This window comes from Hyaena hyaena, unplaced genomic scaffold, assembly GCF_003009895.1.
Source record: "Hyaena hyaena isolate Hyena2069 unplaced genomic scaffold, ASM300989v1 scaffold_431, whole genome shotgun sequence".
Lineage (NCBI taxonomy): Eukaryota > Metazoa > Chordata > Mammalia > Carnivora > Hyaenidae > Hyaena > Hyaena hyaena.
Genome location: NW_024081055.1, coordinates 1,421,268 through 1,565,446, shown reverse-complemented (window position 1 = coordinate 1,565,446; position 144,179 = coordinate 1,421,268).

Sequence of the window (144,179 nt, the reverse complement as noted above, 5' to 3'; positions counted from 1 at the left end):
TGTTTTGCCTCATTCACCATTTGAAGCATAAGGGAAAGATGAGTGGGCTGGGCAGCTGCCTACATGGTACATTCTGAGGGACGGTAAGAAGGCGCCCTGCCCAAAAATAATCTTCGCAGCTGCCATGACATGATGCCTCAGATTCCACCACAGAGATTCATTTCATTCATTTATGGTGCTGACTCTCTTGGAATACAAGGACAGAATGCAAAGACCCCAGGATATGGGAACACATGGGGTCCACCAACATCTATTAGCTTCCCAACCTAGGGTCGACTGAGCCAGGGATTTTGAACAGTGAGGAAAAACCAAGCAGGTCTGGGGATCTGTGAGGACGAGGAAGGTGGATGTAACATCAGTAAACAGGCTGTATGTTCCTGAAGGTGGGAATACCCCAATAGACATGGATGAAGAAATAAGAAACAACTCCCCAATTTCATGATGTCTTGAAGGTTGTGTGTGGGAGGGAAAGATAAGGCATGGTGGAGAGAGGGAGACTCTAAAAAAAGCAAAAGACTACACTTGGGGTACCTTCTTCCCCAACTTACCTTCTGGACATCTTTTAAATCAGTATTTTTAAAATCATGATTGTTAAAACAATACTGAAAAAGCATTAAGGAATCAGTGTGGATAACAAAAAGAACTCAAAGAAGAAATTTTGAATTAAGTTTTACCCACCCATGAAAGGTGCAGAAAAGACTATAAACCAAAAGTAGCTAATACTTTTTTTTTTATAGTGATGATTATTTTATTTTTTTTATTTTTTATTTATTTTTTATTTTTTACAAATAGTTTATTGTCAAATTAGACTTATTTTGCTGATCCTTGAACAATGTGGGAGTTATGTGCTGACTTCCATGCAGTCGAAGATCTGTACAGAAATTTTGACTCCTCAAAGATTTAATTGCTAATAATCTACTGGTGACCAGAAGCCTTACCAACAATATAAACAGTCTATTAACACACATTTTGCATGTCATATACATTATATACTGTATTTTTATAATAAAGCTAGAGAAAAGAAAATGTTAAGAAAATCATAAGGAAAGAATTCATAAGGAAATGTTAAGAAAATCAAATGAAAAGAAGATACATTTACAGTGCTGTACCATATTTATAAAAAAATAATTCATATACAAGTAGATCCATGCTTCAAACCCATGTTGTTCAATGGCCAACTGTATCTTAATTTTCATTATGTTCTGAGAATTTTAGATACGAGTTATTTGATCATCACAAAAGTCTTATGATGCAGGGGCTTTTATTATCCCCGTTTTAGAGACAGGGAAACTGAGGACAGGAAAGGAAGTTGACTTGGGCAGGTTCTCATGGCTAGTATATGGGAAAACCAGAATTTGAACCAGGTTGTCTGATTACTAGAACTCAGAGCCTCTACTCTTTATCACCACACTATGATGCTTACCAGGGACCATCGTGTACCCAAGTGTTTATGCACAGAACATGCTAAAACAGTAAGGAATTGTTTCAGTACTGACCTCCAAGAAAGGAAATTTTGAATCTGACCTTATTTATTTTTTTTATTGAATTACTACTAGCATTGTTGGAATTTCTAGTGTATGTGCTTTCCATTTAAAAGTAAAGCATGGTATTAAAATAATGTGTTTCCTTCAAAAATAACATATGGAAGTTATTTTTCTAACATTTACTCATAGTGACTCAGAATTTATGGTCAAGGAATAATGAAAAACTGCTAGAGAAATAACTCTCTGTCTCTGAGAAGCATTCATTTCTTTCCTGATTTTCATAAAACCAAAGCTTGTGATACAAAGTTAAGCTGCCTGAAGCCTGGGCATACTGAACACACCCTGGGCATCTCAGGAGATGAGATTTTGACCAGTCTGACCCTGTAAGGAGTGAAGTGACCTCCCTGTAAGACCAAATACCACTGGAGAATCTGAGGGCCAGCACTGATAAAATACCTATCCCTATTTCTTGCTCGAGATGATCTACTTATCTTCTTCCTTTCTCCTCTCCATCAACCTCAAACACACCCACCCTCTTCTTTTTGTGGTGAAGGCGTGGAGGGAGCCATTTTGCTAAGGTGGGAAAAGATCTCCAAACCGCAAGTGAAATCACTTTCATAGATTGCCACAATTACAGATCTAGCCACTTAGACTACTTTAATAGAAATCCAAGTGAAGGTATAGCCAGAGAAGACATCAATCTCTCTCCGTACATTGCGAATGCTGGAAAGCACGAAGTCAGAAAATGAGGAGGCTTGCTTACTCAGAGGGAACTGTAGTATTCAGTATTTAAAATCCAGCAAGAGAACTTCCTGCCCTACAATATGGCTTTGAGTTCATTGAAGTGAATCACATACTTGGAATGAGAAATGGATTTTCCAGAAGGCAATGCTAAAGATACAATTTATCCAGCGGAAGGAAAAGCATCTCTGTCTCCTGTAGAGTCTCCCCCTGGTGTTCTCAACCCAGCACAGTAAATAACACGTTCCTCCCACTAAGACGCAACTGGGATTACATGAGAAACTTTCCTTAGTGGTCACGATGATGATTGAGAGGCACTGCTGGCACTCAGTGAATGTCAGCCAGGGATGCTAAATGTCCTGCAATGTGCCATTAAAGCACACTGCCAGGGGAGACTTTCCTAACTGAAGTAGCACCACGAGCATCCCTAGAATACTATTATATTAGACAGCTGCCACGTGCTCTCTTCAAAGATGTCAATCACCAAACCTGCTATCTACTCATCTAGAATGAACATATTAACTCTCCATGGTGGAAAGTCATGGTCTCCTCCTCATTTTCTTAATTATGTGGAAAGACTGTAACTCAACACTACCCTCTCCCATTGAAAGGGATCAAAGGGATTACTTAAATAATATGTACATGTGGTGGATAGACAATACTAGGAGAAAATCCCACTTTAAGTACAAGTAAGATCTGTGGAATTCTGTGAGATACAAGGACATCAAGTGGTTGGATTTGAAAAAGAGGTAGTGAATGCATGGCAAAGAATTGAGCCAAATTAGGCTATCACATGCCTTTCCTGCCCTCCTCCCCTTTCTTCCCAATAGTTATTGAGTGACCACTATCTGTAGGCATTGTGTGAAACACTGAGCAACAATGGTGAGCAAAAAGTGCACGGTTTTTACTCTCATGGAGCATACATTCCACTGGGGGTGAAAGGAAAACTAACATTAATAAAATAATCACACAAATAAACTCATGAATAAGGACCAATGTGATCATCCGTAGTTGCCAGCTGCATTACCTCTAGATATAAAGAGCTATCAGAGGAATATTGTCTGTGTTCCATTATCAGCAAGTTATTAGTAATTAGTAATTAGACCAGCCACAAAACTCTGAGAGATCCATTTTTTCCTATGCATGCAAATGCACATTGCTTTGGCTAGTAAGATGGACTCTTAGCGGCTAGGAAAGAATCTAGTAGATTTATCAGAACAAACAGTGAGGGCATGTAAACATGATTCATTTCAGCTCAGCGTGAGTCATCATGGGTGAGTGACCCTACTTCCAGATACAGTCTTGATAACTCCCTCCCACAGAGAGGTCACACACTATCAACAACCCAAGTAGTCTTAATATCCCTCATGAAGCCTTTCAAGAGCAGTGACTGTCATTAAACTAATTACACAAATGCTTATAGAATGCAAACTCTGGGCTTTGTTTCCCATAAAACCTGAATATATAAAGATGAATAAGAAGTAGCTCTCGCTGCCCTCAAGGGGCTCTGATCAGAAAAGAAGGGATACAATGTGCTAAGTGCCCCATGAACACAAGGACCAAGTGTTGTGGGGAGGAGAGGAAGAGAGGTTTACTCCTGCACTGTGTTCTGAGATAACTCTGGCTCCAAAGAAGAATGGCTGGGGATAGAGAACTTGAGTCTCAGCTTTTTCTGGTAGAGATCATTAATGGTGTTTGCTTTGGACAGACTATCCCAAAATCAACAAGTCTGGCTTTATTATTGAGTCTGGATTCTCTATGACGTTTTTTGTCCTAACCTGAATATCAAGTGCTACTTGATATTAGCTGAATGAGATGAGAGAACTCCCTGCATGCACATATGGGCAGCTATGACTTTCTCTTTCCACACCTTTTGAACACTGCCTGCCACTCCCAGAACCCTTCATCCCAGCTGACAGTCTTCAGTGTAGCTGCTGCTACAGAGAATGGAAAGGGCTCCCACCCTTTCTCGTCTTCCACCCCGACTTTGCCCAGACAGGAGTGAGGGCTTCCAGCCAACCCACCAGCACTCAATCTGCTGACTCCATTCTTTGAGGTCAAACTAACTAGAGCTTGTTGCCTCCCAAGGCTAGAGAAGCTGCTTGGTTTACTTTTCAGGATGGGTCTCCATCTGGAAGCAGTAGGAAGCCAAAGCAAAAACCTCATTTACCTGCTGGGGAAATGTGAACAACTAAAAAGTCCATCGGGACAAGAACAGGAAGAATTCCAGAGTTAAGTCCCCTCCCCGGAAACAGAAATCCAAGTTGTAAAAATAAGAAAGAGTAAAATAAAATATACTTTTTTTTAGGGCTCCTAGCCTTTTCCCTCACTCTCCCCCTCTCACCTTCAGCTCATAATCTTAATATTTGCCACTCCTCTGTAGGGAGGCTAACAGACAAGTCCATAAGGATGCAAAGAACATCGCTTAGGTGAGGCAAAGTAAATTTCTCGCTACCACACCAAGCTGAATCAGCTTATCTGTATTGGTCAAAATTTTCCACAACAATATCCTTTGAGGCTGAAAATGCCTCTGTGTTAAGTTCACTCCATTTCTTCCAGTTTTCAGGAAAGGTATCAAACATGGGAGTGAGAATAATAACCATCCTTTTTTCAAAAAACCAGTACAGCAGATTGTGTCAAAGGATTTAGTATTATTTCCACACAACATCCATGAACACTTTTTGATGGTGAATATATTTATGTATGAAAACCACTCCCACTAACTTCTGAGAGAGCATGAGGTGACTTTTAATAAAAGACACATAGTGAATAAGGCAGCTGAAATAGGAAATCAAAAAGTGGCAGTACTGTATCTTGAAAATTGGACTAGAGATGAGCATTATTAACCCCCTAATTGAGATCAAGAAGGCAGCACCTGGAATTCAGAGATTCCCTTTTCACCATGACTTCTACCCAGACTGCATTCTCAGGTGATATCCTGGCTTTTGTCTGGGGACCCATGACTGGTCAAAGTCCCTACCGGCTCTTTTGGAGCAGCAAAGAATGACTGACCAAGATGAAATGATATCTGGGGTGACATGACAACTTCCTCAAATCTTGGAGGTACAACTCACAACTCTGATACTGATATTTTAAAGGCTGTGGGACCATAGATCAATGCAGAACTATCTGAGTATCATCCAGGCATAAGAGACCAATTTAGCCACTGCCTACTTTTACTAAGAGGAAATGATCTTTGATAACGATGTGTGTCACATTCAGAGGATGAAGCAGAAGGTATTATCAACATCACCAATCAGATGGCATAAGGTTAATTGTGCTAGGGTTCTGACGTAGGGGTTTACAAAAGGTATATTCCAAAAACTCACTTCTACATGCTGTGAGGCAAAAAACTACCATGGTCAGAGAGCTGGTGTTATAAAGCAGAAACCCACAATGCTATCACTCAGCAACTTGAATATGAATCCAGAATGGTCCTTCCTTTTCCCCAGATCCTCAAGGCACTAGGAGACTCATTCTGGAGTTTTCACCTTTTAAATACCTCCCCAGCCCACCTCTGCCCTTCCTTCTCCATGGCCACTCAGGTACTCATGAAGTAGACCATTCTGAGAGCTTCCTGCCTTGACCCTTTCAATCTTGCCTCCACACATCATCACCAATTCATCTAATCATGAATTCCATTGCTCTGAGGTATATAATGACTTTCTATCTTCAGGTGGTAAAATTTAAACCCCTTTGGCATCTTCTGATGCCAAACTAACAACCTAACAATATTGTCTACTGTCTAACAATAGATTGTCTACCGTCTCCTCTTTATTCCCATGCTATGTTATCATAGCCTTTTCTCCATCACAACATATCCCATGCTCTAAGTGTCCCCAAATACTCATTCTTTCTTAGGCAAGCTCTTTGCTTTTTCATACACCAATACCTGGACCTAAAATGCTTCCTCCCACCATCTGCACCTGGAACCCTTACTCAAATGTCAATTTTCCCAAAACCTTTGGGCAGAATTATCTATTGCTTCTGTATTTACCTATCCCTGTGTATGCCTGTTTCCTCTACACAACGAGTAAGTAATTTTGGGTGCCCACCATGCACCAAGAACACAAGAGTGAGTAGAAAAAGAAGAAGCTCTGTTCCAGCTATCATGGAATCCATGACAAAGGTCATGGATGTAATAATTGCTCCAAGTGCCACAGGAGAAAAGCACATGGGCTTTGAGAATCAATAAAAGATGTACGTGACTTAGGAGGCTCAGGGGAAGGCTTTTCTAAAAGCCTTAGAGGTTTCTGAGCTGCAATCTGATGGGTGCACCAGGCAAAGGAAGACAAGAGTTCAGTGCAAACCAGAGCCTTCAAACCCATTCCAGTCCCTGAACTGTTTGTTACCATTCTGTAACAACATTAACACAGTAATTGAGGAGAAGCATTTAGAAATTTTTAGAGCAATTTGACAGAGTCATTTTCTATCTCTTGGATCTAATAAAATACAAAGCTTGTATTTTGTGTCTTTTTTATTCATTTTATTTTTCTTGTACTTCATTTTTATTATCTTTATAAAAACATCAGTCTGTGATGGATTACAAAATTAAAGAATGACTACTGTTTCATCACAGATAGTCTGAGGAGCACTGGTCCAGCCAGAAGGAAAATGTGAATTGCCCCCAGAGTGGGGAGCATGGGAGAAAATGAGGTGAAGCTGGCATCTGGGAGTATCAAGCTCATGCGTGATGACTGAAGTGGTGGTCACCATTTCCAACAACTGGGGAGAGAGGATGGAACCTGAGCAGAAACCTCAAAGGGCTTCAGTGTGCAATGGGTGATGGAGAAGGATAAGTCTCAAAGGGAGACAAAGGAAGAAAGGCCAGACAGGCTGAGCTACAAGACGTGTGGAGCCTGAGAAGCCAAGGGGAGAAAAGGGTTCAAGTGGGTGGTTTGCAATGTTGAATCCAACTTAGAGGACAAGCTGACTGAAAAAATGTCACCTGGATAAAGAGACATAGGGCTCGCTGCTGGCTTTAGCAGAAGCAACATGGTGGAGATGTGTGGTGATCTGGAAAGCATGAAAAAGCCAGGAAGTTGAGGACAATGAGGCAGGCAATTGAACAGCAGTAAGAAGGGAAGAGATTCGGTAGCTGGCAGTGGATGTGGGCACATATGTAGCTTTGGTTGGGGTCATTATGTTGTTTTAACGAGAGACATTGGAGCCGTTTTCAAAGATGACAAACTGCTGTCGAGAGGGAGAGAATGAATACAGAGAAGAGAGGAAATATAACCACTAGTTTCTGTTTTTGGAGAAAGGTGGTAAGGTTGGTATCCAGAGCACAAGTAATACAAGGAATGTTAATTTCCAAAATGCAAGTGCTATGGAAACAATGGCCTGTGAAATATGCATCAAGAGGAAGTAAAGGAAAAAAGGAAGGAGAGACATCAATGGACTGAGGTGGTTTTTGAGTCGGAAGACCAGTGATTATGGAAAGAAGGAACAAGACAACTGGAAGGAAAGAATGTTCTAGTCAGAGAGGTGAATTCTGTTGTTTCGGAGGCTATTTGTTGTGTTGAATGTCTTGAAAACTATAGAAGAGCATCCTTCCAAATTCCTCCTTATTTTCTAGGAGGAGTCCTCATCTAAGACATAGCATTCCTCCCTCTGCCTCTGCTTTATTTAATGTTGGCAGAAATGTGTGCTGGTTGACTTGCTCACATTTGCTCTCTGCACAGATGCTGTGCTGCTGCCTTCCAGTTATTAATCTTCTCTGCAGCACATCCATCCAGGCCAACTACTGATAAAGAATGGGAGGGGAAGGGGAAGGCCAAGGATCTAAAGCAGTTCCAGTTTGGGTTGGGTTTGTTTCCAACACTCAAATAAACTGGATGTGTCTTCTGCCATGAACCTGGTGTTCATACTTGGGGGAGTCAAGGAAGCTCACACTGAGCCCTTAAAGTACCAGAAAATCTGTCCATCAACGCTATGGCTCTCTCTTGCCGTCCTCACCTAATGCAATCCCTTGCCTGGAAACCCAGCCATAAACAATTCTACCTCCCCGTCTAGTCATAATGGAGAATTAGCTATCTCTGAGGACTCTTCTCTTCCACTCATATGTCTCATCCATCTAATCAAAGAATCATTACATGGGCCTTTGAGAATTATGCCACTTACTTTTTGAGCAGGGATCACAGATTGGCAGCCCACAGATGGAATCCAGCTGGCAGATAATTTTGTTTGGCCCACACAGTGTTTGAAAGATAGGAACATTTCATATAAAAATCCATCTTTCCAGTATGTTAAAAAAAATTAGGTATCTGGCAATCCACAATGGCAATTTTTCTGCATGGCAAAAATTGGCTAGAGCCGAGCTATGGCTGTTGCCTTTAGATGGGGTGCCATTCACTTCCACCCTCCATGTTCCTACCGCCTTGCATTCAGCCCCCTTCAGAGTTGGCTGGTCCCCTGGCCCCTGGGTTTAGAGAAGCTATATGGTATTGCTTGAATCATCTTTCCCTGAGTCTACATTGTACTCTGTCTGGCAGATCATTTTTATGCTTTATGTTTCAGGTTTGTGGCTGTGTTCTATTTTTTTTTTCCTTCTCAAGGTGGATTTTATTCTCTATTTTTTTGTTATTTGAATTTCTTGAAGTTACTTTTTCTGTTTGTTATTTATATTATTATTTAGTATATTTAAAGGAAGGAAACTACACTGAAAATGCTCTTTTATTTCATCATTAAACATGATGTCTTCCTTCCCTGACTTTTTGGTATCGCCTACTTCTAAAAGGGGCAGTAATAAAACAGACTACAAAGTGTCTGAGTACCAGAAATGATGAAAGTTGTTGCTAAAATGCCTTAAGGCCTAAAAAATTAACTTGCTATAATTTTACACACAAAACCTTAGCAGTGATTTATGCATTAATGAAAGGATCAAGTGAAAGAACAGAAAACAACTTTTAACAAACCTGTTTTCCTTGTTCTGTTTCTTTTCTCTCTAGTTTTCATGGGAATCTAAATATGCAGAAAGATGTAAATAGCCCCTTTTCAGAAAGATTTAAATACCATATCAGAAGATGACAGCAACTTACAGTGTCCATTCCTGGCTGGAAGCAAGCCATGGATGGTCTTCAAGATGTGTAATAATGTCCTGCGAATTTTTAAAGCTAGGCAAGTGGATTTGAGCCTTTTTTTGTGTGTGTGAGAGAAGATCTGCATCCTCAAGGAAAATGAAAGGGTGATCAGAGTTTAATCCCATTGCTTCCCAGTGGGATTGAGGTGCAAGTCTCCTCAGCCTCCATGTCCCTCTGCAGTCCATTCTCCCATAGAGCAGGCAGGGGGTTTAGTAAAACAATCTGCTCATGTTCATTGTTCAAAACTTTCCAATGGCTTCTCTTGTACTTAAAATAGTATCTTACACATGGCCTCCAAGACCCTATAGAATCATTTATTGCCCCACTCTGACCTCTGGTCTTCTCCCCCATCTTGCCCCCTTCCATGGTGAGCACCATGCACAATGACCTCCTTTCTGTTCCTGAACAAATCACGTGTGTTCTGGCTTTCTTGCTTGCTGTTCCACATCCCTCTTCTCCTCTTTCATGGCTTGGCTCCTCCTTGTCATTTGGGTCCCAGTTCCAGCATCACTGTGCCACAGAGCTTCCCTCTAATCATCTAGTCTAGAAGTATCTCTCAGTTACTACACAACTCGTTACTCTTCTCATCTTCACAGCACTAACCACCTGAGATCATCTTGCTCATTATTTGTCTACTTCACTCTCTAGCAGTATTGTCTCCCTGAGAACAGGGACCGTGTCTCCCTTCTTTGCTACTCATTGGCTGAATGACCCAATGCTATAGGTGACAAAATGAGATTTACAGAGAGAATATGGCTCATGCAAATTTCCACAGCTCATCAGAGGCAGAACTCAGCATGTAATCCACAACTTCTAAAATCAATCCAAGACCTTCTTCATCATCTCTTAGGGCAGTAAAAGAGAACTCTTACTAGGGATGCTTAGAAGATAATGGAAAAGTAAAGACGGTGAGCTGTATTTTTATTTTGTTGATCTTTGTAAGATTTTCATTTTGTAAGATGGTACCAGCATCACTAGCACCACAACAAATATGTATGTGTGTTTATATGTAAATATGTATTATATGCTAATATATATTTATTTATAATAATGCGTGTGTGTGTTCATTCATATTAGATAAAGTCTCTTCAAAGAAAATGTGCACTCTGATAGATTCTAAAGGTTGCCTAATGATTTCATTAAATTCTGTAAGAATTATTCAGGATCAATCTCATCAACAGAGACTCAATGTTACTACATTTACTATTATAAGTGAATGCAATATTTATTAGCTGTGCTTGTATTAATATTTATTTTCAAAGAAATGGTATGCAGCGTGATTATTTAGCATTCCAAATGGTACTTCAACCACTTATAGGAGGAAGATTCACAATATAGCAATAACAATACAATTAAAGTTAAATGTATATAATTTCTTTGTCCTCCTAAAATGTCAAATTGCTAGTGAGTTTAAATTTTCTTTCTCAGACTCCAACAAACAAGCAATTAACTACCAGTTTTGCTCATTTAGTAAATTACTCCTGAATGACTTCAGGGCCACATGAATCCCTGTAAAGTGATGGTATGAATCTTCCCTTTGACAAAAACTCAGAGCTGTATTCAAAGCAGAGAATTGTGGCATAGTAGCTCACCAGTGTACATGGAGAGAAACAACCAAATAAAGTTGGGGGAAAAAAGGGGGAGGTTGCCTCAGTGAAGAAAACATGAAAGTATCTTCTTTTAAGAATTACAGAAGAGTGTACTGAAAAGGAAACTGATCCTTAAAAATGGGACAATGATCCTTAAAAAAAAAAAAGTGTGGGGCGCCTGGGTGGCTTAGTCGGTTAAGCGTCCGACTTTCGCTTAGGTCATGATCTCGCGGTTCGTGGGTTCGAGCCCCGCGTCGGGCTCTGTGCTGACTGCCAGCTCAGAGCCTGGAGCCTGTTTCAGAGTCTGTGACTCCCTCTCTCTCTGACCCTCCCCTGCTCACGCTGTCTCTCTCTCTCTCTCCTAGAAATAAATAAAACATTAAAAAAAAAATTAAAAAAAAAAAAGTGGCGGTTGGGGGTAGGGAGTGGGGGTTGCATCCAGATTTGGACAATTCATTCCTAAGACAAACCAACAGCCTCATTAGAGACTCACAGGGCTGGAAAGAGTTTGCAATCTCAAACTCCAGCAGAAAAATAGGGGTCTTTTTACCTCATGATGTGAAGTCTTCTATGAGCAGGGCTGTCAGCCTTCTCACTGCTTGTCAGTATTTCAATACAGTAGGAGCTCCAAAGGGAGATTAACTAACCAACCACCTTTATAGTACAGAAGTGTTCTCTTTGCCTAACTGAAGTCCCAAGAGTGCCATACTAAACTCAAACTCACCTCCTGTTTCTACAGTTCAGGTGGAATATGGAGCAAGGTATGCAGATATGAGGAGAAGAGGATCCAGTCACAAGAGTTAGAGTAACATGCTCTTCCAGGGGCCTTGGCTCTCAGTGAAGCTACTCCGTGGGAGACAATACAACAGAGGCAGTAACAACGGATTCAAGGCAAAACCTGAGAAATCCTTTTGGAGGAGCATCACTCTGTGTTCCTGGTTTGGAATCAGACAACATGATCTTTATGATTGAAAAGAATTCTTTCTTTTGGGACCATAAATGAACAAAATCAAGGAGACTGTTAGCCTGAGGAATCAGTGTTGTCATTTCTAATTCCAAATATTTTATGTGAAAGAAGAGGAAGTCGGGTGCCTGGGTGACTCAGTCAGCTGAGCATCCAACTCTTGATTTTGGCTTGGGTGATGATCTCATGAGTTCACAAGACAGTGGAGCCTGCTTGGCATTCTCCCTCTCCCTCTCTTTCTGCTCCTCCCCCACTCACAGGCACACAAGCATGTGTATACGCACCTATGCTCACACTCTTTCTCAAAATAAATATTTAAAATATAAAATTAAAAATTAAAATAGCAATGTCCTCAGACCAAAGGGACACCAAGCATCCTGCATTCAGCCTATTAACCACTCTGCACCAGTCCTTCCTAAGCAAACTGAGACCTAGTTCTTCTAATATGATAATTCCATGTGGAGTGAGTTTGGAAGTATAAGCGAGAATTTTCAACATCGCTCATCATCAGAGAAATATAAATCAAAATCACAATGGGATACCACCTCACGCCTGCTAGAATGGCTGAAATTAACAACATGGGGAACAACAGATGTTGGTGAGAAGAAAGGGAACCTTCTTGCACCGTTGATGGGAATGCAAACTGGTGTGGGCACTCAGAAAACAGTATGAAGCTTTCTCAAAAAGTTAAAAATAGAACTACCCTGTGACCCAGAAGCTGCACTACAAGGTATTTACCTGAAGAATATAAAAATGCTGTTTCAAAGAGGCACATGCACCACAATGTTTATAGTAGCATTATCAACAATGGCCAAACTATGGAAAGAGCCAAATGTCTATCAACTCACGAATGGAGAGATACATGCATACACACACGCGTGGGCATGGGTGCACAAACACACACACACACTAACACACATATACATTGAGGAATATTACTCAGCCATAAAAAGAATGAAGTTTTGCCATTTGCAATGATGTGGATGGAGCTAAAGGGATAATAGCCAAGCAAATAAGTCAGTTAGAGAAAGACAAATAGCATATGATTTCACTCGTGTGGAATTTAAGAAACAAAACAGAAGAACATAGGGGAGAGAAAAAAACAAGTGGGAGGCAAACCAGAAAAGAGACTCTTAACTACAGAGCACAGAAAGAGGGTTGCTGGAGAGGAGGTGAGTGGGGGGATGGCTACATGGGTGATGGGTATAAAGAAGGGCAGATGTTGTGATGAGCCTTGGGTGTTATACGTAAGGGATGAATCACCAAATTCTCCTGAAACTAATATGACACTATATGTTAATTTATTATAATTTTAATTAAAAATTGAAAAAAAAAAAAAAAAAGAAAGGAAGACAGTAGGTGAGAGAGAGAGTTTTGGTGAGGGAAGACATCAACCCAGGGCTGTGCTGTCTCCTCTAATGTACACTTGTTTTAAGTAGCAGCAGATACCATGTGTGACACCTGTTACCAGAATTATTCAGAATCAGTAGAATTCATGAATGTGCAAAAGGATTTTGTGTTGATGGAAAAACCCTATTAATGTGATTCAGGGATTTTTCTTTTCAAAAACCTTCAAAGACACCAACATCCTACCAGATTCCAATCTGTCTCTCAAGGCCCCTGCGAATCTCTTGTTCCCTACAACCCTATATCACTCTCTGCTCCTAGAGACATCCTTTCCACTGAAGGGTACCTACCTATCCTGTCTTACAAGCTCTCCAATAATATTTCTTCATCCCATACTGTTTTTCATCCAAAACAGCCTTTTTCCAAATCCAGGTCGGCTCAAATTCCCTCATTCCCCAATAATCCCAGCCCTCACTGATTCTTCTGTAATGAGATCCCCTTTAGATCAGACTCTATGTGGTTGACATTTCACATTCTTCTCTTCCTAACTAAAAATGAAAATTTCATGAATGTATGATCCAATATCTCCTATTTCTTTATAAAGAAAAAAAGTCGGCAAAATGGTAAGTACTTAGCAACTTGTTCATAAATTCTAGTTATTTGCTGTCCTGTTCTCTATTATTACATATGCCAGATCCCACAGCGATAAATACAATTTCATCAGACATGTTTTTGACCAACTTATCAAAGCATAATTAACGGTTCACTTACTTGTAGTATTAAAGTAGCACAGTCAAAAATTAAGCTACTTTAGGAACTATACTTAGAACTATCATCATTATAACAATGATTATTATATTCATTCATTCTCATAGAATTTGAATTTAAACTTTTCTACCTGCTACCATGTCATACATAAGTACAAGAAATTGTGGGAAATCTCTTAAGAAAAGTAGAAAAGAAATCTCTTCTCCAAATTATAAGTCAGCCAACAGGATTCCCTAGCCAGAAAACAAAATGGAAGTGTATTTTTTGTATCTCTCAGAACCTTAAAGTCTTTGTTCTTTTTCTCCTTTCACTCTATAGTTTCAAAATTCATCTTTGAAAGCAGTTGGGTATAACAGAGTGCATCTAAAAGGACTGTATATCAACTTCCTTACCTCTTTCTCCAGTGAGTCCTGTGTGGAAGGAGATGAAACGCAAATTTCTTCATTATTGCAGAAATAGCCTTTTGAAGAGCTCCAAGCAGGTACATTTAACTGTGGCTGGTACCTGCTGCTGGTTGATCACTTTCCCTGCAGCAGGAGAGAGGGGGCAGAGAAGGGGATACCTGATCAGATAGTTTTTCCTCTTACTTGTGAAGTATCTGCCCTGGGAAGGCAGAGGTTCAAGGTCACACCATTCGAGCAACACAGGAAGAGGAGAGGGCTGTCCTACAAGTTTCTTGTAGAATACAGAGATAACGTTACCAGAGAACACAAAATATCCCAGGACCAAAGTTCACTTGAGGGTCTAGTTCAAGTACTTTACTTCAGGTTGGCCTAAGTGAGTGGAAAATACATGTTCAGTCTGCTGAAGTGAGCCAAGTTTTGAAAAAGGGAGTTTGAAAAGCCTGCTTGCCCCCAGCCTGAAATTCTCAAGTTTATAGTTATTCTTTCATTTGATATGTTATTGCCAGGAAGCCATGTTTAAAATGCAACTGAAGTCCAGATGTTAGGCGAAAATCCTCACCAGTCCAACCCTCCTTAAACTTGAGTGGGATCGGCTCTAATGCAGCCAGGAGAAAGGTAGGTAATGTTCTGCTAAATATTTCTAACTAATATTCAAAGGCCTTATGTCCTTCTGGCTAAATCTCCCCTCCTCCTTCAACATAGATTGTCATGTGACCCCCTACAAAGATTTACAAAGTCACACATACACAATCCATTTACCAAGCACTCTGGGAGTTCAGTCAACTTTTACTTGAAGATTTGGATGACCTCACAGAGCACAGAGTCTTCTATTATCTTCTTTCCAACCCCATTCTTCCTTCCCACAGCCTCCACTTCTCTCCTCCCACCCAGATCCCCCGTTACTTTCCTGTGTCTCTCCCCTCTCCCTCCCTCCCTTTCTCTCTCTCTCTCTGGAACAAAACAAATGGTTCATCTTTTCTTAGTCAAGTTGAACACATAGTTCTATATGTTTCCGGAACAAGTCATTGTGGCTATACCATTTCCATCCATGCAGGATATCCAAGTATTTCTTCCAAAGTCAAGGCTTTCTCTTGCAGAAACTCTGGTCAATATTTTGTTCACCTCTTCACCTTCACAGACTAATGTGATCAAGTGAGCCACTGATACTGACACCATGGTTGATAAAATCAGTAAAGAGGAGGAGAGTTGAAAGAAATGGGAACCTGAGCTTTCATAGAAGGGAAAGCCAAATGAAACCACCCACCCAGAGCCTGGGGAAGCTGTACAAGGGTCCTGAAAATATTGGTGGCAAACTATTTGAAGTCAAATCTCACCACCTTCTCAACTGTATCACCAATGGTCTCAGTGAAGATCCTTAATTTTCTTCATAACTGTTTGCCATTTTTGTGCCTTGGTTATTTAGAAGAGAAAGCTCTCTGCCTTAGTGGAAAGCCACTGCCTCTAAAGACATCCTCAGCATCTAAGTGAAATAATGGAAATATTTTTTCTAGTTTATTGGGTTCACTCATGGACCCTGAAAGACACGTATAACCTAGCACTTACCTACCAACTTCTAGCCAGATACTACAGGGCTTCATGACCCAGCAACTCTACACTAACATTGGCCCCTCTAACACTGTGTGCTGGGACGCCCTGCCTTCACTGTGCTAGCCCTTTATTTGGATTATCCTTTGCTCCTGCCCAGCCTCCAAAACTAGAATCAGGTGTCTTTTCCTAAGGCTTCCCCAGTCTGCCCTTCATGGTGATCTTGGCTCCTCTACATACCTATGTGCTTTGTGCTACATCAGAATAAAGCTTCTGTACAGTGAAGGAAACAATCAACAAAACTAAAAAGCAACCGATTGAATGGGAGAAGATATTTGCAAATGACATATTCGATAAAGGGTTAGTATCCAAAATATAAAAAGAACTTATACATTCAACTCCAAAAAGACAAATAATCCAGTTAAGAAATGGGCAGAGGCATGAACAGACATTTATCCAAAGAAGACATCCAGATGGTCAGCACATGAAAAGATGCTCATCACTCAACATCAGGTAAATACATATCAAAACTACAATGAGATATCACCTCACAACTGTCAGAATGACTAAATTCAACAACACGAGAAATAACAAGATTTGGCAAGCATGTAGAGAAAAAGGAACCCTCTTACACTGTGGGTGGGAATGCAAACTGGTGAAGCCACTCTGGAAAACAGTATGCAGTTTCCTCAAAAAGTCACAAAAAGAACTACCCTAGAATCCAGTAATCAGACTACAAGGTATTTACCCAAAGAATACAAAAACACGAAATCAAAGATATACCTGCATCTTTATGTCTATAGCAGCATTATTTACAATAGGCAACTTATGGAAGCAGCCTGAGTTCCATCAATAGATGAATGGATAAAGAAGATGCAGCATGTGTGTATGTATTATATATATTAACTACATATATATACATACATGCAATGGAATATCTTTCAGCCATAAAAAATAATGAAATCTTGCTTTTTGCAACAACATGGATAGCGCTAGAGAGCATAACACCAAGCAAAGTAAGTCAGAGAAAGATATATACCATATGATTTCACTCATGTGGAATTTAAGAAACAAAAATGATCAAAGGAAAAATAAAAAGAGAAAGAAACCAAGAAACACACTCTTAACTACAGAGAACAAACTCATGGTTACCAGAGGGGAGGGGGATGGGGGATGGGTGAAATAGGTAATGAACATTGAAGAAGGCGTTTGTTGTGATGAGCCCCCCATATTATGGGGAAGTGCTGAATCACTATATTGTACATCTGAAACTAATATAACACTGTATGTTAACTATACCGGAATTTTAAAAAAATATTTTAAAGACTTAATCTGGTGCAACCCTTAATTACACTTTAGAACTATTTTTTTAATTTTTAAAATGTTTTTATTTATTTCTGAGAGAGAGATACAACGTAAGTAGGGGAGGGTCAGAGAGAAAGGAAGATACATAATCTGAAGCAGGCTCCAGGCTCTGAGCTAGCTGTCAGCACAGAGATCGATGCAGGGCTCGAACCCACAAACCAAACGGTAAGATCATGACCTGAGCCGAAGTTAGACACTTAACCAACTAAGTGTTAAGCCGCCACCCAGGCGACCCTAGAATTATTATTAAAAATATCTCTGGGGTGCCTGAGTGGCATATTCGGTTGGGCATCTAACTCTTGGTTTTGGCTCAGGTCACGATCTCATAGTTTGGGGGTTTAGGCCCTGCACTGGGCTCTGTGCTGACAGTGTGGAGCCTGCTTGGTATTCTCTCTCTCTCTCTCTCTCTGTCCTTATCCTGCTTGCACCCTCTCTAAATAAACTTTAAACTTAAAAAAAATTAAAAATATGTACCTGTAAATGACAATGTTTTAAAACCCAAGAATCTTAATAATTTCATCCTGATCAAAGTTTGGAGAATCAGAGCTTTTACAATTTGGCATCTTACTGTATAAAGACAAAATTTAACTATTATGAGAAAATACAATGTTAGCTATAATCAGACTTCCATATTAGTCCATTGACTCACAAGTCTCTCTTGCTTACAGGGTTGTGCAGATACGCCTAAGTTGGAATCATAATTCTACTCTTTATTAGATTTAGAGGAATCTGTTAGATCTCCCTTATCTTTAATTTCATCAATAAAATTAAAAATTTTTTAAATGTCAACTTCATGTATTTCTTTCTAATCTCATAAACTGTTTGAGAAAGAACAGCATTTTCAATCTTTTGCAACTTCCAGTTAAAGTGTTTGTAAATCACTTTTTAATCTGTAGTGTTACAGAAGGAACACGAGAGTTAAATCAACATTCCAAAAAACACATGACTGCCCTCATTGCTCAGGCACTCTCCAGAAGAGGACAGCTATGCTTAATCTGACAGTCAGATTTCCATCCCTATCTTAGCCAACACCAGAAGCTGTGTGCATGAGCACAAGCAATTTCAGTATTACATTTAGATTGTGAAAAGACTGATATTAAGACTTGTGAGCTAATGTCATCAAAATGGCAGCAAAGGAGTCTTCTACCATCTCCTACAAAGAATGCCAATTTTAAGAGTTACCCAGAAAGTGTCTCTGTGGAAATCAGGGAGGCTAGTGGAGAAGTTCCAGCACACCATTGAAGTTAAAAATATTCAAGATTGGATGTAATTAAAAGGATAAAAACAACAGTTTCATTTTACTTCTGTCATTCCTCCCCCGGGGCAGTACAGTGCCAAGAGAGACCTTTCTGGCTCATGATTTCTCCTATAGGGGAAGTGAGGGTGTGTAAGTGAGCACCCAGCTTCCCCAGCTATGCAGGATGCTGCAAAAAGAGCCCCCATTTCTTTCTCACCCCATCCAGAACTCTAAGGTGTGCCAAGTGACCATGGGACAGAGAGTGGCTGGAAGACCGGCCAACAGGTCTCATAAGGGCATCAAAGAGACAAATCCTAGTAACCATTTCATGGACTCCATTATGAAGCCCATCCATAAACCAGTGAGGTTGCCTCTCCTACAGATCCCACCAACTGGCTGTCAGTCACCCCAACATTCTGCACAACTCACCCACACACACTCCTAACCCATGGCCAACTCCCTATGCAAACCCCAAGGGCAATGAGAGTGAGTCTTTGCAAGCGGCTGGTGAGCATGTGAGGAAATGTGGCCTGATTCTGTCAGTTTGGGAGAAAGCACACAAGGAGCATTCATTACCACCACAGGGAAAGCAAACAGGAGGCTGTCAGCAACTGGCCTGGTGTTACTGAATCAAGAGAAGGCATACACTCTTAAGAATTCCCTGCCAAGGTGGAGTAGGAAGTATAGAACAGGAGTATACAAAGAAAGGTCTGAAATAACCCCAGAATCCCTAACACACTAGATGGATGGGCTCTCTCGAAGCCCATCAGTAAAGACTGGAGGAGGTGACTGCTTTTTAAATGTTTATTTATTTTTAAAAGAGAGACAGAGCATGAGTTGGATAGAGTCAGAGAAAGGAAACACAGAATCCGAAGCAGGCTCCAGGCTCTGAGCTGTTAGCAGAGCCTGACATGGGGTTCAAAGTCATGAGCTGTGAGGTCATGACCTGAGCCAAAGTCAGACACTTAACCGACTGAGCCACCTAGGTGCCCCGATGACTGCTTCTTAAATGTAAGGTGGTAAAAAGCAAGACTTTGAGGAACAGGAAAAATCAAGGAAATATGACATTAGCAAAAAGAATATAATTTCCCTGTCACTTACCTCAAAGGTCTGTGATCTGTCTAATAGAGAATTCAGAATAGTTCCTTCTTGAAGGAAGTCTAGGGAGCTGCAAGAAAACACAAAGATAGTTCAAGATAATTGGGAAAGCAATACACAAATAAAAGAAGTTAAACAGAGAAGCAGAAATCATAAAGAACCAAATAGAAATTCTGGGCTGAAGAACACCATGAATAAAATGAAAAATGCAGTAGAGAATATCTCAACAGATTGCATCAAGCAGAATAAAGAATCTGTTAAGTAGAAGACAGGTGAGTTGAAATTACATGGATGGAACTAGAAGGTATTAAGCTGAGTGAAATAAGTCAGGCAGAGAAAGAAAGATGTCATATGTTTTCACTCATATGTGGACTTTGAGAAACTAAACAGAAGATCATGGGGGAAGGGAAGGGGAAAAACATAGTTACAAAGAGACAGGGAGGGAGGCAAACCATAAGAGACTCTTAAATACAAAGAACAAACAGAGAATTGATGGAGGTGTAGGGGAGAGGGGAAAATGGGTGATGGGCATTGAGGAGGACACTTGTTAGGATGAGCACTAGGTGTTTTATATAAGCGATGAACCATGGGACTCTATCCCCAAAACCAAGAGCACACTTTACACACTGTATGTAGGCCAATTGGACAATAAATTATATTTTTAAAAAAGAAGAAAGAAAGAAAGAATTCAGTTAGATAATAACAAATGAAAAAAGAGTCAAGACTATGTGAACTACGAGATACCATTAAGAGAAACAATTTCTACATATTACTGGAGGCTCAGAAGAAGAGAAAGAAAGGGGCAGTGCAGAAAAGTTATTTAAAGAATTGAGGCTGAGAACTTCCCAAATCTAGGGAGAGATTTGGACATGGACGTTCATGAATATTCTAAATCTAAAAAAAAATTTTCCAAGCTACTTGATTGATTATTGATTGATTGATTTATAGAGCATGAAAGCACAAGTGGGGGAGCGTCAGAAAGAGAAAATCCCAAGCAGGCTTCACTGTGTCAGCACTGACACAGGGCTTCAACCCACGAACCAAGAGATCATGACTTGAGCTGAAATTAAGAGCTGGATGCTTAACTGTATGATGGATGCTTAACACCCAGCCACCCCATAAAGTTCTTCACTTTCCAGTAGCATAAAGAAAAGCAAATTTGTAGGGCATCATTTACCTTTCTGTGTACCAAGGTATCACTTATGTGAGTGCTATAATGTTATTGGGCACCCAGGTTTGTATAAAGATGACCATACATTATACTGACACCAGATGTGAGTTACATATCTATAAAACACTGTATGTATCTCAAAATATTGGACTATTTGATGACTGAATATTGCTACATAATTTTCTTCTACTATCTCCTATCCTTTTTGAGAGGGAGATGTAATGGAATTTGAAATGTATAAGCTGTGTAAAAAAGATGGAGTCCAAATAAGTTGGTTATGTTGTAAACATAATATACATATACACACAGCTGCTTATTAAACAATGCAGGGATTAAGGGCAGTGTCCTCTGTACTGGGGGAAAATCCACATATAACTTTTGTCCCCCCCAAAAAACTGAATTACTAATAGCTTACAGTTGAGCAGAAGCCTTACTGATAACATGAAGAGTTGATTAACACATATTTTGTATGCTATATGAATCACATACAGTATTCTTATAGTAAAGTTAGAAAAAAGAAAATGTTGAACAAATTGTAAGAGAAAATACATTTACAGTACTATACACAATTTACTGGAAAAAAATCCAGATAAATGGATCTACTCAGTCCAAACCCATGTTGCTCAATAGTCAATTGTATTTGTTTTTTGTAAATTCTCTACCTCTTCACTTCCTCAGATTCCTAATCTCACCTGTAGAGTTGAAGGTCTAACTAAGAAGATAACTAACTGGTCTCTAATGTACAAGTGAATGGGTGACTTTGAGTTCAGTCTAACTTGGCAGGAAGCCCATGGGCTCCACATATGGCAGGTAGGTCATGGGAAGAGGCTGCTCTAGTGTTCACACTTACTGAAGCTACCAGTGTGGCCTCATCTCTTCCCTCTGTGGTGCTCAGCAGGCTTAACATATCTGATAATTGCAGATATTCATAACAACTCTCCCATAGAGGATACCTGGGGAAGGGTTAAGATCAAGGAAATTAGAATGTCACTGCAGGAAGGCACGGATTTTAATCAGTTATGCAAGGAAGTGACCTCATCTCATAAGCCCCTTATCCTCACATGGAACAAAAAGGCTTTGACTCACTGGACTCATTTGAAAATCCCTGTTGTTAATAGTGAAAGCCATGATAATTTTGATTAACAAGAGTACTGGGTTACCTAGGACCTTTTCAAGCTAAGCCCAAGGTAGCCATTGACATTCTCCTTTATTTTTTAATCAATTTTTGTTCACCTAAATATATAGCAAGGGACCATGCGAGCTTGTGCAGGGAATATAACAAAATGGTCCATGCAATTATGATGGGTATGACTTAGTAACTTGACGGCAACCTGAGTGAGTGGTAAGTTCTAAGTTTCCACTTCCTCCCAAATCCATGTTGTTGGTCCCATCTGGATCTTGAGTTTTGATTTAAACTATTCATTAAGTTTCCATTCTATGACTCAAAGAGGTGTTTCAAAATCACGTTAGGTAATTTGATCAAGCAAAATTTTTAGCTTACTTTCAGCAGGCAGTGGTGATCTCCCAAAAGTTTGAGATGGATGAGGATTAGCTATTCCCCAACAACTTTGCTAATGGTTTTAAGAAAAATATGGAACTAAATCTTCACGATCTGAGGGTGGTTGAAGCCTCCTTAGATAGGAAACCAAACATAAGCAATAAGAAGAAAAAAAGATTTTAAAAAGGGAAAAAAAGATAAATTGGGCATTATCACTACTTAAAAATTTTGTGCTTCCCATGTACCCCAAAGTTCATAGCAGCACTCTCAACAATAGCCAAAACATGGAAAGAGCCTGAGTGTCCATCAACGGATGAATGGATCAAGAAGATGTGGTTTATCTATACCATGGAATACTACATGGCAATGAGAAACAATGAAATCTGGCCATGTGTAGCAACATGGATGGACCTTGAGGGTGTTATGCTGAGTGAAATAAGTCAGGCAGAGAAGGACAAATATCATATGTTTGCACGTATAGGAGGATTAGGAGGAACTTAACAGAGGACCATGGGGGAGAAGAAGGGGGAAAATGGTGGGGGAGAGGGAGAGAGGCAAACCATGAGAGACTCTTGAATGCTGACAAAAACTGAGAACTGATGGATGTAGGGGGGAGGGAGGATGAGCATGGAGGAGGGCACTTGTGGGGGTGAGCACTGGGTGTTATGAGGAAACTAATTTGACAATAAACTATTTGTAAAAAAAAAAAAAAAATTTGTGCTTCCAAGGGTACCATCAAGAAGGAAAGATAACCCATGAAATAAGAGAAATGTTTGCCCATCGCCTGATTAGGGACTTAATATCTCAGATAAAAAATGCTCACAAGACAATAATAAAAAGATAAAAAGACCTAAAAACCAAAATTATTTAAGTGGGAAAGTGATCTGAATAGATACGTCTCCAAAAAAGATATATAAGTGGTGAAGAGGCACATAAGAGGCTCCACATCATTAGCCATTAGGGAAATGCAAAGGAACACACAACGAGGTATCACTTCATACCTGGTGGGAACCAGCCACTGTTGGGAAAACATTTTTATTTAAAAGGAATCATGCCTAATAGATGAAGCTCCTTTATTATAATGGGAAACACAGAGAATTCTTTGACCATTGTTCCTAAGAATACGATGTGTTTAAATGAAACAGAAACGATGCTATTTGAGTGTTTTCAAAAACACCCTTAAAACAACAAATGTTGAATTATGTAGAAATGGATTTTAAAATTACATACATGCTTAATGTCGATTACATGTCTTTCTAATTATGTAAATGAATTCATTGTGTTAATAGATCACCCTTTCACTCCATGAATTTCTCCTGGGCAGCAGTTGATGCTGCTACTAATGGTTGTCTCAAGTGTGATACTTGCAGACTCTGTGTGTGTTCTGACATAGCTAGTTTCTCCAAGAATCCAGTTTACAGTTAGGATAAATGGACAGTAGGTAAACAGCAGGGATTCTTAGCTATTACAACGTCAAGGTCTAAAGACCCAGGTTTCCTGTAACACTGTCTGAAGGCAAAATATATACTGTCTTTTGCCTCAATTGCATTGGCTTTTCTCTATAACTGAAAGTAATCAGCCAAAACCCAGAAAATACTATTCTTGCAAAGATTCATTTGAACATGATTTAAAGAAACATAAACTCAGGGGCGTCTGGGTGCCTCAGTCGGTTAAGCAACCGACTTCGGCTTAGGTCATGATCTTACAGTTCGTGGGTTCAAGCCCTGTGTTGGGCTCTGTGCTGACAGCCAGCTCAGAGTCTGGAGTCTGTTTCAGATTCTGTATCTCCCTCTCTAAGCCTCCCCTGCTCACACTGTCTGCCTGTCTGTCTGTCTGTCTGTCTGTCTCTTTCTCAGAAATAAATAAAACATTAAAAATTTTTTTAAAAAATAAAAGAAGCATAAACTCAGGATGTATGGGTGGCTCAGTCAGTTAAGCATCTGACTTTTAGTTTCAGCTCAGGGCATGATCTCAGAGCTTGGTTCATGGGATCAAGGCCATGTCAGGCTGACAGTGGGGGGCCTGCTTGGGATTCTCTCTGCCACTCCCCTGCTCACTCTTGCTCTTTCTCTCTCAAAATAAATAAATAAAAACTTTAAAAATATATATAAAGTGATAGATATTTAAGATATCTTTCTGTTAATCTTGAACTACCAACACTCATGGTAGAATATATGCCCAAATTTCAGAGCCAGAATTGAACTGTATGGGTCTTTCTACCAACCCTGATCATTCTGCTTCCAGTTAAATATCCTTCATTGGATACATCTCCAGAGTTCACCCATGGCTTTAACTCTACAATTCAGGCATACAGATACTTTGGGATCAAAAGGAGGTACCTTTCCTATCTGCCTGTGGCTCTCTCCAATTTTTCAGTGACTCTGAAAACGTTACTAATGGGACAGACTTTTATATTTGGACTTTCTTGTTCTCCAAATTTCTGATATGCTTCTTCTGCTCACCTTGTACCTGCATTTCCCCCATCATTTCATCATTTATAAGAAGAGATCAGTCACACCTTATCTGCATTTTTGCTTTCTTACCAATAATTTCTTCATAGATTATTTTTTAAATTTAGAAGCATATTACGAACTCCATTTTTAAAAGAAATTTTTTAATGTTTATTTATTTTTGAGAGAGAGAGAGAATGCAAGTGGGGGAGGAGCAGAGAGAGAGAGGGAGACAGAATCTGAAGCAGGCTCCAGGCTCTGAGCTGTCAGCACAGAGCTCAACACGGGGCTTAAACTCACAAGCCATGAGATCACAACCTGAGCTGAAGTCAGACACTTAACTGACTGAGCCACACAGGTGCCCCTTACCAACTCCATTTATAAGTTTCTGCACTCCCACAACACTCTTATTAGTCTTTGGCTTCCATCAATTTACAACTGAGTCTTTTTTCACCATAAGATTATACTAAATCACTCTTCTCAAAGAGGGTCACTACTATAAATAAATATAAGCTTTACTACAATATAACTTTGAAAATACACCTAACCAAAGTTGTAAAGTGGTAGGGAAAATCATCTTCTTAGCTGAGGAAAATCATCACTCTTAACACACAAGTGGGGGTTAAATATAACTGGTTTGGGATGAGAGAGACAGTGGCTCAAAGGCCATGAGTTCTCAAGAAAGAACAACTAGAAAATATTCAGGCCTGACTTGAAAGAATGAACACAAGTAAAAACAATATAACACAAGGTAACAGCAAAATATTCAGAACACATAACAGAAAAGAAGTTTATCCTTGATAAATAATGAATTCTTTCAAATCCAAAAAGGGAAGAATCCACAAAAAATGGGAAAGGATAATTATGAGGCAAAAAGATATAACTGGTTAATACTCATATAAAGAAGTATTCAATCTTACTAGAAACCAAAGGGATAAAAATGTAAATGATAGGCTCCTATTTTCAGACTAAGGTAAGAAAAATGGAAAATCATAATAGTGAAATTTCTTTCAGTCCCTACTGCTGCATAAACTAATTCCTCCAAACTTTGGCCACTTAGAACCACCATTTAATTCTGTTCCCAGATTCTAGGGTCAGAAAATTCAGAATAGGCAGAACAGAGAAGCTTGGTATGTGAGGCCCCAGCTGACAAGACTCAAAAGCTGGAGGTGATTGGAAGCTGGGGCCAGGAATCACTTGGAGTGGTCTTCACTCACATGGCTGTGAATAAAACCCACCTGGGGCTGTGGGCCAGAATACCACGTGTGTCATCTCCATGTGGCTTTGGCTTGGAGGCCCCCAAACACAGAGGTCCCAATGGAAGCAGGTAGAAACTTACCACCTTTTATGGCCCAGCCTTGAGAGTCACCTATCAAATCAACTGGAGTCACAAACCTGCCCAGACTCACAGGGATGGAATAGACACCATTACTCATGGGAGGGGTATCCACATTTTATTGTATAAAGACTGTGTGAGAGGGGAGATTCTATTATGCCATCCTTAGGAAATATAACTTGCTACAGAAAAGTCATAGGAAAAAAATGTGTGCTCTCATAGAATAGCAAATACAAACTGGTATCTTTCTTCAGGTTAAACTGGGCAATGTAAACCAGTGGTGTCATAAATGTTCTAGCCCTTACCTGAAAAAATACCTTTTTTTCCTCTAGATCATATTCTAAATAAAAAATGGATAGATCTAATTTCCTTCCCAAATACATAAATTAGTAATCTTCCAAGTACAAGAAAGTGAGGATTCAGGGGCACCTAGTTGGCTCAATCTGTTAAGCATCTGACTTCAGCTCGGGTCATGATCCCATGGTTCGTGGGTTCAAGCCCCATGTCCAGCTCTTTGCTAACAGCTCAGAGCCTGGAGCCTGCTTCAGATTCTGGGTCTCCCTCCCTCTCTGCCTCTCTCTCTGTCTCTCTGTTTCTCTCTCTCAAAAATAAATAAACATAAAAAAATTTTAACAAAGAAAGTGAGGTTTTATAGCACCTCATTTAATGCAGATTGTTTTCTCCTAGAATATGTTTAACTACATGAATACAAAACATGATTTATATACATTCATTCAACAAAATACCACTGACTTCCTACTAAGTGCTAGGAGCTCTGCTATGTGTTGATCCATCTTCACTCTCGTGGATTTACAGTTGATTGGAGAGGTATATTTTAAATAACTAAACAATTATAATCTGTGAGAAGTGCTTACAAAATAATGTATAGGAAAGTATGGGAAGATTTTCAGATAGAATTATGTCAGGGAATAAGGTCTCACTTAAAGTGAAACCAGAAGAATTACTAGAAATTTACTACTGGAGTGCCAGAGAGATATTGTCGGCAATGGGAAGAATTCACAAAACGCCATGAAGCAGGAAGTAGGTTGGCACAATGGACAAATATAAAGAAAGCCAATGCTTTTTTGATGTACTTATGTAAGGAGACAAGGGCATAAGAGGATACCAGAGAGGGAAAGAGGACCCAGACAGACCCATGACCTTATATCCATATGAAAGATTTTATATTATCTGTGCATAGAGCACTCTTTAAAGATTTTAAAACAGAAGCGCAATATTGTCTCATATATTTATACTGTAAAAACACTGCTTGGAGTTTTCTATAAAGAATGTAGATAATGAGAATACAAGAAGGGAAGGCTAATTACAAGTCCACTGCAGTAATCCAGGTGAGAGGGAAGTGTAGGTCAGACTATTATCAGCAGTAAAGAGGAGTTAAGATATATATTTGGTTTAGAAGTGAAGTTCACTGGGTATTCAAAACCCAAGACTATAAGTGCTTATACCATTCATTCATACAAATGCCTATTTTCCTACTAGAAGACAACCTGGCAATATGTTGAAAGCCTTATAATGTTACATTATTCCCTTTAATGTAGCAATTCCATCTCTAGGGCATTTATTATAAGGAATCATGATGGATATGTGCCAAGAGTTAACTCAAGAGATATTTAAAGCAACAATGTTATAATTGAGCTTAGAAATTGTCACAAGACTGTTGGTTGCCCAGATCTTAGTTTCTAAATATGATTTTCTTATAAGAGGAAATAGAGAACCTTGGGGAAATGGCCGATTTTGGGTCTGGGGCAGAGAAAACAGAAGACGAACGTGGAGCACAAAGTAAGAAAGTATTCAAAAAGCACGAGGGCTGGCCACACTTTTATTTGTAAAAAAAAAAAAAAAAAAGCACGAGGATGATGAAATATGGACGAGACCAGAGCCAACCCCAAAGATCTCCCAATGGCCAAAACAGGAACATTTTGACTAAAAATAAATGATGTATTGACAGATTATAAGCCAAAGTATAAAATAAATATGTCTGAGTCCCCACTGATTAATACATGATTGAATAAATAGAGTGGAGAAGAGAGAAATCTTCTTACAGAAGAAATTAAACATGTGTATACAGATAGCCCCCTCAAGGAGATGGACCTTACTATTACTAACCTGTCTATTTCATTCCACCATTACCCACTCCACACACACACACACTTTGATTGAATGTGTACTGGATTTAGTGACTACCTTGTGACAAACAGAGAATGGAAAGAGGGAGGAAGGGTAACTTTGCAGTGGAAAATCTGACCAGCTCTACCTCAGACGGGCTATCAAGGTTAACACTGCCAACGACAAAGCATGTTGATACTGTGATTTCTCAAGATAGAATGACAGAAAGGGCCCTGAACTTTGATGGCATTCTTCTCCAAACCCATCTTCCCAGTCTATCCATAAGAAACAAAAACTCAGACAAGCTCAAATTAACACACATTCTACAAGACATCTGACCTGTACTTCCCCAAATTCTCAACTTCATGAAAAATGAGGAAAGATTCTAAGACCACCCAACACATTGTGGCCTCCAGGACTGGACGCTCAAAGAGAAAAAAACGTGTTAGTGGAAATGGTACTGAAATCCTAATAAAGTCTGGAGTTCATTCCATAGCAAAGTACCAGTGATTGTGTCTGAGTTTTGCCAAATATACCCTTGTTATGTAAGATCAACAATAGGGGAAGGTGGGTGTGGATAAATGGGAACTCTGGGCTATTTTTGTAACTTTTGTGTAATTCTAAAATTATTCCAAAATTTAAAAATTTATTAAAAAATAAACTTACAGTATGGTTGGCACACCAAGAATAGCACCCCTGGCATAATCAGAGAACCCCAAGAGGAGGAGCAGAGTTCCCCTGGCTGGTGAGTTCCCACCCACATTGGCTCACTGCCAGTGTCTTTATGTTGCTTTCTTATACAAGCTTGCCTGCTGGTTATAATTTTCTTTTGAGACACTGGGAATTCCTGTAATTAAAAAGAATGATTGTGTGGAATTCAATTTATAAAAAGACTATTGGTTAAACATAATATGGCATCATCAAAAAATAGAATACAGTTGTAAACCTTAAACACAATGCTATAAAATAGTACATACTGTTATCGTAAAAGTTTTACAGCTTATTATTAATGTGAGATTCCTCTGTTGAATGTTCTCATCGTATTCCATACTTCTCTGTCCTAGGAATTACTGTAATTGCATTAACTATTTTTGTTCTTGACTCTGTAATTCATCTCCTTTTGGCTGAAAGGAACACCCAATGACCTTTGTCTCTCAGGACCCATGCACTTGCCCTGTTTCCATTTGTCAAAATGAGTGTCTCCAAGATCTTCACATGGTCAGCCACTTCTCAGCAAGACTCAGCTCTAATGTTACCTTTTGAGCAAAATTTTCATGGCAACCTTATTGAAACAGTATTTGCTACCCCATATCTCTTCCTCAGATCACTCTGCTTTACTAATCTGCACATTTTCCACCTTCTTAATTAGAGGATTATTTGTTCATATGGCTCTGGCCTGTCTGTTCCTTCCAGAACATAACCTCCATGATGAGAAGTAATTCTGCCTTTCTCCTAGCCACTCCACACACAGTACCTGATCCAGGACCTCACACGAGGGGGTACCTTGCAGCAAAGATACACAATGGGGTCTTGGTTGGCTACATACATTGAGAACTCAACACACAGAGGTGATGGTTGAAGCTGAAAGAATGGATGGCTGTCATTTAGGTGAAGCATGCAGGAAGGAGAGGGCTAAAAACGAAGCCTAGGAAGGAGACTTGATAAGCACAAAGTGGAGGAAGAGGGGCCAGTGGGGATTGAGAGGAAGAACAAGGGTGGTTTAGTCAATTAAGCATCCAACTTGATTTTAGGTCAGGTCATGATCTCATGGTTCGTGAGTTCGAGCCCTGCATTGGGCTCTGCACTGTCAATGTGGAGCCTGCTTGGGAATTTCTCTCTCTATCCCCCTCTGCCTCTCTCTCAAAATAAATAAATGAGCTTAAAAAAATAAAAAAGAAAACAAGGTCCAGTGCAGTGGTCTGGGGGGTCAAGGGAATAGACAACACAGATGCAGGTTACCTATGGCAACACTAAAAATGGAGATAAGGAAAAGCCATTGGTTTTATCAACTCAAATCTCATCTCTAGGGAGCACAGTTTCTTTGTAGAGCAGAGCATATAGACCTCTGCTCTAAGTCCTGCTATCTCCTTGCCTTTCCTTTGAAGAAAGCACTGGCCCTCTCCAATCTACTCAAAGTCAGCAGGGGCAAGACAGCTGCCACATTGTTACACCTCCTTGTACTAAGTAACTAAATACATGCATGGAGAAATACCAAAACAGGGTGACAACCATTTCTAATATATTTTAAATGCTTAACATTGAACAAATCAATGGTGCCCTCTGTGCTGTGGGGTCATGATTAATTGGTTTCCTGCAGGTTCTGAGGTTTCAAAAATGGACATGCATTACTTTTGCAAGATCTTTATGTATTTGTCATGCATGTCCAAATAGTAAAAATACAGATAAAAGTCACCTTACATTGTGCCAGACTGTCACCTTTTCATTCCTCAACATTAAACAAACAGGGGTGCCTGGGTGGCTCAGTTGGTTAAATGTCTGGAGCCTGCTCTGGATTCTGTGTCTCCCTCTCTCTCTGCCCCTGCCTTGATCATGCTGTGTCTCACTGTCTCTCAAAAATAAATAAATGTTAAAAATTTTTAAAAATAATAAAACAGGAAACAAAACACAAAACAAAACAAAAACAGTGACGCTAATATTACCTATAGAAGTTTTGTGACAGAATAAAACATCCTGCTTCTTCACGGCACCAACTCCACTGTGGTCTAGACCTTTTTCTCCAAAAGAACTGGCATTATTGAAGATGAACATTCACAATGTTGTGTTTTGTAGCACTGCCAGGCATTAGACAAGGTGGCTTTCACTATAATTCACTTAGATACACAGGAGCTAAAACCCAGGGAAAGAGAGTTTGTAGGAGACGCCATGAAATGAGAAAAGTCCTTACAAATTAAGAAATGTTAATAACAAAAAAGTAGGACAGAGGATCGTTATTTTTAGTTGAGAAGTAAAGCAGCAGGGTTTTGGCACGAGGGCTGAGAAAGAAGGCAACAGCGTTAACTCCCCGGAGCTGTGTGGAATCATCCCAGCTACTTACTCTATTTGATTACAAGCTCCTACTCTCCTACACACTTCACAAGGTGGTGGCAAGTGCCAGCCCTCACGTCTCACCTGGTGGTTAGACAAGGGCCTTGCTGCTTTTTCATTAAGTTTTAAAATATAAAAAGAAATCTCGGAAACCTGAAGGATTTTCCCATGTTCTAGAATACTCTGATTTAAAAACAAGAAACAAAAAAAACACCCTTCTGAGAAATCCTTTCACATTGGAAACCACACCAAGAGGAAAGAGAAAAGGAAGAGAATTCTATGCACATATACAGGTTGGGGCGGAGGGAAGGCAGTTCTCAGAAACAAGCATCCATTTCTTGTTCTGAGAAACTTCTGAGAAACTTCAACAACCATAGGCTCTACGTTCTGGTTTTTTTGTTTCTTATAGTTGTTCCTGTACTTGAGACATCATCCACAGTTACTTTTTTTTTTTTAAGAGAGACACAGACAGAGCATGAGTGGGGGAGGGGCAGAGAGAGAGGAAGACACAGAATCTGAAGCAGGCTCCAGGTTCTGAGCTGTCAGCACAGAGCCTGACATGGGGCTCGAACCCACCAACCATGGGATCATGACCTGAGCTGAAGCCGGACACATAACCGATTGAGCCACCCAGGTGCCCCTTTCCACAGTTACTCTTAAGTTTCAACACCAACCAACCTCTAGCTGTCTCCCCTCACTTCTCAGCATGTTCTGACATACTCCTGCCCACCTCTATCCTCACCTGTGTCTCTAGAAGGCTTAACTCGACCCTTCAGGTCTCCTTTCCTTGAAGGGGTATCTCCTTAACAAGAGAACTGGTAGCATTTCAGGTTGACATGGTGAAGGATCTTAAATATGTATGAGCTTTAACACCAATGATCAGGTTCTATAGTCATGCCTGATACCTGATCCATCATTTACATGGCAGACATAAAATTTCATTAGAACACAGACTCAGCTTTTAACACTGCCAGATGTAACTACAGAAACACCAAATGCCTGAGTGTACTTATTCCTAGACATTAACAGCTAATCTATGTAAACAGTGCAATTAATTTGTTAATTAGAGTTGCATGTTGACTGAGAAATGGATTTGTCCCATTTGGTGAAAATCCAGAAGACCAAAACGACATGGTTGGGTTCTAAAAATATGGGGATTTCTCTATACCAATACCCAGTAAACTAAAAATATCAGGGATATTCAGTTGATAGGAGAAGTGTGCCTGGGTCCACCTGTAGGCACAATGTTGGCCAACTTTGGGAGAAATAACTCCTGGATTGCCTAAAAAAAAAAAAAAAAAAAATCCCAAATAATCATCACACATATCCCTTCTCATCTCCTGAGTCTGAGAGCTTCTGATTAGGATCACCTTTTTTAAGTTAAGTCTCAAGAAATCATGGAAAAATCACAGAGCATAGAATGTGGTAACAATTGCCCTTAAACCTTGATCTAAGACTTCCAAGTAGAGTGTTCTTTGTGTATATGCAAGCATCTAAGAGAGTTCCTGCAACAGAGTTTCTGTCTGGGGCCTCAACCAGCACGAAGTGTTCCCATTAATCACACCATATGTCCCAGCTTCTCAGAGTGTGTCCCCAGAACCATAGGATCAGCATCACTTGGAAACTTAGAAAGGCACGTTCTCAGGTTCCCCCCCATACTTAAGTCAGAAATTCTTATTTTTATATTTTTATTTTTTTAATATTTATTTATTTTTGAGAGAGAGACAGAGTGCAAGTGCGGGAGGGCAGAGAGGGAAACACAGAATCTGAAGACACAGAATTTCCAGGCTCTGAGCTATCAGCATAGAGCCGGATGTTGGGCTCAAACTCACAGACCATGAGATCATGACCTGAGCTGAAGTTGGACGCTTACCTGACTGAGCCACGCAGGGTCCACCTAAGTCAGATATTCTGAGGTTGGGGGTATCTGGGTGGCTCAGTCAGTTAAGCATCTGACTTCGGCTCAGATCATGATCTCATACTTTATGAGTTCCAGCCCCACCTCGGGCTCTGTGCTGGCAGCTCAGAGCCTGGAGCCTGTTTCAGATTCTGTGTCTCCCTCTCTCTCTGCCCCTTCCCTACTCACACTGTGTCTCTCTGAAATAAGTAAACACTAAAAATTTTTTAAAAAAGAAATTCTGAGGTTGGGGCTCAGCAATTTCTGTTTTAATAAGCCTTCCAGATGATTCTCATGTGCGCTAAGTTTGAAGAGCCGCTGCTCCCTAAGAAGTTTCTCCTAAGGATCATTTGCCTCTCTTTTGACCAGAAGCCTAACATGAAAGCATATTTGTTTTTACTGAAACTTCTTGTGGAAAAGATCTATTTTTCTCAAACATGAATGTGAAGAATCATTACCTGGGGCTCTTGTTTTTTTGTTTTTTTTTTAATTTTTTTTTTTATTTCTAGGAGAGAGAGAGAGAGAGACAGCATGAGCAGGGGAGGGTCAGAGAGAGAGGGAGTCACAGACTGAAACAGGCTCCAGGCTCTGAGATGGCAGTCAGCACAGAGCCCGACGCGGGGCTCGAACCCACGAACCGCGAGATCATGACCTAAGCGAAAGTCGGACGCTTAACCGACTAAGCCACCCAGGCGCCCCTACCTGGGGCTCTTGTTAAAAGGCACATTCCAAGTCAGTGGATCTGAGATAGGGCCTATGAGTCTTCATTTCTAGTAAGCTCTAAGGTGACACCAACCACTGCTCAGTGGACCACCCTTCAAGGAGCTGGAGAGTATAGTTAATTACTTCAACTGACATCAAAATTTGGGGTTAAATATCTTTGGCTGTGATATCCCAACATCTATGTGCCCTTTCCTGGTGTCTATACCAATGACATCCTGGAATCCTCTGGAAAACATAAATGAATCAACGCCCCTTTATCGCTAACATTTCAGCAAATATTATGTAGTCTTATAATGGCAGTAGTGCTTTTAGAATGAAGTAGAGGACTGAGGCAGGTTGAGCAGGCAGTGAAAGAAGCAGCCCCAGGGACTAATGCTCTGAGGGGTGGTGTGATGAGAGGGTCAGAAAGACAGACACTGTGCTCAAAAACAGAAGCTGGAAGGCACAGAAAACATGCATGACTGACATCACAATTGTGAGAGAAGTCAGCCCAGGGCAGCAGTGCCAAGGAATGTCAATTAACTCTCTGCAAATGAGTCTGAAGGAGAGGACTCATCGTGTCCGATGGGATGCCTTCATCCAAAGTGTTTGGGCTTTTATCATCGAACCACACCATTGTCTTGATACACAGTAATCTCAGACCTCCCTTTTTTATTTTCCGTTTTCCTTCTTTATTATTTATGCTGGGAACTTTGCTTAGAAAAATATTTTCTCTACACTTGCTGATAAAAAAGACACACAAATGCCCAGTGTAAAAAGGTGCTGTTGGATGATACACAAGGCAACATATGACCACCATAAATTATTCTGATTGATACCCCGGTGATGAATCAGTGCGCACTGTGGTAGAATGCTCAGTGCCAGCTTGACAACGGGGCAAGAGAAGGTTCTGTTGCCTAAGGGCAGCTGGAAATAAGGGACTTTTCACCTCCGACTTACAGCCCTGCATTCCATAATCAATATTCACACTCTTCCTTGCTTCAAACTTGGACAAAAGGGCCAAATGGGCAGTTCCTGGCAGTTACACAGTCCAAAGGTCAATGGACAGGATGACTGAAACCACACACATGGGGAATAATGGCAGGGCAGGCCCCTGACTCATACTCATGGTACAAATCAAAGACCAGACACTCTGTGGTTCAGAGTAGATTTGAAGTCACTCAGGCCAAATTACCGCTGTTGCCCTGGCTAACCCCCTATAATGGATCTTAATTCAACGATATCCCAAGACATATTAAAAAGCATAGCCTCTATCATCCAATGGCATCAGACTTCTAGTACCAGTATGTCTCTGATGTAGGTCAGGAAGAAAATAATTACCTGTCTTACCCTCCAAGTGACTTTGAAAACAATTTGTTGGCACATTACACTTAGTTGGACTACACTGTTCCTGTTGCTACAGAATAAACACAGAGATGATGCAGCCCAGAACATTTCCCTTCTTGGTGATATTACATTGGAGTTCACTGGTGACTTGAAATTTATTTCGACGAAGCCCTGAGCCCTGAAGTCAATCTCCCCAGCAATGGTTCACCAGCTGACATTTATGTCTACCCTCTCCCAGGCCAAAAAAGCCTCTCTGCTTTTCCAAATATCCTGCCAGGCTCCACCAGGGAATTCTGGATGGTGTGGAAGATTCAGGAAGTCAATTGAGGCTGCCAGGAATCTTCATCCAGGTTAATCATCTCTGTAGATTCTAGGAGAGAAGAAGCAGGCTGGCTGGCTGAGTGAAGCAGATAAGCAGATGGCATGGGCACAAGTTAAATGAACTGCATATTGGCTTCCAAATTCTCCTGCATCTAAAGCCATCAAAACAACGTGATGTTGCTACAGATTTCATTATCAACTTGATGAACATTTACCAGGATGAGAGAGAGAGGACAATAAATTCAACACTGCGGTACCTTGTAAATGTGAAATTCCCTTTGACATTGCACACCAAAAAATACTTAAGGAGATGAACTGTTGAAGACATTCAACCATTTACTGAACTTCTTAAGATGACTCCAAAATTTTTTTTTAACTCGATGATGAGGAAATCCAAGGAAAATGGAAGAACTCAAAAAAGTGAAAGATAATTATTCAAGGCAAAGGGGTCCCAAACTTTGGATAAAATATTTTTATATTTACTAATAAAAAAATATTGCATTCAGGTGCATCAAGATCTCATTAGCTTAAGAAATGGGGGAAAACATTAAACCTTTCTGCTACTGATGAAAAGCACAGTTTTTTCCTAGAGAGCCCCATGACTTTTAAGTTATCTGAATGAATCCACATGTAAGGAATGAATTGAGGGTAACAATATTTTGTCAGATTAAACTGAGGTAAGGTGTGCAGCATCAGATAGCAGGCAGTTATCATTCTCAGTCTAGGGTGAGGGACAGACAAGGCCAGAAAACAATGATGATGACAACTCTGTGGTCTTCTTTAGAACAGGAAAAAAAATGCCTTTCTATTTGTTGGAATAAAAAGAACCCAATCTGTTCATGAACAAAGTTGAAAAGAAAAAAGTTTTGTTTGTCTTAGTCTTCATGTAATTGGTCTCTCACGTTGAAGCAAAGAAAAGCATCCAGGTACCATAACCAGTGGGAAAGAATCCAGCACTTGAATACATGTAGAGACACATTGAGATTTGTAGATTCTGAGAGCACACTGTTTTTAATACTGGAGAAATTAATTAAGTCATTATAAAGACTTAAACTTGACAATTTAACATTACCTTTGAGAATTTGTGAGGGCTGGAGCAGAGCGCTTTTCAAAGACAAATAAAAACACAGCTATTTTAAGTATTATGTTTGGAGGATCTGAGAGACCAGAGAGCAAGTAAAAGTCAGCATGACTTTATGGAATATGTTGTGTCAAAATAGATTCTTTCTACAACCTAACGCATTACCTGAAGGCAATCAGTCTCTGACAACATTTTGTTAAGCATCTGCTAATATGCAAATATTTTTAAAATATAATTTATTATCAAGTGGGCTAACATACAGTGTGTATAGTGTGCTCTTGGTTTTGGAGGTAGATTCCCATGATTCATCACTTACATACAACACCCAGTGCTCATCCAACAAGTGCCCCTCCTCAATGTCCATCATTCATTTTCCCTTCTCTCCCAACCCTCGCCCCCCCCCAACCAACCCTCAATTTGCTCTCAGTATATAAGAGTTTCTTATGGTTTGCCTCCTTCCCTCTCTCTTTGTAACTATTTTTTCCCCTACCTTTCCCCCATGGTCTTCTGTTAAGTTTCTCGAGGTCCACATATGAGTGAAAACATGTCTGTCTTTCTCTGACTTATTTTACTTAGCATAATACCCTCCAGTTCCCTCCATGTTGTTGCAAATGGCAGGATTTCATTCTTTCAGTTTTGCAATCTGACCTGAAGTATAATTTCATTAACATCTTTTTAAAAGGCTTTTATTATACTTTTTAAATATTTTATTTATTTTTTAAGTTTTATTATACTCAGGCTAAAGGAGCAATTGGTCGGCATTTTTAAGAAAAGAATTAAATATTTATTCCACCTTTCTGGAATAAATACACCTTAGGGTAATCTTATAGACTACTTAACAAGAGAAAAGCTATTCTTCACCAAAGAATTCAAACTTATTGATGTGGAAGGAAAAGCAGTACTAGGAAATGACCATTTCCCAGTCCTATGCAAGAGTCACCAGTGGATAAAGGCACATATAGCAGAGAATGACAGAGAGCACTATAATGGAGGATCAATGATCACCCTTAGCATCCTGAGAAGTGAGAAAAACAGACATTGTGTGCCTCACAGGGGATGAAACATGAAGCCACAGCCCTGTCTGTTAAGTGTTCTTACCAAAATGGGTGAGCCACAAAGAAATCAAGGGATGAGGAACCCATCCCTCATTTGCTGGGAAGATGGACAGAAGAGCAAGTTAAACATCATCACAAAGAAGCAAACAGACAAATCCAAAGGGAAAGCATTCTAAAGAGCGAGGTTGGTTTTTACAAAGAGTCACCTAAAAAAAGAGAAAGGAAAAAGAAAGAAGACAGAAATATTCCAGATGAAAAGAGATTTAGGAAGAGCAACAACCTAGTTACTATGTGCATCTTGTTTGGGTCCTGATCCAATCAAACCAACTATAAATGACCTTTAGTTGTCAAGGGGAGAAATCTGATTGTGAAATAGATATCCCATGGTAACAAGAAATTATGATAGGCATTATAATGAGACTACAGTTACATTGTGGTTCATGTTTTTTAGAGAAGAATACTGATGTGTGTAGGAGGGAAGTAACATAATGTGTAAGGTTTGCTTTTAAATACTTGAGGAAAGGAAAACAAAGGATGAGTAAATAACACAAATGGGGCAAAATCTTGGTGAAGTGAAGCAAATGGAGATTCATTGTTCTATTCTTTCTAGTTCACCTACATTTGAATATTTCCAAATGCATATTTTCAAGTTTTGCTCTTTGCAAAGAAAAAGTAGCTCTTTTTTTAAAAGAGCATGCTACTGAGAATCGCTGTGAGACAAAACACATCTTGCAATTATAACTGAAAAGTCAGTCAAGAGAAAACGAGAAGCCAACTTTCACAAATATTGCACTCAATAATAAAATATGTTTAAGAGCAGAACATTACAAGACACGGTACTGGCTGATGGTTATTAGTTTTTAAAATTTTAGCCAGAAAAAAAAACCCTCTTTACTAACAGAGAAATAATAAAAGAGTTATTTAGAGGGCTGTCTGGGTGGCTCAGTTTGTTGAGCATCCCACTCTTAATCTTGGCTCAGGTGTTGATCTCAAGGTCATGAGTTCAAGCCCTGCATTGGGCTATGCACTGGGCATGGAGTCTATAAGAAAGAGAGAAGGAAGGAAGGAAAGAAAGAAGGAAGGAAGGGGAAAAAAAAGAGAGAGGAAGGAAGAAAAGAAAGCAAGCAAGAAAGAGAAAAAGAGAAGGAAAGAAAGGAAAAAAGGAAGAAAGCATGATCTTCCTATACAAACCACATCAGGTTTTGGGATTTGTTTGTTTGTTTGTTTGTTTTTTGAGAGAGAGAGAGAGAGAGAGCACGTGCAGGGGAGAGAGGCAGAGGGAGAGAGAGAAAATCCCAAGCAGGCTTCATGCTCAGTGTGGAGCCTGACTGAGGGGCTCGATCCCATGATTATGAGATCATGACTTGAGGTGAAATCAAGAGACAGATGCTCAACCTACTGAGCCATCCAGATGCTCTGAAACCATATTAGTTTTGAAATAAGAGATGTAGGGATTCCAACGGAACCGACAATAAACACTAGGGTCAACAACATTGTAGCTATAAAAAGCAAATCCAGGAGCAGATTTTTCCCCATTTTTTCTTGAAATAAAATTTGAAAATCATAAGCAGATATTATTTAGCCAAAAGGAAGAATTTTTCTGTATACAATGGTACATAACACTGAAATTTACAATTAAATTATAACACTGCTCTCTTCTTGAAAAAAAAAAAAGGTAGATGACCTTCTTCTCCATGATGTGTTTACAGGTCAGAGTGATCTGAAACCCTCTGGGAGTCCCCTGTTCCTGCCTTTCTGTAACTTCCTTCTTGGATCATCTTGTATCACATACTGAACTGTCCAACTCTCAAAGAAATCTAGAGGCTTCTTAAAATCCTCTCATCTATGAGGTAGAAGATAAATACTTAAAAGGGTGTCAAGCAATGTTGCATTATAGGATACCAAAACTGACCAGAAATAAATATGGCCGGGATCCTATCATTGTTAGAAAAATAAGGGAAAAAAATGTTCAGGGCAGAAATTAAAGAAAACGCAACGATTCTACCATTTGGTCCTGAAATGTTCTCTTTTGACAAAAGGAGGGATTTTAGTTTCACAACAAACTGCTTACATAATAAAAATGACAAATTATTCCATAAGCCTACAGCATGATAATTTTGCTCCAGTGGATAATGTGTTTCTTAAAAACAAAACAAATCAAAAAGACTGCTTTTATTTTTTTTAAATCAAAATAATTTTTTAGTAAAGCTAAGCATTATAATAAGAAAACTGTTATTGGGGTGTCTGGGTGGCTCAGTCGGTTAAGCATCCAACTTCAGCTCAGGTCATGATCTCAAGCTCATAAGTTCAAGCCTCACATTGGGCTCTGTACTGACAGTTCAGAGCCTGAGCCTGATTCAGATTCTGTGTCTCCCTCTCTCTCTCTGCCCCTCCCTCCCTGCTCATGTTCTGTCTCTCCCTTTCTCTCAAAAATAAATAACCATTAAAAAAATTTTTTTAAAGAAAACTGTTATGTTTTTCCTCACATGATACAACTATACTATTAGGGGCTAACTATCTGCAAGAAATTGGATTTAATTGGGACAAGGTGTAATTACAAGCTTTAATATTTCTTATTACCTCTAGGAGGCTGTAGAACTGGAAAATCTTGCAAACCTCCTCTCTCATGTCTTCCATTCCACTGGAGAAAGGGATACTAATCTACTTTTTGAGATGATAGTTGATATGACCCCTAGTAGAGCAAGGTAACTAGGGGCAGGGCAACAACTGGCTATTGTAGCCACTCATGATCTCATTTGCTGTGAAGCTTCTTCAAAGAACTGTCAGAGCTGTGTGTTAACCCTCTCCTCCTTCATTCTCTATCCAATCCTTCCTAGTCATGCTTCTACCCTTCACCATGGCACCTGAGACACCACAAAACCACCAACTGTCACCGTGTGGCAAACCCCATGATCATTTCTGTCTTCTGTTCACTCAAACCTCTACAGTCTTTTACCTTTCCTCACCCTTTTCTCTATGAATCATCTGCTCTGGGCATCCATGAGGCCACACTCTCCTGGCTCCTATCCTATCTCCCTAACCACCCCTGCTCAGCTCCTTCTCCCTGGCTAAACCGCTTCATACTAATGCATTTCTTTTGAAAGCAAAGCATGATAAAACAGGAAGGTTTCTGAGAAATTACTTTTTTCTGTTCAACAAACATGTCTTCTTTTTTCTCCTCCTTCTTTCCATTACTCTTGTTCTAACTGTAAGAGTTAAAGAAATTTTAGAATTTCTTTCAGTTTCATTGATTTTAGACCATTGAGATCCCATGTGGTCAGTAGATTAGAGAAAACAATATAGGTGATGTGACTATACACTGAAACCTCTGGGGGGGGGGGAACCTCTCTGAAATTATTATAAGCCCAAAGGATAATGAAAGAAATAAAACAATCTGTACCTGGCAATATTTCTATGAATTATCTTTGTTCAGAAACTCCAAGAAAAGTAGGACCTTAAGTGGATCATTAAATGGGACAGTAAAAAGATCATACAACATGATCAAGTGAAATTTATTCCTTGAATGCAAGGATGGTTCAACATACACAAATCAGTAATTGTGATACACCATTCTAACAGAACGAAGGGTAAAAACTCTTATGATTATCTCAGAAGAGGCAGAGAAAGCATTTGACAAAATTTAACACCATTTAATGATAAAAACTTTCAACATGTTAGGTATAGAGGGGATATACCTCAACATAATCAAAGCCATATGTGACCATAGGTAACATCATACTTAATGGTGAAAAGCTGAAAGTTTTTCCTCTAAGATCAGCAAAATGATCAGAGTGCCCACTCTTTCCACTTATTTCAATACAGTACTGCAAGTCCTACCCAAAGTAATTAGGCAAGAAAAAGGAAATGTAGGCATTCAGATCAGAAAGGAGGAAGAAAACCTGTCTCTATTTGCAGGTGATATAATCATCTATTTCTCCACCAAAAATGGTCAGATCTGATAAATTAATTCAGTAAAGTTGTAGGATATAAAATCAACATGCAAAAATCAATTGCCTTTTTACACACTAACAACTATCTGAAAAAGAAATTAACAAAACCACTTATAATAACATCAAAAAGAAAATATTTAGGAATTAATTTAACAAAGGAAGTGAAAGATCTATACAACGATCCTGTAAGATACTGATGAAAGAAATTCAAGAAAATACCAATAAATGAAAATATATTGTATCTGTGGATTAGAATAACATTGGGATAACGTCCATACTACCCAACGCAATCTATAAATTCAATGCAATCTCTAACAAAAGTCAATTAGCATTTTTCAACAAAAGAGAAAAAAACAACCCTAAAATTCTTACAGATCACAAAAGACTCTAAATAGCTTGAGGAAGCATAAGCAAAAGGAGCAAAACTGGAAGCATCACACTGTCTGATTTCAAACTGTGTTACAAAGTGATAATAACCAAAACAGTATGGTAATTGCATAAAAGCAGACACACAGATCCACAAGAGAGCCCAGAAATAAATTTGTACATATATGATCAATTAATTAATGACAAAATTGTCCAGAATACACAATGAGGAAAAGATAGTCTCTTCAGTAAACAGTGCTAGGCAAACTGGTCAGCCACATATGCAAAAGAACAAAATTGGACCCCTTATCTCACACTATAGACAAAAGTCAACTCAAAATAGACTGAAGAATAAATGCAAAACCTGAAACCTGGAACTCTTACAAGAAAACACAGGAAGTAAGCTCCTTGACATTATACTTGGCAATGGTTTTTTGGATTTGACACATAAGCAAAAGCAATAAAAGCAAAACCAAGAGGGATTACATCAAACTAATAACTTTCTGCAGAGCAAAGAAAACAAACAACAAAATAACAATGTAACCTCAGAATGGGAGAAATATTTGCAAGCTATATATCTGGTAAGGGGTTAATATCCAAAATATATAAGGAATTCCTACAACTCAACAGCAAAACAAAATAACCCCCCACAAACAACCTAATTAAAAATGAGCAAAGGAAGTGAACAAGTATTTTTCCAAAAAAATATATATAGATGACTAATAGGTATATAAAAATGTGTTTAATAGCACAAATCATCAGGAAAATGTAAAACCATTAACCTCACGCCAGCTAAGGTGTCTATTAACAAAAAGACAAGGGATACCAAATGCTGGTAAGGTAATAGAGGAAAGAACCCTTATACACTGTGAATGGGAATATAAATTGAGGCAGACATTATGGAAAACAGGATGGAGGCTCATCAAAATTTTTAAAATATAACTACCATATGATCTAGCAGTCCCACTTCTGCACATATAACCAAAAGAAATGAAATCACCATCTTGAAGAAATATCTATACTCCCCTGTTCATTGCAATGTTATTGGCAGTAGCCAAGATACGGAAGCAACTAAGGGGCTATCAACAGATGAATGGATAAGGGAAATGTAGTCTATGTATATGATGAGATATTGTTCAGCCTTAAAAAAGAAGGAAATCCTGTCATCTGTGACAACATAGATAAAATTGGACGGCATTATGCTACAGGAAAGAAATCAGACAGAGAAAGACAAATATGCCTCATATCTCTTATATGTGGATTTTTTAAAAAGTTGAACTCATATAAACAGAGGAGAATGGTGGTTGGCAGGGGATGGGGTGGGGGAAATGGGGAGAGGTTGGTAAAATGATACAAATTTTCAGTTACAAAATGAACAAGGGGTCTGAGGATCTAATGTCTAGCATGGTGACTATAGTAATAATACTGTATTGTATACTTTAAATTTCCTAAGAAGATCTTAAGTAATTTTACAAAGAAAAAGAAACGTTAACTATGAGAGGTGATGGATATGTTAACAATTTGATTGTTGGAATCCTTTCAAAATGTGTGTATATATCATACCATCACACTGTATACTTTAAACATATTACAATTTTGTCTATTTTGCCTCAGTAAAACTGAAAAGTCTTGTTCATGAGTCCTCATAGTAGTTTTATTTCTAATAGCAAAACGTACACACACACACACACACACACACACACACGCCAGTAATCAATGCCTATGTCCATCAACAAGTGAATAGATAAGCCAATTGTGGTATATTCATACAATGGCAAAATTTTAGAAATAGAAAAGAACTATTACACAAAACAGCATAGATGTATCTAAAATAATCATCCTGGGTGTGGACAAAAGAAACCAGAGAAAAGAATTCATAAAGTACCATTCCATTTATAAAATACTCTAGAATACAGGATTCAATCTAGAAAGAGAAAACAGATCAATGTTGCTCTGGGATGGGGTTAGGTACTGGGTTTCAAGGGTATGTGGCAATTCTGTGGGGATATTATATTTTCATTATCTTGGATTACAGTTATAGCTCCATGGGTGTATGCATATGTCTAAATATATCAGATTGTAAAATTTAAGTATAAGCAGTTTGGTATATAATTAATACATAATAAAGTCCCATAAAAAATTATAGGGCTAGGCTTCAAAGCAAAGATGTCAAGAATGCCATAGTGAAATGAATTCAGCCAAGGTGACTCTGGTGTCTTACCCTATGTTAAATGTTAAATTTGGGGAGAAAACACCATATCACTCTCCGTCAGATATAATGGACAGATTTTTTTGAACAAGGGATCATTTCTACAAACCCAAAACTCAACGGGAGACTGAATCAGAAAACAAGGCATCTCAACAACAAATACCACTCATTGCATAGATAAGAAAAGAATTCCTTCATTATACCCTGCTGATGACTGGTCTAAACAGATCTTGGTGACTGAGACAGCCTCAACATCTCCTTCAGCTTGATCCCCATTCAGCCACGTCCCAGCTGAGTGAGCTTGGGGACAAGTTACTATGATCTGTGCTTTAGTTTCCTCATCTTTAATATAGAGATAATGCTAGTACCCACGTCACAGAGTTGTGAGGATTAAGAACATTAATACATGTAGGTGCTAAGATCATCTATTATCAACCTTATCATTCCCACCTATTATCATGATCATTTTTCAAAGAGATTATATATGTAAGAAAGGAGGGCAGTAGTCAGGTCCCTCACTGTTAGTTCAGTGCTCTTTCCATAAAACATACAGATTTCCTGAAGACAACTGTATTCTAAGTCTGCAGGACTTCACATTGCTGACCAAATAAAAGCAGGCAAAACCAGTCACCACTTACCAAGTTGGCAAACCCAAGTCTGGCAAGTGTAATCCCCAAGCTTATGTGGGAAGATCGTGCACCCAGCTCAGAGAGACCTTGTCTAAGGATGACCGGAGACCCTACTAGCTGGCAAGTCGGGGGGTGGGGGGGAAAGAGATTGGTGATTACCAACCACTGAAATGAGCCCTCTGTGAGGTGAAGCTGGTCCTCAAAAGCTGATTTTTAAAAAAGGAGGGGATCAAAAGTTCATTTAAGTGTATTTTTTTTCCCTGGAAAGCAGAAGAGTCTTCCCTTCGATTTATACCTCCATGCTGAGCCTTCCCAGGATGCTATGTGACCAGGGCTCATGATGTGACCGGATATATTCATCACTGGAATTACTAAATCCTACCTTCTTTTACTCCCCACATTAATTTTGGCTCTAGATATTCAAGAACTCACAAAAATCTGAGCCTGTAACTTGCATTTTAATTTCCTCTGTTTCTATCAGCCTTTCCAAAAAAAACACCTCAAACTGCCATTTGGAGTTCGAATGCCCTGCAAGGTCTAAGAGAAGACACAGCAGATACATGTAACATGCAACTCATTCCTCTTGTGGCATTTCCTTTGAAGGCAAGTTAGAGGCCTCACAGCATCTCATTTGGCTTTCATGGGTTCAAGTTCCATAGAGAAAAATCCAGCATCCTGAAACATTTAGCTTTGGAAGAATACCACCTACCTTCCCCCCTACACTAAGGACACAAGTCACTTTATTCTTGCCTTGACTGATGAGTATGTGCTTCTTCTGCCCAGTGGCTCTTTAACTAGACATCAACGATCCCTTTTCTCCCTGTATTCCCTCCATATCTGTGCCCTCGACCTTCCATTCCTCTCAAGAAGGGAGTGTCTCTGTTTATCAAAGTTACCCTGGATCCACCTCTCACCATACACTATCACAACAATGCTAAATAAGGGACTTCTGCACACACATCAAAACAGTAGAGCATACTTCTAAGAATTCCTATGTGGAAAAACCTCTGGAATCCAGTATGTATTCCTCTGGCTAAGAGCTTGTGTCTAATTTGATTAAGAGCAGAAATTCACGGAAATATTCAAGCCTTCTTGGATGCTGAGTTTGCAAACAGAAGGATCCATGTTCTTTTGCTTCCAAATGTTGGAACAGTTTGAGAAGTCACGTGATGGTAAGCTCAGAACATCTGCTCTTCAGTTCTATCAACCATGTCCAATTAGCCAGTACTATAAAACCCACATCTCAAGGGAAAAAAAGGATCAGAAAGAAGATGGTGAAAGAAACTCCATCAGGAATAGTTCTCATGAGAAGAGGAGTCAACTCCCTTTGACAAAGGGAATGATTTCAAGAGCACAAATTAATGAATACCACTCCATGAAGTCATTTTATTTTTTTTAAACCACTTTCACAATACCTCATTTTTCCTTATAAAGGAGATAGAACAGCACTGCTAACTCATTTGTCATAAAAACCAGAGAAGGAGAGAGGTTCATGAACTTGCCAGAGCTCACACAACTGAAACCCTGGGCCTCGGAGCTCACAGGACAATAACCCAAGTAAGCGAAGACACCTTCCTCCCTTCAAGTAAATTCCCCTGACACACTAAAGCCCAACAGATTGGGATTCTACACATCTTGAACTTGAATTTCATCTCAACACATGCTTCAAGCCTGAGCACTTCCTGTGAGACTCTGGCATTTTAGTTCATGTCCAAGGTCCATTTAGGGAGAGGAGAGAGGTCCTAGGATAGACCATCTACATTTGGAATTCTTCTCAATTATGCAACTAATGAATTCAAAGGCATATTACAGTGTCTGGAGTAGGTCTCTCTCCTTCTTTCAGAAGTTGGTAGAAGATATATTTTACTTTCTCATCAATTAAACTAAGGAAGTACTCATTTCCTTTTTTTAAAAATGTTGATTCATTTTTTAGAGAGAGCGTGAGGAGAAGAGGGACAGAGAGAGAGGGGGAGAAACAGAATCTAAAGCAGGCTCCAGGCTCTGAGCTGTCAGCACAGATGCAGGGCTCAAATCCAGGAACCCTGAGATCATGACCTGAGTCAAGTCAGCTGCTTAACTGAATGAGCCACCCAGGCACCCTGGAATGTTGCTCTTTAAAACGTAGGGGATGGGGCACCTAGCTGGCTCAGATGGTAGAGCTTATAACTCTTGATCTCGGGGTTGTGAGTTCAAGCCCCACACTGGGTATGCAGATTACTTAAAAACAAAATCTTTTTTAAAAAGATGGATGTGGGGGGGAAGGGGGTGATGGGCATAGAGGAGGGCACTTGTGGGGATGAGCACTGGGTGTTATATGGAAACCAATTTGACAATAAACTATTTGAAAGAAAGAAAGAAAGAAAGAAAGAAAGAAAGAAAGAAAGAAAGAAAGAAAGAAAGAAAGAACATTGAAACCCCCCCCCCAAAAAAAAAAGTGGAGGATATGGGGCACTACAGTAGGTGTGGAGTAAGGCTTTCTGCTTAAAAAAATTCCTGGGCTTCTCTATTAAACAAAAGAGATTTGAAAAGTAAGATAAGAACAAAGTCTTTCTCTTTTGCCTCCTTTCCATTTCTGCTTTTAAATCTGAAGAAAGAATGGTCTTTCTCTTTACTGTCTGCTTATTTAGTTTCCCAAGCAATGTAGGACTTTTTAATACTCAAAGTAGATTCTTGTTGCCTTTCCTGATGTGGCTTGTCCTGACAGAAGCAAAGCATGGAGAAGTAGAAGGTGCTGGATTAGAACTTGGTTGAGTTTGATTCAGGACCCAAATGGGTCCTCAGACTCACATTTGATCTTGGACAAGTCACTTCACCTGCCATGGCTTCTGTTTCCTAAATTGTAAAATAAAGGGAAGGAACCCAGTGACCTGATAGATCCTTTACAGCCCCCAGCTAACCCTGTTCTTTTCTGGAAAGCTACAGCAAGTGTTTGCTTAGTTTGCTAAGACAAAACATGTCCCCAGTTTCCTGAGATTTGCCACAATTCTCCTGCGGGTCCCTACAGAGGTCAGGCTGGGTAAGCTGCTCTTGAGGCATCAAGTAGTCTCAGTATTATCATCACCTTACTAAAAGGAGACACATTTTGCTTTTGCTCGTTCATCTCTTTTCCTTCTTTTCTACCAACTACTTTTGATCTTGATTCTGGACAAATCAAGGGTAGAGATGGGGCACCTGGGTGGTTCAGTCGGTTAAGTGCCTGACTTCAGCTCAGGTCATGATCTCACGGCTCATGGGTTCAAGCCCCGCGTCGGGCTCTGTGCTGATAGCCAGCTCAGAGCCTGGAGCCTGTTTCAGATTCTGTGTCTCCCTCTCTCTCTGACCCTCCCCTGTTTATGATGTCTCTCTCTCTCTCTCAGAAATAAATAAAACATTTAAAAAAAAAACTAGAGATACTAGCATTTATTTCTTCATATCAGTCAAGGTTTTTTTTAACATGCCATATTTTCATACTTTGTACACCATTAAGGTCCATTTCCGATTCCAGGACAATTGCCCCACCTTTTATTCCCCTTTATTAGTTTCCACAAAAAAACTAAAATTCTCCCTTTAATGCCTATTTTCTCTGAAAAATAAACAATCTAAATTTAATTGCTTTGAATCACCACCTAGGGGAGAGTTTGATGCATTTTTGTTAGATCTCCCCCATGGGACATGGGTCATGCTGTGTCATGGGATCGGATCCAGAATAAGATGCCTCCAGCCTTCATGTGTCTTCTGCAGGCTTCACTCCGTTCTGGTTCAATGCACGGACCTGTGCTGTGGCTTCAACCCAAAACAGGAACACAGTTACCGGTGAACCACTAACTTCCTAACACCATGAGTGAAAAGGAAGGAAATGTGAGACTTCTTGATTGAAAAGGCAATAAAAAGAATCTGTTTTTCCTTTCTTCATGCATATATTTAACTTCAGAAAAGCCCAAGAGATGCAGAGTAGAGCAACATAGGTAATGTTGAACACCTGCTTGCAATACACCTGGAGGAATTCTAAACAAAGGGAGAAAACACATCTGAAACAGAAGAGCCTAAAAAAGACAACACGGAAATTTTCCACCCAACAGCACTGGTGTCCCTTACTGCAGAGACAGCAGATTTCTCTGATCTGGAATAAGGTGATTCCTAACAACTGCTCAAGTTAGCTTGAGTCAAAGGAAGGCCTTGTCCCACTGTCACATCAGTACCTCTTTTAATGTACCTACTGGCTGAATATGTAAAATGGTATTGGCTGTGGATGCAAGTAGGCAAAACCCTACACGTTAAGTAACATCTTGGTAAAAAGAGGGGCAGAAATAAGAGATCAAGGAGCACTGTTTTGGGGGAGACTGGAGTGCACTGATGCAGACAAGTAGAGAACGATCAACCATGTTCTTTTATGAATACTCTGGTAACAGAAGATAATTATGAAGGAGGAAGAAGAGAAGATCCCTTCAGCCAAATCACACCCAGAAAATTACCAAGAATTTGGGTTGGAGCTGGGAACATCTATCTGTCCTTTAGGGTAACATCTTAGATGGACTATATTTCTTCACAGAATACAAGGCACAAGGGTTAAGAGAAAACTAACCATTTAGTCTCTTAACAAATACTACCTCTGTATAGGCCTATCCCTTTTGAAAACAATCAACATGAGGTTAAGGACAGAGTCTACAGAACAAATGAGGACACAACACTCAAAGACAATAAAAAGGGTTTTTTTCTTTCTGAAAATATACAGCAGAGAAGATAAATACATTTTGGGAGAACAGAAAACTCACCAGAACCAACATAGAGGAGAAATGAAAGAGGAAGTAGGCTAGGATTACAAAGGACTGTAAAATTTAAATGCAGCATTAGAATTAAGATCACCAGGGGATAGGGATGCCTGAATGGCTCAGTCCCTTAAGGGTCCGACTCTTGATTTCGGCACCGGTCATGATCTCATGGTTTGTGGGTTTGAGCCCCATGGCAAGCTCTGCCCTGACAGCATGAGACTGCTTGGGATTCTCTCTTTTCCTCTCTCTCTCTCTCTCTCTCTCTCTCTCTCTCTGCACCTCCCCCGTTTGCATTTTCTCTCTCTCTAGAAAATAAATAAACTTAAAATAAATCAGTAGTGGATCAAAAGGAATGAAATCTTGCCATGTGCAACAATGTGCATGGAACTGGTGGGTATTTTATTAATCAAAGTAAGTCAGTCAGAGAAAGAAAAATATCATATGATTTCACTTCTATGTGGAATTTAAGAAACACAGCAGATAAACATAGCGGAAGGTAACGAAAATTAAGATAAAAATAGAGAGGGAGGCAAACCATAAGAGACTCTTAAACTCAGGGTTGTTGGAGGGGAGATGGGCAGGTGGATGGGCATTAAGGTGGGCACTTGCTGGGATGAGCACTGAGTGTTACATCTAAGTGATGAATCATTAAATTCCATTCCTGAAACCAATACTGCACTGTACGTTAACTTGAACTTAAACAATTTTTTTTAAAAGATCAGCAGGGGAAGCATTTAAAAAGTATATTTTAGTTTGCTGAAAATATCATCAGTTATATGGAAGAGAAACTCCAAACCTCTGAGCATGTAGACCAAATAACAGTTGAAATTATGAGAGGAAAATAGCAGATATAAATGAAGAGAGATAATAGCTTAGAAATTACTGGCATTTTAAAAAAATATGCACGTGCAAAACATTGCATGCCTCCTATTCCATTTGTTAATAATCTAATTTTGACTTCTCTTGCTTCATGTTAGTCTTTAGTTCTTCACAGAGGTCTCTTTTCCTCTAATGCCAATGGAACTTCAACACTTACTCTGAGATTATGTGCTCTTCTATTATTAAATAAGGTATTTGCAGATAAGAAAATATATCCTCTTCTTTTGCTGCAGAAAAAAATTACTCTGTCTTTTAAGCTCTCCTTGCAAAAAAAAAAAAAAAAGTCTTAGGTAACATCTAGAATTCAGTTATAATTGCTATCTCAAGAGGGAGCTACTACTCTGAACCTCTAAAATGTCTGTAATTATGATTGATCATAATATTTACCAATATGTTCTATCTAGGTAATAATATTAGGAACTCTGCTATTTCAAACATAAATTGGGAAGGTATTATGCGAAAGACAATGAAATACACCACCTGGGTGGCTCAGTCAGTTAACCAACTGACTTCAGCTCATGTCATGATCTCATAGTTCATGGTTCAAGCCCTGCTTCAAGCTCTGTGCTGACAGCTCAGAGCCTGGAGCCTGCTTCGGATTCTGTGTCTCCCTCTCTCTCTTTGCCCCTCCCCTGCTTGCACTCTATGTCTCTCAAAAACAAATAAGTGTTAAAAATTTTTTTAAACCTTTCTCATATAATCAAATACTCAAAAGCTTACACTAATTTATCCTTATACATACACACCTCGAGATATTTAATTACATAAAGTGACAAACATTTTTAATGAAAATATAAGAGGTGCTATTAAAAACATCATTTTATAAACAGGATTGAACACAGTTCAGATTAGCAAAATCTGTATTAAATAATTGAAAGATATAGTAAAATAATTTGAAAACAAAAATCCAGGTCTATAAGTATAGATTATATTAAGAAACAAGGAGTTAAATGGGATGTTTTTGGAAGCTTTCCTTTCACTTCTATTTTTTTGGAATAGTTTGAGAAGAATAGGTATTAACTTTTCTTTAAATGTTTGGTATAATTCACCTGTGAATCCATATGGTCCTGAACTTCTATTTTTTTTCGTTTTTTTTTTTTATTACCAATTCAATTGCATTACTAGTAATCAGTCTGTTCAGATTTTCTATTTCCTACTGATTACATTTTAGAATATTGTATGTTTGTAGGAATTTATCCATTTCTTCTAGGTTGTCCAGTTTGTTGACATATATTTTTTCACAGTGTTCTCTTATTCTCTTTGTATTTCTGTGGTGTCATTTATTTCTCCTCTTTTATTCCTAATTTAATATATCTGAATCCTTAATCTTTTTTCTTGTTGAGTCTAGCCAAAAGCTTATCAATTTTGTTTCCTTTCAAAGAATCAGCTGTCGGTTTTGTTGATCTTTTCTTTTCTTTTTAAGTCTCCATGTCATTTATTTCTGCTCTGACTTTATTATTTCCTTCCTTCTACTCAGCTTAGGCTTTGTTTGTTCTTCTTTTTTTTAGATCCTTTAGGTGTAAGGTTATTTAGGCTTTTTCTTGCTTCTTGGGGTAGACCTTGTATCACTATTTCCCTCTAAGAACTGCTTTCTCTGCATTGCAAAGATTTTGGACCACTATGTTTTCATTTTCATTTGTTTCCAAGTATTTCTTAATTTCTTCATTGATTTCTTCAATGACCCATTTTACTAAAACCAGACAAAGACACCACAAAGACAGCTAGCTCTAGTGAGTGTAGATGCAAAAATCCTCAACGAAGTATTAGAAAACAGAATTCAACAATTCTTTAAAAGTGTCATTCACCACATTTAAGTGGGATTTATTCTAGGGATCCAAGAACATATGTCTATATAATAAAGGCTTTATATGAAAAACCGATAGTTAACACCATACTTAATGGTGAAAAACTGAGAGCTTTTCCTCTAGGATCAGGAACAAGACAAGAATATCCAATCTCACCACTTTTATTCAACATAGTACCGGAAGTCCTAACCACAGCAATCAGACAAGAAAAAGAAATGAGGCATCCATAATGGCCAGGAAAAAGTTAAGCTGTCACTATTTATATATGACAGGATACTATACATAGAAAACCACGAAGACTCCACCAACCACCTCCCAACCATGAAGAAATGAGGAAAATGAGGAAAAAGAGAAATTAAGTAAACAATTCCACTTACTATTGCACCCAAAAGAATAAAATACCCAAGAATAAACTTAACCAAGGAGGTGAGAAATCTGTACTCCAAAAGCTGTAAAACACAGATGCAAGAAAGTGACAATGACACAAACAAATGGAAAGATATTCCACGCTCATAGACTGGAAGAACATTGTTAGAATGTCCACACTACCCAAAGGAATCGACAGATTTAATGCAATTACTATCAAAATACCAGCACAATTTTTCATGGAATTGGAACAAATAAGCCTAAAATTTTTATGGAACCACAAGAGAGCCTGAATAAACAAAGAAATCTTGAGAAAGATGAACAAAGCTGGAGATATCACCATCCCAAATTTCATGTTAGAATATAAAGCTGTAGTAATCACAACATTATGATATGGATACAAAAACAAAGACAGATCACTGGAATAGACAAGAGTCCAGAAACAAACTCATAATTATGTGGCCGGTTAATCTATGACAAAGGAAACAAGAATATACAATCAGAAAAAGACAATCTCTTCAACAAATGGTGCTGGAAAAACTGGACAGCTATACATACAAAAAGAAAAAAGAAACTGGACCACTTTCTTACACCACACACAAAAATAAACTCCAAGTGGATTAGAGACTGAATGAGGAGACTTGAAGCCATAAAAATGCTAGAAGAGAACATACGCAATAATTTCTTTGACATCAGCTATAGCAACATTTTTCTATATAGGTCTCCTGAGACAAGGGAAACAAAAACAAACTATTGGAACTATACCAAAATAATCTTTTGCACAAAAAAGAAACCATCCACAAAACTAAAAGGCCACCTACTGAATGGGAGAAAAGATTTACAAGTGATATATCCAATAAGGAGTTAATATTCAAAATACATGAAGAATTTCTACAACACAACACCAAAAAATAAACGATCCAACAAAAAAAGGGGAGCAGACAACCTAAATAGACATTTTTCCAAAGATGATGTTACAGATAGAACAAAAGACACATAAAAATATATTCAACACAAATAATCATCAGAGAAACGCAAATCAAAACCAATGACAGATCACCTTATACCTGACAGAATGGCTAAAACAAACAACCAAAAAAAGATATAGCAAGCATTGACAAGGAGGTGGAGAAAAAGGAATTCTGCACTGTTGGTGAGAATAAAAGGTGGTACCACCACTATGAAAAATAATATAGAGGCTCTTCAAAAATTTAAAAATCAAAATACCACAATACCCAATAATTCTACTACTGGGTATCTACCCAAAGAAAACAAAAACACTAATGCAAAAAGATATAGGCACCCCTATGTTTACTGCAGCACTATTTATAATCTTGCAGTCTCTCTATACAAAGTCTTGCAACTCATTTGTAGGGAGCAAAATAAAATGGGCAAAATATTTGAACAGACATTTCCCGGTATACACATGAAAAGAATGCTCAAGAGGCACCTGGGTGGCTCAGTCAGTTGTGCGTCCAACTTAGGCTCAGGTAATGAACTCATGGTCCGTGAGCTGGAGCCCTTCATGGGGCTCTGTGCTGACAGCTCAGGGCCTGGAGCCTTTTTCGAATCCTGTGTGTGTCTCTCTCTCTGTGCCTCCCTGATTCATGCTCGCTCACTCTCTCAAAAATAAACAAACATTTAAAAACTTAAAAAAATATATTCTCAACAACTGGTGTCATCAATGAAGGTAAGACCACAAAGTGATAACACTGCATAATCAAAGATTGGCTAAAATTATAAAAAATATTGGCCAGACTATGGAGAAAGTGGAATTCAGACTGTTAATGAGAATGCAAAATTGTACAACCGCTTTGGAAACCTAACAGTTCCTTCAACGGTTAAATCTATACCTACAATACAACCCAGTCATCCCATACCTTGGTATCTACCCAAGAGAAAGGAAAGTAGATTTTATAGAAAGATTTATGAGAGTCACCTCAGTGGCCCAGTAGGTTAAGCATGGGACTCTCAGCATGATTCTGAGCCCTGTGTTGGGCTCCACAGAGCCTGCTTGGGATTCTCCCTCTCTCTCTCTCTGCCTCTCCCCAGCTTGTGCACGCATATGTACCTGTTCTCTCACCAAATAAACTTTTAAGGGGAAGGGCAGAGTGGAGGAGAGAGAGAGAATCTGAAGGAGGCTCCACACTCAGTACAGAGCATGACTCAAGCTCTACGCCACCACCCTGCAACCATGACCCAAGCTGCAGGTGCCCCCAGATTTTTTTTCTGAAATACAATGCCTTCTCAGTCTGTCTTTTGATATACCACTTCTGGTGGTTGATTTTTCCCTCCAGTTTCCTTTACTCCATCACAATATGATAGAGCAAGAACAAAGATAAATAGCAAGTTGTATTCACAATCAGAGGCCTCAAGTGCCATGGGAGGTCCTTATGAAATGGAAAGTGCATGTACCATCTTAAAAAAGCAGATAATTCACAGCTTAAGTCAAATATTTCTGCATGGCAATGTGGGCGCAGGCTTGGCAGATTTTCTAGTTTTTTCAAAGGAAGTAAAAAATCTGTACCTTGTGTGAAATTCCCTGACTTTTAAATGGTCGTGATTCATTTAAGAAATTTTTTAATGTTTACTTATTTTTTTACATAATTGTGACTTTATGTTTTAAATAGTTTATTGTCAAGTTGGTTTCCATATAACAACCAGTGCTCATCACCACAAGTGACCTCCTCCATGCCCATCACCCTTCTTCCTCTCCCCACCCAACTCCCATCAGCCCTGTTTGTTCTCGACATATGTTTGCACGTATAGGAGGATTAGGAGGAACTTAACGGAGGACCATTGGGGAGAAGAAGGGGAAAAATAGTTGGGGAGAGGGAGGGAGGCAAACCATGAGAGACTCTTAATGTTTACTTATTTTTGAGAAATCGAGTGTGAGCCAGGGAGGGGCAGAGAGAGGGGGAGACACAGAATCGGAAGCAGGCTCCAGGGTCCAAGCTATCTGCACAGAGCCTACCATGAGGCTCAGACCCAGGAGCCAAAGATCATGACCTGAGCCGAAGATGGATGTTTAACTGACTGAGCCACTCAGGTGCCCCATGATTAAATTTTTAAGATGACACTGCATGGGCAAACCAAAGAGAACTTGCATGTTGCTAGTCATTTATAGCATATGATTTAAAGATCTCACCTGTCATCATTCAGAGAACAAGTAAACAAAATATACAGAGAGGGTATGAATAACATTGATTATATATGTATGTGTATGTACATATGTGTGTGTGTGTGTGTATATATATATATATATATATAATCTGTATGTGTGTGTGTGTAAGCAATATCTGTATTCTGCCAGAAAATAAACAGTTTAAGCATCCATGAAATGCATGTAGAAGTTGGTTATCACTAGGCCATAATAAAACCTCAGATTCCAAAAGGCAGAATTATTCAAATTGCAACCACTGGCCAAAATGCAATTAAACTGGAAAGTGACACATAACATTATTATATTAACCTTTCTTAAATAACTACTAAGAAAGATTTCTTAAAAAAAAAAAGCTGGCAGGAACACCTAGGTGGCTCAGTCGGTTAAACATCCAACTTCGGCTCAGGTCATGAACTCGCTGTTGGGGAGTTTGAGCCACACGTCAGGATCTGTGCTGACAGTTCAGAGCCTGGAGCCTGCTTTGGATTCTGTCTCCCTCCCTCTGCCCCTCCCCTGGTCACTCTCTGTCTCTGTCTCTCAATAATAAGTAAACATTTAAAAAATATTTTTTAAAAAAGCTAGCAAGTTAAAAACACTTACTTATGCCAAGTTTGGAACAAAGAGCCATTCCTAGGGCACCTGGGTGGCTCAGTTGATTAAGCATCAGACTCTCAATTTCAGCTCAGGTCATGATCTCAGGGTCATGGGATCGAGCCCTATGTCAGGCTCTACAATGAGGATAGAGCTGCTTGGGATTCTCTCCCACTCTCTCTCCCCTCCCTGCATCCCTGCTGGCACTCTCTCTCTAAAATAAAAAATAAAAATAAAAAATAAAACAAATAATAACTGCTATTCCTTTATGCCTTAAATGAAAAAATAGATATCACACATTTTGATTCCCTAAAGTTCCTGAATGAGTCCTACTGGTTGGAGAAGGATACATGGAAATGCCAAAATCCCTACTTCTGTGTTATCTTCCTGAATCTACACAGTGAAGCATTTTACGCTTTTGGTTTTTATCTAAAGGAATTATGACACTTTCAGGGTTGGTATCTGAGCAAGGACAAGGCAGAGAATACATTAGAAATGACCAGTGCTATGTTACAGAATCTAAATTAACTCATCTGTAAGCTTATTACAACGTCACTATTAAAATTTTGCTCGCATCATGCAATATATACATGAACACAATATACATGTTATTCCAAAGGGACATTTCAATGTATAGGCGGCACAAAATCCTCTTTATTCTAACAAATTTGATGTAAGAATTTACATCAGTTAAACGCATGACTATTAATCTCGGCTCAGGTCATGATCTCACGATTCATGAGCTCCAGCCCTGTGTCGAGCTCTGTGCTGACAGTGCAGAGCCTGCTTGGGATTCTCTCTCTCCTTGTCTTTGGCCCTCCCCTGCTCTCTCTCTTTCTCTCTGTCTCTCAAAATAAATAAACTTTTAAAAATAATAAAATATAGATTTGGGGACATGTAAAATTTCACTTCAGGGGTCCTAGCAGATGCCACAAATAGTGAGGTACCCTTCTTTCAAGATGGGTAAACATACCACCTGATTACAGGCGGCTTTTCCTACTTCTGTCTTCCCCACTGGCTACTCATTTTTCTGTTTGTAAACGGTGCTGCTCATAACTTAGTTCTCAGACCTCCACTATCCATACCCCAACCTTTTCATGTTCTAGATCCATCCATTTCATGTTACAGATTAGCCATCCACACTGTTTTAACTATGACTTCCATGCAAAAGACTCCCAAGTCTGTATCTGCAGGAGTCACCTTTCTGCCACGCTCCAGACGCAGTATCGCCAAGTCAGTGTTGAAAGTTCCAACGGCCCCTCAACGTTGCAAAATTAACCTCAACTCCATCCTCTTACACTTCTCTCTCTTCTCTCTCCAAGAAAAGAGCTCCATTCCCAATTGCCAGTTTCCATCAATGACACTGCTATTATTTACAAGTAGTTATAGGAGAAACCTTGGGATAGTTTATGATCCAGTCCTAAATCTGATAAAGTACCAATGTACACTGTTCCCCAGAAATAGCTCTTGAATGTTTCTTTCCCATTCTTACGCCCAACCTATGATCAAGAGTACTAAACTTATCATCCTGTTTGATTCTAAGCTTCCTGCGTTCCATCCTACGTACTAGGTAACTCTAAAATTCTGCTTCAATCAGATTATATCCTGTTGAAAAATGTATAATGTCAAAAACATTCAACTCCAAAAGAACTGGCTGCCTTACTGTCCCTAAATATCACTTTTTTATAACTTCCTACCCATTGGTATATGGCATGTATTTTGCCAAGAATGCCTTCCCACCTATTCCTTTCAATGATCCAAGTTTTAGCTTTCTGCCAAGACTTGCTCAGATACCACACCTCCTCTATGATTTGTTCTCCACTCAACCAAGTTCATGTGTTTGAATTGATATAGGACTCGTACCGTCTATACTGCTCAAGGACACGTTTAGCCTATGGTCTTGAGGGCTTTTCTTTCTTAAATGAGGATGAGAAGGTCCTTATAAACTGAGACACAGTTCCATATTCTGGTATTTTTCACAGAGCAGCTTCCCAGCAAACAGTGCTGAATTGATAAAACGACAGAAAATCAAAGCCTTATCTAAATGGACTGCATTATGCTTTCCTCTAACAACACAGCGTGAACTCTCTAGAACCAATACTTTGAGATGTAGTCTTGGATTTAATCCTAGATCTGTGTGTCCTGAGTGGTGGTTCTCAATTATTTTCATTTTCCCATTCCTTTTAAGAATCTTGTGACAGTTGAAGTACAAGTCATCCCTATATGGAAAACAATCTATAAAATTCATAACTTCAAGAAAGAGTAGACCCAACTCACAGGGCCCAAGTAAGGAAGAAGACTGTTTCTATTATGCAAAACATCTAGAAACTGGCCATCAGTGGCTAATATAAAAACCTAGTGATTTCGCCAGGGACTCAAGCTCCTTCTAGATCTCTGTTACCTTATCTTCAGCCTGAGACTTTCCTCCTCACATTGTGAATACAATGTGGCTGTCACCTCACCCCAGGAAGATACCAGAAGGGCAAAATGCCTGAAGGTAATGTCAGTCAAACTTGCTCCTTTTTGGAAATTTTCCTAGAAGGACTGCCTAGACTTCCACTTGATATTAAGGGACAGAATTGGGTTAAAAGAAAGGCATTTTGCCTCAGACTTCACTTAAAAATACACTTGTGGAAGAAAGACAGGTAGATAGCTAAAAATATGGGTCCCAGGTCCTGATAAAGAAAATAAGCATTAGTAACTTTGTTCTCCATATTTGTATTTTGACATAATTTCAGACAAAAAATTCCTAAGACCACTGAAAAGAATTCTTTTGCTACTAGTTTTGCTACTAGTTTCTCATGTTTTTGGAAATACCTATAGTGTTTCCCCATTAAAATAGATGCCACCCTCAGGAATAGGGTATATTTCATCACGTTAAAGAAAAAAATGTCCATCAGTTCCTATTTGCTTGAGTGCATTTTATCAAGAATAGGTGTTGGATTTTTAAGTCCTTTTCCAGTATCTGTAGAGTAAACCCTTTGATTTTTTTCCTAAGCCATATTATTTGGATATTAACAGATTTTTAAATTTTGAGCCTCATGCTCCGAAAATAAAGTGTATCATTTTCCTCTAAGAACATTGGATTCTGTTCACTATATTTTATCTTGAACTTTAACATCAATATTCATTGGTGATGGGGCGCCTGGGTGGTTCAGTCAATTAAGCCTCTACCTTTGGTGCAAGTCATGATCTCATGGTTCGTGAGTTCAAGCCCCGGATTGGGCTCTCTGCTGTCAGCACAGAGCCCACTTCCGATCCTCTGTTCCCCTGTCTCAGCCCCTCCTCTGCTCGCGTTCTCTGTCTCAGAAATAAGTAAATAAAAACTTGGAAAAAATACCTTCATTGGTGATAATGGTTTGTAAGTACCTTTTTAACTGTCATTATCAAGTTTATATATCAATGTTATATTTGCCTCATAAAACACACTATCAAGTTTTCCTTTGTTTTCAATGGTCTGAAATAATTCATAAAGCATTGAGGCCATCTGCTCTTTAAAGTTTGCTTAGAATTTCCACCTAGACATGGTACTTATTAATGGGTTAATTCGATGAGATCTTTCTCAGTTTATTCTAGCACAATTTGCCCAAGTTTTATTTATTTCATTGGGTCAATCTGGTAAGCTGTATCTCCCTAGGAAATTCTCTACTTCATATACATTTTCAAATTTATTTGCTGAGAGGTCTGTAAAATAGTCTGAAGATATTTTAACATTTTGAACATTCCTCTCTTGCCATGTCTTATTTTGTCTATTTGTGAGTCCTCTCTTCTTGGTTATCACATAGATTTGTTTATTTTGTTAATGATTTGAAGTTGCCTGGTGTTTTATTGACTAGTTAGATCTACTATCTCCCTATCATCCTTCTCATGAAATTTTTGCTTATATCATTATTGTTATCATTATTTCTTTTCTTGTGCTTTCTTCTGCTTTATGTGATTTTATAATAATATAGGTTTTTTTTTTTTAGAAATTGTCATTTCCTAATGTATGACTCCTTATAATACAAAGTTAAAGTATACAGGACCCAAAGCATTTTTTAAATTATTATTAAAAAATGTTTATTTAGGGGTTCCTGGGTGGCTCAGTTGGTTAAGTGTCCAACTTCAGCTCAGGTCATGATCTCACAGTTGGTGAGTTTGAGCCCCACATCCAGCTCTATGCTGACAGCTCAGAGCCTGGAGCCTGCTTTGGATTCTGTGTCTCCCTCTCTCTCTGCCCCTCCCTTGCTCACACTCTGTCTCTGTCTCTCTCTCTCCCTCAAAAATAAACATTTTTTGTTTATTAAAATAAACATCATTATAAAATAAACATTCTGGGCTGGGCATAAAGAGTACTTAAAAAATCCTTCATTTTTATTTTTAATGATTTTTATTGAATTATATACTTTGTATGATACTAATTTGCTAACCCTTCCTTCTTATTGTTTCCATTTGCCTGGTGTACTTTTGTCTGCCTCTTTCTTATTCACCTATGTGAATTATTCTGTCTTAGGCCTGTGCCTTGTATACAGAATATACATGGGCTTTCCTTTAGGAGTCCAACTGAACATCTTTTTCTTTTAATAAGTATTTAACACCCATTAACATTTATTGGTGAGACTAAAACATTTGATCTCAATTAGGGTATATAACTTATCATTTCTTTTCTCTTTATGAAGTTTATTTTCAATTTTTGTTTAGACATATAAGAAGTTTTTTTTTTCTGATGATTACTTTCATACTTGTACTGTTTTAAATGTCTTTATTCCCATGTTTTCTGAGTCATTACATCATTTATGCATTTTAATGGTATTCTTAACCCCCATCTAATGCCTATACAATAATTAGAGAACTTATTCTGTGTCTTTCTAGTCATATTATTTCTACATTATCAGAACATAGAATGCACAAGATTAACACGTATCCTGACATTTTATTATGAATGCTTATTATTATTCTATTCAAAAAATATTTCTCCACCTCCTCACCAATCTGTTCTCTTCATGAGCTGTTTTTTTGTTTTCAGATTCCACATAGATGGATCCATATATTGCTTTGAAATTATGATAGGGATTGTACTGAATCTGTATAATGCTTTGAATACAGTCATTGTCATAATATTAATTTTACATTTCAAGAGCATGGAATACTTTTCTACTTAATTTGTGTCTCCAATTTCTTTCACTAATGTCTCATTGTCAATATATAAGTATTTCACATCCTTCGTTAAATTTATTCACAGGTATTTTATTATTTTTTATGGGATTGTTTTCTTAATTTCTCTTTCTGGTAGTTCATTGTAAGAGTAAAGAAATGCAAAAGATTTTTGTATACTGATTTTGTATCCTGCAACTTTACTGAATTCATTTATTAGTCCTAACAGTATTTTTGATGGAGTCTTTAAGGTTTTCTATGTATAATATTATGTCATTTCCTCTTAGTTCCAGTCTTCAAGCTATAATTACTAAGTGTTTTCTATTACTCCTTCTGCTAAAATTTCCTTGGTCATATCAGGGGCACCTTGGTGGCTCAGTCAGTTGAGCATCCAACTTTGGCTCAGGTCATTATCTCACAGTTTGTGAGTTTGAGCCCCAAGTCAGGCTCTATGCTGACAGTTCAGAGCCTGGATCCTACTTCATATTCTGTGTCTCCCTCACTCTCTGACTCTACCCAGCTCACACTCTGTCTCTGTCTCTGTTTCTCTCTCTCTCTCAAAAATAAACACTAAAAAAAAATTTTTTTTTAAATAAAATTTCCTTGGTCATCTCTTGGTTGAATGAAGTCCACTTTCCAGTAGATTCTTCAGAAAGGGTTTATGGAAACAGAATTCTCTGAGCTCTTATATGTTTGAAATTGTTTTCCTAGGGGTACCTGGGTAACTCAGTCGGTTAAGCATTCAACTTCAGCTCAGGTCATGATCTCCTGGTTTGTGACTTTGAGCCTCACATTGAGCTCTGTACTGACAGTGCAGAGCCTGCTTAGTATTCTCTCTCTCTCTGCCTCTCTCTCTCTCTGTCCCTCCCCTATTTGTGCTCTCTCTCTCTCTCTCAAAATAACTAAACTTTAAAATAAAATTACTTTTCTATAGCCTGGATAAAGGGCAGCTTGGCTGAAGGAACTTTTTGGTTTCTATTTTCTTTTGAGTTTCTTGAAAAGGCTCCTCCATGTTGCCTTGCTTTCTGTTGTTTTTGAGATGTCTCATGCCAATCTACCTATCTTTCCTTATAAGTTATTTTATGACTTCCCCTGATGAACCTAAAGATTCTTTATCTTTGTTTAGTAGCTTTATGAGACAATGACATTGAGTTGATGATTAAGGGGAAATGTGAAATGGTGCCAGTGAGTCCCTTTCAATATGTATATTCATGTCTTTTTGCATCCAGAAAGTTCTTTTATAATTACAAATATTAATTCTGTTCTGCTTTTTTTTTGGGGGGGGGAGAGGATTCCAATTATATAAATGTTATTCCTTCTTTGGCTATCTTCCAAAACAATCATTTTATCTTTGGTTCTTTTAATTTCTTCTTTTAGCCCATTTTCATTCTACTAGGTGTTTATTACTTTATTCTAATGTCCTTTATTATGTCTTTCATCTATACTTCTTTGGACAGCTTGTAAGTTCATCTACTTGTCTGATACAATTAACTTTTTCTTCTATTTATTCCATGAGTTTAATCAGGTTGTTTCATTTTCTCAAGTTTTCTTGTCCTTTTTTTTTTTTTTTCATAGTTCCTGAACTTTTGATTCAAGGTATTTTCCAAATAAGCCCAAATGCTTGGTTGAGGCTATTGAATTCCATCTGCTGTGTTGCATTTCTGCTTCCTTCTGTATTGCTATTGTTTTGGTGAGACCAAATTTTTGCCAGCTAAATATTTGGAGTATTCCAATTTTCTGTTTCATTTGTAGTAACCTTGCTGAAAATAAAGATGCTTGCTAAAAAACTATGCTTCTGCATTTCTGTGGACAGGGCCAACAGTTTCAGTTATTTGTGAGATTTCCAGTTTAAGGACACCCTCTTCTATCAGTATAGTAGGAGGTAATTTCTTTTCCAGGTGTTGTGGGGTATTTTTTAGGAGAAGGGAGAGACAGAGGAGACAGTATATGTCCTTTGATATTTTGAATTCTCTTCTAAGATTACCCAGTTTTCTGGGGGCACCTGGGTGGCTCAGTAGGTTAAGTGTCTGACTTTAGCTCATGTCATGATCTCACAGTTCGTGGGTTTCAGCCCCATGTCAGGCTCTGTGCTGACAGCTTGGAGCCTAGAGCCTGCTTCAGATTCTGTGTCTCCCTCTCTCTGCCCCTCCCCTGCTCGTGTGCTCTCTCGTGTGCATGTGTCCACTCTCTATCTCTCTCAAAAATAAACATTAAAAATAAATTTAAACATACCCACTTTTCTTTTGCACTAGACACTATTCAAGTGTAGCTCTCCAGGGCTTTAAGCCTCTTCTATGCTGGGGTTTAACACATCTGAAAGATACTCCTCATGTTCCTTGTCCTTTGAGGTCCCTTCCCCTGTACTCAGTGCTCTGTTCTACCACTAGACTTCTCTGTATGTTCTCACAGTCTTCTGCTTTCTGTTCATAGTTTCTATTAGATACTTTTCCTCAATGCCACCTCCTTCTTTGAGGTCCTCCATGCAATTTTTGGCTGAAATGCCCACACAGTCCCCAAAGATTTGCCATGGAGAGCATGGGAGAGAGCATGCTGGGATTTGGCATTTATTTTTCCACTTCCTACTAATTCAAAATTTGCACAGTTATGCTGAAGGAATAGAGTTTGTGCAGTTTTCTTCTTCTTGTTCTCTGTCATTTTTTTTCTCAGAAGTTGGTAGAGTTAATTTGACATCTCCACTCTTGCTTGATCTATGTGTTCACTTTTTTGAGATATAGACACAAAATTGAAGAACTGATAGGATGATGAAGACCATTATCCAGAATAGCTCACTGTAGGACCCAGGCTGTGAATAGAAAGTAAGTATAAAGAAGAGATCTTTCAGGGAGCCAGGCCTCAATGAAATGGATCATGCTCCTCAATGAAATGGATTTTAGTGACTTTCCCATGACTTCCAGGACACAGGAAATAGGCAGAATGAAGGGGTATAAAAGGATATGATGGTGGAATGCCTGGGTGGCTCAGTCAATTAAGCGTCTGACTCTTGATTTCAGCTCAGGTTGTGATCTCATAGTTCCTGGGTTTGAGCCCCAAGTAAAGCTCTGTGCTGACAATGTGGAGCCTGCTTGGAATTCTGTTTCTCTCCCCCTCTCTCTTTGCTCCTCCCCTACTCTCTCTCTAAAATAAATAAACATTCTTTAAAAAAATTTTTAAAAATAAAATAAAAAAGAAATTACCTATGACTTGACAAACAGATACCCACTGCCACACTGAAGATGGATGGCTTATTTTACTTTCATAGAAAATTATGCCATTATATCACATTATGTTACAACAGAATCTCCTGAACTACCTCCTCAGTGTGAAAAATTGAACATCTGCTCCTATCAGACACTGTTTAATGATTTGTGCCAAACTTAATGTAACTTCCACCTGACACTTTATCACTTATGCTTGGAGGACCATCTACTATCGCCAACTTTCCTTAGTGTCCCAACACTGTTTTCATCAACCGAGCCCAATAAAATATTAATTCATTCATTAAATGTTATCATATGTTCTCCATTCTGTGCTGTATGTGAGAAAGTAAAGTACGAACACCTGATTTCCATTTTTTGTGTGTCAAGATGACATGGGATCTTTTTTCATATGACTTTTTTCATATGACTACTTTAACCTTTGCCTCTTAAAGTTTCAAATATTACAAAAGAAAGAAAGGGCTTCTTTTCCCCTCCTGATTTTTTTTTTTTGATACTTCAGTTTCTTCCCATGAAAAATATCAGATATTTGGGAGTTGCTAAGTGAGAAACAACTCCATTGTCAAATTCTCTAAGAACTTCAAGAGCTTTCTGGAATTGTCCTTTTTAAAAAAAAAGCCAATTCACTGTTTCTCAACAATTTCTAGCAAAAAAAAAAGAGCATGTTTACTTTTTTTCATAAAATACATCTACTTATGATTACCAATGATTATTAGACTTCTTCATTTTATTTCTGATCCACAGATACAAAGATTACCTTTTGGAGGGATTCTTTTTTACTATATTTTCTCATTTATGCTTAGTGTTCTATTAAGATATATTACTTTGTGACTCAGTATTAGTACTTTTTAAAATTCATTTCTTTGAGATTCTCATGTTTTTTTGTAGAATGTTATACTTCCTTTTTCATTGTTGAAAAATTTTGGTTCTTTGCATATTTCTAATCAAGTGGTTCAGAAATTTTCTACAGACCAGTTAAAGGGGAAAAGTCTTATACTTTAATCAAGTCTATATTTTTTACTAATTTATGCTTATATCTTTATGGTTCTTTTCAAAATACTATTTTTTGTTTTCTTAGACTTTTTCTATTTGTCTAATTAAAGCATTGAGAGTATAAGTTCTCACCAGAATTCCCTCATTGAAGATCATTGATAGCTTCTTGTTTTAGTTTTTTTTTTCTTTCCATTTTTCTGCGAACAGAACATGTACCTAAGAAGACTGTATAGATACAAATTTGTGTATATGTAATCATTAGGTGAACTTTGTGCATTACAAATTTCTGAGTGAGGTTTTCTCTGAGTTTTGTTTTCAAGAAGTCTTCCACCCTTATTATGAATTTGTCCATTATGTCTTACTCACTTTTTAATGTTCTGCCGTGCACATCATAAATCCATGTTACTGTTTGTAAAGATTTGCCATTTGTGTTTTCTGACTGACTTAATTGGATTAGTATGCCCATGGTAGTGCTTCCCTTGAATTCCATTTTTGCTTGTTATTTTCCTCTACACCATCTCCATTTAAAGGCGTAAGTTGGGTATCTCTTTTCATGACTTAATTTCCACCTTCTGGTTTCATTTAGCTTTAGAAGTTTCCTAAAATACTCTGGAGCTTGATTTTTAAAATCCAATCTCAATTTCTGTTTTCAGAACAGAATTTAATCTGCTCACATTTAACAAAATAACTATGTTTGGACTTATATTAGCCACCTTGTTTTTCTATTTACTAGGTTTTCTTGTTTCTTTTCCTCCTTTGTATTTAGCTAGAGTCATCAAATTTGGATTCCCTCCCCCAATTCTAATGTTCTGGAATTCAAACACATATTTGTATACCAACATTTATACTTATTTTCCTATCATGTTAATTAGTTAATATCACATTATCTTATTGAGTAAGTTCATGCTTCCTTTTGTTTTCTAATTTGTCAGTAAGATAATGGAGATTTTTTCTATCAATGAATAATTATTTAGGTATAACCAGATCTGTAACTTCTATTCTTCTTCACCCTGATTTGTGATAATTCATAGTTTTCTCATTAGGCATATTTTTATTTTTGTTGTAATGCAAAAAGTGCTGGTTCTTCACTCATTTGGGTTTTGTGGGTGGTGAAATGTATCTTTTATTATATCTGAAGAAAAGATAATTTTGCCCTCACACATTAATTACAGTTTGACTACACACCTAAGTTTTGGCTCAAATCTTTTGCCTTCCTTTATCTAATGCTGCCATTGAGAACCACATTGTCAATCCAATTCTTTTTCCAATACATATTTTGGTGTCAGGGGACAATGTTCTCTTTGGAAATGTACATTTATGCCTGGTGCTTTCCAAGTTCTCCCTGCTGTGTCCAGAGAAGTTTTCTATCTTTTCCATTTTGGCAGGCCTCCATGTGCTCAAACTCAGGACCTCCACCTGCAAGTTGTGAGTTGTTTCTACTCTTTCAAGAAACTGTTGTCTGCCATTTTCCTTCTTGCAAGCTCCTATTTGATAGATTCTGAAATGCCTGAATCGACCTTTTGGTTTCATGTTTCTTCCATACTTTTTCTTCTGTGCTCTTTTTGTCCTGGTTCTGGGAAGTTTCTTCTCAATATTTTTGGTCTTTGTCTCGGTGTTCTTTTTGCAGTCCAGGTTAAGAGAGCTTGAGATTTTCAATGTTGTTTATCTTATTTCTTAGTCCCAAGGTCCCTACGGATTTTGCTGTTATATATAACTGACTGTCTTTCTTTTGTAAATAGGATACCCTCTCATCTATAGAAGACAATAAATATAGTGGTTTTTTAAAAATCCACTATAACCTCAGATATTGGGTCCTCTGCTGAACTGGTGGTGTTTGTTTTTCAAACATCTGGAAATCTGGGCTGCTGTTTTTTCTTGTGTTTGAATCCCCATTAGCCTGTTTGTGGACATTACCTGCATTTTTATCACAGTTCAGTTATGGGGAATAAGATGTGTGGTGTACAAGTGACTACTCCTCTGGGTGAGAGAGCCTGTCACTCCTTCCACTGGCCAAGGTTGGAGGTGGATGCTAGTTCACCTGCTGATCCCAAAATCTATCTTCTGAGATTTCCTAAAAACCATGTTCTGCACCTATGCCCCAGACTAATTTTGAAGAGCCTCCAAATTGCCTCTGTAGGCACCAGCCACCTTCTCTTAGCCCTGTCTGAGCTTAGTTTCCCCACCAATTCAATTTCACCTGCCCTCTTTTGTTCAAGTATTCTTCAAAATCAGTTCCACTGGTAACTCCTCCATTTCTTAATGTGTTAGTATGTACTTAACCTTTATCTTTTACCTATGTGATTCATAACCCAATAATCCAACAAAAAGAAGTCATCTCTTTCCTGCCATCCTGACTCTCCCTGACCTGTTGGGGAGAAAGGACACAAGGTAACATTGCTTGAGTGACTGGCCATTCACTCCACGTTCTACCTAAAGACACATCTGAAGTCTCTGTATCACAGACTTCTACTGAACTTCTACGACTAACCTTTCAAGATCCTTTCTAGACTTTCCATTGACAACTTGTCCCTTACTGGTCAAACTGGCCAGACCACTACATGACTATGTTAGATGCTAATATAAATACGCTTTGCATTTGCTTTGCTTTTACAACCACAGGTCTATACAGGAAAAAAAAAAAAAAGAAGACATTTTGAAGAAAGAGATCCAAAAGGCGGCAGAGGAGACATGGTATCACTGGGCACCAAAGAAGCTAGGTGGGAGAGAACCCAAGGGCCAACAGCCTCAGCTGCAGACAATTACAGGCGGTGATGAATGGTGTTACAAAGGGTCATCATTATCCTCAGGGATGGGGACAGGACGAGATGATAATGAATATGTTTTGGGAAGAATAATATCATCTCATCTGGTATGGACGAGTGGCATCGGCATCCAGGCGGCTGGATAGGAGAACATGTTGACATTATTTATAGCTACAATGCAGAGCTATGACAGAGATCCATTGTAAACAATGCCTTCCAAGGCAGCTGCCTTCCATTAAAAACATATAACAGAAAAGAGTTTGCAAAGGGTGGCTTAGGGTGGCGGCATTAAAGAGGGCTGTCATCTCTGCTAAATCTGGGACTCATTTGCGTTCCTATTTTTATTTCCATTTACTTTTTTTTAATCTGAGCAAGCTTTCTAATTTTTTTAACCACTAAGTTTTTTTTTTTTTTTTTAACAGTACGGTTCTATTTAGAGTTCTCATTACTTGAAAATGGGCCAAACTACACATTTTTCCAAACACGAGGAAACTTTGTGTAAGATGTTCTCCCCAAGTCCCCACAAAAAAATATATTTTTCTCTATCAAGAGCTTTAATGCCTAAGTCTATTAAGGAATTGCCATTCCCAGAGGAGAAGTCTTACTTTATATGAAAATAGGTTAAAAGGTCATTAAAATAAAAAAAAACCTGGCTATAAGTGAAAAGAAGCTATTAATGTCCTGAGGGAGGAATACATTAATCATGAAACATGACCTAGATAAGTCCCCACATACCTTGTGCCAATCTTTAGTTGTAAAACCACAGGATCTTGACATCAGAAGAAATTAGAGCCCCCAAAGTGAGTAATACTGAGAAGTTCTGGGAAAGAAAGACATACAGGACTATGATTCTACTTCAAAACATTTTTGCAAGACTGACTTTAGAAGCCAAAGAAATAGAAAATTTCTAGCAAAATACGTGGAAATATCTTCTAAGCTCTCCTTTCTTGGTGTCTCCCTCCCATCAACTGGGACAAACCAACCGTGTTGCTGTACGGTCACCACAGGGGCTCCTGCCAGACTCATTTGCAGGAATTTTTCTGTCTCCTCAGATTCAATCAATATGGTTCCAGGAAGCCACAGCCTTGACTCATTTTTGACCACTCAGCTGGGCAATGTGTTCTTTACACCTCTCTCATTTTCCTTCTGGCTGGTCTGGGTTTCTTATCCCTTCCCCATCACGGTTACAATCTACAGCCACAGTTCACCTTGTTGTGCTCCTGGATACAAGCTACTGGTGAGATGTTCACTCCAGGGTCAGTTCTGTGGTGTACAAATCCATGCTGGCCTCCTGCCCACATTCACCTCACTCTTCATTTCTCTCCCAATGGTCAAAGACACAGATTTCTCTCACCTGCCCCTTTCCTCATCACAATGGCTTCTTTTTCTGAGTAAAGTCCAGCCCAAGAGCTTATTTCTAGCCACCTCCCCTTTGGGACCAGGAAGTCCAGCAGCAAACAGGGATTCAAGTTGCAGTGTGGATATAGCACCAAGTGCAGATGCTAGAGTTTAGGGCTCTGTCACCTACTGATTGCATCACTTACACAAGTCACTAATCCTCTCTGAGTCTCAGCTTATTTGCCTATGAAATGGAAGTAATAATGTCACAATAACGCTGTAAAGTAGACATCATTAAGTTCATCATATGGATCTTTGTAGGATAAATTCTCAGTAATGTTAGCTTATTAATCCCACTCAGTGATTTTGCTTTATGGTTTTACTTAATGGCAAAACCAAAGCACAGAAAAAAAGTGGAAAGATATTTATGTCCATAAAATAAGACCCAACAAAACCATTTGAGAAACTATTTCTTTTCTTCTTCACAGAGAACTCCCTACTGGAATTGGGCCTCTCCTCCTCTCCTAGGATACTCACTGTGCAAAGTATAGTCATTCCCTTACTCTTTACAGGGGCTTTTGATTTTCTGTGTTGAGCCATTAGTAATTATGGCCATTAACATTACTCATATGCTGTTAAATACTGGGGAAAGCCAAGGGCCTCTTGGGATTCATCACATAGCAACAGCTCTTGAATTGGTTTCCAAGCCTTATCCTCAGTACACTCTCCAAAGAGTTCACAACAGGACAAATGGTGGGTGATGTTGCCTGGGTAATCGCCATTATCTCAGAACCTTCTGGAACCACACTTTAAATGATATTTCCCCATTTACCCTCTTAAAGAAAATGAACATTTGCCTTAGAGATGTCCCAAACCAAATGATTATTCTCTCAAACCCTTAAAGTCATTATCCATATTTTAGCTTTGTGTATATCTAGGGCTAATCATGATGAAAATGGGAATGTGAGATAAAACACAATCATTTAAAGGGCTGCTCATGTCAAGTTCCCCTTCACAGTAGACCAGATCTGGCTCCACCAGGGATCTCATTCCTAAACCAGCAGGTGGGTTCTTCAGGTTTGGGGAGGGCAGGAATTCCTGCCTCAGACAAGGGAAGGAGAGGGAGAACAAGTATAAGGTACTGCAAGGCCAGTCGGGAAATGAAAAGATTCAAATTAAGTGGGAGTAAGAGCAAACTCTACATCTCATGGGTGGGAGGTGGGATGTGGTGGCAAGAGTTTAAACTCAATGAAGACTGAAAGGGAGCACAGAGTGCAGGGACAAATGAGCAGGTTGATTCAGAGTGGCTGTTGTGATCTGGTGAGTTTAAGGCTTACTTTATCCCAGCAGAGGGGCAGATCTGGCTGTTTCCTAGAAGCCAGCACTGGGTACACCCATTATGGCCCCAAAGCATCTCAGCTGCTTGTTTCAGAGTTCACTGCCACTGATCATTCCATTTAAAATTTTCACTATAGGGGTACTTGGGTGGCTCAGTCCATTAAGCTTTCGACTTCAGTTCAAGTCATGATCTCATGGTGTGTGAGTTCAATCCTCACATTGGGTTCTGTGCTGACAGCTCAGAGCCTGGAGTCTGCTTTGGATTCTGTGTCTCCCTTTCTTTCTGCCCCTCCCCCACTCACACTCCGTCTCCTTCTTTCAAAAAATAAACATTAAAATTTTTTTTCCTTAAATGAAATTTTCACTATATATCAGTCTGATTAAAAGGTCACCCATTCATTTAGCCGACAACCCAGAAACTCAGTATATGCCAGAACCAGGCCAGGTACCTGGGGGCACAGAAGTGACTCCCAGCTATCAAGTCTGTTCTTTGACTCCAAATGCTGGCGAGGATGTGGAGAAACGGGCACCCTCCTACACTGTCAGTGGGAATGTAAACTGGTACAGCCCCTCTGGAAAACAGTGTGGAGGCTCCTCAGGAAACTAAAAATAGAACTCCCCTATGACCCAGCAATAGCACTGCTAGGAATTTACCCAAGGGATACAGTAATGCTGATGCATAGGAGCACATGTACCCCAATGTTCATAGCAGCACTCTCTACAATAGCTAAAACATGGAAAGAGCCTAAGTGTCCATCTACTGATGTATGGATCAAGAAGATGTGGTTTATCTATACCATGGAATACTACATGGCAATGAGAAACAATGAAATCTGGCCATGTGTAGCAACATGGATGGACCTTGAGGGTGTTATGCTGAGTGAAATAAGTCAGGCAGAGAAGGACAAATATCATATGTTTGCACATATAGGAGGATTAGGAGGAACTTGACGGAGGAACAAGGGGGAGAAGGGGGAAAATGGTGGGGGAAAGGGAGAGAGGCAATCCATCAGAGATTCTTGAATGCTGACAAAACCTGAGGACTGATGGATGTCAGGGGGGTGAGGGGGGGATGGGCATGGAGGAGGGCACTTGTGGGGATGAGCACTGGGTGTTATATGGAAACCAATTTGACAATAAACTATTTGTAAAAAAAATAAAAAAATAAAAAATAGAAAAGAGTCTGTTCTTTAATAAGTATGATGGGAAAACAGAGATCATTTGGGGGTCACCAGTGAACACACTGTGAGCCAACAGAGAAGGAACTGTAAACCCCATAGTGAGAGGCATGGAGCATCTCACAGAGGAGGCTGTATTTAGGGTGGTCTGCAAGAAATAGTAAGATTGTTCAAGTTTGGGGGATAGTGCCTTCCAAGCAGAGGGGCAATTTACCAGAGCAAACATGTGTAGTTTGTTTGAGTCATGAGATAAAGTGCTCAGAAAGTAAAAGAGTTCAGTGTGACTGGCCCTAAGGTGATGTTGTGGAAATAAGTGCTAAAGGAGAGAGTCGGGAGACCAAACTCTCAAGAACCCAGACACTGGGAGTTTGAAGGGTCTTAATCTCAATTAGATTATAGAAGATCAAGACTACAAGCAAGGAAAACCAGAGCCATTCCAGTAATTACATGTGAAATTAAAAGAATCTGAAATAAGGGTGCCTGGCTGGCTCAGTCCGTTAAACATCTGACTCTTGATTTTAGCTCGAGTCATGACCTCATGGTTTGTGACTTTGACCCCATGTTGGACTCTGTACTGACAATACAGAGCCTGCTTGGGATTCTTTCTCTCCCTCTTTCTCTGCCCCTCCCCCTCTGTCTCTCTCTCTCTCAAAATAAATGAATTTTTTTGAGAGAGAGAGAGAGACAGAGTATGAGTGGGAGAAGAGCAGAGAGAGAGGGAGGCACAGAATCTGAAGCAGGCTCCAGGCTCTGAACTGTCAGCACAGACGGACACGGGGCTTGAACTCAGAAACAGCGACATCATGACCTGAGCTAAAGTAAGATTCTCAACCAACTGAGCCCCCAGGAACCCCCCAAAAATGAACATTTTTTTAAACTAAAAAAAAAATTTTTAAAGACTCTGAAATAATAAGTCTCAAATATTTCCATGCAAACTTCTGCTTTAAGTCTTCAGGTGTCAAAACACAGGCCGAATATCTCACCCTTGATATTTGTAGGTTTCGTAAGCACTCTGTTTCCAGAACTAAAGTCATTCCTTTTCCAACTGAATCTACTACTTCTTGTGCTTTCTTATCCTGCTTACTGGTGGCTCTTTCATCCATCCAGTTAGAACAGCCCATCTAGAAGTAAGTGAAAATTCCAGTCTTCCTCTTCTTTCCTTGCCCTCCACCAAATTCTATCAATTTTAATGGGGTGAAAAAGTAAAGGGGGAAATGAAAGTGCAACTCACTCAAGATCAACAAGGAGTCAATAGTGCTGTATGTTCTTTTATATCTGTGAAGTTGACTGGCTGGGAGGGATCAACTCACCACTCCAGCCTAAAAGCCTTTGCTCCCAAGAACTGTGTGATCTCATTAAGGCCAAATCCATTTTCCCTGCTAAGTGCTCTCATGCCTTCCCAACACTCCCCTGCAATGCAGCAAGTCTGCTCATCTTATGTCACTTTTCTATTATCTTTTTCATCTAAAAACAAACCGATTTTAAAGGTCCTGAATCCTTCACAAGAACAAAATCAATGTTTTACAAAGATTTCTTTTCCAAAATGTGCTAATGAAAAGCTGTAATGTTTCTCAAATAAGTAGAACTTCAAAGTTCCCTCTAAGGGTAAAATTGGCTTGGAAATGGGGAAGGGAAATAGAATAAATAAACCATGAAACAACTTTATTTAGAACTAAAGCAGGGGGACGGCACAAAGGTAAGGAGCCAAATATAAGTATATATAAACAAATATGAAATAGAGAATTTTTTTAATTTATGAAAACACTTTGTCAAAGCCTATGCTATGCAAAGAAAAATGAAAACCAAAAAAAAAAAGGGAAGGAAAATATACGTTACTAAAACTGACATTAGAAATGAAAATCCATAGGAAAAAAACAGAATGTTATTTAAAAGAATAAAGAGAAAAGAAAACCAAAAACCAAATACTTCACAAGAAGTATGCATGTAGATCATCTCGCAGGTGAATTCTTAAGCCTTCAAGGAACAAGTTCAATTGTTAAAATTTTTTCCAACACAAATGAAGAGAACACAAACTGCCAAGTTTTTTCAAAAGCCTGCATGATATGGATACAGAAATCTGACAAATATAGCAAAAAAAACTTTGATCTGATTCATGAATATTAATGCAAAACAATCCTATATAAAGACAGAAGCAAATAGAAGCTAGAATCACACTAAAAGAATGACGTATCACTAACCATGCCAAAATGATTTGATATTAAGATGTATTAATATAATTCACTCTATCAACATGTCAAAAGAGAGAAGCACCCTGTACTATCAGCTATAGAGATGCTAAAATGGCATTACATTTTTAAAATATGGAACAGATTAATATTAATTTTTAACAAAATATAAGTATATGGAAACTTAGCTGCATGATAAAATACATACTCTCAAGTCAAAGGCTAGCCATTCTGAATGTTAATGTATATAAAAAACTTAGAAGAGCTTTTGGGAACATAGTATTGCACACATGTTCACTTTTGTAATCATAATAACAATTATAAACATTTCTATTATATCCATCATTAAAATAAAAGAAACACATCATCAATTTTAACACTGCTGTTGATGTCCTCCATTAAATTAGCCAAGAGAAATAAAAGATGTAAAAATTGAGAAATAACAAGTGTTGGTGAATATGTGGAGGAAAGGAAGCTCGGGCACTGTTGGTAGGAATGCAAATTGGTGCAGCCACTCTGGAAGACAGTATGGAGGTTCCACAACAACAACAACAATAACAAAGAAATACCAGGGGTGCCTGAGTGGCTGAGTCTGTTGAGTGTCTGACTCTTGATTTCAGCTCCGGTCTTGATCTCAAGGTGCTGAGTTCAAACCCCGAGTTGGGCTCCATGCTGGACACGGAATCTACTTAAAAAATGAAAAATAAAAAATACAAGTACCATATAATCCAGTAATTTCACTACTGGGAATTTACTCAAAGAAAACAAAAACACTAATTCAAAGAGATATAGGTACTCCTATGTTTACTGCAACATTAGTTACAAGAACCAAGATACGGAAATAGCCCAAGTGTCCACTGATAGATGAATAAAGAAGGTGCGGTGTATATACATATACAGTGGTATTAGCCATAAAGAAGAATGAAATCTTCCTATTGCAACAACATGGCAGACAGTATGCTAAGTAAAATAAGTTAGACAAAGACGAAGGTCGTATGATTTCACTTATATGTGGAATCTAAAAAACAAGACAAATGAACAAACAAAAAAACCCAGACTCTTACATATATAGAATAAACTGGTGGTGGCCAGAGGAGAGATAAGAGGATATGGATAAAATAGGTGATGGGGACTAAGGGGTACAAACTTGCAGGTACAGAATAAGTAAGTTACAGAGATGAGAAATACAGCAAAGAGAATAAAGCCAATAATACAGTAATGATGTTGCATGGTGACAGATGGTGCTTACCCCTACCATGGCTAGTACTGAGTACTGTATAGAAGAATTATCAGATTACTATGGTGTACACATGAAACTAATATAGCACTGTATGTTAATTGTATTTCAATAAAAGACAATGAAACTAATATAACCCTATATGTTAATTAGACCTCAACAAAAGACAAAACCAGGAGGAAAAAAGCAGAACACCGTTTGAGAATACAGGACTTCACACCTGTAAAGCCCAAGAAAATCAAGCATAAACTAATAGAAATGGTAATAGGATCTGGTGATCTATCTGGTTAATGTATTAACATATCATTATCAATAGGTCTTTTCTATAAAAACATAAGGAAAAAACTCATTTGTAACATCCAAAAAATGGTAAAATATGTGGATGTGAAATTTGCAAGAGGTATCCCCATTATAGGTAAAGAAAATTTTGCAATGCTAAAGAAAAATACAGAATATGGTGAATAAATAGAAAGATACCCTTTATTCTTGGATAAGACTCCAAAGAATAAAGATAGCTATGTTCTCACTAGTTGTGAAATTGGACAGGTTGACTCTTAAGAGCATAGAGACAAATAATCAAAATTTGCCATTAAAAAAAAAAAAGAAAAGAAAAGGAAGATTTTGAGAGAGAATTAGCGTCACCAGCATAAAAACACTACAAACATTACAAATGGAATGGCTGGTACGAATGCTTGCACAGAGAGACTAGTACAAGAGTTGAGTTTAAAATAAGCATAAATAGGGGCACCTGGGTGTCTCAGTCAGTTGAGCGTCCGACTTCGGCTCAGGTCATGATCTCACCGTTTGTGGGTTCGAGTCCCGCGTCGGGCTCTGTGCTGACAGCTCAGAGCCTGGAGCCTGCTTCGGATTCTGTGTCTCCCTCTCTCTCTGACCTTCCCCTGGTCACACTATCTCTCTCTCTCTCTCAGAAATAAATAAAACATTTAAAAAATTATTTAAAATAAGCCTAAATACATAAGGGACTTAATATATAATACATTCGGCATTTCAAATCTATTAATGGTATTAGGGCAACTATCCACCAATCAGGGGGAGGGAAAGACTGGGGGACTTCCTGAATTAGTGAAAATTCCCAAATGGACTGAAGATTTACATCTGTGGTTTTACAGTAAAACTATATGTGTGTTGTGCAGTAGCCAGAAGTGTGTCTACTTTCCAAGGGAGAGGGTAGGTTCTCAGTCACTGCCCAAAACCACCCTGTGATTGCCCCCCCCCACACACACACACCAGGCATGTGCCCTGGTTAATTTCAAATGGTCTAAATCTGCTTCTCCCACTACTTAAACTCTGGGTTCGAACACTACTTTCATTCTTTTTTTTTCTGAGTTATGGTTTGCAAAAAACAAAAAAAAAGGGTGGGGGGGGAAGGGGGTCCCTGGCTGTCTCAGTTGGCAGAGTCATACAACTCTTGATCTTGAGTTGTAAGTTGGAGCCATGCAATGGGTGTAGAGATTACTTAAAAATAATATCTGGAAGATGGAAGGAAGGGAAGGGAAGGGAAGGGAAGGGAAGGGAAGGGAAGGGAAGGGAAGGGAAGGGAAGGGAAGGGAAGGGAAGGGAAGGGAAGGGAGAGAGTGAGGGAGGAAGTGAGGAAATAACAAAGTACATTTCCTAAAAGCGGAGGTAGTGATTTGCTTGGCTTTTGGAACGTAACTGGCATGTAGTGTTTGTGGGTCTGAAGCCCAATCCCACCTTTATGGAAGGGGAGGTCATGCTTCAGGACCTCTCTAGATCTCTGCCCATCCTTCTGCCCTTCCATTCTTATTTCCCATGCCCTGTCCTCACTGTCTTTTCTTCCTTGGGAAAAGTTGGCTTTACTGATTCAGATCCCTTATCTTCTATTCTGGAAACATCCCCTAGATATACCTCTTTTTCGAACAGTGTTCTATGCAATGTGTTCTTTTTTCAAATACATTTCAGGCACTAACTGTTCTGGAACTGTTCAAACTACATCAAGAAATTTGCAATCCTAAAATATCAGTTTGAGAAAGAATACACTAAGAACTGACACAAAATTTCAAGTCTCCATGTTTAGGGCTCTTTATAAAATGAGAAAATGTGATCGATCAACACAATCCTAAAACACATCCGTACAGACTAAAACTAGAATGAAATATGAACCTATGAACACATTGTTATACTGGAACAGTAGGACAATTATGGAGTTTTTCTTTCAATTTCTTAGTATTGTGTAACAAAAATTAAATGTCGTTTTTCACTTTTAAGATATATTCATAAGTAAATCAAAAATTGAAAGACAAGTGAAGGAAATTGACAGTCGTTTACATGATCCCAGAAAGGTATCCATATTATGGTATATTTCCTTCCTTTCATTTCTTTCTATCGTTTTATTTACAAACATACACTTTTCATAGAACATGATGTTCTGTGAACTGTTTTGTTAGTTTACCTTTAGATATTAAGCATTCTAGGTCACTTAAAATTATATAAGATTATTTTACTGGCTATGTAGTAATCCAAATGCTATATCCTAATTCTACTTACTTATTCCACTATTTGCTTACACCATTTTCTGATGCAAAAAGGTTATAAGAGCAAAATATTTAAGACAAATACTTTAAGAGCAGTTAGAGCATTTCTGACCATTTACTTAGGATATATATATGTATATATAAATTTTTACTATATATATATTCCTATATATATATCATTTACTATATCATTTACTATATATATATTTTTTCCTTAGGATAGATTTTTGAAAGGAGAATTACTGGTTGAAATTTTTAAGATGTCCTACCTCTTTATGTATCAGAATTGGTTTCCATGATCAACATCAGCCAGGTACCCTCAAAAATCAATAATCACCTTTGGTATTCTTTTTTCTCCCAGTCACAACAGAGGAACATCATTTCAAACCCAGTCTTCAAAGCCTGACAGATGAAGGTTTCAAGAGATGAACTCATTGGCTAAAGTTTAAGTTAGTTAGAATACTTAGTTTGTAGCTTTCTTTAAAATAAAATTGGAGTCTCTTCCCCGTTTTTTTTTAAATCCCACTCTGGAAGACCTTAGGTGAAAAACTAAATAAGAACACCTACCTGTGAATAGAAGATACAAAACTCCCCCAAAATGCCTTCGCTTCAACTTTTAAGGACTCATGAAGCCCAAGATTGTCAAAATCAGTGTCCATCAGAATCACTTGTGAAAACAAAGATAGCTGGGCACCCCCCACCCCAGCATTCCCAATGTGGTAGCTCAGGTTAGGGACTTGGATGTGCACCTCTATCACATTCCCAGTGAAAGCCATTGCTTGATTTGGGGACCAAAGTTAGAGAATCACTCCATGAAATGATTATATTGACTGATGGTTGGGTCCCGGGAGCGTCCCAGGTGCATGAAGACGGCAGTCCACAAGGCAGCCAAGGTCTCTGCTCTCATGGAGCATATATCTCATCCATAAACCCACAGACATCTGATAATAAGCAAATAAGAATTTTCTGGCAGTGCTAAGTGTTACATCCTCACAGAAGTTCTCTGGGGTGGGGGTGGGGGAACTGGTGTTTCCAAATAGGGAGTACTGGTACCTACTCCGCAGCTGTGTCCTGTTCCGCCAACCATTGTAGCAGGGGTGAAGCCAGCCAGGTGACTCAAACTACATGTTATGTGTTAGCCAACCCCTTCTCAGACTAGGCATAAAGACCAACCCCAGGCAGAAAAGCCAGGAGTCCAAGAGGAAAGAAGAATATTCCTCCCATTTACAATTCTGAGAAGCACTCTGTTATACTTTTTAGAACCAGGAGGGAAAACCATAGGTCTTTTTGCATCAGAAAATGGAATTCTCCCTGCCTCTCTTGCTCAAGGTCTAAGTATATACAAGGAAAATCAATAAAATGAATGATATATACAAATTACAAAGATGGACCACCTGACTGAGCAGAATCCGTGGAAATGAGACAAGTAATGGAAGGCGAAACTGCTTCAAACAAAATGAGAATGCAGTACTCAAATGTAATTGAATATTGCATACCTACCTCACATCTACAAGATGCCTTTTCCTAGAATGCACTTGCTATTAGGTATTAAAGGACATCAGAGAACAAGGATTATTCCACCCCACCTACCTCACTCCTACAGACCACTACTGGAATATCTTAAAGATCTCCTAGGGGAGCAAAATGCCCTGTTGCCTTTTGTTTCTACCAAAGGCTTTTAAGTAGGACCTAATAAGTGGTCTTTGGTATAAATGAGCTGCTTAGCATTTTGTTGCTACTTGCCATTTGCTTTAGGGTGTAAGATAGTTAATGCTCTGACTCTTGATTTCCACTCAGGTCATGATCTCACAGTTCATGAGATCAAGCCCTGAATCAGGCTCCAGGTTGACAGTGCGGAGCCTGCTTGGGATTCTCTCTCTCCCTCCCCCTCCCCCACTCATGCTTGCTCTCTTGCATGCTGTCTCAAATAAATAAATAAATAAATAAACATTTTTAAAAAGTACCTAACCTGTGTCAGGTGTATAATTCCCACTTGTGTCTGTCCTTTCCTTAGTGGAAACAGAAAAGCTGTGGCTTTTCATGATCCAGATCATCAGACCAATAGAAGTTTCTGTGAGGATAAGAATGTTCCATATCTCTGCTGTCCAAAACAATAGCCAATAGCCTTGTGTGACTGTTGGTCACTTAAAATTTGGGTAGTTCATGACTGAGAACCAGAATTAATTTAATTTAATTATTTAATTTAGAGTGCATAGTCACTTGAGTCTAGTGGCTACCTTAATGGACAGAGCAAATCCAGATTCTTCTTAAAATACTTGCCATATCTCTGTAGCAAAGATTTTTGCCAGACAAATCAATCTTAAACTTTCTGCCCTACCAGTAACCTGAAAGTGTTCACCTAAGATTCAAATTCACTCAATTTAGGACTGCACAAGTATGCAGGGATTGTAAAGATTTCTTCCAAGATCAAAGGACACACCTCCTCTATCAGTTTACTCTATACAGTGAGATTCATCTAAATCACATGAGAAGGTCTTGCCTCTTCTGGTAGGTGTCTATCCCAGCTCAAGGGGGTTCTCATTCTCTCCCTCACCCCCACAGTAGCAGATTGCCCTGGGACACCTAACATCTCTCCACCTCTGCTCTTCCTCCCTGCAAGAAACCCAAGAAGCCAAGGACATGCGTAGGCTTACCATCAAGATGGATCCACGAGCATTATCATTCACCTTGTTTGCACCTTTTAGGAAATTGGTAAAAGTAGATCTAACCTAGAGAATGGTAATGTACTGTTACACATCTCCAGGAAGAGACATGTCTTCCCTGGAATGTCTACCAGGGAAATTTCCCTTTGATCTCTTAAGAGTCACATGTGCTCTGGTGTCAGCTTTTATAAATGGGCTTCCACACCTGGAGTCTTGGTTTCAGTGTAGCCAGGCATGTCTTTACCATGACTCAACCTTCTGCTAGCCAGCACAGCATTAGAGGTCCAATGGCCCTTAGCAATTCATGGCCAAGTCTAGAAACCATGCTTTTCTCTGAAATGTCCCAACATCTCCTACTCCCTAGGTTTTCACTGGGAGCCAGAATCCAAGAAGACTAGACAGCATATGATTTTACTCTAGAGTAAACCATGTGTGCTGATCAAGGCTGGCTTAAAGCAGTTATTAAGTAATGACTGTCTGACTCTTGGTTTCGGCTCAGATCATGATCTCATGGTTCATGAGTTCAAGCCCCACATCGGGTTCCACACTGACACTGCAGAGCCTGCTTGAGATTCTTTCTCTCCCTTTCTCCCTGTCCCTCCTTTGCTTGCTCTCTCTCTCTCTCTCTCTCTCTCTCAAAATAAATGTCAACTTAAAAAGAAAAAAAAGTTAGCAGTAAAACCCGATCAGAAGTCTTGACCTAACCCTATTATATGAATGATAGACCATGTCTGAACTTGGACTTTCAAATGGTGAAACTTCAGGGGGTTCTCTAAAGTATGCTATCTGGTTGCAAGCTCCAGAAGAGTAACTGGAATCATCAAGAAAGGAAAGGAAAGACCATCCATGCACATAACATTGATATTTCCTTTTTAGAGCTTTGACTCCAAGACATTGTTTCTCAAATGCATGTTTCTGGAGATACACCTTCCTCTCCGTTCTGCTGAGGGATTTACCCTGCAAAAGGCGATCTCCAGAATGAATTTATCTAACCAGAACTTGTGAGCCACATCAGTGACATGACATTATGAGACTCTGCATTGTCTGCCACCTCTAAGAAGTATCAATACATATTTTACTTTCTTTGATGTGATTCAGTTCAACAGATCCTGGCCACATATGAGCACACACCCAAACTTGGATGTGTAATGGGCTTCCCAAGCTGAGGTATTCAAGGTGAAATCCCTTGTCCTACAATCCACACACCTGCCCTTCTCAAACTTCCCCATCACAGAATACAGCAATTCTACTCCTTCAAATGCTCAGGCAGAAGACATAGAAAGCACCCCACCCTCCTCTCTATTTCATACCCTACATCCAGTCCAGCAGAAAAAACTTTTGTCACTACCTTCAAATTATACACAGAATCTGATCACTACTCACCCCCTCCCCCCACATCCTACCACCTTGGTCCAAGCCACCATCTTATCTCACCTGATTACTCTATCACTTAAGTGCTCTGCCTTCTTCCTCCCTTGACTCTCCTTTTCCAACACAGTACCCAGAGTACTCCTGTTAAAAATGTACATCATATGATGTTCAAAGCCTTGCGTTAACTTCCCAGATCACATAAAACAAAAACGCAGTGTCTCTGCCTCCTGCCCTACCTTCTCAGACCTCCTTCCTTGCTATCCTGCCCCCAGTTCACTCTGCCTCAGCCACTACCATTGCCTCCTTGACATTCCTAAAACCAGCCAGGAACACTCATGCCTTGGGACTTGATATTTGTTACTTCTCATCCCCAGATGGGTGGCTCATCTCTCCCCTCCTTCACCTTAGAGTTATACCAGATATGTCATATTTTCAGAGGGGCCTTCTCTGGACTTCCAATCTAAAACTAAAGTATCTCCCCCCCACACACACACACACCTCCTATCTTCCACTCCTGCATTATCTTTCTTTCTCTACCTGCAGCAGCACATATCACTACATACCACACCATGTACTGCCTTTATTTCCTTCTCTTTTTTATTGGATTTCTTCCTTATTTCTTCCCTTAGCTTCCCTATATAAGCTCTGCTAAGATAGAAATTGTCCTGTGCTTTGTTCCATTATTGAATCCCCAGTGTCTAGAACAATACCAGGAGTATAACAGGTGCTCAATAAATCTCTAGGAAACGAGAATACACTGATATGTATGCAGGTTTTGTGAACTTGTAGCCCCCTCCTGCCTCCTTTCAGGACCTCACATTTACTCTCCTATCTACGGTAGTCCCAGCTGATATGTGACATGAGGATGCCCTTGTCACCACTGTCCTCTCTCCACTGCTCTGCTCCAGCTCTTGAATCATCACCAAGTGGGTCACCTGCTGTGCTGCTGCTGCCCACCTCCATGATCCGGCTCTCTGGGCCCCTCTTGAGCTGATGTCCACACTGTTTCTGCACACCTGGACCATGGCTACCAGTGCCAGCCCACCATGAAGCCTACCCTCCACAAAAACTTCTGGCCCAAACACAACCACAAGTGTTTTCCTCAATTCCTTGGGGCAACTTCTTTGCTTACTAATGTAATCCTGTGCAAATGGCTCAATCGCTCTATTCCTCAGTATTCTCATGTGTAAAATGCAAATAATACCTAGCTCACTGCATGGTTAGAAGGCTAGTGCTAATGTATTCAAAGCAATGAGCAGCCCTGTCTGCTGAAGAACTCAATAGACAGTAGCTATAATGATCATGATGATGATCATTATTGACCCAACTGTGGCAACACTTGTTATAGTCATTTTTGAGAGCTTCTCTTCTGGGAACCCACTGGCCCTGGCCCCTGGTCCCAGGGTCCCCCTTAGGGCCAACTTCCCATGGTAAGGCAAAGAGCAGCCCCACCATACAGGCATACCCTGAGTTATATCTGGGCATGCATGAGTCCAAGCCCAAAACACCAAGGCCACAGAAGGGCAGAAATGACCACTCTTTGGATCTAAGTTCACCTACTCCTGAGCCCTGACTCCTCCCCACATGAGCACCAGGGTAAAAATCCAATATCTGCACCTTTTAAAGGGAGCTCTTGTGCCCCGATCGTAATAGTGTTAGCTCTCTAATCACTAACTCACATACCACCCAAGACCAGTAGCAGAGACTCACTTCTTTCAGCCCCCCTTTCCTTTGGGGGAAAAAAAAAAGAGTCTTTAGCCCTGTGTCCCTGGGCAAGTTGCTTCAATACTCTGTGGCTCATTTCCTCAGCTACAGAAGTGGATAAAATTATATCTGCCTCGGGGTGCATGGATGGCTCAGTCAGTTAAGCGTCTGACTTTGACTCAGATTATGATCCCACAGTTCATGAGTTCTATCCCCACGTTGAGCTCTGTGCTGACAGCTCAGAGCCTGGAGCCTGCTTCGGATTCTGTGTCTCCTTATCTCTGTCCCTCCTCTGCTCACTCTCTGTCTCTGTCTCTCTCTCTCAAAAATAAAATAAACATTACCAAAAACAAATTATATCTGCCTCATAACGTTGTTGTGTGGATGAAATGAGTTAATGCATACCGAGAACTTAGAAGAGTGCCTGGTACACAGTGAAATCCTTCAAAGAGTAGCTATTACTATTCTACCCTAGCAATAGTAGAGAGACCATCTCTTCCAGCACAGAGCCATGACAAGCATTCCCTGGTTTATCCATCCACTGCCTCTCCGAGCCTGGAAATTCTGCTGGCTGGAACTAATTTAGTGCCGCGTTCCTATCTTCCGTGTTTAGGAGAGGGTCTAGCACAAAGTAGATCCTCCATCCATTTTTAATGAGATCATTAAAGAAAGGATAAATGCATTCATGAATGAATGATTACATTACTCGGGGTCACGGTAAGGCCCAGGTTACTGAAGAAAGGTAATGCCTATAAGCAGGAAACAATAAAGCAAATAAAGAAAGTGGGCGTCTCCAAGAACAGGGCTATTCCTTGAGGATGTGGTATAGCATTCAACTCTTGATGGATCGGGGCCCCCAGGAGGCATCCATCACTTCTAATCCTGGGTTCTGTTGGAGGAAATGAACCCCACATGCATAAATTAGTGAAAGGCATGATAGAGATTAGTGTTCCTTTTGCAATTTCCTCTTCTCCACAGCCGCTTATGCAGATTGAACAAGATGTCACTGTTACATCAGGAACAAAGTGAGGTGGAAATTGATAAAAATAAAGCCTTATCCTGGATTTGATCAACCCCTATCTAAAGGCTTCCCTCAAGGAAAAGACTCCACAAGAAAGAGGGATTGTTATTTTAATTCTGATACTTAATGATACTGCAAAAGCCATCATGAAGTTACTATAGAAAAGCAAAAAGAAAAAAATCATAATTGTAAAACCAAGGGAAAGAAAAGAGGTAGAGAGGCAGAATCTACGTAGAATTCCTATGGTTTAATGGGACATCTGAGCAGACTCAGAGGCAAGAGAGATCACAGCCTTGAGGGCAGGAGACCAACTTTTTTGGGAGAAAAATATTTTTCTTACTGTTGAAGAGGTGTTTTGAGTTAAGCAATGAGCCCTCTAGGTCACTATACAGATCCTGAGCAAAGATACCTACGAAACTGAACCTGACAGAACTAGACAAATACTACCGAGCAGTTTCACATAAAGGTTTTAACTTGATATGCTATTAATCTGAAATATGGGTGCTTAAATTATTTTCATTTTACAGGTAAAACTGAGATGCAAAGTGACTTTCTCAAGGCCATTGATAGATAGTGAAACCTGGCTTTGGCACACAATCATTCTACCCTAAGGATTCAACCTCTTTTCTGTAATGTGTTCTGCATGTCCAGGCCTCTAATTTAAGCCATGGTTAAAATGATAGAAACTCAAGGTGCCTGGGTGGCTCAGTCAGTTAAGCATCCAAATTTGGCTCAAATCATGATCTCACAGTTTGCGGATTTGAGCCCTGCATGGAGTCTATACTGACAGCTCACAGCCTAGAGTCTGCTTGAGATTCTGTGTCTCCCTCTCTCTCTGCCCCTCCTACACTCACACACTCTCTCTCAAAAATAAATATTAAAAAAAAATTGGGAGGGGGCGCCTGGGTGGCTCAGTCAGTTAAGTGTCCAACTTCAGCTCAGGTCATGATCTCACGGTCCATGGGTTCGAGCCCCACGTCAGGTTCTGTGCTGAACATTTGCTTAGAGCCTGGAGCCTGCTTCAGATTCTGTGTCTCCCCCTCTCTCTGACCCTCCTCCCCCCTCACACTCTGCCTCACTCTCTCTCAAAAATAAATAAATGTAAAAAAATTTTTTTAATGATAGAAACTCATACATGAAATGTACTTCAATCTTCAATCAGTAAACATGAAAGGACTAAAGATAACTCATGGATATGATACAGAGAACATCTGATGTCCTCAGGAACCACTCTGAACCCCTTAGTTAAGATTCTTTTTGCAAAAGACAGAGAATAATAATATCTCAACAATTGTGGAGACAGTGACCCTACCCACCTTGGTCACTGTGAACTGAAGCAATACTAATTTAAGAAGTGGAGAACAAGATTTTAAAAAGAAAACCACGTGCAATATTCTGAAAGCATGGGTAATGACAAATATATCAATCGAATCTGGAAGACGTAGCCAAAATAGTCATTCTGGATTGAAGAAATCCATGTATTCAGGAACCTAACCCATATTTATGTAAATTAATGTGATTTAAGTAGAGAGTGAAAATTAAAAGACTCGAATAGAAGAGGAATATTATTATTTATCATTTTCAGAGAACTTAACTATATAGAATGTTTCACAATAATGCTTATGCTATTCTCAAAACTTCCCCCAGATGAGCTCATATTTCTTATTACAGTTTGACAAAACCAGTGTTCACTTTAGGTTAAAACACAGATTCGAGAATTTGGGTTTTTTCAGGGCTGGCTCAATTTTGAGAAGAGAGAATGGAAAAACAAAACAAATCCTGAAAAGGAGAACACAGAAGGTCGCAGAGGAAATGGCCAGGAATGGGACCCCACTTTGGGTTCCCCAGAAACCTAGCCAAATGGGTAACCCATGTGGAAGCAAATTGTTCACACCTTTTTTACTTCCTGAGCCTCACAGCCCAGGAAATACACTCTGTTTTTCCTCTGTTCAAAACAAGAACAAGAAGGTATAACCACCAGAGCACAATTACCCACTATCAATGCCCCTTTGTCTCCATGCTGTTGATTGCATAGATGGGGTCTGCCATCTTCATTTCCACCATTTTCCTTTCTTTGCACTTGACAAATAGGGAGTGTTTCCATATTCCACAGGTGCTATTATCATACCCACTTATTTTTTTAATATAATTTATTGTCAAGTTAGCTAACATACAGTGTATCCAGTATGCTCTTGGCTTCAGGAGTAGATTCCCATGATTCACAGCTTACATACAACCCCCAGTGTGTGTCCCAACAAGTACCCTTCTCAATGCCCATCACTCATTTTTTCCTCCCTCTCACCCCTCCCCCTCAACCCTTAGTTTGTTCTCTGTATTTAAGAGTCTCTTACAGTTTGCCTCCCTCTCTGTTTGAAACTGTTTTTTCCCCTTCCCTTCACCCATGATCTTCTCTTATCATACCCATTTTAAAAGTAAATAAAGGCTTACAGAGTTTGATCCGCTTGGCCAAAGTTGTAAGGCTAGTGAATAACAGAGCTGAGGTTTGAACCCAAAAGTTCAGCCTAGAGGCTGCTCTGTCCCCTATGTCTGAACTGCATCTTACTGCAGTGTCCTTGCACTGAAGGTAAGGAGCATAGAACTGGAATCAGCATCTTCAGTATGTTTGAGAATTTTCTGATTCTGTTCAATTAAAGGCAACACTCCTGAAAGCTCTCACTTTGTATACTTTGTATAATTGACCCTGAGGTTTCCCTTCCTAGAATTCATTCCAGTAATAAAACCATTTAAAAGCCAACTTCGTATTTGTTGTTTCTCAAGAAAAGTGCCTTTCTGGCTCAGAATTCCTCAGGACTGTGGCTGGATGAACAGCAAATGGCTCATGAATATAACTCCTGGCTAGTGGCAGGAAGGGGTGCCCCAAACCTGCAATCAGGAGGGGTGACATGACTCCCCCAACTACTGGATGTTTAGGGGAAATGAATCATCCAAGCAGGCACCCACAAATTTTCACAGTTCAGAAAGAACGCATTGGCAGAAAAAACAGAACTGTGCTCACTAACCAAGCGAATATAACCCTAGCTTTAAAAGCAGGGGAAGAGGAGGCTCCCTTTTTCTTTCTTCTTAACATCATAATTCAGCCTTTCAGTCATGCACTGCCATGCTTGATCTTTTCCCTTTTAATTTATTATTTGTGGGGCTGCCGCTGGAAACCTTTGATGTAAGGGACCTGAGGAAGGCAAAGATGTCATCCTGGGGAAGCAGAAATATCCCTCACCTGGTTTCTCTTGAGCTTACCCCAGTTGTATCATGTAGGAATTGTAAAGGAGAAGAATCTTATCTCAAGGGTCTGCAAGGAATCTACGGACAAGGAGATGAGACTGTGAAAACAATTCCCTTAGACTCAAACTATCAAAGCTGAGGTCTGTCTGCAGAGGTGCTAATTTACCATACCAGTTTGAAGGTCAGTTATAGAGCAATTCATTCAACCAGTCTTGAGCGTCTGATAAGTGCTAGGTATTTCAGAGGACATGGGGATATAGCATGTGACAGACATGCTAATCACTTATCCATTCCTTGCAATCTCCTTGCTTGGAGAACACTAATTTTAAGTATCCAACCTTCAAGGCATCTGGGTAGCTCGGTAGGTTAGGCGTCCAACTTTGGTTCAGGTTACGTTCTCACAGTTCATGAGTTCAAGCCCCGCATGGGGCTCTGTGCTGACAACTCAGAGCCTGCAGCCTGCTTCAGATTCTGTGTTTCCCTCTCTCTCTTCCCCTCCCCCACTCGTTCCCTCTCTCTTTTTCTCTCAAAAATAAACATTTAAAAAAATTAAGTATCCAACCCTCAAGGAAGGCAGCCCTCTCCTCCCCAGAAGATTAGTCTAAGTCAGAAATCTTCAAATTATGGCTCACAAGTCAAATCCAGCCCACTGGCTCTATCTGTAAATAAGAATGTACTACCTCATTCATTTATGTGTTGTCTATGAATGTTTTTGTGCTACAATACCACAACTGAGTAGTTGCAACAGAAATTGTATGTCCTGCAAAACCATAATATTTGAGATCTGTCCCTTTCCAGAAGTTTACTGACCACTCCTCTAAGCCAATCACAGCAATATGATTTCCCTTTCCAGTATCTGGTTTAGTATATAGGTGGAATGGTGATCCAGTGTTGATAAATGATAATACGTGAGGAGAAATCTGCTCAAGGTAATTGGGAAAAATAAAAGAGATTCTTTTTCTTCCACTAGATGTGACCCCTAGAATGATGATGGCCATCTTGCATTCATGAGGAAAGCCAGTCTGAGGACCAAGTGGACACCCTAGAATGGCAGAGCAGAAATAGGCAAATCATGGGGCACCTGGGTGACTCAGTCAGTTAAACGTCCAACTTCAGCTCAGGTCATAATCTCACGATTTGAGAGTACAAGCCTACACACCAGGATCCATGCTGACAGCTTGGAACCTGGAACCTGCTTCAGATTCTCTGTCTCCCTCTCTCTGCTCCTCTTCTGCTTGCACACACAGAGACACACACAGACACTCTCACTCTCTCTCTCTCTCAAAATAAAAATAAAAATATTTAAAAATTTTGAAAAGAAAAGACATGACCTTCTTTTACCCTGGTAATACTCTTTGCTTTAATATATACTTTGTCTGATATTAATAAAGCCCCTTCTGCTTTCTTTTGGTTAGTGTCAGTACAGAAATTTTTTTCATCCTTTACTTTTAACCTATCTATGTCCTTATGTTTCAAGTGTGTTTCTTGTAGACAGAATATGATTGGGTCTTGCTTTTTAATCCAATCTGGTGCTCCTGCCTTTTTCATAGGAGTATTTAGGCCATTTACATTTAACGATGGCATTAAGTATAAATTTAAATTGTAAGTCTTAAGCTTAAACCTATCACCTTATATTTTTCATTTGTCTCTGTTTTCTTTTTCCACTTCTCTTGAATTGATTATTTTGTGGTTCTATAATAGCTCTTTTCTTGGCTAATTTTAGTGGTTGCTTTTGGCTTTATAGAATCTATCTTCAGGGGCGCCTGTGTGGCTCAGTCGGTTAAGTGTCCGACTTCGGCTCAGGTCATGATCTCATGGTTTGTGGGCTCGAGCCCTGCGTTGGGCTCTCTGCTAACAGTTAGCTCAGAGCCTGGAGGCTGCTTTGGATTCTGTGTCTCCCTCTCTCTCTGACCCTCCCCTGCTCATGCTGCCCCCCCCCCCTCAGAAATAAATAAAACGTTGAAAAAATTTTTAAAAAAGAATCTATCTTCAAGTGATCATGTATAGTACATGAACCCATAATAGTAGACTCTTATTTCTCCTCTCACAACTTCTGTGTTATTTTTGTTACACATTTTATTTTACATTCATTGCCAATTCCACACTGTGTTGGCATTATTTTTCTTTAAACAGTGAATCGTTATTTTACAAGATCAACAAGAAAAAGGTCTTATAAACAATCAATTATCATCCTAAAAGGTTTAATAAGAAAACATCTTATATATTTAGCATGCTTCCACCATTTCTGATGCTCTTATTTCTTTCTGTAGTTTCCAAAGGGTTTTTACCTGCCACATAAATACAGCTCCAACATTTCTTAATGTGAAGATTTGCTGAATTCTATCAGTTTTTATAAATCTTTAAAACTCTTAATTTTGCTTTTATTTTTCAAAGATATTTTCCCTGGACACTGAATTGTTGGTTGACAATATTTCCCCCCTCGAGTTGCTCCACTGTCTCTTGCTTGTATTGTTTCTTATGAGAAATCTGCTGTAATCTTAACCTTTGTGCCCCTGTATGTAACAAGCCTTTTTCTTCAGGCTGCCATTAAGATGATCTCATCATCACTGGTTTTGAGCAATTTGAATATGTTGGTGTGAATATGTTTTTTTTCCCTTAAATTTTTAAGTTTATTTATTTTGAGAAAGAGAGAGACAGTACACACTCAGGGGAGAGGGAGAAAGAAAGGGAGAGAGAGGATCCCAAGCAGGCTCTGTGCTGTCAACTTGGAGCCTGACATGGGGCTTGATCTAATGAACATAAGATCATGACCTGAGCCGAAACCAAGAGCTGGATGTTTAACCTACTGAGTCACCCAGGTGCCCAAATTGTGCTTGAGTTTTATCAAGCTTCTTAGCTCTGTGAATTTATAATTTGGAAACACTGCGGCCATTATTTCTGTCAATATTTTTCATATCCCCACCTCTTCCTCCTTTCCTTTGAGGACTCTGATGTTGGGAGCTGTTTCTGAGCTCGTAAGTTGGAAAGAACTCCCTATGATGTTAAGATGGGTTGCACGGACTCTTACTGGTCAGATGGCAACCGATATCCACCCATACCCAATTGTTCCTGCTTGGAGCACCAACCGCAAGGCATCTTTGTTGATCAGTATTCGGAGTGACTTATTCTGGCCTTGAATATACTGATTGCACCCTTTGAAGGAACCTATTGTAGGAACTTCTTCTTTTGTGATTATGGGAGCAAACATTTGTGTTTCCTGAAAGACCTGTTCTTAATACTTCCCCTTAAACAAACCAGCTATTGACCCCTGCTCACAAAGAGCTAACTTCACCCTTTTTATGATAAAAACATTGTTTGGTATGCTAAAGATACCTTCCTTCCCCATAGGATAAGCATCTAAGTCACCTACCTCAATCACTATTGATAAAGGTTATGTATGAGTCTTCTACAAATCTAGGTTCTGGGAAATTCTTACATATCAAAGAAATTTGTCATCAGAAATCATTGTCTAAGGCAAATGCCACTTCTGTGCCATCCCCCAAACACTTAATTATAAAATAACGTTGAGCCCCAGTCACAGCACAGACGCCTGCCTGGGGACCAGAAAGATTCTAGTGGCTCTCTCATCCCTCCCTCGCTGACACCGTCCATCCTTCAGAGACCCCTGCACCTGCTGGAGCCAGCCTCCAGCACTCCGATGATATGTATGTTAGGCAGCTTGAAGTCATGACTCCACCATTCACTAATGTTCTGTTCATTTTAACTTTTCTCTCTCCGTATTCCATTTTGCATAGTCCCTATTTATATACCTTTCATGTTAACTTTTTCTTCTGAAATGTCTAATCTGCAATTAATCCCAAACAAAGAGTTTTTATCTTGCACTGTAGTTTCCATCTTTAGAAATTCCATTTGGGGCTTTTGAAAAATATATTCCATATCTAATGTTTTGAACAATAACTATTTTAATGTCCTTCTCTGTTAATTCTAATATCCATATCAGTTTGGGACCAATTTCAATGGATTGGTTTATTTCCTCCTTATGGGTTGTATTTTCTTGCTTCTTTGCAGGCCTCATAATTTTTGTATTGAATTCTAGTCATTGTAAGTTGTACCTTGTTAGTTGCTAGATATTTTTGTATTCTTATAACTGTGCTCGAGAACCATTCTACAAAGGAGTTGGGCTTCATGGAGTATTTGCTCCTTTCAGGCTTTTAAGATCCATTATTACTCAGAACCAAAGCAGTGCTAACTCTGGGGCAAATCATTCTCTGTAGTGAGGCAAGATCTGTCTATGTACTTTACCCACCATCCCTTGAATTATGAGGTTTTCAGGTATGGGTACTGGGAACAGTCATTAACCCTATCCTTATGAAGACACTAGGCAATGATATCTTTAATACTTTGGGGTTTCTTTTACCAACCTCTGGAGGCACATGCATGCAATAATTATAATCAATAACCACTAAATCTCAAGGAGAGGGAGGCAAGATGGCGGAGAAGTAGGAAGCTCCATACATTTCACTTGCCCCCATCTCTCAAACAGAAAAGGCCTGAAGCCATAGGAACCCTTACAGAATCCAGGAGTTTGGGAGGAAAAAGAGACAGAGTCCACTGAGAAAACCTTATAGTGTGAACATGACTGGGGAAGATAAAAACAGGCTGGGATGAGATATACGGAGGGAGGAGAGGGAGCGCACTTTGCGGAGAGCTGTGGTGAGTCTGGGGGAAAAGAAAGAGTGGCTGAAACTGCTCAACACACTGTCCCTGTCCCTGGAGAAGAGAAAAACCTCAGCTCGGGACACAGACAGATCCGGTTTCCTGCTGTCCAGCTGACCCTGAGCGGGACTCACTGGTCGCAGGCAACCCTGGGAGAAACAACTCCTCGAACGCCAGCTCGACCTGGAGGGAAGAGGTGCACCAGAAGCTGCACCGCCACTCTTCTGGCTAGGCTTGATTCCCAGTGGGGAGGCGAGAGGCTTGAAACTGCTCAGAGGGAATCAGCTTGAGGGTTCATATTTCAGGAGATATCAATGGGGGGCAAGGACTAAGATCTGGAAACGAGGCCTGGCTTGGGATATAGAGCACGGCCCACCTTGGCTATGCCTGCAGCACAGGGAGATTGGACCCAAAAGAGGCTATCTCAAGAAAGGAGCCAAAGTACACACTGTGGAGAGTTCCAAATACCACTATGAGTAGGGAAAAAGAATAACCAAAGTCTCAACAAGAGAGACCAAGAGACACCATTCAAATAACACTTCCTGAATGGACAGGCCCTGGACAGTCAAAGAGCCTTCTTTAATACAGCAGCACTCGCAGCTAGAGTGCATAACAAACTTTTAAAACTAACAAGAGACAGAAAGCTACCCAAAATGATGAAATGGAAGAACTCTCCTCCAAACAAATTTCAGGAAGAAATGACAGCTAAAGAACTGCTCAAAAGAGATATAAGCAACATAACTGATCAAGAATTTAGAACAATAGTCATAAAATTAATTGCTGGGCTTGAAAAAGGCATGGAAGACATCAGAGAAACTATTGCTACAAAGACTATGGAGCTTCAAAATAGTTGTGATGAATTAAAAATTGCTATAAATGAGATACATAATAAAATGGAGGTGTCCAATGCATGGATTGAAGAGGCAAAGAGGAGAATAGGTGAATTAGAAGACACAATTGTAGAAAAAGAGAAAGCTGAGAAAAAGACAGACAAACTGATTCGGGAACATGAAAGGGAGAGTTCGAGAGCTCAGTGATACAATCAAATGGAACAATATCCATATCATAGGAATTCCATTAGAGGAATACAGAGGGAAAGGCACTGAAGGAGTCCTTGAACAAATTATAGCAGAGAACTTCCCCAATCTGGGGAAGGAAAGAGACATTGAAATCCAAGTGGCTGGGGCGCCTGGGTGGCTTAGTCGGTTAAGCGTCCGACTTTCGCTTAGGTCATGATCTTGCGGTTCGTGGGTTCGAGCCCCATGTCGGGCTCTGTGCTGACTGCCAGCTTAGAGCCTGGAGCCTGTTTCAGTCTGTGACTCCCTCTCTCTCTGACCCTCCTCTGCTCACACTGTCTCTCTCTCTCTCCTAGAAATGAATAAAAATATATATATAAAAAAAGAAATCCAAGTGGCACAGAGAACTCCCCTCAGACATAACTTGAATTGATCTTCTGCATGACATATCATAGTGAAACTCACAAAATATAAGGACAAAGAGAGAATTCTGAAAGCAGCTAGGGATAAAAGGGCTCTAACATACAAAGGGAGACCTATCAGAGTGGTGACAGACCTATCTACTGAAACTTGGCAGGCCAGAAAGGAATGGCAGGAGATCTTCAATGTGATGAACAGAAAAAATGTGCAGCCAAGAATCCTCTATCCAGCAAGCCTGTCATTCAGAAAAGAAGGAGAGATAAAAGTCTTCCCAAATAAACAAAAATTGAAATAATTCATCCCCACTAAACCAGCTCTACAAGAAATCTTGAGGGGGACTCTATGAGGGAAATACTGCAAGGAACACCAGGTACCTGAGACACCACCACAAGCATGATTCCGACAGAGAACACAATGACTCTAAACCCATATTTTTCAATAATAACACTGAATGTAATGGGCTAAATGCCCCAATCAAAAGACATAGGGTAACAGAATGGATTAAAGAAAAAAAACAAAACAAAATCCATCTATTTTCTGTCTACAAGAAACTCATTTTACACCTGAGGACATCTTCAGATTGAAAGTAAGGGGATGGAGAAATATTTATCATGTTACTTTAAGTCTAAAGAAAGTTGTAGTAGCTATACTTTTATCAGACAAACTTGACTTTAAAGTAAAGGCAGTAACAAGGGATGAAGAAGGGCATTATATAATAATTACAGGGTCTATCCATCAGGAAGAGCTGACGATTATAAATGTCGACACACTGAATATGGAAGCACCTAAATACATAAAACAATTAATCATAAACAGAAACAATCTTATGGATAAGAATGTGGTAATAGCAGGGGACTTTAATACTCCATTTACAGCAATGTATAGATCAAATAGACAATCACTAAAGAAACAATGGACTTGAATGACACATTGGACCAGATGGATTTGACAGATATATTTATAACTCTACATCCTGAGGCCATGGAATTCGCTTTCTTCTCAAGTGCGCATGGCACATTCTCCAAGATAGATCATATACTGGAACATAAAGCAGCCCTCAATAAATATTAAAGAATTGAGATCATACCATGCACACTTTCAGATCACAAGGCTACAAAACTCGAAATCAATCATAGGAAGAAGTCTGGAAAACCTCCAAAAACATGGAGGTTAAAGAACAGCTTACTAAGGAACGAATGGGCCAATCACACAATTAGAGAAGAAATTTTAAAATATATGGAAACAAAGGAAAATGAAAATACAACAATCCAAACTCTGTGGAATGTGGCAAAAGCAGTCCTAAGAGGAAAGTACATTGCACTCCAGGCCTATTTCAAGAAATTAGAAAAAGCACAAGTCCAAAATCTAACAGCACACCTAAAGAACTAGAGGGAGAGCAACAAGAGCACCCCAAACCCAGTAGGAGAAGAGAAATAGTAAAAATCAGGGCAGAAATAAACAATATAGAATCCAAAGAAACAGTTGAACATCAATGAAACCAAGAGTTGGTTTTTTGAAAAAGTAAACAAAATTGACAAAACTCTGGCCAGGCTTCTCAAAAAGAAAAGAGAGAACACCCAAATAGACAAAATGATGAATGAAAATGGACTTATTACAACCAACCCCTCAGAAATACAAGCAATTATCAGGGAATATTATGAAAAATTATATGCCAACAAACTGGACAACTTAGAAGAAATGGACAAATTCCTAAACACACACTCATTACCAAAATTCACATGGGAAGGAGAAAATCTGAACAGACCCATAACTATTGAAGAAATTGAATCAGTTATCAAAAACCTCCCAACAAATAAGGACCCTGGGCCAAATGATTCCCTGGGGAATTTAGCAGACATTTAAAACAGAATTAATACCCATTCTTCCCAAGCTATTCCAAAAAATAGAATTCAAAGGAAAACTTCTGGACTCATTCTACAAAGCCAGCATCACTTTGATTCCCAAGCCAGATAGAGACCCAGCAAAAAAAAGAGAACTATATGCAAATATCCTTGATGAATACAGATGGAAAAATCCTCAACAAGATACTTGCAAATCGAATGCAACAACACGTAAAAAGAATTATCCACCATGATCAAGTGGGATTCATTCCTGGGTTACAGGGCTGGTTCAATATTCACAAATCAATCAATGTGATACATCACATTAACAAAAGAAAAGATAAAAACCATATGATCCTGTCGATAGATTCAGAAATAAGCATGAGACAAAATACAGCATCCCTTCTTAATAAAGACTCTAGAGAAAGTCGGGATAGAAGGAACGTACTTAAACATCATAAAAGCCATCTATGAGAAGCCCTCAGCTAACATCATCCTCCTCAATGGGGAAAAACTGAGAGCCTTCCCCCTGAGATCAGGAACACGACAGGAATGTCCACTCTCAGCACTGTTGTTTAACATAGTGCTGCAACTCCTAGCATCAGCCATCAGACAACAAAAGGAAATCAAAGGCATCAGAATTGGCAAAGAGGAAGTCAAACTTTCACTCTTCACAGACGACATGATACTCTACATAGAAAACCCGACAGACTGCACCAGAAGCCTACTAGAACTGATCCAAGAATTCAGCCAAGTCGCAGGGTACAAAATCGACGTACAGAAATCGGTTGCATTTTTATACACCAACAATGAAGCAACAGAAAGAGAAATCAAGAAACTGATCCCATTCACAGTTGCACAAAAAAACATAAAATACCTAGGAATAAACCTAACCAAAGATATAGGAGATCTGTATTACTAAAACTATAGAAAACTTACAAGGGAAATTGACAAAGACACAAAGAAATGGAAAAACACTGTATGCTCATGGTTTGGAAGAATAAATATTGTCAAAATGTCATTACTACCCAAAGCAATTTACACTTTCAATGCAATCCCAATCAAAATTGCACCAGCATTCTTCTCAAAACTGGAACAAACTATCCTAAAATTTGTATGGAACCACAAAAGACCCCAAAGAACCAAAGTAATATTGAAGAAGAAAACCAAAATGGACGACATCACAATCCCAGACTTTAGCCTCTACTACAAAGCTGTAATCATCAAGCCAGTATGGTACTGGCACAAAAACAGACACATAGAGCAATGGAATAGAATAGAGAACTCAGAACTGGACCCACAAATGTATGGCCAACTAATCTTTGACAAAGCAGGAAAGAGTGTCCAATGGAAAAAAGACAGTCTCTTTAACAGGTGGTGCTGGGAGAACTGGACAGCAACGTGCAGAAGAATGAAACTAGATCATTTTCTCACACTATACACAAATAAAACTCAAAATGGATAAAGGACCTGAATGTGAGACAGGAAACCATCAAAACCCTAGAGGACAAACAGGAGACAACCTCCTTGAACCTCAGCAATTTCTTACTTGACACATCCCCAAAGGCAAGAGAATCAAGAGCAAAAATGAACTACTGGGACTTCATCAAGATAAAAAGCTTCTGCACGGCAAAGGAAACAATCAATAAAACTAATAGGCAACTGATGGAATGGGAAAAGTTATTTGCAAATGACATATCAGATAAAGGGCTAGTATCCAAAATCTATAAGGAACTCACCAAAATCCACACCCAAAAAACAAATAATCCAGTAAAGAAATGGGCAGAAGACATGAACAGACACTTCTCCAAAGAGGACATCCAGGTGGCCAACAGACACATCAAATGATGCTCAGCATCCCTCATCATCAGGGAAATACAAATGAAAACCACACTGAGATACCACCTCATGCCAGTCAGAGTGGAGAAAATGAACAAAGCAGGAGACTCTAGATGCTGGCGAGGATGTGGAGAAACGGGCACCCTCCTACACTATTGGTGGGAATGTAAACTGGTGCAGTCTGTCTGGGAAACAGAATGAAAGTTTTTTCAAAAAATGAACACTAGAACTCTCCTATGACCCAGCAATAGCACTTCTAGGAATTTACCCAAGGGATATAGGAGTGCTGATGCATAGGGGCACATGTACCCCAATGTTCATAGCAGCACTCTCCACAATAGCCAAAACATGGAAAGAGCCTAAATGTCCCTCAACTGATGAATGGATCAAGAAGATGTGGTTTATCTATACAATGAAATACTACATGGCAATGAGAAAGAATGAAATCTGTCCACGTGAGCAACATGGATGGAATTTGAGGGTGTTAGGCTGAGTGAAATAAGTCAGACAGAGAAGGACAGATACCATATGTTTGCAGGTATAGGTGGATTAGGAGGAACTTAATGGAGGACCATGGGAGAGAAGAAGGGGAAAAATAGTTGGGAAGAGGGAGGGAGGCAAACCATGAGAGACTCTTGAATGCCAAGAACAAACTGAGAGCTTATGGGGGTGGGGAGGGTAGAGGAATGGGGGTGATGGGCATGGAGGAGGACACTAGTGGGGATGAGCACTGGGTGTTATATGGAAACCAAATTGACAATAAACTATTAAAAAAATAATCACTAAATCTCAGGTGAATACTGTTATCTTCTTTTCCTCAGATCTCATCAGAGAGGCTCAACAAAAACAAAATCTCTAAAATCGTACCCAAACCTTTCATTTCTCCAAGCCCGATCTCTCTCTCCAATTAAAGTCTCATATTTTCCAGAGGACTTTACCTGAGTTAACCACCAACACTTTATTTTATTTTTGTTTACAAATAGTTTATTGTCAAGTTGGTTTCCTTATAACACCCACTGCTCATGCCCACAAGTGCCCTCCTCCATGCCCATCACTCCTCCTCCCCGCCACACCCATCAGTCGTCAGTTTGTTCTCAGCATTCAAGAGTCTCTCATGGTTTGCCTCCCTCCCTCTCCCTCACTATTTCCCCCCTTCTTCTCCCCCACGGTCCTCCGTTAAGTTCCTCCTAATCCTTCTATACATGCAAACATATAAGCACCAACACTTTAAATACAGCATATCCAAAACAAAGTTTAACCTCCTCTTCCTACTGTAGCAGCTCTTACTTTTTTAAATAAAGTTTATTTATTTATCTTTGAGAGAGTACACATGAGTGTGACTGGAGAAGGGAAAGAGAGAGAGGGAGAGAGAGAATTCCAAACAGGCTCTGCACTGTCAGTTTAGAGCCTGACATGAGGCTCAAACCCACAAACCATGAGATCGTGTACCTAGCGAAATGTGAGTCAGACACCCAGCCTAAGAGTACCCCCAGGAGCTCTTATTTCTAAGGTTCATAATCCAGTGCCTACCACTAACTCATTTAATATTGGAATCCTTTCAAGTAGCCCCTGACCCTATAGTGACTTTTGACATTTAGCATCATTTCAAGGGGACCCAAGCCCTATAGTGATCTTTGACATAGCTTTATTTTGCATATTACAAATGTCTCACATATCCCTCATTTATTTTCTGTTCTTACACAATGTTTTATTCTCTGTTACCACTGAAGTTGGACTTCCTAAATAGTCTGACAATATCACCTTGCATATTTTTAAAGCATAATGTCCTAAAAGCTTTATTTCAATGTCACTGTCCTCTTTCAAAACTTCAGTAATTCTCAACTGCCTACTATAAGAAGGTTAAAAAAAATCCCAGCTGTGGCACTCAAACCCTCTATAATCTAGCAACCTTCCATGCATATCCTCTGCCACTATCCTGCACAGCATCTGTGCATCAGCCAAATTTCCTAGACATTTTCTGTCAATCCTTTTCTGTGTCTGTCAAGACACTTTTCTCATCCCACTGTTTGTGCCTGGAATGTCTTCCCTCTCTACCGCTGCTATCACAACCATACAGATCCTGAATGGAAGTGTGACGTGTACAACGTATCCAGAAAGCAAATGTCAATAAGCTCTACAATTTTGCATACACTTTAAATCACATTTAGGACAGATGGTTATACACAGACTCAGTGAGAAGAATGTTTATATTACCACCATTTATAATGGGAAAAATTGGAAACAACCTAGGGCTGTTGTCAATAATAGGCTGTTTAACAATAAAATATGCAGCTTATTGAAAAATGTAGAGAGATTTGTTGGTGTAGAAATATACGTTCTATATGTTAAAAAATAACAGAATGGATATAATGTAATCTCAATTTTATTTTATTTTTTAAAATATTTTTATTGAGTTTTAAGAGAGAGAGAGACAGACAGACAGACAGAGACAGAACACGAGCTGGGGAGGGGCAGAGAGAGAGGGAGACACAGAATCTGAAACAGGCTCCGAGCTGTCAGCACAGAGCCCAACACGGGGCTCCAACCCAGGAACCGTGAGATCATGACCTGAGCTAAAGTCAGACGCTTAACCAACTGAGCCACCCAGATGCCCCTCCTTTTTTTTTAATATCCAATTTTATTTTTGAAATAGATTGATAATATATAGGTAGCTAGACAGAGAGATAGAATAAAAAGAATATACCAAAACTCTCAGTAGTATTGTTTCTATGTTGTTGAATAACAGTTGTTCTTGCTTATTTGTATTGGCTTGATTTTCTATATTTTTATGACTTGCAAAACTCATTGCTATTATTTAAGAATGAGCTCTCTGTCTCCATTCTGTATATCCAAGCACTCATTTATCACTCATATCACCTAGGATATTATATGATAAACATCTATGTATCTCTATTTCTTCTACACAAGCTTCAACTACTTGAAGGCAGAAAATACATCTAAAGAACCATGGTCCCCCAGCAGCACCCAGACTAGATGCTCACTAATGATCTCTGCCTGAGTGAATGTCAGGCCACAGTGAGGGACACAAAGGCTGCAGATAAAAAAGACAACAATCAATGGTTGATGCAAGCATTATATTTATATTCTTGGGTTTTCAATCTCAATTCCCAATCCCTCTGGGAACACTTTTTACACTTATTCTACCTTTCAAATTTTAATCTAGCCTACCTTGTTAAACGTTTTTATATTCTTTATACCATAAATAAAATAGCATGTCCGGAGGCACCTGAAGTCAGTCGGTTAAGCAGCTGACTTCAGTTCAGGTCATGATCTCGCGGTCCGTTGGTTCGAGCCCCGCATTGGGCTCTGTGCTGACACCTCAGAGCCTGGAGCCTGTCTCAGATTCTGTGTCTCCCTCTCTCTCTGTCCCTCCCCAGCTCGTGCTCTGTCTCTGTCTCAAAAATAAATAAAAACGTTAAAAAACTTTTTTTAAATAGCATGTCTAACATTTCAGTTCTCCCTTTCCAGAGGAAAATCTCATGGAATAGTTAAGGAGTGTTTGCTATTTTAAAACCCTGTTAACCTATAATACTGAAAATATAGTCTGTGGCTGGTACCACCACAAACTCTCTTCCTGGAAACCTTTCCATTCCTTCAAAACTACACTCACAGCCCCACAGTCTGGAGACTGCCTGGGAGAATAATTACTAACTGACATGTAGCCTGCAGGAAAAACAACTAGGGTAGAAATTATTATTTGCATGGGGACCTCATCTCAGAAGTAACAAAGTGAAACATGGTGTTCTGTAGTTCTATTCCAGAAGGAATTCAGGGCTAATATCTGCCAAGACATTTACAAACTCAAATCAAAATCTGAGGATAAGATTGTCCATGGTGAAGTCTTCTTCCTGAAGGAACCATGGTCCAGAATTGGACCTGAAATACTTGAAAACGTAACTAACACTCCCTTCTTTTTCCAGAGTAAAGTGCCATCCTGTTCCATGCTGTATCTCAAAACTCAAAAGCAGAGCCATCACGTTTCACTTCAAGTAGGCACAGTTTGCTCCCAATGAGGTTGCTTATGGTGATAAAAAGTGTTTCTCCGTGTCTCTGCTTAGAATTCCATCTGCATGACTGGTACAATCGTAAGCCAGGATTCTCAGTTTCTGGTGACAAGGCAATATACCTAGGGAGCTGCATTATCTAATGCTGTGAACCACATCACCACAAAACTTAGTGACTTACAGGCCAAGAATTCAGAAGAAGCGTGGCCCACAGTTCTGGCTGGGACTCTCTCAAGGGCTTGTAGTCAGACCTCCCCAGGGGCTGCAGCCATTGGAAGGTAACACGGGTGCCAAAAAGATCAACTTCAAAGGTGACACACACACATGGCTGGCAAGGTAGTTAGTACTCATGTTGTTAGAAACCCTGAGTTCCTCTCCACATGGCTGCTGGGCATCAGCTCAGCATGGGGGCTAGCTTCCTCCTGGACAGAGCATGACAGACCAAGCAGAAGCTGCATGCCTTTTACAATCTGCTCTCAGAAGTCACCCATGTCAGTTGTGCTGTATTCTTTTGGTCATACGGGTGGACCTGACCCAATGTGGGAGACTACACAAGGCCATGATTAACAGGTGAGATACGGCTCCTGGGGAAAGGCAATCTTAAAGGCTGACCACCACAGTCCTAGTGCCCAAACATGAGCCAGATAATGTAGTGTGAGGAGACTTGGGAGTCCCAGGGGAAAGGATGGGTGCATTCTATACACAAGGGAATGAGATGCTGTGGTCATGGAGGGACCTCAGAGTATTCTCCAAAAATGGAGAATCTATCCCATCCCCTATGCTCTTTTATGATATGACTGGTACTCCTCCCCTCAAGACATAAGATCTAGGTTTTCTCCTCTGACTTGGTGCTGGGGGAGGTTGACTGCCCCAACCAACAGAGTAGGAAGTCTGGCCAAAGTGATGCTATTACATTTCTGAGGCTAGGACACTGCAAGGAAACAGCTTCTGCCTAGTAGTGTCCCGCATTCCTCTCTGAGAAAAACTGCCCTTGAGACATAGCCACCATATTGTGAGGAAGCCCAATGCACATATAGAGGTCCTTTGTGGGTATTTTTTTTTTTTAACAGATGTTTACCTTTTGAATAAGAAAGAGTGTGAGGGGGGGAGGGGCAGAGAGAGAGAGGGGGACAGAAGATCCAAAGTGGGCCCTGCATTGACAGCAGCAAGCCTGATCTGGGGCTCGAACTCAAGAACCATGAGATTGTGACCTGAGCTGAGGTCGGACACTCAACTGACAGCCACCCAGCTGCCCCTGTGTGGGTATTCTGACTAGCAGCCACATCTAAGACCTCACTTGACAATCAGAATTAACTGCCAGACATGTGAGTGACCAGCCTTCAAGTGCTTCCTGCCCTGACTTGAATCTTCTAGCTGAGAGGCCCAGACATTGAGAAGAAGAGACTAGCCATGCCCACTGTGCCCTGCCTAAAGAATGGACCCACAAAAATCATAAAAGAACATACTTAATGATGGTTATTTTAAGCCATGTAGTTTTAAGATAATTTGAAATAATAATAGATAACTAATACCATAACCTAAAATATTTGTTAAAGCTACAAACCTCCCTCCCCTACTTAGACCTACTGAATGAGTTCTAGGCAGGGAGAAGCTCAGGAAACTGTTAATTTACCCAGTGCCCCAGATGTGTCTTACCAGGGATATTAGGGAAATTTTAATCGTGTATCTTCGTACTTCAAGAGTCTCAATAGGATAATCTACTTGGTTTTTAACTTTGATTGTGTGTTTCTTCTACTTAATGAAAACTAAAACTGAATTAGAAATTGAATCTAAATATGGTTCTGGATGGGATGCTTTTTTAAACTCTTGGTTTTTATATTAAATTATCAGAAGGTCATGCTTGAAGAAACATGGAAAATACAATCCGAAAGTTTTATTGATTTTCAGACAGATTATAATCCTCTTTCTTAAACCTTAATTTTTTTTTAATGTTTATTCATTTTTGAGAGAGACAGAGCACTAGCGGGGGAGGAGAAGAGAGAGGAAGACACAGACTCTAAAGCAGACTCCAGGATCTGAGCTGTCAGCACAGAGCCTGATATGAGGCTCAAATTCACAAATGACAAGATCATGACCTGAGCTGAAGTCAGCCTCTTAATTGACTAAGCCACCCAGGCACACCTTACATCTTTAAATACAGGACAGCTATTCAACTAACAGAGAAAACTGAGGACAGAGACAACAAAATGGGATGGGGAATGGGATGGGGGATGGAATGGGGGTGGGATGAGATAGAAGAAAAGAGAATAAAAATAATAAAATAAAATAAAATAAAATAAATAAAATACAATTTAATTTTCTGAATGTACTGACTTAACCCTGAATGTACTGATATGGCATGGAATCTCCAAGTTGTATTAAGTGAAAAAAAAATAAAGATGCATAATATTATCTATATATTTTTAAAGTGACAAATGCATAGAACTACCTCTATAAAGATACACTCAAAACTGGTAATCACGTCCATCTTTGGAAAGGAGAACTGGGTGGCTGTGGTAGAAATACAAGAAGAGTTACTTTTCCACGGACTATCTTTTGTATCCTTTTAGTTTTGTAATGAGATCATGTAATGCTTTACAAAAATAAATAAAAAATTTTAAAACAGGTGTTCTTTTTGAGGGCCCTCTTGGGATTCACTCCAGAACCTGGATGGTGTGACCCCACATCATTACTAGTTACAGTTAACGATTTTGGGGAGGTGGGATTTAGTGGTAAAATAGAACCTGAGATACTTCAGGACCTGTGACCCTGACAGATTAAAATCTAGCCAAACTGATAGAGTTGATAAAAATGATAACCGCATCCCCATTTCTTTTTTTTTAAATGGGATTCTATTTTTATTAACATTTTAATTTCCTACTTTTTATTATTATTTTTTTTTTTTACAAATAGTGTATTGTCAAATTGGTTTCCATATAACACCCAGTGCTCATCCCCACAAGTGCCTTCCTCCATGTCCATCTCCCCCCTCCCCCCCACATCCATCAGTCCTCAGTTTGTTTCTCAGCATTCAAGAGTCTCTCATGGTTTGCCTCTCTCCCTTTCCCCCATTTCCCCCCTTTTTCTCCCCCATGGTCCTCTGTTAAGTTCCTCCTAATCCTCCTATACAGGCAAACATATGATATTTGTCCTTCTCTGCCTGACTTATTTCGCTCAGCATAACACCCTCAGGATCCATCCATGTTGCTACACATGGCCAAATTTCATTCTTTCTCATTGCCATGTAGCATTCCATGGTATAGATAAACCACATCTTCTTGATCCATTCATCTGTTGATGGACACTTAGGCTCTTTCCATGTTTTAGCTATTGTTGAGAGTGCTGCTATGAACATTGGGGTCCATGTGCTCCTATGCATCAGCATTTCTGTATCCCTTGGGTAAATTCCTAGCAGTGCTATTGCTGGGTCATAGGGGAGTTCTATTGTTAGTTTCCTGAGGAACCTCCACACTGTTTTCCAGAGGGGCTGCACCAGTTTGCATTCCCACCACCTCATCCCCATTTCTTATTGGATCTCCTATCTGTCCTCTACCTCCGATACAGTACAGCCCTTAAACTCTGGAGAAGAGGGACACTTGCCTTGAGCCCCTTACTCAGAGAACCCTGCTAGGTAGGGCATTTCTCTGGACTTGCATACCACACCCACTGAAGAGTTGCACCAAGGGGATGCATCCAACCCAGAGTCCTAAAGCTCTGGGTTCAAAACTACCCAACGCTTTTTTCTGTGTAAGAATATGTTTGGAGCTATTTTATTTAAAAATACAAAAGAAAAAAGCAAAAATAAATACGTAAACAAATAAACAGCCATCTGGTCCTCTGAGGACATGAAAGAAACAACAGTGACTTCTGTAGTTTACTGAAGTACATTAGACTTGAGTGTAGAAAAGTCAATACTATGTGTTTATAAAATTTTAATGTCTTTTTAAAATGATATGAAGATAGTAGCACTTTCAGCAATAGCCAAATCATAGAAAGAGCCTAAGTGTCCAACAACTGACAAATGGATCAAGAAGATGTGGTATATTTATACAATGGAATACTGCATGGCAATGAGAAAGAATGAAATCTGGCCATTTGAAGCAACGTGGATGGAACTTGAAGGTATTATGCTGAGCGAAATAAGTCAGGCAGAGAAAGACATACCATATGTTTTCACTTATAGGTGAAACATATAATGGAGGAACATGGGTAGGAGAAGGGAAAAAACGGTTGGGGAGAAGGAGGGAGTCAAGCCAAGAGAGACTCTTGAATACTGAGAACAAACCTGATGGGGGTGGGGGAGAGGGGTAGGGGGGTGATGGGCATGGAGGAGGGCTTGTGGGGATGAGCAGTGGGTGTTATATGGAAACCAACTTGACAATAAACTATGAAAAATAAGTAAATAGATAAATAAATAAATAAAATGATATGAAGATAGTACATAAAAAGAAGCAAATTTCAAAACACTTTTTTTTACATTGTGTTTATTTCTGAGAGAGAGACAGGGGAGAGGGGCAGAGAGAGAGGGAGACAGAGAACCTAAAGCAGTTTCCAGGCTCTGAGCTGTCAGCACAGAGTTCAATGTGGGGCTTGAACAGATGAACCATGAGCTCATGACATGAGCCAAATTCAGCTGCTTAACCAATTGAGCCACACAGGCACTCCTCAAAAACACTTTTAAGGAATATTAAACTCTTTAGATTTATCCCTGTAGTTACCTGGCATGCCTCCTGTGTTCAAAGATCATTCACGATGGAGGTACATGGGTGGCTCAGTCGGTTAGGCATCCAACTCTTGATTTGGGTCAGGTCGAGATCTCATGGTTTGTGGGATCAAGCCCCACATTGGGCTCCATGCTCACAGTATAGAGCCTGCTTGGGATCCTCTTTCCCCTTCTCTCTCTGCTCCCCTCCCCTGCATGCACGCACACATGTGCACGTGCTCTCTCTCTCTCTCTCAAAATAAACAAACATTTAAAAAAGCATAATTCATAATGAAGCCTCACCATTCTAATGCCACTGGAAATTGTCAGGTAGGATTCTAATTGAAAGAAAATTAGAACCAAGGGATTGAAAAAAAAGGGGGGGGGAGCTGATAATTTAGGGCACAGGGCTTTTTAAGCTTTGTATGTAGAATTTGATGTTTAAGAAACAGAAGAGTAAATAGTAAATCAAAGAGAAATGTGTTTAGCTGGAAATTAAAGGAGGTTAAAAGGGAATTTGTATATTAAAACCTTATATAGTTTACATTTTAAAAGGCATTTCCATTTGTATGCTAGCATGAAAAGTTTTTTACTAGGAAAAATATCCATAAGGATGCATGAGCTAATGTGGAAATTCTCATTAATTTTCCTAACAGCAGAGCTTATAAATAACTAGAGTTCTCTTGGAGATGGAGACCAGGGACAGATCATACATGCACCAGAAATCTCTGACCACACGGAGATTTGCAAAGACTGACATTTGGATGTGGCATTTGAAATCCAAAGATGGTTAAGCCATCATGCACTGGAAGATATAAAGAAAGACTAGTGTGGAATGCCAAGCTCCCCTGTTCCCCAATGAAGAAAAAAAAAAACTAAACCATACAGACCTGGAACCATTCTACTGAACCTGGTACTAGTTTTTATAAAAATATCTGAGAAAGCCAAAATATAACATCGTTTGTTTCTGAACTATACAAATGATAATCGAATTTGGAGAACTTTGATCTGTGGGAAGTGGCTGATGGGGTTCTAAGATTCCACCAGACATGGTGATTCAGAAGATGTCACCAGAAGCAGGGTCCCTCTCAAGAGCAGTGACACAATATTACCCTGTCCCATCTATTTATTGACAGTGATTGCTGAACATTTCCCTCAACTAAGTTTCTGTCTTATAAAAGAAAACAATTCTTTGTTTCATTTCTTATTTACTTATTTTGAGAGAGTGAGTGTGCACATGTACCCACACATACACAAACAGGTATGTGAGTGGGTGAGGGGCAGAGAGAGAAGGAGAGACAGAATCTTAAGCAGGCTCCACACTGAGTGTGGAGTCTGATGCGAGGCTCCATCTCACAGACCCATGATATCATGATCTGAGCCAAAATCAAGAGTCGGACACTCACCTGACTGAGCCACTCCCAGAAAGGAAACAATTCTTATGTTCCTAAGAAAACTGGCCATAGCAAAGAACTTTGTCAAAGAAATTATTTTCATGTCAATGCTTATCTCTTTCTGCACACTGCCTCGTGAACAAATGAAACATCTAAGAACCTGGGGCCACTCTGGGCTCCTGCTTTATTTCTCCTCCTCATTCCCAACCACACAGTAGGATTCTCAGGTGTTCAGATTGCTCACCACCCAACCAGTGACTAGATCATACCCTTGACTTGCACACATTCTTGGACAAGCTCACTAAGGCTTGCAGGTGAGCAGCAGACACTACTGCAAGATTCAAGAAAAGGAAGGGATCAGAACAGAGTGGGAGAAACAGCTTAAGGTTAAAATAGGAGACATCGCAGTTTCTAGCGTTCCCTGGGCTCCATTTACCAAGACGCTTATGAGGTTCCTACAATGTGTTGCCAAATCCCTATTTCCATCCTCTTTCCCTGGTTCCATCCAAGCTCTCTTCTCTCCTCCCATCCAAAAGTTCATGTTCATTGATGCAAAATAGTTCAGCTCTTTCTTGACTCTTTCAAACTCATACCCTGGGGCTTTGGCTTCCGCCCCCACCACCCTTAGCAAAGCATGTAATACATAAACACAATTAATTCATTTGTAAAAGAAACTGGTACCCTCTAAGAAAATGGTTGTATGTTTTACGCCTCAACATGAAGTACTTTACAAAGAACCAGTAAGTAGAAGGCACAGCTAGTGACTCTTCACACCTCCACAGCCAACGGGAACTCTCCCTCTGCTCAGGATTCTCTAGATCCTGAAGGGCTCCCCTCTGCCTGCACACCTGCCCCACCGGACGGGTCTGGCATACCCTTCATCCCGAAGGAGTCTGCACCTCTGGAGACACGATGCCCAGAAGTAGCAGGAACTCACTCCTAGTGATCTCTTATGACATCAGGACACTGGCCCCAGCTCCTTCCAGAAGTGAAGCCCTCTTCCTCCCATCCATTTCTGAAAACCACTATCTCAAGTGCCCACCAACATGCCATGTGGCCTCTGACTCTTGCCTCCGGGCCACTGGAGCTGGGCCATCTTCTCAATCCCTTTCTCTCTTGAACATTCGAACACTGCTCCTACTGGTGCACAAACCCAGGAAGCTGTACTCCAAGACAGTCGAAACTCCATGTTGGAGACCAGTTACTTCTAGGCTTCAGAACCATACAAAGCATACACACACCTCATTTTACAAGGGGTGAAGAGAGGTGGTGCTGTAATCATCTGTTATGTCCATGTCCTTTCTTCCTTCTGAATTCATGGAGCCTTGAATCCATGGATTTCTTTTAGGCCTGGAGGAGCTTTTCCTACAATATTCTGAGAGTTAAGACAACTGCTTAGCATGCCAGGGCTGAGAATTCCAAAGGACTCTTCAAACTACAGTCCAAACCCTCACCCACAAGAAGGCACACTAATAATACCAACACCTGGCATTTTAAGGAATACTTCCCATGAGCTAGGAATAGGATTAAGCACCCCATTTACATAGTCTCATTTAAGTATCCTTAAAGCCCAACGCTTTAGCTATTTTCATTATGTCCATTTTACAGATGAAGAAACTGAGGTGCAGAGAGGTTAGACAACATGCCCAAGAACACAGAACTAAGGTATCCAAGTCAAGTCTGAACACTCGCCATCACTAGGCTATACTGCCACTGAAATCATTACCTTACCAAGCCCTTTGAAACCATCCCTAATATGTTCCCTGAGCTTCCTACACATAACAGGGCCATGCACTTATAAGCCAAGCTCAGACACCCTCTTCCCACCCCCCACCCCACCCCGGCAAGAGGCCAGCAGATGAAACATGGCGGCCAAGCCCATAGAAGCTTGTCAAAAAGGGCTAAGCAGAGCCGGAAGCTCCCCTCAGAGACACCTCCCTGGGAAAGATTTAACTGAGGCCCCACGTACTGCTTTGCCACCTGGAGTAGACACAGATTGCCCAGCAAGGTCCCCAAAGTCAAGGTCAATTCTGGGAGTCACTACCTATTAACTACAGCCTTTATCCCTATCTCCTCCTGAGAAGTCCTCAAGCTCTCAAAATACCCAGTCTTGGCTTCTGACCAGCTCACTGAATTAACTAAGGCTCCAGAGTCTTCTCTGGTATTACTTGACAGTTTAGTGGGAGTCCCCAGGTTTGCCATGCTAATTGCTTAATCTCCAGTCAGAGTAACCAAGGCAACTGATACATGTGACCTAACACTGTAACATATTGGCCATCTTTGGGGGGTGGGGACCTCCTACAGGATCCCTTTAAAATTCGTAGGGATGCTACAGCTCCATGCAGCACCCTCAGCAGGAGCCCCAGAATCTGCATCCTCCAAACCCCGACTCCACCCAGGCTTGAGCTCCCCCAGAACCCACACACATATAAGACACCAGCAGGTGCACAGTCCTACTGTTGGAAGTTTTGGTTGAATGTTCTAACCTGAATGTCTTTTTCATTATCTATTCCATCTTATGCACCTGCTTCAAAAGGAGCTGTTCCTGGACCCACTACCCTGCAAGCATAATTCTGACTTCTGGTTTGGCCTGCTTCAAGGATGCCCCACATACTAGCATGTTCTTCTCACACATTTATTTCCCATGAGGCCTTCACAAGGCACCTTGGTAGAAAGCACAAACCAAGAAATATGGGAAGTGGTCCCAAGTTGGTCACCAATTTTTTTAAGTCTAAAGTTTTTTATTTTTTATTTTTTGAATGTTTGTTTATTTTTGTAGGAGAGGGAGACAGTGTGAGCAGGGGAGGAGCAGAAAGAAAGGGAGACACAGAATCCGAAGCAGGCTCCAGGCTCCAAGCTGTCAGCAGAGCACGACGTGGGGCTTGAACTCACAAACTGTGAGATCATGACCCGAGCCAAAGTCAGACGCTTAACTGACTGAGCAGCCCAGGCACTCCTATTTTTTAGGTTTATTTATTTTGAAAAAGAACAAGCAGGATAGGGGCAGTGAGAGAGAGACAGAAGAGAGAGAATCCCAAGCAGTCTCTGCACCAACAGTGCAGAGCCTGATGTGGAGCTCAAACTCACAAACCGTGAGATCATGACCTGAGCTTAAGCCAAGAGTCAGATGCTCAACCACCTGAGCCATGCAGGTGCCCACCCCAGAAGTATGTCACTAATTAGCCAATACCCTGAACATTGCTCTGCTATAGGCTCACCTCCGAGATCAGCAGTCTGGGTATTGTCAAGCTTCCTTAACAGCTCTAACCTTCCAGATTTTCCACTCCAATGTTTCACTGACATTAAAAGGAAGGAAAGAGTGGTGTGTTCCCTCTCTGTTCCCTTCTTCATCTTCCCCCATCAGCTGGCAGTGCTAGTTTGTTCCCCTTGTGTCTCAACCCTAGGGACATTTTACTTTTTCCTACCTAACTAGCGCAACAGGGCCAAGTTCTGCTAAATGATAAGACTTCAACATACCCCTCTGCCCCCTTTGTTTCCACCTCCTCCCACATCATTTTTACCTGTGCATCAAACTTTTCCAGTGTTCTTGTGGTCTCTTACTTTTCTTCCTTCCCAATCCTCAATATATAATGAAACAGCAACAAATACTCTTTCATGTGCTACTTGATGTTTTCCGTTCTCACAAGAGGTACCCCTTTGCCTCCTGCATTGATTTGATACGCTCAATAAAGGGTTCTCAACCAGACACCTGAGAACACGGCTCTCAGGTTACCTCCAGGCTCCTATCATTTTAAATTTGTAGAAAGAAACCAATAATGATAAGCAACCTTGAAATAATGGCTGCTGTTTCTTTCAGATGCCTAAATTCAGAAAAGGTCATACAAAGTTAGTTGCTGCTTATTAACATCTAATACCTGTGTTATTCCCATAGGCGGAAACAAACAAACAAAAAAAGCAATTGCAATTTGACAGTGACATAAACACCTGTCTGGCTAATGAATTCCTTGCCAAGTGCATGTTCCAAAAGAGAAAGCAATGTCACCTTTAACATAAGTGATTTTTTCCTAGAATGCTTGAGTTACACCAGGGGAAAGTCAGATCTGTGAAGAGCATAAATGAGAAATTATTGGAGCTGTGTCTCTGCGAACATTAAAATGGGAACTATCATGTCATTTTGGTTCACCATACTGTGTTTCCCATCTTTTTCATGAAAAAGCATGGTGCCGATGCCCATTAAAACTTCCCAAGAACCCTCAGATCTAGTAACTCATGCATTTCTACTAATGCACAAGAAAATGCTCCCTTTGCTAATCCTAGGAATAGAACTACCCCAATAATAACTACCCCACAGAAATGCAACTTTATGACTGAAATTGCCAGGCTCTCAAAGTTGCTAAATGTCACTGCTAAGAAAAGAGACTCCCCCTATGTTCATCTGTATTGTTTCTTAAATTCCACCTATGAGTGAAACAACGTGTATGTCTTTATCTGACATATTTCACTTAGTAAAAGATGCTCTATTTCCATCTACATTGTTTCAAAAGGCAAGATTTCATTCTTTTTGACTGCCGATTGGTAGTCCATTATATCTATACACCATGTGGGCTAGATGGAGGATGGGCATTAAGGAGGGCACTTGTTGAGATGAGCACTGGGTGTTATACACAAGTGATGAATCACTGGGTTCTACTCTGGAAACCAATACTACGCTCTATGTTAACTAACTTGAATTTAAATAATTAAATTTTATTTTATTTTTAATATTTATTATTTGAGAGAGAGAAACAGAATATGAGTGGGGGAGGGACAGAGAGAGAGGGAGACACAGAATCCAAAGCAGGCTCCAGGCTCTGAGCTGTCAGCACAGAGCCTGACAGAGGGCTCAAATTCAGAGAGCATGAGATCATGACCTGAGCTGAAGTCAGACACCTAACCAACTGAGCCACCCAGGCACCCCAAATAATTAAATTAAAAAAAAAGAAAACAGACTTCCCAAAAGTTGATATATGCTAAGTATTTTGTAGGTTGAGACTCTGTCATGATATACCACACAATGAGTTGCAAGAAACATTTTAAAACCCCATATCTAACTGAATCCCACTGCACATTAACTGGGACTCTGGCATTAGAACCACAATATCCTTGGTTTAGGGAAGATGATGGGACCTGGAAGGTCATACAACAGTTAATGCAAAGCCAACCAACACTTAAAGACTTAAGATTTAAGGGGCGCCTGGGTGGCTCAGTTGGTTAAACGTCCGACTTCGGCTCAGGTCATGATCTCACGGTTCGTGGGCTCAAGCCCTGTGTCAGGCTCTGTGCTGACAGCTCAGAGCCTGCAGCCTGTTTCGAATTCTCTCTCTCTCTCTGACCCTCCCCTGATCATGCTGTCTCTCTCAGAAATAAATAAAAACATTAAAAAAAAATACTTAAGACTTAAGCATCTGTATGGAAGATGCTGTTATGAACCCCAAAAAGGCTGAAATTCTAGTCCTACAGAAGCAGTCTGTGAGCAAGAAGTCTGAAGGACCCACATGAGATCAGAGAATGGTTTCCTAGATCACCTGCCTGGAATTCTATGAGCTACAAAGGAAATCATAAAAGCTCCACAAGTTAGTTTTAGTATTTCAAAAATTCCAGTGGACGTTGTACGTATAACTGTGGTGAAACGACACCAGCCAATTTGGCTTTCTTTTCTTGTTGTTGCTTTTATTATTGGCTAGAATGTCAAACCAAAGAGGGAACAGTGATCATGTCATGATATGATGAATGCAGTGCTCTATACATCAGGTTGCCAGATGAGGTATTTCAAAACAAGGGGTCAGAGAGAAAAAAATTTAAGAAGCCCCGTCACTGAAAAAGTCTGGAACTACTTTGTGTGTAAAATTAATTGGCTGTTTGTCCCAGTCTCACTCCACTGGGAGTCGGGAATTGGAGCAGACAGATCTGTAGCAGTGAGAGGGGTATCTCTCTTCTCTCCATTTTCCTTGCCAGTGTGCTCCCCAAACACGCACATGCGCGCACACGTACACACACCAGATAAGATGGCATGATCCTGGAGATAACCAAATCGTGACTGAAGGAAGTGGTTTTTGCCTGCTTTTCCTCCTCTCCCAAACTGCATATGGGGCAAAAGGCTGCAGACAGAGGAGGCTCCTGAAAGTATCAGTCAGAGCCTTGACTGTGCCCAAACCATGGCATTCTGAATGCCCCTTCATCAAGCAAAAACACGGACCTGAACCTCCGTGTTCAGGTCCACCTCTGAAGGCAATGCTGTGGGTGAGCTGGAACAGTAGAGACAAAATAATATACATATCCCTTCTTGAAAATGAAATCTGCACACGTGAGGCCAAGATGGGACTCCTCTAGCATCATATTTGCCCTCCAGAAGCTCACGTTAGAGCAAGCCTTCAAAAATTTGAGCTGTCTGATGGAACCCGACATAGTTGAATTTTGAGCAACTGTTATTTTCCACGTAGAACATCTTATCTTTCTGTGCAGGTAGACCAGCCATTGGAATTTTGCTGCATATTTACACAGACCTTATAGTGGTGATCTCTGGAGAAGATTTCATTTTCTTTTCACTTTGCAAAAATATTAAGACTGAGCGTTAAATGTTCCTCAGCTCTGTAAGCAGGGCGTCCCCTTCAGACTCCCCAAGAGCGTGTTATTCAAGGGGAAGAACAGAGCCACTCAAAGATTTTTCTAATCACCCGGCCTAATTACAAAGAGGAGTAAATCACTCAACGTTGTGCCTTAAACATAATAAAAAGGATAATTTAGCAAGCCTGCTCTCTCAGCAGGATAACAACATATTAGCTAACATCCAGAAAATACCACACCTTCATCCTGATCACCCTTATATATTATTCATAGGTCATATTAAGCATGTGGGGGAGTTTCACAGGACACATACACTATTTAAGTGCCCACGTGGGCCTTACTCAGCTAATACTGGCCCAGAATCATGAGACTTAAGAAAATGCCTATTTTTTTAATTTTTAAAAATATTTATTTAGTTTTGAGAGACAGAGGCAGAGTGCAAGCAGGGGAGGGGCAGAGAGAGAGGGAGACACAGAATCTGAAGCAGGCTCCAGGCTCTGAGCTGTCAGCACAGAGAGCACAGCACAGGGCTCACACTCACGAACCATGAGATCATGACCTGAACCAAAGTTGGACGCTTAACCTACTGAACCACTCGGGTGCCCCGGAAAATGCCTACTGAATTCAGCTGAGTCAGGTACATTTGTCATTCTCAAGAACAGGATACTGTTTGGAACTCAAAATCCTTTTCAAACAAGACTAGATTCCACGCCGCGACCCCCCCCGCCCCCGCCCCGATCTTCAGAGATGTAAGAATCAAGTTCTTGTGTCTTCAGATTCTGTTATTTCCAAGGGAAGTCCTGCTAATTATACAACACTGACCTAAGAACCACCCTCCTCTAAGCCCAACACCCTCATGAGCAGCCACCCCCCCAGCCCCTTCCCCAATTATGACAGAACCTCTCTGCACAGTTTCTGCCTCTTGGAAACGCTGGCAATTCTCAACACTACCTCTCACTCCGTGGGGAGTTTGCCCCAACTGATTAAAGCCTGGGGTGAACGAGGCCAAAGCCAAAAGTCCTATTTGAACCGGTATGTTTTACTACCTGCTGTGCTAAGTGACTACTCTCGCCTCCAGCCCCCAGCTAATCAACTCATGAAAATGATCAAGGGTGAAGTGGGTAGAAAGGGTACAGTCCCCTCGGAGTCAATCTGTGTCCTATCCTCACCTAAGGAAGTGTTCAAAGTATAAAAGGCACTCTTTCCAAGAGGAAACTTCCTCTGCTTTGTAATCCTATCCCCAGATTTCAGCAGATAATATTTAAGGGAGCCATATTATCCCCAAAGCTCAGTCTCTATCTTCTCCAAGTCCTTGTAGGGACATGTCTTGAAGGATCCATCCTCCAGACTCAGGCAGCCCCAATCCTGGATCCAATCACCAGGGCCAACCCATTGAGGTTTGGTCTGTTGCTTGTAGTCCCGTCAAGATGGCTGGGCTTTTGTTCAGCCTGTCAAGTGGACCCCCTCAGTGTAGGTACAGCAGGAGAGCCAAGCTCTGCTTAGTCCCTGATCCTGGCAGGGTCACAGGCACTGCTGCCTCCTTTGAGCAGTCTGCTGCCCTTTCTAGAGCCTGAGCCCAGCCTGGGTCACTGTCCATCTGGGCAGGTCTGGATACTGTGCCTTGGTGTGATCTTCCAGAACCTTCTCCCAGGACGGGGTGCCACCATCCAAGCTGAAGGCAGAACACTCCACAGTTGGCCTGGTACCCTGGACCAGGTGCACTCCTGCACTCCTCTGCACCCCCTCTGGTGCCCCATCCCCCATTGTGCATCTGGAGCTACGGTAGTCTGGGGCCCTATAACTGGACCCCTGGATCCTCCCCCATCAGGCCCCCACACGCTGTAAGTTGCCAAGGACCCACATGCCTCACACCTGAGCTACAACAGAAGGGCTAATACTACCAACTTTACTTTGCCAAACTGCAGAATTAGAGAGCAGCTGAATAAGCACATGTTTTAAAATGGTAATGAGGGGATGTTTGAAAGGAAAGTAGACAGGAACAGTTGGCAGAATATTCCCTTCCATGAGGGTAAACTGTTGTCGTCCTGACGCCTGATTTTACTTTCTAATCCACCTCACTCTTCTGTACTGTGTGTTCTAGGGCCTCATGATTCCTTTTCAAGTTACCTGAAAGCAAGCGGCACTGTGAACCACTTAATTTAGGCCTGATAAAAACATGGACCCATGAGGAAAACACGGACCCATGTCCTTTCCCAGAGGACACATGGTGAAAAGTAGTCCTGACAGCTCCTGGGTCTGCTCAGGGGAAACTAGGATCTATAAAATGATGTTCTCAGCCTGTGCCTTGGTCATGCCAAAGCCCCCAGGGCTGGCTGGGTCTTACTTCTTGCTACTGATCCTCCATGATCATGCTGACATTCCTCCAGCCTGGACCCTTCTTCTCCTGGGGACCACCATGCATGTCAGCAAATACTCTGCTGCCCCCTTCCCACCCTGGATGAAAGGAAGAACAATCACCAAATTACCAAATACCTCACTGTGGCACAACCCTTCCATAGGAACCTCTGAATTTGCTAGATTCCTACCTTAGGGGTAAGATTATATAGGACACCTTTCATTTGCAAAGACGAGCTTTCCGGTGGTGATGCTTTCTTTCTCACAGGCCCAGAGCTAGTACAGATTGCCTTAAGGAAAAGATTCAATAGATAATCAATAAAGACAATGTCTCACAGGCAAGGCAGAAAATTAGCTCTATTCATTCCCAAATGATACCGCTCTACTCTTACACAGCACCTCACCATGAAAGCATGTTGGCTGGTATTATTAGGTCATTTTATTTTCACAGACCCTCAACCACCGCAACTAGGTCAGCCAATATGGTGCCATCTACTCAATGGGTGAGGAAACTGAGGCCCAGGGGAGTCTACTGGGTTTACTCATGCTCACACAGCTGAGGAGTGACAGAGCCAAGTCTAGAAACCAGGTCAACCAGATCTCCACGTAATGAAGAGAGAGAAAGGTCTCAGAAGTAAACCATAACACAGAGCTCAAAGAATGAAAAGACACATGTAGGCATTTGAATATAGTTCTGGGCAGGGCTGTTGGAAGGTCTAGCAAGGCCTGGGCCACTTCCATACCTGTATTTAATGATTTGGTTGATTTTATGCATACATACACACACACACACACACACACACACACATACACTTGTATATGTTTAATACTGACACAAAATACAACTGAGGTTCATTTGGCTGCAAGTGTGGAATGTGCCTGAAAGTAATCCAAGCAAGCTTTCCCCCCACGGCCTATCTGATCACCACACAGCTGCTTCTTGATCAAACCTCAGTTTGTGATTTTCCTTATGTCATTTTCATTAAGACCCAGATGATAGTTTACTGTCCACCCCCACTTTAAAAAAAATTTTTAACATGTATTTATTTTTAACATGTATTTTAACATGTATTTGAGAGAGAGAAAGAGAGCGCACACACAAGTAGGGGGAGGGCAGAGAGAGAGGGAGACACAGAATCGGAAGCAGGCTCCAGGCTCTGAGCTGTCAGCACAGAACCCAATGCAGGGCTCGAACCCACAAGCCGTGAGATCATGACCGGAGCCTACATCAGATGCTCAACCAACAAGTCACCCAGGCATCCCTGTCCACCCCTACTTTGGAAAGGTGGCCAATTTTAGCCTTTCCCAGCAGTGGGAGAGGGAAGGCGTGGCTTTGTTTTTAACAGTTTGCTTTACTGATCCAGGAAGGCAAAAGCAGGAGTGCAGACAGCTGGGGATCCACAGGGTTTTGGGGAGACTCTACAAGCTGCCACAGGGATTATCCATCACGGAACCACTGGGCCTGGCCTGCACCCTTGCTGGACCATGTGACCCGGATGCAGCTGGACCCTTGGAAGCTGGGCTGGGGCCCGGAGGTGCCCTGCCACCCGCAGGCTCCTGGCCGGCCCTCGCAACTGTTTCATTTACTGTTTGGGACAATTCTCCGCAGGGCTCAGGAAAGTGCGTGCTGCTTCCACACTAGCTCTGCTTCCCCTTCCAAGCCCTAATGAGGTGCGATAATGGATGCAGGGAAGTGTGCAAATGCAAATCAATATGGAACATATGCTCCAGCTCCCGTCCTTACCTCCCAGCCAGACCACAGAGCAAAGGCAATGCTTCCTAAACATTTCTAGACCTGGGCTCTGTAATCAGCCCCTGAAGAATACAACAACGGTGATGCTATGGCTGCCTGGCCCTCTGCGGCCCTGGCCAAGGGGGCAAAGTGCCAATTGTGATCACTCCTCAGGAAGGGTTTTCCCTGCTTATCTGTCTTCAACACAAAACAACACCAACATACTAGAAGGAGAAAGAGAAATCTGGCACCAAGATCCCCCACTCCACTTCTGCAAAGATCCATACCACCACCCCCAGTAGCCATGGGGGCACAGAGAGGCAGGCCCTGGCCTGAAGAGAAAGGATGGCCAGCTCTCCCAGCCAGGCCTCCTGGGTCCTCCATTTTGGCACAAGCAGCCCAGGCAGAGGGCCAGGCAGAGCTGGGCTTTCCGCCCGAGCCATTGCATCAGTGGACTCAGCGGGTTGCACTGCTGGCCAGGGAGGTCTTCGCTTTGCTTTCCGGAGTCCAGGGGACGGAGAAGCTGGCGTGATACTCCTCTTGCTTGCCAGATCCCCTTTACAGGGCATTTGCTACAGGTCCTTTCAGAGCTAATGGGAGGCTCTGAATGAAAAGGCACCAGGATTTTTATGGGCTACCTGCTCAGCGCCCTCTCCTCACCTCAACCCAGCAAGTCTGTGTCCCCATTTTATGCAGGAGGAAACCGAGAGTCTCCAGGAGGCCAAGCAAGCCCAAGGTCTGCCAGTCTCCAAAACCAATGCTCTTTCCACTGGACGATGAAATATTTCATGTCATACCTCATGGTTATGGTCAAGACACAGGTTAACTGAATGCTCAGGAACCAAGTCTCCGAGTCATTAGGTAGCAAGGCTGATTCAATTTCCTGTAGCATCCATTTCTCCTCCTCCCAGCTCTCAAGTGTTTTGAAGGTGATTACAAGGCCTCTCCCAGTTCTGTAGACCCCTATCCCCAAATGGAAATGGCACATGGGCCTGACCTCAACAAGTGTCAAAGGCTTTCAATATGAGGCCAACTCATATTGAAATGCTTAGCAAAGGGGAAGGGAGTGATCACAGTCCCGCCACTTTGGTAGACAGGATTTGAGCTCAATACCTCTTACCACAGCCAACTCATTTACCCAGGGCAGCTGGGGAACCCAGTGGATTAAGCCTCATGTTCCTCCTCCTGAAATACAATGATAATGGTGCCTACCCTAAAGGGTTGTCTGGAGGATTCAATATATTAATCCCTGGAAGCAGGCTGCCCTCTGTTCATGCCCCCAGTTCACCACTGACTAGTTTACAGCCTTAGGCATGACACCTCACATCACTCTAGGCCTCCATTTCATCAATTATGAAATGATGGGCACCTGGCTGGCTCAGTCAGTACTGCACTTGACTCCTGATCTCAAAGTCCTGAGTACAAGCCCCAGGTTAGACATAGAGCTTACTTAAAAAAATAAATAGGGGCACCTGGGCGGTTCAGTTGGTTGAACTTCCAACTCTCGATTTTGGCTCAGGTCACCACCCCAGAGTCAAAAGATTGACCCCCATGTTGGGTTCCACACTGAGTTTGGAGGCTGCTTAAGATTCCCTCTCTCTCCCTCTGCCCCTCTATGCAACTTGTACTTTAAAACAATAATTTTTAAAAATTCAAAGAAAAAATTTTAAGTAACTATATAAATAATAAAATGAGGATAAAATAACTTAAAAAACCCTACCGTGTTTAGGGGAGCCCGGGTGGCTCCATTGGTTTAGCATCCAACTCTTGATCTGCCCTCATGTCTTTATCTCAGGGTCATGAGTTCAAGCCTCATGTCAGGCTCCACACTGGGCATGAAGCTTAGGGAAAAAAATGAATGATGAAAAGTAATTAAGCAGCGTGTCTACCATAGAAGGTTGATATGAGGACTGTATGAATTAACATTGGAAAATGCACAGAATGCTGTGGTTCAGAGCAGTGTTCTGTGGATTTAAATTAAGTACACAATGACCACCAAGTACTCAGTGCCACATAGGAGGCACTCCATAATGGTGGCTATATTGATGAGCAACTTGCAAAGATTTAGAACGTCCTATCTTTAACTCCCTGCAGTAGCCACAGTTCTGATTGTTAATTGAGCCATCTGCTGTTAGATGGTGAGTCAACAGGCATTCCTCCAAATGTATGGCGGGCACCCAGACAGTGTCATGATTGAGGAGCTCTGGTTCCATGTGCTGCTCCTCTGGGTCTGATGGTCTCTGAGTCAGCAGGCCTTGCCTCCCCCACAAGTTGCAGATAAGTCAGTGACCCTGCACCAGGGCAGCCATCTGTCTGGCCTGATGTGTGAGGAAGATTCCAACAACAACACAGGAAAGCATCCCAGATACTCCTGAGAGGATATCCACTCCTTGCCCACTAGCTTGGAACACAGCCCACGGGCTCAGTTGATTTGCCTTCAGGGATGGGTTCTTTGATCCATTGATAACTCTAATGACTAGTCAAATTCTCTGACTAATGCCCAGATACAACATGTTTATTTGGCTAAGAATTCACCATGTTAGCAAAGGTTGTGATCCTGCACTTTGAGTTTTTGGATAAGAAATGATTGGAGACAGAGACCATGGCTCACTGGGAACATTCCAGGACTAAAGGTCAGCCAGGATATCTGCAAACACAGTGTTAGACACACTTGCCCCTAATATCTGTGGGATCCCAGGCAAGAGTACAAATAGAGTCCCACTGTTAAAAAAGTATGTTTGGTCTCCCTACCTTGACAACAGCAAGGTGATGAACTAGAGAAGGTCAGATTCGCTTAAAATTCTTAGATCCTCAAAGTTTTATGCAGAAATAACAGAGGACAGCCATCCATGGCTCTTGGCTCTATCTGTATCACAAGGGACTTTATGTGCTTGAGTGGGGTGGGCACCACAGATCACATGTCCAAACTACACCCACCCTTCCTTCAAACTGCACCCCTCATACAGAGTGTCACCCCTTCAGGACAGGCCCAGCCCAGATACAGAATGGGAGCTGTTTGTGTAGAGAATTCCAGGTACTTAGAACCCAAAGCATGGCCTACAAGTGAGCAGGGTGGGCTGAGTGAGGGAGAGTCCCACTGGCCCTGCAGATTCTTTGTCCTGTGGAGAGGTATATGGCTAGGAGAAGCCATATTGGGGGCCTCTCTCACCCAGGTTCAGATTCTGAGAACTTGATCTCTTTCATTTAAAATAAGGAGCACTTTGGTGGCTCAATTGATTGAGTGTCTAACTTTGGCTCAGGTCATTATCTCACAGTTCATGGGTTTGAGCCTCACATTAGGCTCTGTGCTGACAGCTCGGAGTCTAGAGCCTGCTTCGGATTCTGTGTGGGTCTCTCTCTCTCTGCCCCTTCTCCACTCATGCTCTGCCTCTGTCTCTCAAAATAAATAAACATTAAAAAAAATTTTTTTTAATATTCATTGAGGCACCTGGGTGGCTCAAGCAGTTAAGTGCCCAACTGTTACTTTTGGCTCAGATCATGATCTCACGGTTCATGAGTTCGAGCCCCATGTGGGGCTCTCCACTGATAGCATGGAGCCTGCTTGGGATTCTCTCCCTCCCTTTCTGCCCCTCCCCTGCTCAAGTGGTTTTTCATTCTCAATAAATCAATCAATAAATGAACTTTAAAAAATAAAAATAAAATATTCAATGACAGGGAGGCTGGCTGGCTCACTCAGTAGAGCATGTAACTCTTGATCTTGGGGTTGTAAGTTCAAGCCCTATGTTGGGTGTAGAGATTACTTAAAAATAAAATCTTTAAAATGCTCCACAACTCTGGGTGAACAGCATACTGTGTGACCACACTCTCTACCCCAGCCCCTCATCACCCTCTTTTCGGCCACTTCCCTAGGCCTGGAACCCTCTGCTTCCCTTTCCCAGTAGCCTCCAACAATGCAGTATGACTTGAAGTTCAACATTGTTGGTCCTTGGAAGGTTTTGATTAGCTGAACCTTCTTGTGTCTGACAGCCACATGGCCTGCAGAAAATGTGTTTTAAAGCACTCTGTGCTCACCCATCACATCCGTTTCAGCAGAACATTTCTACAGAGGGACTCATTTCAGTCTTATTTCCCTGAAGCCACCGGGGCTGAGAACCAGGACCTTGAACCTCTGCCCCTCCTTCAACCACCAACCAACCCTAATTACCATAAGTCACCCATTTTCCTATGGCTGCTGCCCCATTTTTTGTTGCTGCTGTTTTCCTTTGTATGTTCCCAAAAAGCCAAGTGATGGAGATGCATATGGAAGGTTTTTTAAGTTTAGGATAATAAAGTAAAGCACTTGTTTCTGGTAAGTTGCACCACGCCATACATTATTCAAGCTGAGAATCTCCCTTGATGATGACCACATTTCCAGGTCATAAACACATTCAGGAGAGACACTCTCAGCAAGGAATTGTTTGTGTGGTCGTTTTCTTGTGTGAAAGCACTTTCTTCTGCTCTATCTTTTCTATCTTGGCAACTTAGGCCAATAACTGTGATTGTTGCATCTCTCTGTGTGGTTCTCACCTCCTTTTCCCATCAGAACCACAAAGTGATGGGCTAGAGAAGCTCTTAGACCTTTTTGGTCTCAGCACCCCATTAAACTCAAAAGAATTTGGGGGAGCCAAAAATCTTTGTCTCAGTAGATGACGCCCATCAATATTTAACACACTAGAATTTAAAACAGGGAAGTTTTTTACATAAGCACAAGTAAGCCCTATGACATGTTAACCCACAAAACATATTTCTTTGGAAAATAACTATTTTCCAAAACAAATTTAGAAGTCAGTGAGAAGAAAAAAGTTTTTTGTTTTAATTTTACAAATCTCTTTAATGTCTGGTTAGATGGGAGAAAACTAGGGTCTCACGTCCACATCTATATTCAATCTACTGTGGTATGTTGTTTGGATTGGAGTCGATGAAGAAGATTCAGGCTTCCAGAAATTCATAGTTGTAAAAGGGAGGGATATTTTAATAGTCTTTTTAGAGAATCGCCAGATAGTCATCCATGATGCTATACCAAAGGAATAGGTGGTAGTGCCTTGAAGTTGCAATGCAAAATCCTTACGTAAACTTTTCAAATCCTATTACATGAACATCCACGGGCCCATCTTGAACTTTGAATGTCACTTTGATTCATATAAGACCTTATAAAAGCATGCATTGGTCACTCAGCAATATTGGTTCACTGGCATATTTCAGATCCTACAAATGTGGACTCATGATTTTGAACACCTAAAAAAATCATGTTCATGAATATCACCACCAATCTCATCAGAAAATCTTTACATAGTAGCATGCTTTTAAGTAGAGTGGTAGACACTTCTTTTCCAAAATTCTAATTTTTGCTTGGAAGCTCAAGTTTTATCACCGGAAACAACTGCTTTCAGGGTTTTTTCTTGAGCTAGTAAGGCTTACTTCTCTTATTTTCCTTATTTTTTTACATTTATTTATTTCTGAGAGACAGAGAGAGAAAGAGCATGAACAGGGGAGGGGCAGAGAGAGAAAGAAACACAGAATCTGAAGCAGGCCTCAGGCTGTGAGCTCTCAGCAGAGAGTCCAACGTGGGGCTGATACTCACCAACCCTGAGATCATGACCTGAGCCGAAGTCAGACACTCAACCGACTGAGCCACCAGGGTGCCCCTTACTTCTCTTATTTTCAAGAAAATGTTTACTTCTTTCTCAGGTCTGTATAACCATAGTTTATCCATCATTCTTTCAAATAAAAGTGGTATAGCATGAGAAAAGTGGCTAGTTCAACATGCAACTCAACCACACAAGTGCTTTTGCTAGAGGCAAACTTCATACTTCAACATGTTGCAGAAATGCTTTCTTGACTAATTCCTGTTTTGTCGTACAGAATAGTAAAAGTCACTAACTCAAGTGTCAAGATTTAATAAAATAATTTGCAATGCTTTATCGAGAACATTCTTAAAACTGGCATTTTTACAAGTTATTTTTATGGTGGGTATGCAATGGTGAAAAATATAATGACTACTGGTATAGTTTTGTGTGACCTCCTTGATCTAAAGTTAACTAAAGTATCTACAGTTTTACCCACCAGTGCTTTTGTGACCTGGATGCATTGTCAACTTAAAGAAAAAAACCAAACCGTATAGTATTATGAAAATACTTTGACCATGAAGACATCCTGAAGGGTCCTGGGGACTCTCAGGGGTCCACAGATCACACATCTGGGAAACACTGGACTAGATCAATATCTTCCAAGTCCACTACTTTTTAAAAATAGGCTTCACAACCAGTTAAGTATCTGACTCAATCTCATCTCAGGTTTCATTCATCCATTGATGGGACATGATCCACAGATCACAGGGATAGGACACAGTGCTCTTCTTCTCAAATGCTCAAAAGCTCAGTGGTGGCTCAGTCCATTAAGCATCTGACTCTTGGTTTCAGTTCAAGTCATAGTCTCACAGTTCATGGGTTCAAGCCCCACATCGGACTCTGTGCTAACATCCAGGGACCTACTTTGGATTCTCTCCCCCTCTCTGTCTGTCCCTCCTCTGTGTGTGTTCTCTCTCACACACACACTCTTTCAAAAATAAATAAACACTAAAAAAAAAAGATTCCTCATCTCCTGGCAGAAAATGTACATGTAAACAGAGGATTACAACGAAGAGTTTCAGGACTATGTGTACCAGTGTGCCCCAAAAAGAATAAGTCCCATTAAAGAGGTAGGCAACTGGGGGTGAGAAGTTCTATACCTGATTTTACCACACAACATTCCACAATCTTGACTACAACCAGAAGTACGTATCCTGCCTAGTATCTGTACATAATAAGTTGAATGATATGTAGAGGGGTTTTTCAGCTCAGCACTTTGAGGAAATGAGAAAATAAAACTGTAAGAATAACAGAACCACAATCACTAACAGTAGTCCTCAGCCCCAGAAATATGTTAGAATTACACAGTGTGCTCTGTTTAAAGACCCTGTTTAAATGCCCTGAACCTTTCCTTCCCAGTGATTTAGATTTAACTGTCCTGGGGCAGGGCCCAGGCATTAGTCTTTTTCAAAAACTCACATTGTGTTTGTAATGTGTACCCAGGGTTGAGAACTGGTCTATAATGAGATTCATATAAAACTTTGTATGTTGAGGAAATGCTAGCTGATGTTACAAACCCAGCAAAACAGGCTGCTCCTGGGCCTCCAGGTGTTATCTTCCAAGGGCTGACTCAGAGATGCAAGCTCTTTGTGGTTCCACCATTTTTAGTGCATGGATTCAGTTTCACTAGGAAAGAGGAAAGGGCATGGTGAAGGCACATGGGAGGTCTCAATGGGCCAGGGGTGAGGAGCACCCATCTCTTCCACCAACATTCTACTGGCCACAACTCAATCATGTGATCCCATCTAACTGCAAAGAATGCTGGGAAATGTAGCTTAGTTGCATGTCTGCAAGTAAAAGGAAGCTGGGTTGGTGAATGCCTAGCCAGTTTCTGCCAGAGATGCTTATATCCAAACAACTTCAAGAATAGAGCTGTCTCAGGGCACTGGGATGGCTCAGTCAGTTATGCATCCAACTTCAACTTTAGGTCATGATCTCACAGTTAATGAGTTTAATCAATGCCTTGGACTTTGTGCTGGCAGCATGGAGCCTGCTTGGGATTCTCTCTCTCCCTGTCTGCCTCTCTCCCACTCATGCTCACACTCACTCACCCTCTGTCTCTCTAAAATAAATAAAACTTTTAAAAAATATACGCGGGCAATGGAGGACACAGATGAAACAAAATTGGCCATGAGTTGATTATTGCTGAAGTTGAATTATGAGTATACTAGTGTGTCTATATTTATGGATGACTGAAAATTTCCGTAAGAGAAGTCTATGTAAAAAAGAATACAGTTTTGATTCATGTTGCAGGGTTCAGCCCCTCCTCCCTGTAGAATTGCTGCTAGGCCTACCCCCTGACCTAAGGGAAAAGTCTCCATGCTGTTCTGTCTGCCTCTCTTCTGAGAAGCAGAAATTTTCCTAGAGAAATCCCTATTGTTTCAAATCCTTTGAAGCGATGTCTTGGTCTTTGCTTCTCTTTTCCCAGTACAGAGTCACTAAATCTTTGATTTCTGCGGGATGGTTTTCCTACTCAACACTGTCTGCAAGATGCACGCTGTGCCGGGGACACTGCATCTCCCTGTGTCTCTCCTCTCAGCCCTCTCCACGCATAAGCAGAGACAGACAAGCATCCTTCAATGAAGGATGTCCGCCTAAGTCCCTCTTAGTAAAAAGAATCACTTCCTGCTTGAAAAAATAGAAAAAAACAAATACTTCACAGTATTTCCTTCATATTGTGTGTAAACTCACCTCAAGAAGCAGAGCTTGAGGGAAAGTCTGTGGATCATCTTGGATTTAAAGTTGGAGAAAAGAAGATGAGGCTTTCTGTGTGCAGTGACAGAATCAGAGCCTTGTTTTTCCTTCTCACTAAAAATTGCATCATTAGTCAATACAGTCTTCTGTCCACCTGGTCCTATGGGTTTTCCTAATTCCCAAGATGCACCTTTCACAACTCTTCCTGGGGGTTCCTTCTTCAAAGCCTCTGACTGCCAAAGGACATTCACGTCTACAACAGTGGATGGATCCATCCTCCATCTCCTCCTCTATGAACAGAAAGGCTTAAAACCATTCACATCCATTTACTCTGCATGACCTGATTCTCACTGAAAACCCAGATTTCTTCTCTATCCCAAGATCTTTCTGTCTTCTACATCTTCGTGACTTTACCGTTCTGGTCCTGGTTATTTCTTGTTTCTCTTGTAAGAGGCTTCCATTTATCCACGTACCCTCATGGTGCCCTTTCCTTAACTCCCTGAGGTTTGGGGTTTGAAATCATGAATGTGCTTCATTGGCTTTTATTTTCCCCACACTCTCCAAACTCTGAATGTGATTCCTCTGGATCCCTTCAACCTAATCATCCCTCTCCTGCTTTCCCCCAGAGGAACATGTTCTACCATCTCTGTTTCTCCAGTTCATCAACTCCCAGATTCTGGAACCATTTCTCCAGTTGTGGCAACTGGACAATTAGCAGGGTGGACTGCCTCTGTGAAGTACAGAGTTCACTTAGTTATTCCCCTGCCTTGGAGTGAAGATTTACAAGCAACCTTCAGCCTTACCTCCTGGTGCTATGAGGTGTTGTAAGGAAAATACTTCTTCAGAGTAGCGATAAAGGGGAAACAGTGCCACCTAGAGACAGTGGCAGAAACAATTAACTGAAGATCTTGAGGAGGATAACAAATCTTAGAAGAAATTAAGTTAGGGTTTCTCAGAGCTCCTCTGCAATCTCCATTGCAGGATCCATGATGATTTTACTTATTTTTTTTTACTCATCTTTACACCCAATGTGGGGCTCAAACTCATAACCTCAAGATCAAGAGTCACATGCTTTTCCGACTCTGCCAGTCCGGCACCCCTCCCCCACACTCTCTGTATTATATTTTAATGTTTTCGCTTTTTAAATTTTTTATTTATTTATATTGAGAGAGAGAGAGAGAATACACACAGTTGGGGAGGGCAGAGAGAGAGAGAATCCCAAGCAGGCTCCACGCTGTCAGTGTAGAGCCCAACTCAGGGCTCAAACTCATTAACCGTGAGATCATGACCTGAATTGAAATCAAGGGTCAGACAGTGAACCAACTGAGCCATCTAGGTGCCCCCATCTGCCATTATTTTTAAATGAATAACTGTCTACCATGATTGCTTCTTCTCCAGACTTCTCACACGGAATCATCAGGAAGGACGCTTCCTTTGGAGGCAGATGGGAGATGACAGCATATGCAAGAGAGCAAGAGAAAAGTCCATGTGACCCAGGAATCGTGAAGCTCGGTTCCACTGCTATCTCAACCTCTAGGAAGTTGTGTGTGATCACCTAATCCTGGGAAACGGTTTCCAGTAAGAAGACAATCTGTGCGCTCCCTTAGGATATCCAGGTGCCACACTTTTGGATGCCTATGTGAGTGATCATGCATGTTTGTATCCTATGTATACACACACCTCCCCCCCCACACACAAACACACCACCAAAAATAAGAATATATTTCCTTCCTCATGTATTTACCATCTTTCCCTCTCTGGTGAATCTGCAAAACATCCATGAATATCATCCCTAGAGAAACATATGAACCTGAGCTCCAAAACCCAAGAAATCCAGCATGCTTTTATTAAAGATAAGCATCCAACACAAAATAAACAATCTCAATTCCTATGGTATTTTATTCTGTGGCTTCTAGTTAGCAATTGAAAGCAGCAATTCTGACACCACAGTGCCCAGATTCAAACTGAATTTTGCCATTTACTATCTGTATGACTTGTGACAAGTGTTTGGCCTACTCTTAGCTCAGGTTCCTACCTGTAAAATAAGAAGAGTAAGAGAACCTAACTTAATATGGTTACAGGGCAGATTAAATGAAATAGTAGATGTGAAGTGCTTTGAGCAGTACTTGCCATACAATGACAGCTATGTGAATGTTCAATATGCTTTTTTAAATTTATTGACTTTGAGAGAGAGAGAGAGAGAGAGAGAGAGATGGGGGGACAGGGGAAGGGGGTGAGAGAGAGAGAGAGAGAGAGAGAGAATCCTAAGCAGCCTCCACACTGCCAGTGCAGAGCCCCACATGGGGCCTGAACTCACTAACCATGAGGTCATGACTTGAGCCTAAATCAAGAGTTGGATGCTTAACCAATTGAGCCACCCAGGCACCCCATGATATGATTCTTCTCATTACAACAACTGAATAGAAAATTCCAGGGTCTAGAAAAGTTTATCATATACCTCTTTCTTGTCACAGCTTTTCTTCTAAGCCTAAATGAAATAACATCTTTTTAAATGGAATCACATTTTTTTAAAGGAGATGAGAATCTTTGCAAATTGAACCCACATATTCAACTAGGACAGCTTTGTGGGAAATGACCCACCTGTAAGTCACCAATTTATTTCCTCCTACGTGTCTGGAGAAAACTGTAGACAAAATTTCTCAAAGTGGTGGTCACAGAATTTCCTCTCCCCCCCCCACATACACACTCAAAGTTATATCCCACCCAGCACCCCCCATTCCTGTCCTTCATGAGGCAATAAATGGCAGCACTCATGTGCTCAAGCCATAGCCCAGAAGTCAGCCTTTATTCTTTCCTTTGCCACATCTTCTATATCCAATCATTCATCAGCTATAGTCATTTCAACTTCTAGAATATATCTGTGCTCTGTCCACCTCTTTCCATTTCCATAGTATAATCTAAGCTCCTACCATCATTCTGAACCCATAGTCTCTGCCTAGCTTCTCAACCTCTCTTGTTCTCCTACAATCCAATAAACCTACTGGGCACAAACCATCAGAAAATACAAATCAAATCATCAGGTGCTTTATGTTTGCCATCCTCTAGAATTTTAACAACAGTATAAAGTGCCAGGGTTTTGACCACTATTTCTTGTTCATCCCTGCCCTGATCCCATTTTTTTTATGCCCTGATCCCATTTTTTTTATTTTTTAATTTTTTTAATGTTTATTTTTGAGAAAGAGAGAATACGAGTGGGGATGGAGGAGGGAGCAGAGAGAGAGGAAGACACAAAATCTGAAGCAGTCTACAGACTCTGAGCTGTCAGCACAGAGCCCAATGCAGGGCTTGAACTTGTGAACCATGAGATCATGACTTGAGGTGAAGTCAGGAGCTTAACCAACTGAGCCACCCAGATGTCCTTGATTCCATTTCTGATGAGGCATCCATTTTCTCCACATTCAGATCTTGATGTCACATATATTTCTCCAACTCCTTTCTTGGCTCAAGGATCTTATCAATCTATATGTGCTGGAGGAGTGGGATGAGATTGGGTGTTGGATTAGCCAAAGTTAGTTTGCTACTTTCTGAACCACTACCTGATAGACATCGGAGAATTAGCAGCAGGAGACCAAGGGGAAGCATGACTGTGTTTCCTTCCCTAAACAATTCTGAATCAGAGTTCCTAGCATGGTGCCTGGCACTGTAGGTCTTCAATAAACATGAGCTAGATTCATGCATGAACTAATGAATGATTGAACAAATGATTGAAAATTTGTTCAAAAAAAAAAAAAAAAGCCCCACCTGCTGGCTGTCCTCTGCCTAGAGGCAGAGAAATAGACTACTCATCTCTGTGAGTCTACGGATCCTCATTTCCACTAGCCATAAAAAAAAAAAAAAAAAATAGGCTGGAAATACTGAATGTCCCCCAAGCCAATCAGAAGCCATGTAGCAGGCTTGAGTCTTCCAAGAGTGTCACCAGTGACAAATGTCTTTCCCAAATTATGCAGACCCCCAAGAGCTGAGCTATCACGAAACCTTACCATAGCTATGGGTCCTATCTCTGAACCAAAGTCTCAACATAAGAAGCAGCCTATTCCCAAACCAACAAATCAAAAACCCACTTCTCCTGGAGAACTGGAAGCATCATGGAAGAGAATCACAATAATAATAACTTATTTCATACAGAGTAATTAATAGTCTCAAAGCATTATACATATGGCAAAATGCCCATCTCAAAGAGAGAAGAGCATATGGTAACACTAAACACATTCATAACAAAGCAGCAAAGAATAAACAGAAGCCTTTGGTTTCTAACACCTGTATATTTGGATTGCCCCCTATGGTAGTCTAATTTTAATTTGGGACAGGTTTTGTAAGATCAGCCCTTCTCTAAGCAAGGTCAAGTTCTGCCAATGCCTATTGTTAGGATACAGTTTTCTCCCTCTTCCTTGCTTCCTTTCTCCCTCCCTCCCTCCTATCCTACCCATAGTTAGAATGTGTCCAATAAACTCAGGGTTCAATGAGCTGATATTGACCAACATAAAGTGGCATTGTGTAAATCATAGATACAAATGGCAAACGAATATATTAGAGAATGTACTACCCTACTAGTTACGAAACAAACAAAAATTTTAAAATAAAAACTACCACTTTCTATCTGTCAAGATTGCAAAACACATTTAAGTAACAGGAACACCAAACTCTGCCGATATGGTAGAGAAATTGCACTCACACATAGGAATATGTCTGACAAACTATTTCAAGAGCTATGAAAATATTAATGCCCTTTGACCAAATAATCTCACTCACTCTTGGGAGTACCCTGGGATTAGCATAAACAGGTATTACGTACACAAAGAAAAATTTTTAAATATTTGCCACTCAGGAACAGTTAAAAGGAGTGTGATACATCAATCCAATGGACTTTGTCATAGCCACTAAAAGTTAGAAAGTATTTTTACATAACTGTCAATAAGAAAGAAGTCAAAATAGTAAACTGCCCGTAGAAAACATAGCTGTATAAGGACCATCTATGCTCAAGTGTCATAACTTGAGGACACTTAGCCATAATTAGAGGGCTTAGGGTCAATTCACTCAGGGAAGAATCTGTCAGAAGCAGGGGAAAATACTCTTTCCCAGTAGCACTAGCAGCCATGGTTCTCTGATGAGAGAGCACTGGACTAAGGACAATTAAGGGCACTGGGGAAGCAAACTTCCACTCGGTGACACTAGCACCTATTTTTATTTTTGTAAAAGGGCATTGCAAAGAAGTGACCAAAATTAGGAAGAGAACAAACATTTGCATGGGAAAACAATTTAAGTGAAAAAAGGGGTCAAAGACAGCCTCAAATACCTCCCAAAATAGCAGACTATAAAAGAAGGATTTGTGTCATTTCTCCCCCGTTTCCGGGATGAGAAAAACTTGAACAGAAAGTGAGGGGAAGAACCCAAGAGAGCAGGGTAAAGGGGGAGGAAGGGTGGTCTCGGGCGGGTGCAGGGGACTGGATGGCTTCAACACAAGTAACCATATTCTGCAAGGGCCTTTGCTCATTCTGAAGCGTCATGTGATTTTCTGCTTAAGAATCAGATCTTTTCAGTTCTGAAAGAAGTGTGTTGCTTTCTGGTTTGTTTTATTTTGTTTTGTTGTAAGTAGGCTTCATGCCTAGCAAGGAGCCCAACACAGGAACTCACGACCCTGAGATCAAGACCTCAGTTGAGATTAAAAGTCAGACATTTAACCAACGGAGCCACCCAGGCACCCCCAGGAGTGTGTGATGGTAAATTTTGCAAGTCAACGTCCTAAAATTCACCAAATTGTTCATCAAATGTAATGGCAAAACCTGTCAAGGGGGCTTTCTGTAAGGCAGCATTTTATTCCAGTAATTAAAAGGATGTGTGTTGGATTTTCCTTTTTCCGACTGACTAAATGGATTCCCTCCCTCTTAGCTTTTCGGTACAGGAAATAAATCACCAATCAGCAAGGACAATTATCTCCGAAGGTGCAGGGTAAACAAGATACTGCTGCTTTGCCCTCAGTGGTTTTCATGCCGTCAATGTTTGGCCATGCAAATGAAAGCATGGCAAATGAAGTCTAGAAGTTGCCCTTTAAATTTTTTTCAATTTTTTTTCGAAAAATTTTTTTTTGTATTTTGAGAGAGAGAGACAGCAAGCCAGCAGGGGCAGGGCAGAGAAAGAGAGGCAGAGAGAGACTCTCCATGCAGGCTTGGTGCTGACAGCATGTTGAGCCCAACACAAAGCTCAAAGTCACAAACCGCAAGATCATGATCTGAGCCCAAATCAAAATGCTTAATGGACTGAGCCACCCAGGCGCCCCCAAAAAGTACCTTTAAGTGACAACTTTGTGGGGCACCTGGGTGTCTCAGTCCATTAAACATCCAGCTTCGGCTCACATCATGATCTCACCATTCGTGAATTTGAGCCCCGCGTCAGGCTCTGTGCTGACAGCTCAGAGCCTGGAGCCTGTTTCAGATTCTGTCTCCCTCCCTCACTCTGCCTCTACCCTTCCCCCTCCCCTGCTTGCTGTCTCTTAAAAATAAATAAATAAAGGCAATTCTTCACTTCAGCCTTTGGCTCTCTCATAAAGAAGTCATTCTTTAACAGGGTTTTCCTCCTTGTTCTGCCAGGTTCACATGCCTTTCTCATCAGTGAATACCACCAAAAAAGAATTCACACAAGCATAATTGTGCCTGTGACTTTTAGTCTTCCTGGAAGGGGATCAGAAAGACTGGGGCCACCAGAAAGGAGTCACGTTTATAAATGAACCTGGTGTGAAGGACATGGGATTCCATTTTTAAAAACAACAATGGAGAGGCTGTAGACTCTCACGTGGGGATTAAATAAAACACCAGCAGCACCTGCTGTGCATAAGAGTGGGGTTACTATGGGGCGCCTGGGTGGCTTAGTCGGTTAAGCGTCCGACTTTCGTTTAGGTCATGATCTCGCGGTTGGTGGGTTCGAGCCCCGCGTCGGACTCTGTGCTGACTGCCAGCTCAGAGCCTGGAGCCTGTTTCAGTCTGTGACTCCTTCTCTCTCTGACCCTTCCCTGCTCACGCTGTCTCTCTCTCTCTGCTAGAAATAAACAAAATATTGAAAAAAAAAAAAAAAAGAGTGGGGTTACTGTGAATTATCCTATTTGAATCATGCCATTGTCCTATGTCATAAGACTGATATTCACCTATCATATGACCAAACATATGCCTCAGTTATAGAATCTACATTTGTCTACACTGCAAAATAGATTGGCACCGGAAGGACTCACTGGTAGAAATCCTTAGGTTCATTCTTCATACAGTACGTTTTGCTGAAAACTAATACATTAGAGAAGCATGGCCACGTTCAGACGCTCAAGTACATCAAGGGCATGGGGTGGGCGGTCACGAGGAGGCAGGGTTGCTTCCCATAAGTGCATTAACATGGCACTCCTGGTGTGTGGCTGGCAATCAGGCCTCCTGCCCCTGTGCCTCCTGGGGGCTAATGAGATATGAGAATTCTCCAGCCACACCCCAACCTCCTGGATCAGAATCTCTGGGGCCGGGGCCTAGGCATTTGAGAATTAACAGGCCCTCCAGGTTCTCCTTGTGAGCTGATGTTTGAGGAGCACCAGCAAACAATGTATTGCACCAACACAGCTCCACCCTCGAAAAATCGGAATTATATCCAATTTTGCAAAACCTCTATCTCTGCTCACCTACTCAAAGTTCTGACTTAGAGTGGATGTACCCACAGCATTCAAAATCACCCTGGCTCTGCACATGGCGAGAAGGGCCACAGTCTGCCTAGATTTTGGAAGCAATTGCCTAAACAGAAGAAGAGCAGAAGGGTTCTTACAGAGGGAGACCCTAACTCTCTACCACTTACTCCCTCACCTTCCATAGAGGGAAGCGAGGCTCCAGGCACACAATTCCTCACCTCAGTGTGGATTCTGCGAGGTGAGCTGCACAGGAGGGCGAGGGGAAGTTATCTGAGCTTCTGCATACTGGCCTCAGCCCAGGGTTGGGGGTGCATGGCGCCACGGGCCCACAGGCAGCACACGACAACCTCAACCCAGCTTCTCCCAACTGCCATTTCTTCCCTCATGGAAGGAGCAGGCTGCACTTCATGACCTCTAGAGTCCTCTACAGACCTCATGTTCTGTCACTGAGCCTTGGCCAAGCCACCCTGTGAGCCTCAGCTGCATTCCCCACGAAAGGGGGGGAGGGGGAGAGTGTGGGCATCCACGCCAAGCTGATGTGGGTTCAGCTCATCCCTATACCACCTACAAGCTGTGACAACTTTGGAAAAATCATTTCGTTTCTCCGGGCATTGTTAACTCACCTACACATAGGGGTCAGGGACCTTTCTTGTGGGGCCACTGGGTAGATTAAGTTAAATCATTTAGGTCATCTTCCCAGATGAGGTCTGGTAGCTGGTGGCCAAGGAATAAATGTTACTATCAGTCTTTTCTACCTTTTTCTGGTGCAGGAAGCACAAGAAGTGTACGCAAAATGTGGTGTAAATGCAGCGTGAAGGCCCCACCACCAGCAAATGACTAAACAACCCCTGGGGCTTTCTCCATCCCACCCATCCCACGAGCACAGACCCTTCAACAGCTCTTTGACATGATGCCTTAATTGCAACCTGTGTATATTCTTGCTTTTACATCTGCACGCATTGTAATTAAATAGACTGTGCTTAGCAGCAGGCTAAATTATCTTCCCCTGGTTTAAAAGAAAAAAAAGGAGACACTGATTGATCTCTATAAGCTGCCAGATTGGTCCAAATATCCAAGCGATGTGAATTAAAATAATATTGCACATATTGATCTAATGACAAAAGAAGTGAGAACTCTCCTTTGTGGAGGGTGTGGGGACCACTTTTAAGGAAAACCTACAGAAATGGTGAATAATCTTTCTGCTCCATTAGGAAGACGATGGTTCAGTGTGTTCCAAGGAGGCGGAGGTCAATGTAGGGTCCTGACAATCGTTCTTTTTTCTTTTTTTTTTAAGTTTATTTATTTATTGAGAGAAAAAGAGAGAGCGACCATGAGTGGAGGAGAGGCACCCAGAGAGATTCCCAAGCAGGCTCTTTGCCATCAGTGCAAAGCCTGACTTCAAGGCTCAAACTCCCGAACCATGAGATAATGGCCTGAGCCAAAACCAAGGGTCAGGTGCTTAACCGAGCCTGCCATGCAGGTGCACCCTGGCAGTCTTTATTGTTTATGGAGATTGCTGAGTGCCTAGCACTTTGGCATGACTTCTGACTGATGCACCAGGCAAGGAAGGTGGCCTCTTACAGGCAGTGTACCAGATACTGTGGTTCTTCCCAGATAAGGAATAATGAAGACATTCAGGCTGTATTTGTTCTGGGCTAAAATCAATGTAAACAGAAAACAGCAGTCCTATTTCAGGTCAAAGTTACATGCACTTCTGGGATACAGACATAGCTAAGTGTCAGGCCCTCCAAGAAACCCCTGAGGAGGGTATGTCAGCTAAGGGAGCTATTAGGGTAACCAAGTGTCCCTGTGTGCCCACAACTGGCCTGGTTTTAGCTCTGTGAGTCCTCAGGCCGGGAAAGTCCACAGGCCCAGGAGACCAGGAAAGCTGGTGATCAGTGGCATACAAGGATGTTTGGTCCAAGAACAGAGTCTGAGCTGGGATCCAAACACGGGGATACCTGGGAGATCCTGCAGGGTTGGTGCCAAAGCCCCACAATAAAGCAAGTCAAATGAATTATTTGATTTCCTAATGCATGTAAAAGTGATGTTTCCACTTCTATTTAAGGGTGGTAGCATTATGTCCATAAACGTTGTTCCTACCTTAATTCTTTTTAATTTTTTTAAAAGATTCATTCATTTTTGAGAGACAGAGAGTGACAGAGTGTCAGTGGGGAAGGGGCAGAGAGAGCGGGAGACACAGAATCTGAAGCAGGCTCTAGGCTCTGAGCTGTCAGCTCAGAGCCTGACATGGGGCTCGATCTCACAGAATGAGAGATCATGACCTGAGCCAAAGTCAGACGCTCAACTGACTGAGCCACCCAGGTGCCCCCATACATACCTTAATTTTAAACACATATTATTGTGTACACAATGCAGACTATCATCTGAGCTTTCAATGAGTTGTGATTACCAATCACAGATCACCATAACCAACACCATAATGATGAACAAGTTTGAAGTGTTGAAAGAATGACCAAACTGTGGCCCAGAGGCATGAAGTGAGCGAATCCTGCTGGAAAAATGGCACCAACAGACTTGTTCCACACAGGATTGCCACGAAACTGAATTTTGTAAAAGACCCAGAATCTGCAAAGGGCAAGAGTGTGGTGGATGCCTGTACATCAAGATGTGTCTCATCCAGCTTTGCCACCTCGTGACCCAGCCCATCACTCCTTTCTCAATACCCAGATTGGAACGCTATTTGGGAACTATAGAGAGTAAAGAAAAATTAAGCACACTGTTTCATTGTGAGACACCAGCCACATTGTTTAGGAGCCTCCAGAAGTGGGGATTCTGTCCTGCGGTGTAAATGGGCTCAGGTAGCATTGGGACCAGAGCCTGTGGCCTCTGACAACAGAGCCATACCCTCCTAAGAGGCAGTGGTAGACAGGGTGCCTGGTGGACAGAGCGTGCCCTGTGCAGGATACAGCTCAGCTGCAGGGAGATGAAGCAGGGAAAGGCAGAGACACCAGGACTCCCATAGCGACTGCCTGGGACAGCCTGCATGTGTAGACACAAGCAAGAACCAGGGAAATGGTTTACTTTTTGAAAAATTCTTTTAACCCTTTTCTAATTATAAATACCATGTAAAGCTACACAGAGCCAGAAAAGGAGAGATTGCCTTCTATGTACTGGGTCTACTATCATTTTTCAGCTCAGAATGAGGAAACCCCGGCTCCACCAAATTAGTTTGTTAACCCTTGAGGGGCGCCTGGGTGGCTCAGTCAGTTAAGGGTCCGACTTCTGCTCAGGTTATGATCTCACGGTTTGTGAGTTTGAGCCCGATGTTGGGCTCTGTGTTGACAGCTCAGAGCCTGGAGCCTGCTTCAGATTCTGTGTCTCCCTCTCTCTCTGACTCTTCCCTGCTTATGCTGTCTCTCTCTCTCTCAGAAATAAATTTAAAAAAACATTAAAACATTTAAAAATTTAAAAAAAATTTAATTTAATAATCCTTGGGTTACACAGTGCCTTGAGGTTTTTTTTTTTTTTTTCCGGTTTTGACAATGTCTGTCCAGGATTACTTCTCAGCTATAAAATCAAATCCTAGAGGCACCTAGGTGGCTTAGTTGGTTAAACATCTGACTCTTGGTTTCAGCTCAGGTCATGGTCTCACAGTTCAGGAGATGGAGCCCCGTGTCTGGCTCTGTGCTGACAGTACAGAGCCTGCTTGGGGTTCTCTCCCTCCCTCTCTCTCTGTCCCTCACCACTTGCTCTCTCTCTCAAATAAATAAATAAATAAACAAAAGAAAGGAAAATCTTTGAACACAGGCCCAGAGGAACCTCAAAATCCGTCCTCCCTGCCTTGAGGAAGATTCTTTTATTATTATTATTATTATTATTATTATTATCCTTCTTATTACTGATATTTAACAGATCATTGTTTTGTGAGCAACTCAGACCCTAAGAAGTTGGTGAGGTCATTTGCTCAAGGTCACCCAGCAAATGTTTGGAGCAGAGATCAGAAAGCAGGTTTGGGAGGTCATGGGGGTTGTGGTTTCCCCATTACTTTACCCCATTTATTTACAAAATACACATTCCTGTATTTGTGGGAGCAAACATTTCTGGTATCTTCTCCAGCTGCCCAAACCTGACACCTCCCCATTTCCCGGGCTGAAGGGTCACTGCCTACTTCTTACTATCCATCCCTCTATTGCCTCTTCCCATGGTCTAGAATAAAAGTACAATCTGATCATCTCTACTTGCCTTTAGTTTTGGAGGGCTTTATATTATCTATAAGAAGAATCACCAGCACAAAGCAAGAGAGAAACCATGGACAAGCAATAGAGCAGAAAGAGAAGCCTGATTCTAGAGATGCATTTGGGTTCTTACCAGGCCACTGACTGCAACCCTAGACAAATCATTTAACACTTCTAATCCTCCATCTCCCAGCTGTAAAAGAATGGACCCTAAGAAGCAGAGAAGCAAAATGAAGGTGGAGATGGATGCTTGGGGAAAATGAAGAAAAAGAGGGAGAGTAGGAAGAGGAGGGGAGGGTAGAAGGGAAGGAGGGAAAGGGAAGAAATAGAGAGCTCAAAAATTCACAAGTCCAAGTACATCCGTGTCAAGTACAGAGAATGATAGACTCTGGAGAGTGGGACAGAGTTCCTAAGTCTAGAGCTGTCCTGTTGCCGCCCTAGGATACTCAGGCCCAGGCGGCAGAGCAACTGTCCCAGGCTCACAAAGTGATTCTGCACAGAAGAGGTAAGCATAGCCGTGTTTCCTGCCTCCCAGCCCTGCGTTCCCTCTCCCACACCATTCCTCTTCTATTTCGCCAAAAATTCAGCGTTGGACTGGATTTCAAGCAGTATCCACCACAAGTAACATTGCCTCAAAACGCAGTCCTTCTGGGGGCACCTGGGTAGCTCAAGTCGGCTAAGTGTCCAACTTTGGCTCAGGTCATGGTCTCACAGCTCGTGAGTTCAAGCCCCACATCAGGCTCGCTGCTGTCAGCCTGTCAGTGCAAAGTTTGCTTCGGATACTCTGTCACCCTCTCTCTGCCCCTCCCCCATTTGCTCTCTCCCCCAAAATACACATATTTTTTTTAAAAGGGGGTCCTTCTGTTAGGCTAGAAAATCATACCTAGGAAGTTTGTTGCCATAGCAAATCTTGACCTAAAATATATAAACTTAAAAAAAAGACAATTCCTACTTAAAAACAGAAAGGGAGGGAGAGAAATGGAAGCCCTAATACCTAAATAATTCCAGTCACCACCTCTTCAGCTATGAAGAAAGGACTAGAGGGCAAGCCCTGCAGGGTCCTGTGATTCACGGAACATAGGTGTTGACCCCCTTAGTGACCGAAGCCCACTTGAGCTCAGAGCATGAGGAGCAGGAAGAGAATCACACAGCCAAAAACCAGAGCCTGAAGATCGATTAGGCAAAGAGAAAACACTGTCCTTTGAGGTGAGAGAGAGAGAGAGAGAGAGAGAGAGAAACGGGCACTTGAGTGGCTCAGATGGCTGAGCATTGGACTTCTGCTTTGGGCCTCACGTCAGGCTCTGTGCTGACAGCTCAGAACCTGGAGACTGCTCTGATTCTGTGTCTCCCTCTCTTTCTTCTCTTCCCCCACTGGTTTTCTCTCTCTCTCTCTCTCTCTCTCTCTCTCTCTCTCAAAAATAAATGAACATTAAAAAGAAAAGAGAGAGAGGAGAAAGAACTTTGTGCCTGGGATCAACTTGACTCAAAGACAATCTTCCAGCAGATGAGTAATGGACAGAAGCAGCCTGTACTGGTTTAAATAATAATAATAGCTGAATAATATACAGTAGTGAATAATAACTAAAACCTTATACAGCACAGGAAAGTTATTTATGTCTTGGGTTTTTAGAATGCTCCCTTAGTGTCTTGTGTTTCTCCCGGAGCTTTTCAGAGGAATGCTTCCTTCTTTCTTCAAAGCATGTTCATTGAGCTCCCATAAACCTTTGCACAGAACTGGCACCCTAATCTCCTAAGAGGCTGCGTAATTTTGTTCTCGTGGTTCAATAACCCTTTATTCACAATTCTATCCTCATTCTTCCCTTGAAAGATATTTTTTCTGAAATAATCCCACCATAGTTCATAGAAGCCATTCAGTACACAAACATCTAAATCCTCCAAGTTATAGGACAATCTGTAGTCTGTCTTTTTGAGAAACACTTTCTCCCCACCACAGAGTACATTTCTGTTGTCATGCAAAGCAGTCGAACCAGGCCGAGGCAAAAATGTAGGAAAATAAATCCTAGCTCTCCAGATGAATTCTTGCATTTTATCTGGAACCACCTTATATAACCAAATACAAGTGTCAGTTTCTTTATAAAGTTAATGTTCATCCTGAACAAAGCAAAGAAGAGAAAAAGATTTCAGAAGGCACTAACCAGTGTATTCATGTCTTGGAATTATTTCCAAGTTTTGCAACTGCTTTTATCATTCAAAGAATATACCAAATCATTGGCTAAGGGTGTTCTTAGGCAATATTCTGTAGAGAGGAGTACATTCCCACCTTAAAATTGCAAAGTGACCTTGGTGGAAGCTTGGCCCAACTCACTTCATACCCTGCCTTTTCTTTACGATTCTTTACAGCTCTCTAAGAATACATGAGGAGAGAACGAACACCTTGCAGACAAAAGTATTCTACGAAATAGCTGAAGAATGACTGCTTCAGATAGACAGTTCAAGTGACAGGCATGGAGGAACTGGTATTGTTTGAACTGCTTTTCATTTCTTATTATACAGAACGTTCTTCAATCGGCATTGACCTTTGACATTTTTTTTCCCTAACCCGGCTAAAATAAGGTCTCTCGCTCCTCCTCTCCCCTTCTCTATAGCCCTGTCGGATCGAATCTCAAGTTGGGCTACTGCCCAAGGAGTCCTTAGTTAATTGCATGTAATAATGTCGCACCCTACTTTCAAATACTAGACCTGGTTCTCATATCCTTGTAATACAATATGACTGAGAGCTCCCACTGCCGTGGGAGCCTGTGAGCCGCTCTTCTCTTGCCTGAGTATTTTAGAATAACACAGCCCTTGGCTGTGTGGTGGTGATCTTTAAATATAATGCAGGACACCGGGCTAAATTAGTAATAGCGGCTGCTGACAGTGCTCCCTGGTCAGCTCTTTGCCAAGGGACTGCATTGCTAAGCCAGTTACACATCTCATTGGGACATGAAATTTAAATAAATGATCAGCTCAGTCAACTGGCAACCGGCATGTTCATCCTACCTAGTAGGAAGACTTTGATCCCAACACAAACTACAAAAAGAAGAACCAAAAAAGTCATCCTGGGACCAGAGACTATTTTTTAGAATCCCTTGCACGGGGTTGGACTGTCTTCGGAGGGTTTCTTCTCTGATTTTCAGAGGTATAGTACCTTCCAACCGACTGGTAAATCTCTTTAGTTAATGCAAACCTTATATAGCTGGAGACAGAACACTCGGGCCCATCTTGGTACTCATCATACTAAACAAAGAAATCTCTAGACATTCAGAAGGATTTTTATTTGGGTCTGTATTTTTGGCTGGGAAACAAAGGGAAGTCTATTTATCTTTGAGAATTTTCTTTCTTTTTTTTTTCTTTTAACCTAAGCAAGAAATGAATAATCCTAAATCATTCTGGCAAATGGCTTGTAGAACCTGGAGTTCAGAAGAGACACATAACAGCATATTCTCAACAACTCAAAAGTGCACTACTACTGAGACAGTATTACCCCTTTGGAGGTCAGGATTGCCATCCCAACCAGGAGGAAGCCATATCATATGTTTATCAGGAGGAACATATCAGAAGCAGGTTCCTCTTGGCCGGCAATTAAGGGGCACTGCCAATGGGTTGTGCTGGTTCTACGGCATTAGAATCACCTGGGTGATCTTAAGAATCCAGATTGTTGGCCCTGTGCCTACAAAATCAGACTCTCTGTAAAGAGAAAATAAGAATCTGCATTTTAAAATATGCTCCCTAGTGTTTTTTTTTTTTTTTTTTTTTTTTTTTTTTTTTTTTAACCACTTATTCAAATGGTTTTTCCCATCACTGACAGGGCTAACGGAGGCTGATGTTAGCTTGCATTTTCCCTTGATTGTGCTCTTAAAGATCCANGATCTTAAGAATCCAGATTGTTGGCCCTGTGCCTACAAAATCAGACTCTCTGTAAAGAGAAAATAAGAATCTGCATTTTAAAATATGCTCCCTAGTTTTTTTTTTTTTTTTTTTTTTTGCACTTCAAAGTTGGGAAACCACTTATTCAAATGGTTTTTCCCATCACTGACAGGGCTAACGGAGGCTGATGTTAGCTTGCATTTTCCCTTGATTGTGCTCTTAAAGATCCATCTTGGGATTAAGAGGACAGAAAAATAAAACAGTTGTAGAGAGTGTATCAAAATCTGAAAAACAAAGTGCTTGGGAGTAGCCCACAGCCCTCTCACTCACACAGTCCAGCCTCCAGCCCCACCCACTGAGGAGACTGCTCCTTGGGGATGTGGCCTTCCCAATGTGAGCAGTCTCTCAAAGCAACTCAAGAACCAGATAGGCCTAGGGTCCCAGGGTTCAATCCTTGTGTGACTCTGGGCAAATGACGTAGCACATACAAGCCTCTATTTGCTCCTCCAGATTGTGGAGTTAATAACAGCACATAACAGTTTAATAACCTACTTGACTGGATGGAGTGAAGCATTGTCCAAAAAGCCATTGGCACTCGGTGATTATAGCTAGTCTTATCATGTTTGACAGCCCTTTCAGCATTTAGGTCAAAAGTCTTTTTCTCCAAGGGTCAGCCAGAACCTTTAACTGCTTTACAAAAAAAACAAAAACTAAAACAAAAAACAAAACACCAAAGCAAAAAACCTTACTAACCTATTACAACTGACTCAAATTGCAGGGGACAGCTCATTCCTTTTGGAGTTTCCCTGCTATCATGTTTGCTGCTGACTAATGGTTGGTCATCTTTACATGACACAGACTCATACAGGATGGTCAAATTAAGTGATTCAAATTAAGTCAAATGAAGACATTTCCGTATCTGTCTTATCTGCCTCTGGGAACCCTTCTCCAGAAGCTTACATATAATCATGGCACCCAAAAGTGATTCAAAGGGATTTATCTTCTCTCTATATTATCTCTATCAGCACCTCCAAAGCAATTCCAAACAAACACAACAAAAACAAAAATTCTGGGCTTGCTATGCCAAGAGTTTTAAGATCTGTCCTGAAGCCCTCCCTTCCAATCAGCATGCCTCCTCCAAATCGCTTCTATGTAGATGTTCTGGAGCTTCCTCTGCCTTTAAGAAAATAGTGTTTTCTCATGAAAAATGCTCAACATCACTCATCATCAGGGAAATACAAATCAAAACCACACTGAGATACCACCTCACACCTGTCAGAATGACTAACATTAACAACACAGG